We start from the raw sequence: 136617 nt of genomic DNA, 5'->3' as shown, positions 1-136617 counted from the left end.
CGTTACCGGGCGCCCGCGTCGTACAGTTACAACTTATTTTGCTTATAAATCGGAAACTAATTAACGTATCCAAGTAATTCTTTCACTATATAATATTCTTTATTTTTGACAGAGAATGTGGACTGCTAATAATCAAAATTAGGTAACATTCTCCATTGACTAAACTTTACAACAAATTCCCCCCATAGCAACCTAGATTCAACGAAAGAGCTCACTGGTTGTCTTTTTTTTTGCTAGTCGTCGTTTTGCTAAGTAATAATATATTAAGTTCTCCATCGATACGACTGTACATGCACAATGTTAAAATTAAACTGGAGACACTGCGTAAGTCGGGTCTCCGCGACGCAACGGGTCCCGCGACGGGGACCGCTGCGTGTTCACGCGCGTGCTCAAGCGACGTGCGCCCGTCGCGGGTGCCCGCTTAACGCAGTTTATGCCCTAATATGTCCTTTCCCGGGACTCAAAGTATCTCCATACCAAATTTCAGCAAAATCAGTTCAACGGTTTGGGCGTGAAGATGTAACAGAAAGACAGACGGACACACTTTCGCATTTATAATAGTAGAAGATACAGAGAAAAATGTAAAAAAAATCGGCCAAGTGCAAGTCGGACTCGCGCACGAAGGGTTCCGTACCGTTATAGAGGAAATATAGGCCAGTGTTTTTGTATAGAAGCCCCCCTTAAATTTTTATTTTAAGGCTTTTGTGAAATTTTCAAGTGCCTACCTATTATCATCATTGATACCGAGCAAAAAATGTTTGAAAAATCACGTTTGTTGTATGGGAGCTCCCCATAAATATTTAATTTATTTTGTTTATATTATTTCTTGTTATAGCGATAACAGCAATACATAATCTGTGAAAATTTCAACTCTCTAGCTATTACCGTTCTTGAGTTACAGCCTGGGCCCTGGAGACAGACGGACAGTCATCGAAGTCTTAGTAATATCTTGTTTTTATCCTTTGGGTTTGGAACCCTAAAAAGGTATAGTTCAGTCATCGTTCAGTTGTCAATTTCGCAATATGGTTTTCTAAACTAACTTTAATACCTTGTTAATATCTTCATTATTTAAATATGTATCATTAATTTAATGTTCTTTTGTATTTTAATGTTATATGACAGTTGTTTACTTAAGTGAGGACTATAATGTTTAAATAACTCGCAATAATAATAACTACCAGACCGGTTTCGGTGATGGTGGCCGGTTTCATTGAAAGCAAGCGGGAATTACACGGGAATAATTTTATAGTGCCCAAGTGTGTGCGCCTAACACAAGAGCACTTTCTCTTCTTTACTCTGTAGTAGTCGTTGAATAGCCCAGTAGGAAAAACGACCGATACGACTGGCGACTGGCGAGAGATCAGGCGCAGGACAGACTTTTTACATGCCCATCTGACGCATTGATCATCTTACTTGTCAGACAATCAGGCGATCATTATGCATTATCGTAACCAAACTTGGAAATAACAATTCAACGGGGGGAATCAACCGACGTTTTTCCGAATCATGCCCAGGCTCTTGAGGGCTGAGGCTGCCTTCACATTAAGTCGCGAGTAGTGCGCAGCCGCGCGACTGCTATACTAACGAGCCGCGCGGCTGTCGCGCGTTTGAACGCAGTCTTAGCCACTGGACCATGGAGGATCAGTATTTTGGATGGTATAATGCTAAGTACTCACATACGGTTTTGCTCGATAGTTTACTCCGAATCGAAGGAAATGACATATTTGACATAATATTTAATTCCATCGAGCCGGCTCGAAGCGAGCCTTCGAGCTGTCAGTTTTGCGGTCTACACGGTGGTTATTGCTCGATTTGGAGTAAAACTATCGAGCAAAACCGTATGTGAGTACTTAGCATAAAAGTTACATAAAAAGTTCTGATAAAATCAGTCAAATATGCATACTGCCAACTACAAAAAAAAAAGACATTTTAAAGACTTCCAAAATTAAAATGACCTTTTGTGTCCAATGATTGTGTAAACATTTGAATTTGTTTATTAATTTTTACACGAAATTATCGTAAAATGCGCGATTTTAAATCCCAAACGCTATTCCGTTATAAGAAGTGATGGCTTGCCACACCAAACTGACGAAAAACGTGCTAAAAAAGGTAATAGATACGAATTTGGATGAGAAATTAGAAGAACTAAAATCAGAAATACTCCTCAAATTGGACAAAGAACTAGAAGACTCCATGCACGTGAGAAACTATCTTCTAGAACGCTATACAGAGCTGACTAAGAAGATACATAATCTTTCTGAGTTAGACGCTACAATCTCTGGTTTTAGAAACGATGTAAGAAACATGGGAAGAAGACTGGAAGACATGTCTTCTAGAATCGACAACATTGAAAAAATACTGAAGGCGCCTCCTTTGAATCAATAAATTCTGAACCAGTTTTTGTTGTTTTACGTTACTTATGGGCTGTTGCACCACTTCCTGATAAGTGCCGGATAGGCTGTCCACCACTTAACTTAACAGATAGAGTATGGAGAATCTGTCATAAATCATAATATAAGTTGTGTAGATATAGACTGTATAGCCTATAGTATCCGGATTCCGGCACTTTATCAGGAAGTGGCTTGTACTATTATCTATTCTGTGGAAGTGGTGAAACAGGCCCTTACTTTATAAGGCGGACGGCGGACCCTAGACGATCAATTTTAGTGCCCAATATTACGAATTTGGACGGTTTAGGGTTAATAAATAACTTATTGTAGTTACAATAAATTGTTCAATATTGGCTTAGGAGCTGCCTTTGAGGGCAGAATGGACGGCTTCCGTGAGTTTTATAGTCTAGATAATAGTGTATGAATACATGCTATGAATAAATAAACTTTGTCTGGAACTTAGGTTTTGTTAGAAAGTTGCAGAATGTACGGTCGCTCTGGGATAGTTGTTTCTGAAGTTTTTTGACAGTACATTTTATTTTATAGCGCTCTGATTGGTTAGTGTGAAAATTCAAAAAGCTAAATAAATTATATTCTAGCGCAATATTCACGTAAAGTACCCCACTCACTATCCTGCATTGAAGACCGCCGTGCCGTCCGCCGACTTAATGTTTGTGAATGGTGTCGCATTCCGGCCGCCATGCAGGCCTGCGACACCTCACTATCCTGCATAAGCCGGCGAACTGCACGGCGGCCGGCCGTGAATGGGCCCTTTTAGATGCAGCACTCAGCATAGACTGTAAACAAAAAGTTTCGTTCGACGTTTGACAACGTTCCTGTTAATATTCTGGTATACATGGGCGCCGGCAGGGGGTGCCAGGTGTGCACTTGCATTGGAAATCTCGGAATCAACAGAATTATTGAAATAAAAAGCCGTCTATTGTAAATCATTTTACCATGCCATACAAAGATAGTTCGTAATGATTCGGCACTAAATGTATTCTGTTGACGTAAATATAAACACTGTTAGGTATTCGTAAAAAGTAATAAAAAGAAAAGAAAGAAAACTAAAATCTGCACACCTTGGAAATTTATTCTGCCGACGCCCATGCTGGTATACCTACTGTGTGCAACATGTCGGATTGTGTTCGGATTATGGATTCGGGTTTACTTCTGTATGTGGTACTAGCGCCCTCTGCTCCAACCTTTGGGTAATAATCCCGTTAATGAAAAATAAAATGATAAAACTAAAATTATATTACTACACGACGAAATAAAACAAAACATTCAAAATCATAAATATATTTTCTGAAAGATAAATTATTGTGATAACAAAATATTAAAATAACAGTAAAAATTGTTTTTGGTAAAATTTTGTAAAACTAAACAAAATACATTATTAGTTACAAATTACAATCTATACTTGTCATATTTTGTTACATAGAAATCGTCGAATCGTCGAATAGACTCATAAAATATATAATATTTTACAATTTAATTTACAAAAAAAAATTAAAAACAAATTATCAAAAATATCGCACATTTTTCTGACAGCATAAAAATGTACACTCGCGCTCAAAAGTTTTTCCTTTTATTTATTTTTATAAACTCGACGATTTTACATTGGCACATAAGTACATAATATTATTTTAGCATACTACTGTGTTGATAGTGTTACTGCCACACTCAGAGACGAATAATAATTATATATTTAACATTAATAAGTAAATGAAGATTTTAACTTTAGCCTCATACTTTACCTATCAAACTCTTCTTTAATTAAGTTTATTCAGTATTAAAAGTATCTGAGTGTGGCAATTAGCGTGACATAACTATAATACAATATTTTTTGTTCTTCCTTATCACATCACATACTTATCCATTAAATTATTAAAATATTTCTCAAAAGTAATAGCATTTTAATATAATATGTGACCGATTATATCATTATTAATATTAAACTATTTGTTTTATTCCTATAATATTTGGTTAAAATGTCATATTACAAGTTACAAATATAATTTAATAAATAATATTCAATGATATCAATAAGAATTCAAAACAATTAAAATTTTCGAGTACCTAGATAAAATTGAAATAGCCTACCTCTCTTAATAAAACATTTATGCAATGAATAAAGCTTCACAGGCACTTTTTGGCAGCCATTGAAAAAACATTGCATAAATAATTCATTATAAAACTTTTTTTATTAGTAAGGTGATAAAATTTTATTTAACGTCCCCGCATAATTTTTTAATAATTAAAAAAAAATAAACGTATTCAGTACTCGCACACATACTTACTAAAATATTATCTATTTGTACATTACTTATTTTCTAAACCTCTAAATTATGAACACATCGACAATGCGTGTTTACAATAAATATCACACACACATACACATTGCACAGCATTTTCGGACATCTGATATTTAAAGTTTAAACACTTTTCTTACCCAGTGTACTTTGTTCTTTTTATTTATTAAGTTGACTGCACAAGAAAAAAGTTTACGCTCATCCAAAAAAGAATTTAAAAAATTCAAATATCACAATTAATTATAGGTAATCACAGCGGAAATTTCAGTGAAGAAATCTATGGCTGTCAAAAAATAATATAAAATGTCATCAAAAATTAAAAAACAAACAGCAATCATAATTTTTGTACAGTTGGTGCCCCTGTTTAAAATATAAACTCCGCAAAAACGGGGTTAAAAAGAAAACTACGGCTTTTGAATAATAATCAGGAAAAAGCATTGCAGATTAAAAATATACACGTATAAGGGAAACACCAATTAAATAACTTATACTACAGACTTGGTCAAGATTTAAAATTTGAATCGGTTTTTAAACATTAAAAATATAATTTTCGAGCCAAGCACAACCACGCAACGCGTTCACAAGGCGTTAAACAATGAATAAATAACTAATAATAAACAATAATCACAAGAAAATTGAGTAGAATCAAATAAAGAAGACGTAGCCAAAGAATAGGAAACACATGGCAAAGTATACTCAGAAATTTTGAATCCAAAAAAAACATACAAACCTACGAACCTCCGCCAAGTATAGTTTGAATCTGTGCGACCGTCTTGCCTTTAGTTTCGGGGATGAGGAAGAAGACAAACGCCACGCAGAGGGCCATGAACGCCGCGAAGAACCAGAAGCAGCTGTAGATGCCTATAGCGGCTCTCATGATGGGAAAGCAGAGGGTCACAATGAAGACCAGTAACCAGTTGGTGATGACAGCGATACCGGAGGCGGTACCCCTAAATTCCACAGCGAAGAGCTCACCCATCATCATCCAGGGGATAGGACCAAAGCCGAGAGAGAAAGAAACGATAAAGAGGATCAAACAGACGAGAGGAAGCCAACCAAAGGAGGTCACGTTGGTGCCAGCAGCTTGCAGCTTGAAATATATACCGAGAACGACAAGACAGATGCCCATGATAACACAACTCTGAAGCAGCAGCAACCTCCTACCAGCTTTTTCCACCAGCATGGACGAGGTGACAGTAGCAGCGACTTGGACGACGCCAATGATGATGGTGGCGATTTTAGGGTCGATATCGGATCCGGCTGACTGGAAGATGTTGACGGTGTAGAAGATGACGGCGTTGATGCCGCTAAACTGCTGGAAGAACATCAGGCCGAGGGAGCAGATGAGCGCCATGAGGGACGCGCGGTTGGTCACCATGGTCCGGAAGCCGCCCGTCTGACGAGACGCGGTGTCGATCTGAAACAGACAATTTAATGTGAAATACTATTTAGGTTTGAAACTTGAAATAAATCTGAAATAGTCTGTCTCTCGATCAATAATTGGAAATATAATAGCCATGCTTCGGCACGAATGGGCCGGCTCGACCGGAGAAATACCACGTTCTCGCAGAAAACCGGCGTGAAACAGCGCTTGCGCTGTGTTTCGCCGAGTGAGTGAGTTTACCGGAGGCCCAATCCCCTGATCCCTACTCTATTCCCTTCCCTACCCTCTCCTCCCTATTCCCTCTTAAAAGGCCGGCAACACACTTGCAGCTCTTCTGATGCTGCGAGTGTCCATGGGCGACGGAAGTTGCTTTCCATCAGGTGACCCGTTTGCTCGTTTGCCCCCTTATTTCTTAAAAAAAAATGTACAGAAAGAAACGTGATGGCACTATAAGGCATTTCACAATAATCTATTGACCAATCACTATTCAATACTAGTTGCGTCTTTCACTCGAGCAATAGTCAATATCACAATATTTGTGCGTGAGTCAAAGTGACAAGTAGAAATATCCGCCATATTTCAGGAAACGAAATTGTAGATACTCCACAACTATGCATTGACATAAAGATTGCTAATGTCAATTCCTTTATGTCTTTCTGCATCTCGCCCAGTTTGCCAGGGAAACCCTATCACCCCACCCATCATCGTCACACAATGTACTCAGTTACTCACATCCTTCTGCATCTCCTCGAGTTCACCAGAGAGATCAGCGTCGGGGCCGCGCAGCCAGCGCAGAGCCGCCTCCGCGTCGCGCCGTCTGTTCTGGCCGAGCAGGTATTGAGGTGTCTCGGGCATCCACCTGTGATGGAAATGGTTGTTTGTGAGAATAAAAGGATAATGACAACAAGGATGATGAGAGAAATAGGGGCGTCTCTGGTATCCACCTGGCAATTAAGGTGAGGCCAGTTCGAAAAGACTGATTTTTAAACTTCCAATCTGAAGAAATTATGTGGAATTCTCTTACATCAAAATTCATATAGACACAAAAAGAAAGAAGCAAAGTAACCAAACGAAATAACCGAACAGAATATTAAAAAATGGCATGGTAATTCTGTAAAAAAATCTTGAATATCACCATAAAAATACACTTCAAATTCGAACATCTCGTAATTTTCAACGACAATAGGATGTTTTTTTTTTTACAAAAAAAGATAGCTTTTTTATAGTTCTAACAAAATAACCGAATAGATTTTTTATAAATGATTCGGTCATTAAAAAAATAAAATAAAATGTATAATTTTTGTCCTATTTCGCCCTATCAACAACGCGGCGAGCGTCGTAACCGCCCTATACAAGGCGCGCTGATATGAATGTTATTTTAATGTCCTTAACGTCGATATTCGTACTGCTGTCAGTACATCTAATACATCGACCTGCTAATTCAGGGACAGCCTTGCCTTAAGTGGTTGTTTCTGAGGATAAAAGAATATAACAGGGGGAAGAAGTTGAATAGATGAGAAGGATGGAAAAAAATAGGACGTTACATGTAATATTTAAAACCTCTTGTTGATAAAAACAATTCACACTGTGTAAACAGATGTTAAAGACTACAGTCATACAATATTATGTTATCCTTGTCTGTCGAGCTATTATTATATATACCATATTTGGTCGAAACTAAAATAGGTCATTGACATCACAAATGAGTTGATTTTAAAACGTCCCTTTTAAGGCTCAACAGTAGGACATTTTCTGTGTAATGATGATGATTGTTGTCAAATACCGTCCGTCTAATTTCGTATCACAACATCCACAACAATTTCGTGTCTTGGATCGGCTCCAAGAGCAGAAAATGCAAAAAATACGCGATGCAATGATGTAACTAGAACATCGCTAGATGCTGGTTACATAAGTGCAGTGGACATGAGATTCGAGAGAAGGTATTAAAAATTCATAACGTCACAATTCACAAATATGTTACCACAAAAAGAAAAAAAACAATTGTAGGACTTTTACTTCAACTCTCTTTTTCAGTTGTGAAACTGTGTATGATAAAACTACCGCTTAAAATATGAAGGCTACACCAGAGTAGACAGAATTATAGAGTATGCCGACTTAGAACTGATGTTGAAAATTTTAAATTTGACGTATTATGACAAAAATCGTCGCTAGGGTTGTTAACTTGTTACGTCTACGAATTTAAAACTATGACATATTCGCTGGACGTGTTCCTCTTTGGTCGTATTGTTGTTTGTGTTTTGGCACATGCGATTAAAATTGATAGAATCCAATTTTGAAATCTTTATTTAAAATATTTGAAAATAAATTATATCAGCCAGCGCGAGGCACATTCCGTTCATAATCCTAGTGAAACCCGACGAATTTGACAGATATTGAAACCTGTCCGTTTCTTTGCAGTCGAACTACTGGTAGTTATGTCTACTGTGGCTACACTAAATTGCAGGTTATTTAGTAACAAATGAGCCAAGATATCCTCCAAGCTCGCTAAAGCATCCCTTCTATAAGATTATAGTTAGATACTTAAAATCAACGATGTGAACTATTTTTCAACATAATAATTATGACTAGAGACCGCCCAATGGTCGAAATTCGATCTTAATTTCAACGACATTAGGACTACTACCTATATTTTGTAAAAAAATATTAACTTTATCATATTTTTTTCAACTTTCGTCTCTGGGACTCAGCTAATCTCAGACTGGCCGTGTAAGCATTGTCTAATAGTATCTAAGATTCAATAAAAAAACTTCCATATAATCCATTGTCAATTTGTCACCTTGTTGTCAACAGACTTCAACCATAAATAAAAGACAGACTTCAACCATAATTCGTATGCATAGGCTTGTCAATCAAAAATCTGTCATTTTTCCTTGTGTGTGTGTTTTGTTTTGTGTGTAATGTTTTATTTGTTAAAAAAATTATAATTAAAGCATAATTTCAAAATAATATTAGCTCGAAGCACTCCTTCACCATATAAACTATAACTGTGCAAAATTTCATTCACCTACGTTTCCCCATTTTTCGTCAAAAGGGATACAAAGTTTTTGGCTCACGTATTAATATATAGATGCTGAGTACGCATCAGTTCAGTAAAATTTGGTTCTGAAATTCTGCTAATTGCATATTATATTGAATGTTTTAACTAAATAGTTTATTTTTTCCTTCATAGGAGAGTAGTTCTTCTAATAGAGAAGAGAGAAGATCATCACTCACCAAAACACCGCGACCAAGAGGACCGGGAACACGGCCATGATGATAGACAGCGTCTGCCAGTGCGTCCAGCCGCCCACGAGGAAAGTGAACAAGATGCTAACAGTGAGGAACAGGTGGGAGTTCTTGTAATGAGGATGAAAGATCATGACTCACCAAAACACCGCAACCAGGAGTATCGGGAACACGGCTATGATGATGGACAGCGTCTGCCAGTGCGTCCAGCCGCCCACGAGGAAGGTGAACAAGATGCCAACAGTGAGGAACAGCTGGAAGAACGCGCCGAGCGCACCACGGATGGCAGTTTCCGCTATCTCGCTGATGTACATGGGAGCGGCGACGCAAATGCCACCTGGAAGTTGATGATGCAGTACTTAGTAGAAATGCTTAAGCAGGCCATACACGCAAGAGTGTACCTGACAGATTTACCTGAACAGGTCAACTGTTCAGGTAAGTCGGAGCGTGTATGTTACAGAAAGCTGCAAGTTTTGCCTCAACTTTGCCTCACAGGCGTAACTGCACAGGCAAACCTATCAGGTACACCCTTGCCTTTATGGATTTCTTTGGTCTACATAAGATACTGGTAGGTTGTAGGAATTATCCATCCATGTAGGACATCCTTTATCAATCTGAAAAACTTCCGTAAAGGTGTTTACATATATTATCAAAGTTTATCTTTGGAGTCCCATGGAACTTTGACAGGTTATATTGTATCCAAAGATGCATGTTGCTTTTTTTTCATAAGACTTAACTTCTTTCCCAATCGGCAAAAAGGGTCTTACTTAACTTTTTCCCCAGAACCCCCATTCAAAACATTCACTGTAGCAACAATTTCTTTCCCACCCTCAAAAATTTTATTTATTCAATTAAGAAATTGAATCAACGTACCTGTGCCCAAGCCCGCGAAGAACCTAGCTGCAATCAGCATGCCGGCTCCATTTGCGAATATCGTCAGCACCCAGTTGATGGTGAAGGGTATAGCCAATATGAGGATGGTGGGTCGTCTGCCGAATCGCTGCGCGAGGATGCCCACTGGCAGAGCCGCGAGAGCAGCACCGATGGCCAGGATAGATGAGACTAAGCCACCTGAAAGATGAGAAGAGTGGAGTTATAAGATAATTTGGGCATAAAGATGCAAGGATGTTGTTCTGGAAATTGGTGTAATCAACATAGTTGGCGTATAGGCTCGTAGCAGCTTTTTGAAGTGTCCTGGTTTAAAGGCAAAAAAAATTGTCATTAACGGAACTTAGGTCGAAAATACACTTGATGACATGGGATACTCAGTTTGACTTTATTCTTTTGCGAAAGTGTGGGTATATCAATCGAATTTGATCATATTTTGTACAGAACTTGTCTCATTACATATTCTAAGAACCCCTTTTTGGTAAAGTTGTTACAACTTTATCAGTATATAAGTTTAAACGCAGTTACTACTGTTATTTTTTCAGTGCTTCTTTTCTCCGCAGCGCCTGAGCCGAGGCCCGAGCAAAAAAAGCGTTAACACAGTTAACATATTACATTACTACTAGGTATGTACTGCTTCTCATAGTATGTCTCATTACTATTAGCGCGTACTAGATAATTAAAAAGTACATAATACATTGTATTTCAAATTTGTTCTACAGTGATCATAGGTGCTTGTTTTCGCGCGCAAACCGCGAGCGCGTGACGTTTTGGCGAGAAGCCAGAGAGGCGCGCCTGTGGGCGTGACTGTACGTCACTGACAACTTGTTTTCAAAATATAAAGAACGCGTGACGTCACGGGATAAAGCAGAAATAAGCGGATCGTTTTTTTTTTTGACACATCTTTTTAGAACAACAAATAAAAAGCTTGACGTCACAAGTTTATTGTTTTTGGCATTGAACGACTGGCTGGCGAGAAAAACTTCCAATTTACAATATAAAGGCGCTCCACGTTATCAGTTATCACACTCTGATTTTGGGCTATATTATTTACTCTTGCCATGGCCCATGTCCAGCCCAAAACTTAGCCATTTAGTTAGAAATGCAAAAAAATACCCTTAGAAGTTGGGGGCAAAATGACGCTTGGGTTTTTGTCACCTAATCTATTCCTCCGTTATCCACAGAAAGAACCTCTTTGTACCTTGACCATGGTCCATGTTAAGCAAGACCTAAGAGGCAGCCATAAAGTTAATATACCTAGCGGAATAGAGCAACAATCTCGAGCTGTCAAACGAAACCGAAATTGGTTTCATCTGTGTGTAAAAATATGTGTAGGTACGTATACACTTACACAAGCATGATTGAACATGATTTCTATGAGATTAAATTGTCAACGTGCGGCACGTGCTGACTGCGAACTGGACATCAAAAAAAGAGCGCTGCTGTCATGTATCACACGTCTCTTTTTACCACGCAGTGTTACTGATAGTGACATCTCTCTTGCTCAGGCCTTTGTTTCTCTATTCCGCTAGGTATATTAACGTTATAGAGGCAACGTGCAGCATCTGATGACAGACGGCCAGGCACTTATCCCATTAGCATAGGTACTCACTCTGCGCAGTATCCAACAAGAACGCTGCCGGATCGCCCTGTGAGTTGATCAGCGTGGTGGCGTTCAGCCCAGCTCGGAGGAGGTTCTCCGCGTGACTCTCCGTGGTGTTCTTCTTGGGCTCCAGCTGCGGCAGAGCTGGGGACGTCCACGCGAGGATGGTCCCCGCGATCACGGCGCCGATGGCCGCTGAAAGGATAATAGAAATTATTGGCTAGATGTTGCAGAGTCTGATCTGCGCGATCTTCAAATCGTAGAAGATCCATGGGCGACGTGCGACGGTAGTTGCTCGCTCGTTAGCCCGCTTATTTTATTCAGAAAAAGAGTGGCAATAAACTGCGCGAGACCGCGACAAGTAGCGCAAAGTGTTGGAGGCCAGATCCACTTTGCGTCGCTGAGCCATCGTAGTATTAAATAAGTAAGTAAGTAAGAAATAAATCGAAAAGTGTCAGGAATGAGGACTAAGAATAATGAAGCGATTGACAATGGAAATTGTTGCTAACAGGTTTTCGTGTAAGCAATAGATTAACCCTACATCAACTAATATTTTGACATCAACTCTAGGCGTATTCGGACAAACTCATGATTAAATTAAAGTACCATTAAAATGTCTCAATATGCCGCCGAAGACCGAAGTATACGCCCACGTTGTTCCCTGACCTTGTCAATGTCAAACTGTAAGTCGTTGCCCGTTGAGAAGGTTATTTTTTTAGCCATTGATTCCCGGCTAAGAAAATTAGCAGTAATCTAATAATACAGTTTTAGTTTTCTATTAAATCGACCTTGGACAATTTTTGAGCAATTTTTTTATTATGATTTCAGATTTCGTCTACCGGCTACCATGATGACTAACATCTCCTTGCAGGTTAGATTTTAATTTTAAAGCAACTTAAAATAAAAATCGGGCAAGTGCGAGTCGGACTCGCGCACGAAGGGTTCCGTACCGATACAGAGCAAAAATAGGCTAAAAAATGTCTGTGTAAACAAAAGAATGTGTGAAAGATTTAAGTGCCTACCTTAAGACAACGAAGTCTTAGTAATAGGGTCCCGTTTTTACCCTTTGGGTACGGAACCCTAAAAATGTTTTAACTTTTTTTCAATAAACTAGCAATAGCATTTTTCAGGCATCATTAAAATTGGCAGCCCGCCTGCCAAATATCTTTACGACTGTTTACTCGAGTTATTTTCGGCGTTTCATTCAACGACTGATAAGCAAACTTTAACTACCGGATCCGTTTTATTGTTGTTATTTGATAAAAGTGTCTAATTCGTTTACGTTTAGAAAAACTTGGCATTCCTAGCCAATGTCACTGGCTGTTTTAACAAAATATATTTTTAAAAATGAGCCAAGTGCGAGTTAAAAAAATCACGTCTATTGTATGGGAGTGTTTTGAGAAGTCTAGCTTTCGTGGTTTTTTATTTAATGAAATAAGGGGGCAAACGAGCAAACGGGTCGGCTGATGGAAAGCAACTACCGTCGCCCATGGACACTCGCAACATCAGAGGAGCTGCAGGTGCGTTGCCGGCCTTTTAAGAGGGAAAACCACAGAAATGGATCTAGTGGGAATACGCTCTTTTCTTGAAGGTTTGCTGGCCGTATAGGTCCGGAAATACTGCCGGTGATAGTCCGTTCCAGAGTTTTACAGTGCGCGGCAGAAAGTTACGCGAGAAACGCACGGTGGAAGACTGCCACTTATCAAGGTGATGAGGATGGTATATTTTTCGCGTGGGACGATGGCGAAAAGTGGTATGATTCCGAACAATTCCTCAGAGCACTCCCCGTGATACAACCGATAGAGGATACAGAGTGAAGCTACATCTCGGCGTAATTCCAAGGGGTCTAAGCTACTGTTTCAAACACTATGGCAGTTAACAATTCAAGCGGCCCTTCGTTGGATACGATCTAGAGGGAGAGATGGTTAAAGATGTGCCCTCAAAACGACGATATACGACCATAGGTGGCTTTTTAGTGGTGAACGCGCATACTTGTGTCTTGGCGGGGCTGAATTGGACCAAGTTGACGTAACTTGGAATGAAATCCACTGTTCCTTTTTCACTGGCTGAAAAAGTTTTAATAAAAAAATCGAAATTCGAATGCGCATAGACAATTTTTCAATAAACGCAACCTTGAGTTCTCGATCGCATTATTGTGAGACGATTAACCTCATCCGTTGGGGTCGGCGGATCGTTTCGTATAGTTAAACTGTCGTGTTCTTCATTTAAACGTATCGAGATGATAGGCCGAGGCGCGAGGGGCAGACTGATCGAATGTGGTGACAGGAATGCGAAAGAACCACGAACTGCTAATAGACCGCGTCGTCTTGGACAAAATCAAAACCTTTCCACTTAGTTGGTGGTTACTTTAAGACCTATCAAGTGGTAAGGTATATTATGGAGCTCAACAATTTTTAATAATTTTTTTTTTAAATAAGAGGGCAAACGAGCAAATGGTGACCTGATGGAAAGCAACTTGGATTGGAAGAGCTGCAGGTGCGTTGCCGGCCTTTTAAGAGGGAATACGCTCTCTTCTTGGAGGTTTGCAGGGTTCGGAAATACTGCTGGTGGTTTTTGATTTATTGATATAGCTATGATGCAGATGTTTGATTGCACCCTTAAAGTCTGGTTACCCCAAAAGGTTTTTGATTGATGTAGGATGTAGCTGGTTGCTTGATTGATCTTACCGGAAGTAGCGGCGATATACTGGTTGGTGCGTTTGGTCCCCCCGCGGCGCTCGTCCACGGACAGCATATGAGTCGTCGGCTTATCCATTGTTTAGTTGGTGCATTCTAGAACAATTACAGTATAATTAGCATCGTAAGTATTTGTACAACAGGCAGGAGGATTACTTATGTATGTTGCGACAGGAAAGCTGATGGTGATCAACAGGAGATCCATACATAAACTTAATATATTACTAGCGACCCGCCCCGGCGTCGCACGGGTATAAAATATATATAGCCACTGAAAAAAAAAATTAAAATCGATAGCCTATGATCCTTCACGTGGTCTACTTCTTATCTGTGCCAAATAACATAAAAATTGCTTTGAGTAGTTCGCGAGATAAGCCCTTTCAAATAATTTCCCCCGTTTTTTATTCTCCTATTAGTCTTAGCGTGAAAAAAAGCCTTCCTCGATAAATGGGCTATCTAACATTGAAAGAATTTTTCAAATCGGACCAGAGTTCCTGAGATTAGCGCGTTCAAATGAGCCCTTTCAAATAAATTTCCCCCGTTTTTTCCACATTTTCCTCTATTTCTTCGCTCCTATTAGTCTTAGCGTGATAAAATATAGCTTATCCTCGATAAATGGGCTAACTAATACTGAAAGAATCATCAATATCCGTTGCGTAGTTTTAATAAGGGAACAAAGGGACATGAGGGAAAAAGCGACTTTTTTATAATATGTTACATAGATATAGAAGAAAGAAAGATAAATAAATGTATGTGGTATTGTAACATTTTACAAACGACTCATGTTGCCTCTTTTGCTGTAACATATTGAATATTGAATACGTAAGTCGTAACACAAGTAAGTTTCTACCTTCACGAACATACCTCTTTTCAAATATTCGAATACGTCAGTACCTATTGTGCGTACACAAAAGAGAGAATTATTTGTAAACTAGCAGCTCATTAGTATTAAATAAATTACACTAGAACCAAAGATTTTAAAAGATTCTTCGTAAATTGTTTTTAGTGAACTCAAAATATGTCATGCGACCATTCAATGTAAGATTTTTTTTCTATTTTCAAAAAAGTTTTTAATGTTTAAAGCGGTTTCGAGCGGCGGTGAGCCCGTGGTATTTTTCCGGCCGAGCCGGCCCATTCGTGCTGAAGCATGGCTCTTCCACGTATAAATGTAATTTTAAAAATATTATTCCCTTTTGCCGAGTCAGCTACAGTAATTTATAAATCCAACTCGCACTTAACCAATATAGATCAATGATATACCAAGTGATTATAATTGACGGATCATTTGAAAGTCAACGAGGGTATTACACAGTCATCCACTCACGTCAATATTCATTTTGGGAATTGACCGAACTTAACTTTTGACGTGGGGATTCATTAGTTACGACACATGTTCAGTTACGGCCGTTCCCAATATTCAATCTATCTCTGGTTTGACATACAACCGATCGCAGCAAACATTGAATTGACATAAAATATATGTCTCTAATGTCTAATTTGAGCTATTCCTATCTCTGGTAGGGCAAAACCAGAGATAGATCAAATATTGGGAACGGCCGTTAGTGGAGACTGGGGGGGAACATATTAATGACAAATAATGTATTTAAATATTTATTATTGAAGAAGTCTTCCATAGTATTTCACTTTTTTAAAATATTTTTGGCACTTCAACGAATTTGTCGCATTATTCCTCATTATTCATAAGTTAAAAATGTCAATAAAACAATACTTCAAAGTCATTACATTGCTAACAAGATAAAACCGACTTCATAATTGTACGTAATTGATAATTAAAAGGCCCTATCTCGAAAACTACTGAACCGATTTTGATGAAACTTGCAGTATTCCGTAAGTTGCACCATAACTAATACAACAAAAAAAAAATTACTCAAATCGGACCTGTAGCTCCGGATATATGCGAACACAAACATAAAAACATACATACCTACATACACTTTTGGGCACATTTGTTCCGTAAAGTTAATATACCTACCTAGCGGAATAGAGCAACAATCTCGAGCTGTCAAACGAAACAGAAATTGGTTTCATCTGTGTGTAAAAATATGTGTACGTATACATTTACACAAGCATGATTGAACATGATTTCTATGAGATTAAATTGTCAACGTGCGGCACGTGCCGACTGGACGTCAAAAAAAGAGTGCTGCTGTCATGTATCGCACGTCTCTTTTTACCACGCAGTGTTACTGATAGTGGCACCTTTCTTGCTTGCTTGCTTGCTTGCAGGCCTTTGTTTCTCTATTCCGCTAGGTATATTAACTTTTAAATGATTTGTTCAGACGCTGATAATATGATTTAAACTAACATATACGAAAACTGGGCAGTTCTGCAAATATTACATACATATGCGTCGAATTCATAACCTCCTTTTTTGAAATCGGTTAAAAAGAAAGATATTTAGTTTAACCTAAGTACCCATCAGGCATCAGCACTTTTCCTCGTGATCAAGGTCTATCTCGAGCACTCGAGTCTGAAGATACGATGCGATTTGCGAAATCTTATCGTCGCTACTGTAAGATTGACAGGTTCATCATCATCATCATCTTTTTTTTATGAAATAAAGGGGCAAACGAGCAAACGGGTCACCTGATGGAAAGCAACTTCCGTCGCCCATGACACTCACAGCATCAGAAGAGCTGCAGGTGCGTTGTCGGCCTTTTAAGCAGAATAGGGTAATAGGGGAGGGTACGGAAGGAAATAGGGGAGGGTAGGGAAGGGAATAGGGTAGGGGATTGGGCCTCCGGTAAACTCACTCACTCGGCGAAACACAGCGCAATCGCTGTTTCACGCCGGTTTTCTGTGAGAACGTGGTATTTCTCCGGCCGAGACGGCCCATTCGTGCCAAAGCATGGCTCTCCCACGTGTCATCATGTCATCATGATTATCTAACGTTTCCACCACTGCAACTCCTGTATGCTGCAAAAGCTGCAGCAGTAACCAACGACAGAAACTCTCAATCTACATGTCATAACAAAACTAGTGTAGTTACTTAGGGACCATCCATAGGGTAGGTTACATCTGAAGAGGGGAGGGGTCCACGAAGTGCGCCATGGTAGTGGTGGCAATTTTTGAATGTAAAATTGCAAATTTGTGACGTCACACAAGGGAGAAATGTGCTCACAATGTGACCACCACTAGGGACCAGGGGGAGGGGGTCTTAAATCATAAAAATCGTGTGCCGTACTTCATGGATGGTCCCTTACTTCCCTCCGGCATCCAGCCAAAAAATAAGTTTCGTTAAAACCAATTTAGAATATTTGATCATCATAATATCCATTGCTTGTATTATATTACATTTTAAGATGTTTAAGCAAAAAATAACAGTTATTTTCGAAAATAAATATTTTCTTGGACGAGACTAACGCTTTAAAGTAAGATTTTACTAAACCTAAGTGCCAAGAGGTATTAGGTAACTTTTGTAGTACCAACTACCTAGTAACATCGATAGGTAATCTAGATTTTATAATACCTAAATATGATACCTAATGATAACTAAACCCGCCTACCTCAGCCACTACTGAACCATAAATCTTGGAGAACTTATCAGCTTAAGGTGAATTGATAGGTAAATACTTCATAATCATCATCATCATCATCATCACTAAATTCGTTTAAAAACATGTAACAAAGTACAAACTAGCTGTGCTCCGCGGTGTTGCCAGCAAAATGTTACGGAAAATAAATTGTGCTATTTTCCCACGTAAAAAGTAGCCTGTGTGTTAATCAAGGGCTAATATAAACCTTCCCTGAACTTCTACGAATATTCTAAGACTAAAATTAGTAAAATCGGTTCAGCTGTTCTCAAGTTTTAGCGAGATTCAACAAAATTTATAATACTTAATTAATTTTTTCATAAACTAAGTTTGGGTTGCACCAGAGGCGTAGTTAAAGTTATGGTTATAGTTAAATATGGCGTCCTTTAGCTTTAACTTTAACCTTAACTTTAACCGGAGAAATTCGCAGATGTCTGTTGCGTTTATTTTTTTAATGAATCTACAGTTAACGGGATTGAGGGTATAAAACATTGAATTATCCGTAAAAATCGACAGGAAAAATATATTGTAAAACATAGTAAATTTTCAGATATACTTACGTATGAGCGGAGGTTAAATATGGCGTCCTTGGACGCCATATTTAACTTTAACCAAAGATTTGACATTTTGCACTGTAGTTAAAGTTATAGTTAAAGTTAGTTGGTGCAACCCAACCTAAGCTGTAGGAATTTAACCAGTCATAACTCAACTCATAATAAAAAGGTGTTCAAAACTGCCAAAAATTATAACAGCTGTTTCATTAAAATTTAACAAAAACATCAAACAGTTTTTCAATAAGTAAATTAAAAAATAAATTCATAAAGTTTATGAGTAATATTATTCTGTAAATAAAAAAGGATTTTTACATGGCGTATAAACTGGAGTACGCTGTATAGATAACGCTGTATCGGTTTTGATAACGCTTTGACATGTCCACCTGCGATAACAGTGGATGTATTTTGAAACTGTCGGTATTTTTTAATATAAAAATGCGTTAGAAATTATACTGGAATAAAAATATTTTATCTTTTGGTCGCTTTTTATCGTTTGTCGTTTTCATTAAAAAAATTGCCCACTTTCATTAAAAACTTGATCGTTCTGTACAATCTATACAGAAAATAATTTAAAATTTTGTTAGTCTCGCTCAAACCAAGAACGGCTGAACCGATTTGTATAATTTTAGTTTTGAAATATTCGTGGAAGTGTAGAAAAGGTTTATGGAGGAAATCGATACAAAGTTCATAGTATGAAGCATAGACATAATATTAAGTCTATGGTATGAAGTATCAAATTGAAAATTTGACAATTTAGGGATATTGTAGCATACTGACGTAACTTATTGAAGCCCCTTAATAAAATTATAAACAGAAATATCTATAGTCTGTCAAGAGAGTCATGACAGGCGGGAAAATTTTTAAATGAAACTAGCTGACCCGGCGAACTTCGTATCGCCTAACAGTCGATTCTTTAACTTTTGTATGGGAACATAGAAAATTGTTGTTTTTAGACTTTTTCAGGAAATTTAATTTTTTTTTAGAATTGTTCTCTCCGTAAGAACCATCCTCGTACTTCAAGGAATATTTTAAAAAAAGAATTAGCGAAATCGGTCCAACCGTTCTCGAGTTTTGCGCTTAGCAACACATTCAGCGACTCATTTTTATATTATAGATAAAAAATAAGAGAACTTTATTAATTCGAGATAAAAATGTGCAAGCAAGGTGACAATATTTAAAATGTAATAAGAAAAAAATACACCTTTTATGAGTGATTACGTTTAGAAAATTTTCCCGCCTGTCATGACTTTCTTGACGCACTATAATTACTAGGAAATGTTCTTTAACATTGGCGTTAGGGAAAGGTAAGTTTTCCTCCGCAAAATTAATAAATAATAACATGAAGGCCAAACTGGTTATTCTATTAAGTTTGCAATGATGACATTTATTATACCTGTTAAGTGTTAACTACTAGATATTAATAACAGGCTGACCCGGGATGTGTTGTTTTCCTACACTATACTAGCTAAAAGCCGAGCTTTGTGAATGCTCGCGTCGTCACACCTTGACTGACTGGTGATAAAACATCTACTTACATATAAAAAACCTTGACTGACTGATGATAACACATCTAGTACATAATATAAATAAAAATTACTATGTTAAAGCACAAATCAATAGGTGTGATAGTTTTTCCGCAAAGTGTACCACAAAATGGAGAATCATATATTGAATCATAATATGATTCATTTTTAAACTCCACTTTGCGTGCAATTCATATAGTGATTCGCTTCGATTAATGATTGGTCGCCGCGCGCGAGCGCCGCGCGAGAGACCAATCATTGATGTATGAATTATGATATATCTTATGATTCTCCAAAGCGACCATTTTAGCCCCGCAGGTTGTGACTTGTGGGATATTATGCTATGGCTCGCTTCGCTCGCCCTGACTAGATAATGTCCGCGAGTCTATTGCGCCAAAATTCGTTTAACGTACGCGAACCGTACATTTTTACGGGACCTAATAAAATATCATAATAATATGTCCTTTCCCGGGACAAATTGACCGGGGAAAATTGAGGCTTAGGTATGAGGAGGTAGAGTCGACACACTTGCATTTACAATATTACTATGCAAGTATAAATTGTACAAATGTGCAGTTTGATCGAATGATTTTGATTTTGATCGAATGATTATAAATCCATACTATAATATTATAAATGCGGAATTGTCTTCGTGACCAAACCGCTGAGCCGATTTTGCTGAAATTTGGTATGGAGATACTATTAATTAGTAATTACGTTTAATGCACGATTCTCGTGCGTATTGACATCATTGATTTGAAAGAGACGACACTACAATGTTGCCACTTTTTAATAACTTCACTTTTTTGACAGACTATAGTTATGAATATTATATGTACAGTTCGACAAGGCTTTAAATGAATATGTCAATGATGTTAACGGGCGCTGCTGGTAAAGGAGAACTGTCAAAATTGACGTTTTTTGTATGATAGAAGCCGGAAGCGTTAGTTCCTTTTCTCGCCACGTTCATATACAGCCTTGTCGAACTGTAGTCACAATAATATTATGGTGATTCACTCGGCCCCATTTTGATGAAGTTCTGACAATTGATCAATTACGGATCGAATATCTAGCGCTTCCGTTTACGGAGTACGGCCGGAGAAATGCAACGCTTAGCACCTAATCCTTGTCGAAGGCAAACTTATGAATGAATATATGACACAGCTTGGCCATAAAGAGTTGACAGAAAATGAGGGCGCTAGTTTCTTCGAAGCTATCAAATGTAAAGATCCAATTTCACCAACGACTGTTACAGTTCGACAAGGCTTTAAATGAACGTGGCGAGAAAAGGAACTAAACGCTTCTATCATAGAAAAACGTCATTTTTGACATGTGTTTGACAGTTCTCCTTTACCAGCAGCGCTCTCGTCAATATCACCCAGGTTCATTTAAAGCCTTGTCGAGCTGTAAAGTTAATGCTCAAGTAACCTCTTTCGTTTTTCATGCGAATTGTGAACGAAAGAGAAGACAATATGACATTTTATCAAGCTGTTAACACTAACAGACGTTGGTGAAATTGGGCCCAAGTATGGCCCAACTAAGCTTATGTTGGCCTTATAACTAGCTTTAGAAAGCTAGGTATCTTCCTTTTAGGACAGTTTTCGCATTATATTTAAAAAAAGGGAACTATTGATGATTTTAAATTTAGGATTTTTTGCCAGAAAAAAAATTAGATACGTGTAGACTGCACTGACATAAGAAACAGGTAGACTGTAGGCAGTACGTGACATTTCTCAAAACCCGCGGTGTCTCCAAGTTTTTCTTAGTTTCAACCTCTTCAACAGTACTAATTGTAACCTTACGTAATTTATGGACGCTCTTCCATCCTTGTGATGATGATATGTCATGCTGGGCTGCTTGATATCAGTTACATGCGGTGTACTTACCGCAATATGGTTAATAGTTTGAATAACTTGAATAAAAGTTATAACTTAGAGTTTAGATTTAGATGTATGGGTGGAAGACAGCATGATTAAGCTTGGGTTATAGGAATCATGTTTGGCTAACGACTTCGGCTTTTGGCCACTTTACGGCTAAAATCGAAGGCACGCCAAAGCCAAAAAAAAAAAAACATTCTGAAAAACCATTCAGCTATCACTGATTATGAGAAGCATCAAGCAGGCAAATAAACAGATGGAATTAACTACGATAAAAAGGTATGTAATAAAACATAATCTTAATCTTTTGCAGGTATCGTTTTCAAATAATATAATGAACAATGACCTTGCTCATAGCATACTTAAAAAGTAGTTCTAAATAAATAAACTATATCTTTTTAACAATAATATTTTGTATCTGCAACTAGTTAAATAAGATACTTAGGTTGGGTTGCACCAGAGGCGTGGTTAAAGTTAAAGTTATGGTCAAAGTTATGGTTAATGGTTATCTATAGTTAAGGCTAATTTAACTTTTACCTTAACTTTGACCACAGAATTTGACAGAAGTCGTTGCTGGTCCGACAAGGCTTTATAGGAACGTGGGTAAGGGTGCTGCTGTATTAAATAATACATTATTTTAGTTGTCTGCTACCCCTAACACTGGAGAACTGTCAAAAATGGCGTTTTTGTATGATGACAGAGTTACTTCCTTTTTTCGCCACGTGCATTTAAAGCCTTGTCGAGCTCTATGGTCATGGTTGAATATGGCGTCCATTTTTAACTTTAACCCAAGATTTGACATTTTGCATTGTAGTTAAAGTTACAGTTAAAGTAAGTTGGTGCACCCCACCCTTAGGTAATTATTAACTAGGTATAGATATTCAGTAGAGATGTGCCGACTAGTCGGTAAAGCCGACTATCCGGCCACTTTCGTAGTCGGCGAATGGTCGACAAAAAGCGCCGACTAACCGGCCTTTTACTTTTTTCATTTTTGCTATTATTGGAATATAATTTAATTATGTATTTACCTTGAATGACTGGTTATATAACATCTGTATAAAAAAACCTTGGCTGACTGATAACACATAGACTACATATAAATAGAAATAAATTATTGTGTTAAAGCACAAATCAATAGGCGTGATAGTTTTTCCGTAAAGTGTACGACAAAATGTTCAGGTTGTGGAATATAATTGTTTATAATGTATTCATTTCACACTCAACTAATCTTATACATTTTTAACCCCCGACAAAAAAGAGGGGTGTTATAAGTTTGACGTGTCTGTCTGTCTGTCTGTTTGCCTGTGTGTGTATCTGTCCGTGGCATCGTAGCATCCAAACGGGTGGACCGATTTTGATCTAGTTTTTTTTTGTTTGAAAGCTGACATGATCTAGAGTGTTCTTAGCTATAATTCATCATCATCAGCCTCCTTACTGCTGAACAATCAGGGTTTATCTGGTTCATGAAAGGTCGTTAGCAACTTGTAGTCGTTTAATGGGTTTTATATTTCATTCTAGTTCGTGACATTTGTGAATATACAATAAACGTATACACATAATAATGGAAAGTTGACCTGGTGCTGCAGCATAACCTAGTAATGAAAAGGATATCCAACTCCTCGCCAATTTACAGCAGAGGTTTCGTGTTTGGGCTCATTTTAATAGCGACAACCAGTAAGAAGTAGTTAAATAGTAAATATTTTCACGCTGCTGCTGCAGCATCACCTAGATTCTATAGGAACCGAGCTTCGTATGAACCCAAAGTGGAGGTTTCATGTTTGGGCTCATATTGACGGCCTCATCGAAAAGGACATTGATAGATGGTAATCATGAGACTATGATTCTGTTGATAGGAATTATTCTGCACTTTAACCAACACAAGTTTAAAAAGTACCTATAAAATTAAATTAAATTAAAAAAAATAAAAAAACCCCCGCCAAACAACTTTAAAAAGTAATGAAATAATGTTTACTGCCTTTAAGGCTAGGTTATTCCAAATTCACGTTTCTAGAATGAGTAATTTTTAAAGAAAGCGTCATTAAAAAAAACTGAAAAATATATACATGTATAGATACATCTTTTAACTAGTGACTTTTACGGTTAGAAACACGATACAGATAATTTTACTCGATAAAAAAAAATTCCGAAACAACCTCGATTTTAAAAACATTTTCAGTTTTATAGGACTTACAGGGACTCAATCAAAAAAAAAAAAATTGGATAGTTCGATTACTATTAAAATTTTACAGGGAAATGTACGGATACATGTTTAGTTATACTATTTTTTATCTAAGTAAAAAGGTTTTTTCTCCTATTTCGCCCTATCATGGACGCGGCGATCGTCGTAACCGCCACTGTACAAGGCGCGCTGATATGAATGTTATTTTAATGTCTTTCACGTCGATATTCGCACTGACAGACATCGGCCTGCTAATTTAGGAATAACCTCCCCTTAAGTTCAAATAATTCCTAACTTGTGTAAAGTAATATTTTAGTCCATAATTGTTGTCAAGGTGTGTCGGGGGACCGCTAATGCAGATGTTTAATTTAATATAACATTATAGTTTAAGGATCAATTCACAGCGAACTGAATCGAGATAATCAGCGACTTGGCGGTTGTAGGTTGCAGTTTACTTGGCGGTCCCCCGACACACCGTGACAACAAATTATGGACTAAAATATTACTTTACACAAGTTAGGAATTATTTGAACTTAAAGGCAGTAAACATTATTTCATTACTTTTTAAAGTTGTTTGGCGGGGGGTTTTTTTTAATTTCTTAATTTAATTTTATAAAATTAAATTAAGTGTTTCTGAAATTACTTTAAATCAAGATGGCATATGTAGTTACATGGAATATTTCCTGAAAACCATCAACTGTATTATAAAAACAAAAAAAGAAACGTAGGTACACGAAGTAAACACGACACCTTCGCAGGCGGCGTGTGTGACTTACCCGGGAATCAGCAGTAAAAAAGCGTTACGGAAACTTCCGAAACCATGATCGGCTTGCCGACTTGTCGGCCGATTAATCGGCTTCTTTGCAGCCGACTAATCCGATCCGTGATCGGCACATCTCTAATATAATTCAGCTATAGAGTATTGATTGACTTATATATTAATATTACTGTTTCAAAGAGAGAGATAGAGAGAGGAATTAATGGAATTGGAAGATTTTCAATTTGACACAAAATAGGTAATGTTAATTGTTATAATTAAATGCATAAATAGCATTCAAAAAAATTTAACGCGCACGCATGTACATATTTTATTTATTTTTTGGTTTATTATTAAAATGACGTGTGTTGTTTAATTATTATTATTGTGAAATAAGTAGGTACTTACAGGTTTTTGTATCTGACTGTATTCTTCTAGAAATTAAACATTTTTTTTTATGAAATAAGGGGGCAAACGAGCAAACGGGTCACCTGATGGAAAGCAACTTCCGTCGCCCATGGACACTCGCAGCATCAGAAGAGCTGCAGGTGCGTTGCCGGCCTTTTAAGGGGTAATAGGGGAGGGTACGGAAGGGAATAGGGGAGGGTACGGAAGGAAATAGGGGAGGGTAGGGAAAGGAAAAGGGTAGGGGATTGGGCCTCCGGTAAACTCACTCACTCGGCGAAACACAGCGGAAGCGCTGTTTCACGCCGGTTTTCTGTGAGGACGTGGTATTTCTCCGGTCGAGCCGGCCCATTCGTGCCGAAGCATGGCTCTCCCACGTCGCAAATTCTATTTGCAGGTAGTTTGTAAAAATTTACAAGATGTAAATTTTCAATTTTGTTACTTAAAAATTAACAGTTCTTTTGTTAATCTGTTTTGCCACTAGGTACCTACTTAAAAATAATAAATGTCGTATTATAATTAACATTAAGTACAATTAATTTGATGAATGCACAAAAATGTAAATAGATTTTGAAAATCCCTAGTACCGACCTAGTTGGACGTACGGTGAAATACCTATACCTACTTTATACTTACAAAGTGCAAAGATTAATAATTGTATGCAAATTATTCAGTTTACACTTTGTTTATAAAATATGCAAGTTGTCCAGTATTTACTACAAATTTTATTGCTTCGCTTGTGCCAAAAATCCAAATTCAATAACACCTCGATGAAAAAATTCACTAATTAAAAGTACTTTACAATCCACATTAAAAAAACTTACCACAGTAAAAGAAAATGAAAAGAAGAAACACTAGCCACAAAAACACAGGATTAAAAAATAAATCGGCGGATTAGCGTTCGATTTTCAAATTATATAACGCGTTGACATTGCGCGCTGGCGCGTCCAGACGGAATGAACGCGGCTGTAAACTCCGCGTTTAAATTTGGAACAGTGGCCAAGACTATTGATAGTTTTTTTTTGTACACGACGAGAAAATAAATAAAGTTTGATCACAGATCACAATGTAGTTTAATTTATGAAATAACAATGAGATAGTGTTGTAAAGTGTACAAGTGTATCTGGAATCGGTACATCCTATGTGATAATTATCACATATGGTCCAAAGAGCGTATTTAACACAATCATAAGTAACAATAATGTGTAAAGTTGTACGTTCACTGCGTTACTATACAAACGTATCTATTTATTTAGTTACTACCGATATGCATCTTGTTACTTGTAGCTAGGGTTCCCAACCCTCCCGGATTGCCCGGGAGACTCCAGTAATAATGCTTAACCTCCCGTCCTCCCGGAGAACGATAATTTCTCCGGTTAAATTAAAAAACTAATAATTATTATTACATACTTAATGAAAAATTGTAAGATGAAGTTAGATTGGACAATCATATTATCTTTTTAAAGAAAATCGCTTGGATTATCTCTGGGCTTACTAATGACTTCATATGAAAGAGAGAAAAAATGGTCCTGTGGTTCTGAGACTATGTTCTTTCTCAAGCTCAGCTACTTTCTTCCAATCATCGCCAAAGATGATCATTGAGTACATTCCCAAGGGCACCAAAATTGTTAAAGCCACGAGGCCTCGAATCTAAAGAATCGAGAGACGAAGGTAAAACGTAAAAGAATTGCGTTAAAATATTAACTGTAAACACTTCATAATTGCCCTATTTATTACTGTTTGCCGAACTAATGTGTTTTTATGACGGAACGTTATCTAAAAATCGTTATTATCACAATTGTGCAAACATTATCTTGTCCTAGGGGCTAGGCGGAGTAATTTGTTTGAACACGTGCTTACAGATATCTGAAATTCGGTCGTGAATTTTAACCGCTAACTACTATTTTGATGCATTTCAGCTTCGCTCCTTGCCTTGAGGTCTACTTCCAAGTGCAATTTTCAATGTTCCGGCCCAATGATCGGGTCGTTTCCTACGAAATACCTAAGTTCGAAAGTTCGCGGGCCTCGGGCCGACCGAAATCGGCCACGTTCAATTCCCAATCAGTTGGAAAACACTGTCCTAGAGAGATCCGTGATGCGCTAGGTGTTCCTGTGCAGCGCGACCTTAATTATATAGCGTTAATGAGCGTGCAAAGAGTGGACGATCGCTGGTAGAGTTGCGAGTTGTGACTTGCGGTCGGTTCTACCTTTGGTTCTACTTAAATTACACCGCCACTATACATATACGAACTCTGCTACCATCCTTGGATGCTGCCGTCCCCCCTAGTACGCCATAGGACGCTGCCGCCCATAGGCCATGGCCTATATACAGTATACTGCCTAATATAGTATAAATCCAGGGCTGCATGGTGCATACCCGCGATGAGGTATCGAGTAAGTGGGACTCCTCTGGCTGATAAGTATTTTAATATTCCGACGCAAAAACGCCAAAGAACTAAAGAAGCGGACAAGGCCTATTCAGATTACAATTAATATAAATTATAAATCCCATGAAACCAATAATCTCTCGAGACACGAGACTCGATAAACAATAAATATTAATAAGTTATTACGTCGCCTGAAATATTTGAATAGCTAATTTCTTATTGCATACTGCATTCCCTGAGGTGTTATTACTTATTAGTACTTCTCTTAACAGGGCCCCCGCTACCATATGTGCAATGTGTGCAATGCACACGGGCGCCATTATCTAGGGGCGCCAAATCGTCATCTTTATGGGCACCAAAACCAAGGACCCAAAAAAATTTGCCTAAAGGGTCGCCATTGAAATCCTTACTTTGCACACAGGCGCCAGTAGCCCTTACGGGGGCTCTGCTTCTCTAGCAGGTACCGTACTTAGCGAGTTGCAGAATATGTTACTATCTAGTATCTACTACATCAGGCATCAGTGTAATAAGAAGTAACGTGACTAAGAAATGCGTCGCCATGCTTGTACTTACAATAACGTACAGAAAATAATAAGAAAATTCATTAATTTGTTTCATGCTTGATGCCGAAAAGCTATGATTGTAGTAAAACGGTATCCAAATTCAAAACTTGATGCTTAAATAAATATTTTCACTTTATTAACTATTTTAATAGTTCCTACCTACTGAATACCTACAGGCTAGGGCTACAGGCTACAGCCACTGCCCTGGCGGAAGACCCGCCGTGGGAGCTTGTTGCGACGGTCTTTGCCGAGTTGCACCTTCTTGTTTCAGAGAGGAGGTCGCGGGGCGAAGACCTGCAATGGGAGGAGCTTCGGCGGGTCCGAAGTTTGGGAGAGCAGTGGCTGCTGAGGAGGTGGGGTGAGGCCCTGGCGCAGGCCCAGTATAACGGGCAACGTACTGCTCAGGCTCTGCGACCAGTTCTTGCAGCGTGGATGCGTCGCAAAAAGAAACCCCTCACCTTCCACCGTACACAGGTGCTCACTGGAGTGTGAAAGGACACGGATGTTTCCGTGCGTACTTGTGTAAGGTCGCCAGGAGGGAGCCTACCATGCCAGCCTGCCATGAGTGCGGCGCTAGGGAGGCGGCGCTAGGGAGGCGGCGCTAGGGAGGCGCTGCACGGCCCAACGATCACACACCTTTGAGGTGTGTGATCGTTGGGCCGTGCAGCGCCATGATCTCATGGCGGTGCTTGGGCGGGAACCTCTCGCTCTCGAGCATGGTTCGCTGCATGCTCGAGAGCGATGAAGCCTGGCAGGCGACGGTCTCTTTCTGCGAAACCGTCCTTTCGCAGAAAGAGGTTGCGGAGCAGAACAGAGAGGATGACCCTGCATCCTCCGTTACACTCCGCCGACATTAGGACGGCCGACGGGAGTGCGGAGGCGTCGCTATGCGAACCTCCAATAATTTCCGTACCACGGGGCTCCGGGTCAGGATGGGAAACTGCCCGGCTTAGCTAGTCCCGGCGCCGAGGGGAACGCTTCAGTTTGCCTAAGCGAATAAAAAATCAAGAATCACCGTCACGAGTCACGACGTGGTCACGTCACGACGACCAATTATATCCCTTTTGAACATTTGGTCGTCGTGAGTATATACGTTTTTATTAAAAAAAAATGACTGTCAATGTCACTACCGCATGATTTTGACATAATTTTGACAGGTAAACAAATGTGAGAAAAACACGTGTTTGTTTAATAAAATATAATAAAAATTATCAAAATTAACTGTATTAAATGAGAGAATAATAAGTGAAAATGAATCTGAAGAAAATAGCGCAACATCCGTCACTAGCGTACACCAGTAATCCCAACTTCAGGCAGCCACCAAAAACTCCTAACCCGGTAAGCATTTTCGCAATATTTCTTAGTCAATCATTTATGCATAGTAAAGTTATATACGTGGGAGAGCCATGCTTCGGCACGAATGGGTCGGCTCGACCGGAGAAATACCAACTACAGAAAACCGGCGTGAAACAGCGCTAGCGCTGTGTTTCGCCGAGTGAGTGAGTTTACCGGAGGCCCAATCCCCTACCCTATTCCCTTCCCTACCCTCCCCAATTCCCTTCCCATCCCTACCCTCCCTTATTACCCTATTCCCTCTTAAAAGGCCGGCAACGCACCTGCAGCTCTTCTGATGCTGCGAGTGTCCATGGGCGACGGAAGTTGCTTTCCATCAGGTGACCCGTTTGCTCGTTTGCCCCCTTATTTCATAAAAAAAAAAGTTTTGAATAAAAATAACCTTAACAATGTACCAAAATCTTTAACTAGCAGCTGTATTCATAGAAAGGTTTATTCTAGCCGTATTACCAATCTTAGCCAACACCTGATCAAAACGTTGATTTAAAGCCGTAAAAGACATTAATTTTGATGTACATTAGGCATTTAAGGTGGCATAGACCTTAAGTCATCTTAATTTCATTTCACTCTATTCAAAAACGCAATCTGTGATGAAGTAAAATGAAAATGATTTTTATTTTTACGTTTTTCCAGTTATTACAATGCCTCGGCGCTCCACATATCGACTCATTTAACTACATGGTGACAGATGGCCTAAAAGCTGCCATAGAAAACTTAATTCCAGTAGAATTTGAGCTTCCTAATGGAGAGAGAGTCAAAATCGCCATAGATGATGCGGCATTCGCAAAACCCAGCGTCCCTATGGAGGCTGTAGGAGTTAAAAACCAGAAAGTATTGCCGACCGAATGCAGGCAGAGAGCAGCAACATATAAGGGCGATTTTAAAGTAAGATTGTCTATAACAATTGACGGAAAAACAACTACATTGGACAAATCATTAGGTGCTCTGCCTATTATGTTAAAGGTATACATGAAATATTTTATACTTTGTGAGATTTAAGTTTGTAGTGTTAAATTTGAGCTTATAGTTATCTTATAATATAAAATAAAATATTATATGTTGCTTGTTGCTATAGAAATTAGTTTATTGTTTTGGAACCATACAGAACATTTTAAGATCATTTTTTGTAATAAAAAGTAAAAACTAATCTTAAAGTCTCTATACTAAATTTCATAAAAATCAGTGTAGTGGCTTGTAGCAGAAAGAGACATGTTGCCTATATTCACTTTGCTAACTGATAAGTGCAGATGATTAGGGAAAAAGTTAAGGACTCTTCAGTTGCTGTCCACACTTTCTCCTAATAGCTAATCACCTGCACTTATCACTAATCAAAGTGAATACTGGGCTTAACCATGTTGTTTGTAATTTGTTAGCTTCATGTTGTAACCAGGGCTCGGAAACCTGATTAATCTCAGGATCCTGTTCGTTAGAAACGCCATATATTTTCAAAAGAGTGGTTTTATGTTGATTCCGCTCTGTACGGAAACTGCTCCTGCTTAAAATATCGGTTAGAACCATTCGCAATATCGTTCGCCCCGCCCACTCACACACACCACAACCCTCACCCATTGTCCACACATGAACATTGAACAAGTTATGGCCTATTGGCTATTAGATGGTGCACTAGAAAGGGATAGAAGATATCACTGCACTAATTACCTTCCGCGAGAAATTAACCAGGTTAATTTCAGAAGCAATACCACTCGCATCTCAATTTTGCTCTGAGCGAACACAAATCCAAAATCCTTAACCTGGTAAAAAAATACCTGTTCTGAGCCCTGGTTGTAACATGTTAGCTTTATTTCAGTCGAAGGTGTGTCACTTAGCAGAGATGTCGCCGGAGGAGCTTGTCAAAAACAATGAACATGCTGATGAATGGGGCGGATACTTCGTTATAAAGGTAAAACATAGTATAGTGCAGTATTGAAATATTACTAGCTAAAAGCCGAGCTTTGTGTAGGCTCACATCGTTTTTCTGCATGGTAATAATAATCTTTAAGGCAGTTTTTTATACTTATATAGTAACCAAATCTTGACTGAGCAATGATAACACATGACATATCTACATATAAATAAAAATTACTATGTTAAAGCATAAATCAATTGGCGTGATAGTTTTTCCGTAAAGTGCATCTCTCGCCCTGATAACTTACTATCCCCCACCACCACTTTTGGTGATGGTGGCCAGTTTCATTGAAATCAGGCCAGGTACGCAGGTAATTTTTTATAGTGCCCAAGTGTGTGCGCAGTACACAAGAGCACTCTCTATTTTTCATAATATAGTGCCATAACCGCGCATTAAACTAAGTTAATATTTTAACACATTGTATAAAATTCTATTATTGAGATACTGGCGGATTTTTAAAATGTTGTATATATTATATTTATCGAGTTATTGAGAAAAAACTAACTTGCGATGATTCCGCGTCGTCCTTTTTCACCTGGCATATGAAAGACGGGCGTGAGTGTGAAGAGAGAAGGACGATGTTTGATTTTATGGATTAGTCGCCCGCTTAATAATGATTAAGCTTCAATTTAATGAAGAGTTTGACAGATAATATATGGGACTTATGTCAAAATCTTTTTTTTTAAATGAAATAAGGGGGCAAACAGCAACAGAGAGCTGCAGGTGCGTTGCCGGCCTTTTAAGAGGAAAAAGGGTAGGAAAGGGGGGAGGGGAGGGTAGGAAAGGGGGGAGGGGACTGTAGGAAAGGGAGGGAAGGGAAATTTTGACATAAGTCCCATTCTGAGTGGGGCAGTTAAAGATTTCCTTTTTCAGGGTCACGAGCGTCTCGCCCGCATGTTGCTGGTCACTCGTCGCAACTATCCTGTGGCCATCAAACGGTCCGGCTGGCGAATGAGAGGCAATCTCTTCTCTGATTACGGTGTCCTAGTAAGATGTGTTACTCCGGATCAGACTAGTACGGTCAGTGAACATTTAAAAAGTGACCTCTTAGTAAATCTATTTGATTAAAATATTATAATTATAGTATGGTGTACAGGGCGCATAGGGCCGCGCTACACCGGAATGGCAGCGGCGAGGCGAGCACTTTCAGTGTCATATGATTTTAAACTTTTTTACCCACAGAACAACGTCCTCCACTTCCTCCACAACGGAACCTGCAAGCTCATGTTCTCTCACAGCAAGCTCATGTACTATGCCCCTCTGCTCCTCATCATGAAGTGTCTCGTGGACTGGCCTGATCACCACATACTCCGAGTACTGTTGCACGGGAAGAGCGCCGACCTTTACTATGTGAAGTGAGTGATGACATTAGCTGACAGGTCAATGACTGACTACATAGTACCATCGGGAAAATTGATTTACCTTTGTGTGTAAAAATATGTGTATGTATACATGACATATATACTTACACAAGCATCTTTCTAAGTTTGTAAGAGATTAAATTGTCAACGTGCCGCTTAGTGCCGACTAGACGTCAAACAGATGAAACAAATTGGTTCTGCTGTCATGTATCACACGTGTCTCTCACACGTCATGTAAAACCACGCAGTGTTTTGTTTCTCTATTCCACTAGTTATATCTTATATGTATCTTTAAACGAGCAATTCTTGTATGTATATATATATATATATATATATATATATATATACACATACAAGATATAATCTCGGAAACCGCTCCAACATTTTCATGAAATTTATTATATAGGGGGTTTAGGGGCGATAAATCGATCTAGCTAGAAAGCATTTTTAGAAAATGTCATCGGTCATACAGCTAGTTAACTTTATGGTAACATCACAATAATGACGATATTATGTACTTACAAATAAAAAAAAATGAAATTGTGCTAAATGATTAATTCTTCCAGCTGCATCCAGAATATGCTGCGCGAGCTCCACGAACAGAACTTACACACCACGTCCGAATGTCGCGCCTACATCGGCCGTGTCTTCCGGCCCAAACTCCCTCTACCATCGTGGGCGACCGATGATGATGCTGCCGACTTCCTCCTCACTCGCTGTTTGCTCATTCACATAGCCGGGTACATGGACAAGTTCCATGCACTGGTGTTCATGACTCAGAAGCTGTATGATGTGGTGCAGAATAAGTGCAGCGTGAGTATTGTTGCTAATAAAAATATAAACAGACGAACATAATATAACCCTCTTTGGAAGTCGGTTAAAAATAAAAATACGTGTGGCACTCAGGGGCTGCCGCGGTATAGCTATATAATTTTTTTATCAATTCATGCAATTATGGTACGCATACGTCTCGCACGTACACAAACGTGCCGAAGTCTGGCAACGTCGCACCGACCGGCACAGCGAAGCGGCAACGCCGCACCGAGCCGAAGTCTGCCGAATTGAAACGACGTTAGGCGAATTTTAGGTGTTTTACGTATACGGTATTTCTTGATTCGGTCGCCGCACTCAAACCTATGTTTTGGCTTAAAAACATTGTGCTCTCTAAAGCGCTGGGCTTAACCGCACAGTAACAGCTGTTACATGTGTTGTGACGATGCTGCCGACATCCGGCTCACTCGCTGTCTGCTCAACCCATAAAGTTAATATACCTAGCGGCATATAGAAACAAAGGCCTGAGCAAGCGAGATGTCACTATCAGTAACGCTGCGTGGTAGAAAGAGACGTGATACATGACAGCAGCACTTTTTTTTTGACGTCCAGTCGGCACGTGCCGCACGTTGACAATTTAATCTCATATCATGTTCAATCATGCTTGTGTAAGTGTATACGTACACATATTTTTACACACAGATGAAACCAATTTCGGTTTCGTTTGACAGCTCGAGGTTGTTGCTCTATTCCGCTAGGTATATTAACTTTATGGCTCATCCACATAGCCGGGTACATGGACAAGTTCCACGCGCTGGTGTTCATGACTCAGAAGCTGTATGATGTGGTGCAGAATAAGTGCAGCGTGAGTATTTAGGAAACAATAAATTTGCGATTTCTTAAGCGCTAAGATCCTAAACCTCTTAGAAACAGCTGTATAATTTCGAACAAAATAAAAAATCGATTTTTTTAATCAATCGAAACCCTTACAATCGATAAAATTTTTAACACATTTTTTATGAAAGTCGATTTTTAAAAAATCGATTTTTTAATTAATCGAAACCCTTACAATCGATCTGTTCAAATTTGATCGTAATAATTAGTATCTTGTATTTTTTTCTATGCTTTCAAAGTCTGGAAAATCAATTGTGAGTAAAAAACATAATATTTTGCAATAATTTCAAACTTTTTCTGTCGACCATAAAAAAATTCTTTTTTACGGTCGCCTTTTTTTTTCTCCATAAAATCGACCTAACAGCTGCTTTTTATTAAAAAATATTTAAAATCTGCAGGTGGAGGGAGCTGACGCGGTGATGGTGCAGGAGCTCCAAGTCGGTGGTCACCTGTACCTCCAGGTGCTGAAGGATCGACTCCAGACGTTGCTGTACATAGTGCGCAGCAATATACTGAAGCGAGCGAAGTCCAGCAGAGGCCTGGTGCTGGATAATGTGAGTTCACCTGGAAATCCAGGACTTAGATTGTATTTTAATCCTGTGCTGTCGTCAACTACAGCTGCAGGCAAGTGTGCCGGTGTGTAATATTATAGTGTACAGTATATTGTACAATGGCTGGGCGAGTAAATTAAACGCAGATCACAATATAACTGAACGCTTCTACTCTGGCGACAGCTGGTGAAGAAGTGATCGTCACTGTAGTCGGGCGACCACTCCAACTATCCCCCCTACCTCCCTAGTAGGCGCGTCCATCTTTATTATACTCGGCGCGGCGAACCTTGATCCCTATGACACTGACAGTTAATAACATTGTAGTGGCGTCAGCATTAATTTAGGGTCATATTGCAGGCGTCTAAAAATGCCATTTATAAATTGTACGTAGCTTTATGCCATTACAATGATATTCCGTTGGAACTTTTAACAATTCTTAACATTTACAAGAAATTATCTCAATCTGAATTTACGTGTACGTCCTGCAAAACTTACATAATCGTTAAATGTCACACGACGTAAGTTTTGCAAGACGTAAACGTAAATTCAGATTGTGATAATTTCTTGTAAATGTTAAGAATTGTTAAAAATTCTAACGGAATATCATTGTTATAGCATACACTTACGTAAAATTTATAAATGTTATTTTTAGACGCCTCCAATATGATCCTAATTTAATGGTGACGCCACTACAATGTTATTAACTGTCAGTGTCATAGAGATCAAGGTTCGCCGCGCCGAGTATAATTATCAATACATTACAAATCCGACACTAAAACATTTTCGTTATGGTTTCAATATAAAATCGACGTTAAACTCCTTCCGATTTGTCAATACTGTATACTACTACTTTAACTTTGTCATTTCATAGCGTCTAGATCAGTACGCCTAGCACGAACAATTGTAAGTTTCGTATCGCATGCGTATCGAGTTGTCGATACGAAATCGTTAGACAACTTAAGTTGGAAGCACGAAGCACTTTCGAAATAGTATCGAGACCTCGACACGATAACGTTAGTGACGTCACACCAACGTAAATATGAGTGAGCGAAATAGAACGAATGGTCGTAAAATTGAATGAACATTTCATTCATAAAACTAGATACGTATTTAATCAATTAAAAACTTTGTGATTTTAGGGCACTTAAAACATAAACGCTGTTCAAATTATGACGCAATATGACGAAACTGCAGTACAAGTTAATATTATATTCATAAAGATAAATGGTATTTATAAATACAATTTTTCTTTTAATGAAATAAGGGGTCAAACGAGCAAACGGGTGACATGATGGAAAGCAACTACCGTCACCGATGGACACTCGCAGCATCAGAAGAGCTGCAGGTGCGTTGCCGGCCTTTTAAGAGGGAATAGGGTAATAGGGGAGGATAGGGAAGGGAATAGGGGAGGGTAGGGAAGGAAATAGGGGAAGGTAGGGAAGGGAAAAGGGCCTCCGGTAAACTCACTCACTCGGCGAAACACAGCGCAAGCGCTGTTTCACGTCGGTTTTCTGTGAGCCCGTGGTATTTCTCCGGTCGAGCCAGCCCATTCGTGCCGAAGCATGGCTCTCCCACGTCACAAATTTATTACTAACACGGTGTTTGGTGAGACTGTATTCCTAAACGAAAGACGCACTTGACATTTTTGGTAACTCGAAGCTCATTCAAGGTTAAATTTGTTTTGAAGTGAACTTGTGTTGTGAATGTGGTGTGAAAGTTTTGGAATTATATAATTAACTTCTAAAACATTCTGCTGAAATGTGTACCAGCCACCCGCAATACCCTTTATGATTTACATTTAATTTCATATTTTATTGTTTTAAGAATATTATAATATTAATTTTTCAATAGGATATTTCGAACATATTTCTGTAAAGTTTTAAATTTTGGAGAGATAGTGTACCAAAATGCATCACTCACCTTGTTTCTCTTTGTACATTTCCACTTTCAACAATCAATCGCGCCGCAAGATAATAGTACAATGTACTACGTCGTGGGGTGCTCCGTCTTAATCTAAGCATTTTCTCACCAAATAAATCAACACAATCACTTAAATTACTATTTTATTCTCTAAACTTACTCTGACGAAAGTTTTCTCACTGAAATTTTTAAAGTGAATAAACATTCGTGAAACTCGCAAGCCAGCCTTCGACAATTACGATACTATACGTCATTTTATGCCTTCGTGCTAGCTATCTTCATACAAAAGTCTCAAGTTACGTTGCGTATTCGATACGACGACGAAACGAAACTTACGTCTAAATGTTCGTGCTCTGGAAATCAGTTTCATTTACGCACACCAGAGGCGCTGTTCAAGTTTTCATACAAAATGCTTACGTTAACGATACGAATGTTTTTTCGATAGTAGTTCGTGCTTACCCTACAGGGGCTCCCAAACTTATTTTGTCCACTGCCCACTTTGAGAACAAAATATGTTTTAGCGCCCCCATTGTTTCACCTACTTTCATTCCTAATTAAAATTAAGGGGATTTTGTCGGTAATATTAGCCGCCCCCCCCCCCCCCCCCCCCCGGCCTCTACAAAACGCCATTTTTTTTTTCTGAGTCCCACACCCTTTAGACCTTCAGCGCCCACAAGGGGGCGTTTGTTGTTGAGTAGTAAACAGCGGGTATACATACCTATAATATTTATAAATTAGCTAATAAAAGCTAAAAGGACCTATTACACAGCTGATTGTTGTCTCGTATTGTACCTTTACTAAAAGTTCAGCGATTGGTGAATTCTTGAAATTGTATACTAGGTACTCGTTCTCTTCTTCGCAGAAAGAGTTCCAGAACATACTCCGGATGTCCGGCAGCCTCGAACAGAAGATGGAGACGTTTCTCGCCACCGGCAACGCGCCCTCCAACAACGTGAACCTCGCGCAATACAAGGGTCTCACCATCGTCGCCGAGAACATCAACAGAATGCGATACATGTCGCACTTCAAGTGAGTAGCTCCACGGTCAGTGACCGAATGCAGTCTCAGGGGTAGTTGCAGCCTAGGAAACATCATAAAGTATGTCACACCAAAAGAGGGACGAAGTGTGACAAAGAGGGGGAGTGGACCAAATTTTAAATGTTGAGGTAGCTTTAATTTTATGACGTCAAACTAGGGAGGGGGAGGCCCGTAGGTGACAAGAGGGGAAGGTCTAAAAGTAAAAATCACGTAAATCGTGTGACGTACTTTATGGATGATCCGTAGGGCGCGTTCAGACGTGCACGGTTTCTGCTTACGACGATTCACCTCGTCGCGTGTATCCCAAAAGCTCAGTGACGGATTAACCCTTAATCCAAATTAAGCAATTGCCTAGGGCATCACGTCTGAGGGGGCACCAGAAGAAGGACAAAGAACATCCGTCACCACTCTCACTTCACCAAAAAAAGTTTCTAAAAAATAATTACTTATGTTTTTAGGTGGTAAAAGCTTAAAGACAGATTCTAGTTGACATACGGATGAGGGGGGGGGGGGGGGTACACAGGCATGGATGACTTAAGGCATCAAGTAGTCTTAATCCGTCACTGCAAAAGCTATAGCAATTTATACCATGAACGTGCAGAAACCTCGCACGTTTTACCGTCCGGCGTTCATAACTTTCACATTTGCCACTATCAAAACGTAAGAAATTGGGATGATGCGCCGCGCGGTATGGTAGAACTCCGTGTAGTGCACAAACGCCCTAACGTTGCAACTTGAAAGGCGTTTAAATGTTTTTTTTTTTTTTAAATAAGAATAACCTTTTTAACTTCTTGTCTTAAAATTGTTTTTTTTTATCATTATCCCAGGTCCATTCACCGCGGGTCATTCTTCATGGAGATGCGGACGACGGAGGCCCGACAGCTGCTGCCCGACGCGTGGGGCTTCGTGTGCCCCGTGCACACGCCCGACGGCGCGCCCTGCGGCCTACTCAACCACCTCACCTCCGCCGCGCAGGTACAGTCCCACAGCAGGACGAGGTCCGTCAGCTGCTGCCCCACGTGTCAGGCAGTCCTTTGTCTCAAAAAAAATTAGTAGGTTCTTTTACCTAACTGATTGTATTGTATGTTTCAGGTGACACAACCTCCGGATCCAAAACAATTAGAAGGAATTCCAGCAGTTTTGACTAAATGTGGTAAGTATACCCAAATAAGTATTTTTGACGATTTAATAAAAATTTCCCGACATCTTCTGACAGGACACCAGAGTTATGGCAGGGCTGACTTTTATAATTTGTAAAATGTTTAATTTAAAAAAAAACGAACTTTAATATTTCCCGTATTTAAATAATCTTTTACGAAAAAAAACTAAATTATTGTACTTTTTAATTATGACACTGTTAAAGTCAATACGTTTTATGCAGGCATGGAACCAATAAGCTCAATGGACTGGACGAATCCCACGTACAAGTATCCGGTGCTGGTGGACGGGCGGCTAGCGGGTGTCCTGTCACAGGACATCGCCGACAAGGCCGTGTCCTACCTCAGGACTCTAAAGGTCAAGGGGGACGGAATACCTATAACTACGGAGATCGTGATGATACCTAAGAAACAGGTTGGTATTTTAAGAAGTTTTTGCAGTTCTACAAGAGTTTAAAATTAGTACTTAATCCGCCATTTTGTAAACGTGACTTTTTTTTTCACGTGATCTATATTGTTTTCCAAGTATCATTATATTGTGGTCAAATATTTTATTTTATAGGTTAAGTTCCGAAATATACATAAAATATGTGTGTCTGACCCATAAAGTTAACCTAGCGGAATAGAGAAGCAAAGGCCTGAGCAAGCGAGATGTCACTATCAGTAACACTGCGTTGTAAAAAGAGACGTGTGATACATGACAGCAGAACTCTTTTTGACGTTCAGTCGGCACGTATTGGCACGTTGACAATTTAATCTCAGAAATCATGTTCAATCATGCTTGTGTAAGTGTATACGTAGTGCGTACACATATTTTTACACACAGACGTAAACCAATTTCGGTTTCGTTTGACAGCTCGAGATTGTTGCTCTATTCCGCTAGGTATATTAACTTTATGGTCTGACCGTAACGTCGTATCATCCAAACTCGTTTTTGTTTGAAAAGCTGACATTATCTAAAGCAATATTTCATAATCATCAGCGCGCTCATTGCTAGAAAATAGTTGCTACTCCATGTAAGCAACTTCCAGTGACCAGTCATATTATTAAATATTTTGCATTCCGATTCCTAACACAGTTAGTTTTGAATCGGGGATTGTTTTAAATTTCTTAATTTTACATTAGTTTAACTTGTATTCATAAGCTAACCATTTACGGCCGTTCCCAATATTTGATCTATCTCTGGTTTTGCCCTACTAGAGATAGGAATAGCTCACAATTGACATAAAATAAATGTCTCTAATGTCTAATCTGAGCTATTCCTATCTCTAGTAGGGCAAAACCAGAGATAGATCAAATATTGGGAACGGCCGTTAAGAATCAGCTTACCACAAACCCAAAAAAAGTCATCAAAAATTAGGATCACTTTTGTCTACAAACTTTTTACGTTACAGATAAGCGGCCAATACCCCGGCATATTCCTGTTCACATCGGAGGCCCGCATGATGCGGCCGGTGATACACCTGGCCAGCGGCAGCCTGGAGCTCATCGGCACCATGGAGCAGGTCTACCTCGATGTGGCGGTAACCAACGAGGAGATCATTAAGGGTGAGTGACTGAGTAGGTAGAAAGGAGGACCAATTATTACACAGACACATGGGCGTACCGAGGGGGGGGGCAGGGGGAGCAGCTGCGCCCCCCCCTGCATCATGTTGACGTCCCTACTAAGTATATTATCTTGTACTTTTATCTATAAAAAATAAAAATTAAGAAACCGAATTCTTGCCATTTGTTTGCAATACAATATTTTTACAAATAAAATTATTATTTTTTTTAATTCTTTATAAACACCTAGCTTATAAAAAATCTGATTTGCCCCCCACCTGGCCCAGAACCTGGGTAGTTTGCCCCCCCCCCCCTGGCCCAGAATCTGGGTAATTTGCCCCCCCCCCCCTGGCCCAGAACCTGGGTACGCCCATGCACAGGCAATCATTACATTACAGAGATATTATATTATATGCCAACGATAGGTATCTACTTTGCACATGTATTTTTATTCCATAACTTTTAAGACTATTTTATATCGAATCCATCGAATACTTGAAGTGTAATTTCCGGTTCACCAACCTCATTTTATATCTTAATTCTTAATGTAAGCATGTTTTTTATTGACTAATGTTATTTTTATATTTTATTTGTTTACGTCCACAATTATGTTTGCAATAATTTATCCTTCTTTTCAGGTAAAACAACCCATCTGGAGTTATCAAAATCAGCGTTTATGTCGAACCTCGCTCAGCTAGTACCGATGCCGGACTGCAACCAGTCGCCTAGGTGAGTCGTTACATTATAAAGTTGGGTTTTGGAACACGTAGAATTCGCTCTACTGTCCCTTTCACTCTTGAACGGAAATATTATTATTCTTCTTTTCCGGCGTAAATGCAGAGAGATTGAGAATGTAAGTATTTTAAATGCTAAAGTGTGTCTGTCTGTTCTTTATTCTTAAACCGCGGAACCGATTTTGATGGAATTTGGTATAGAATACTTTGAGTTCCGGCAAAGGAAATGGGATACTTTTTATCGCGGGAAAATGTACGGTGTCCACTCGATAAACGAATTTTGGCGTAACAGAGTTGCGGGCACCAACTAGTAAACAAAATATAATATAATTGATGTGCAAGTAGAAATGGGGTAATAGAACTATTTCTTATCCGTATCTATTATGTGTGCTGTCATTTCCACAGCATCGTAATGTTTCCATCAATCTTCTTTTCCTTTCCCCAGAAACATGTACCAATGTCAGATGGGTAAGCAGACGATGGGTACTCCCATCCACACGTGGCTCACCAACGCCGAGACCAAGTTATACCGGCTCCAGACACCAGCAGCGCCGCTGTTCAGGCCTACTCATCACGACAGACTGGGACTAGATGATTATCCGTCAGGGACTAACGCGATACTGGCGGTTATATCGTACACGGTGAGTTTGACAAGTGACAGTTCTACTTGGTCTTCTTTTTTGTGAGATTAAGCGGGTTATGTCTTTGTCTTCTTTTAAAAAAAATAAAGCTAGGTTTTTGCCATCTACAACTGGCTGAAAAACTCCGATACCAAGCTGTACCGGCTCCAGACACCAGTAGCACCACTGTTCAGGCCAACTCGTCATGACAGACTTGGACTAGATGATTAATTGATTATAAATGATAGATAATAATAAAATATAGAATATGATAAAAAAAATATATGCAAACGTGTCTGTCTGTCTGTTACATCCAAACTCCAAACCGCTGAAACGATTTTGCTGAAATTTGGTATTTCAGCAAAGTCGGTTCAGCTTGGAATTTGGTCCCGGGAAAGGACATAGGATATTAATATTTTTTTATATTTTCAGGGTTACGACATGGAAGACGCCATGATAATCAACAAATCGGCTTACGAGCGTGGCTTCGCGGCCGGCGAAGTGTACAAAGCCCACTTCATTGAGCTTCCCAATTCCACGTCATACTTCACCAGAGATCCCGGTAGACCGGAGCTGGCTGCTCATATTGATACCGACGGTCTACCGCCGGTTGGAGCGAGGATTAACCACGGAGATCCGATGTATTGGTGAGTAGAACAAGATAGTAGATGGTCTACTGAGTAGACTGGAGTTAGCAGCTCATATAGGACAGAGAGCCGTTATACTTGTGAGTATAAACAAGATAATTGATGGTATACTGAGTAGACCAGCGTAGACTGGAGCTAGCAGCTCATGTTCGTATAAGGAGTTCTTATGGAACCCTGGAGGAGGTGAGAAGCTGGGTCAACTTCAATTATTGTTGTTATAATTTATGACTTTTCTTGTTCTTTTGGCGTATGTTAATTATTCATAAAAATTTTAGAGCAAGAAGCTTATGGCAAAGTATATTTTATTAAAATCTATCAGAGCGCGGCTATAATTATTTAAAAGAGAGAAATACAAATACAAATCTCTCTTTCTTTCCTTAGCTACTACGACAGTGACAAGAGCCAGTTCATAGTCCACAAGTTCTCCGGCAAGGAGGAGAGTTTTGTAGACAGCGTGCGACTCTGCGGAGAGTTTTCTCCGCGCGCACCGCGACGAGCGTGCGTCATGCTTAGGATACAGGTATGTCCTTCAGAGAAGATTGATCAAAACATGGCAATAATGTATATGCAATAATGTAAAAAGCAAAATCTAGAGTTGTTTTTAACAAACATTAAAGGCATTTATGAGTGAAAGAGAAAGATATATGTTTGCTTATTCGTTTTTATTTCTAAGGTTTATGAAGTTTTGAAGTCCATAATTGTTTTCAATCGCCATTTTGAAAGATACAATATATAGTCTGTCAAGAAAGTGAAGAAATTAAAAAGTGGCAACATCGTAGTGTCATCCCTTTTTTCTTAGATTGATTTGAAAAGGATGACACTACGATGTTGCCACTTTTTAATTTCTTCACTTTCTTGACGCACTACATTGTATTTTTGTTAAATATGCAGTACGTTGTATTTTTGTAACTAAGATATAAAACAGGGTCATTTAGAGTGTGTCGGTGAATGTTGGCACGAGTGTAATAATAAATGGAGCACCGTTTTAAGGTTTGGCCAAATGGCGAAAAACGTAACCTTTATAGATTCGTCATTTCTATCTGTCCGTTCGTATGCCACAACCTTTTTAACTTTACTGCTGCTCATTATTTCTGTACCCAAGAAATAAATTAAACCACCAGCAACAAAACCTAAATTCCAAATGTCAAAATGACTTTTGACACATGACACTGACGTTTATACTTTTTCAGCGCAACCCGACGGTAGGCGATAAGTTCGCGTCGCGCGCCGGCCAGAAGGGTATATGCTCGCAGCGCTGGCCGGCGGAAGACTTACCATTTACGGAGTCTGGGCTTATACCGGATATCCTGTTCAACCCTCACGGTTTTCCAAGTCGAATGACAATCGCCATGATGATAGAGTGTATGGCTGGGAAGGCGGCGTGCTTGCATGGACATGTGAGTATTCTTATTAAGGTTCTAGGTGACGCCCGCAACTCCGTTGCGCCAAAAATCGTTTGTCGCGCAAGAACCGCGGGGCTAAAATGGTCACATTTAGCAATTCCTCCCAATCAATTCAGCAAATGAATTGACAAAACTGTCAAACTGACAAATGTCAAATTAGTACAAATTACTAGACATGAATTGCAAGCAGACTTGCATTTTGCGATTAAAAAAAAATGAATCATATTATTATGATTCATAATATGATTCTCCAAAGCGACCATTTTAGCCCCGCCGTACATTTTTCCGGGACAAAGAGTATCCTATGTCCTTTCCCGGAACTCAAAGTATCTCCATAAGTAAAAAAAATTAGAAAAATCGGTTCAGTGGTTTGGGCGTGAAGACAGATAGACATATTTTCTCATTAATAATATTTGTATAGATTTGTTGGAAAAGATATCATTGGAAAGGTCTATCTAGATCATCTAGATCTAGATAGACCTTTCCAATGATATCTTTTATATATATTTTGAGTGCCGGGAAAAGTTATAAACTGGAAAGAAGTACGGTCCATTATGAATTAACTTAGCAAGTGAACAAAGCCGCCTTCAACATCGGGTAGAGAGAAAAGCATACATAAAAAACATTTACAGACCTCCAAGGATGTTTTGACACGAAATGACATTGTCATGTGACCCCTTTTAGCCACGTGCTTAAATATTCTCGTTGGATATAATAATATTATGCTCTTCATGACACTTCATCAAATAAAAAATAAAAGAAATACAGTACATTTTCATAAAAACCATTGCCGTCTTCAGGTCCACGACGCGACGCCGTTCCGTTTCAACGAGAAGGACACAGCGATCAACTACTTCGGGCGGCTGCTAGAAGCTGGCGGGTACAATTACTACGGCACTGAGAGAGTGTACAGCGGCGCGGATGGCCGGGAGATGACAGCTGACATATTCTGTGGCCTCGTGCACTATCAGAGGCTGCGGCATATGGTGTCTGACAAGTGGCAGGTGGGTAGTTTGAAAAGCGCCATCTAGTGTAAATAAATAACAACGTGATAAGGCCATCTAGTGAGCGTTAAAGTAACTAAAACAATACGTTGGTGGCCACAAAGGAAGATCTTCCGTCCGTGCGTGGTGATATACCTGTCAGGCCGAAACCCACGTGATTGATTTCAGCTGTCGATAGCGCGATGCAGGAATGTGGCGCTATTTGTGGGTACCGCCACACGTGAAAGCGCCATCTAGTGACGGCGAAAGTAACTAAAACTATGCGTAAAAGCGCCGTCTATTATCAAATTCGATTACTGAGTGGGTACAATTACGACAAGAAGAAGTCTGACTTGACCCCAATCTAGCAATAAAAATACGTCTGATAACTGTTCTACCAATCCGCGCACCCAAAACATACCTCTTCTATTTTTTGTGTAAGATAGATATATTTTACACGGCCTTTAAAATGTATCTTCCAACATAACTCCTGCCGTTTTTATCAACTTTAAGTTACTGCGCTTTTATAACTTTCCCTTCGCCCCCAGGTCCGTACAACAGGCGCGGTGGACGCCCTAACCCGTCAGCCCGTCAAGGGCCGTCGTCGCGGCGGCGGTGTCCGGCTCGGTGAGATGGAGCGCGACGCGTTACTCAGCCACGGAGCTGCATTCCTGCTGCAGGACAGACTGTTCCATTGCTCGGATAGGACCGAGGTTAGTCCATCCATCCATAATCTATACTAATATTATAAATGCGAAAGTTTCTCTGTCTGTCTGTCTGTCTGTCTGTCTGTCTGTCTGTCTGTCTCGCTTTCACGCCAAAACTACTGAACCGATTGCAATGAAATTTTGTACACAGTTATTCTAGAGTCTGAGAAAGGACATAGGCTACATTTTGATGTGGGAAAATATCTTATTTCCATGAAAATATCGATGAAAATGAATTCGCATTGCGCGTGGCCAGCGCTCATCCCGGGGGTCCTGGGTTCGAGTCCCGCAGGCGGAACAAAAAGTTTTCAATGTTCCTGGGTCTTGGATGTGTATTAAAATAATATTTCAAAAATCTTAAATATATTTTATGTATAATACTTATTATAAAAAATCCAGAAATATATCGACGCGATGCAATGAACATTTTAGTTCTAATACGATTCAACAGATGGCGCTTTTTGTTTACTTCGTTGTAACATAGAACTAATCATACTTATTAGTTGTTATGTTTTTGTTTATAGTTTTTAATACGTTAGAATAATAAGTTTAATAATGTTATCACTTGCTATAATAATAATCAATCTATCTTATCTTATAGAACTCCTACTGCATTTCTAAGGAGTTCGAGTGTGTTGTGTTGGCCTATATTCCATCCAGAAAATATATCAATGTAATCAACATTTTAATTCTAATATATGAAAACAGATGGCGCTTTATTTTTTACTTCATTATAACAGAACTAATCATACCTACTTTATTATATATTATTGTTTTTATTCATAATTATTGTTTTTATTCATAACTAGCTGTTGCCCGCGACTTATAAATACTGCGAAATATACTGCGAAATTATCTCTGTCTGTCTGTCTGTCTGTCTGTCTGCCTTTCTGTCTCGCTTTCACGCCAAAACTACTGAATAGATTGCAATGAAATTTTGTACACAGTTATTCTAGAGTCTGAGAAAGGACATAGGCTACATTTTGATGTGGGAAAATATCTTATTTCCATGAAAATATCGATGAAAATTACTTCGCATTGCGCGTGGCCAGCGCTCATCCCGGGGGTCCTGGGTTCGAGTCCCGCAGGCGGAACAAAAAGTTTTCAATATTCCTGGGTCTTGGATGTGTATTGAAATAATATTTCAAAAATCTTAAATATATTTTATGTATAATATTATAAAAAATCCAGAAATATATCGACGCGATGCAATGAACATTTTAGTTCTAATACGATTCAACAGATGGCGCTTTTTTTTTACTTCGTTGTAACATAGAACTAATCATACTTATTAGTTGTTATGTTTTTGTTTATAGTTTTTAATACGTTAGAATATTATGTTTAATAATGTTATCACTTGCTATAATAATAATCAATCTATCTTATCTTATAGAATTCCTACTGCATTTCTAAGGAGTTCGAGTGTGTTGTGTTGGCCTATATTCCATCCAGAAAATATATCAATGCAATCAACATTTTAATTCTAATATATGAAAACAGATGGCGCTTTATTTTTTACTTCATTATTATAACAGAACTAATCATACCTACTTTATTATATATTATTGTTTTTATTCATAACTAGCTGTTGCCCGCGACTTCGTCCGCGTGGACTTTAGTTTATAGCGCGCGGTGTCAACAAAATTTGTGTCAAATTTAAAAACTTTTTAAAACCCTGGTAAATGGTACCCCTCTTAGGGCCGCGCAGCGCGCTACACCGGAATGGCAGCGCTGAAAGTGCTCGCCTCGCCGCTGCCATTCCGGTGTAGCGCGGCCCTTAATTAATCAAAATACCCAAAAACAGCTGTGCAGTGTGCACATAATCTGTACTAATATTATGAATGCGAAAGTATCTCTGTCTGTCTGTCTGTCTGTCAGTCTCGCTTTCACGCCAAACGCCAAAACTACCGAACCGATTGTAATGAAATTTTGTATACTGATAGTCTAAAGCCTGAGAAAGGACATAGGCTACTTTTTTACTGGAAAAAAGGGTTGTAAGGGTCGTAAATTTGTTCAAAAATTCATAATAGATGGCGCCGTGCGTCTTCTACATCGCGCTGACGCTTGCTCAAAAGTCTTTCTATAAGAGGTGGTATCATCTTACATTTAAGTCTCGATTTTTTTCGATTGTTATATCTATTCTACGGTATTAAATAACTCAGTACTTTATCTGTGCAGGCAGTGACGTAACCTTAAGACCAAATTTCACCAACGACTGTTAAAGCTAATGCTCGAATTAGTATCACGTTAGCTTTTTCGTTTTTCATATGAATGAAAGAGAAGACAGGATATTTTAACAAGCTGTTAACACTAACAGACGTTGGTGAAATTGGGGCTAAACCTATCAATGATAAATAGTTTATGGGTAAAGTTGTGTAATTGGGGGGCTAAATAAGCTTTAAAATTTGGCATAATATATAAAGTTTAACATACAAAAATGAAGTAGGTACTTATTGTTTGCACACTGCACAGCTGTATTGATTTAAGGGGTACCAGGGTTTTTTTATAAAAGCTTTTGACACCAATTTTGTTGACATCGCGCGCTATAAACTGAAGTCCACGCGGACGAAGTCGCGGGCAACAGCTAGTAATATCATAAATGCGAAATTTTGTCTGTCTGTCTGTCGCCTCTTCACGCCCAACCGCTGAACCGATTTTGCTGAAAGTTGGTATGGTGATACTTGGAATCCCGGGAAAGGACAAAGGATACTTTTTATTCCAGAAAAATGTACGGTCCCCACGCGATTAATAAATTTTGGGGCAAGAGAGTTTCGGGCGTCATCTTGTACTTTATTAAAAAAAAATCATAAAGTTAATATACCTAGCGGCATAGAGAAACAAAGGCCTGAGCAAGAGAGATGTTACTATCAGTAACACTGCGTGGTAAAAAGAGACGTGTGATACATGACAGCAGCACTCTTCTTTTGACGTCCAGTCCGCAGTCGGCACGTGCCGCACGTTGACAATTTAATCTCATAGAATTCATGTTCAATCATGCTTGTGTAAGTGTATACGTACACATATTTTTACACACAGGTGAAACCAATTTCGGTTTCGTTTGACAGCTCGAGATTGTTGCTCTATTCCGCTAGGTATATTAACTTTATGGAAAAAATACTACAACGGTTCTTATAACCTTCTCTTTCTTATAAAAAAAATGTTGTTGACTACATAATATTTTACGTGGGAGAGCCATGCATCGGCACGAATGGGCCGGCTCGACCGGAGAAATACCACGGGCTCACAGAAAACTGGCGTGAAACAGCGCTTGCGCTGTGTTTCGCCGAGTGAGTTAGTTTACCGGAGGCCCAATTCCCTACCCTTTTCTCTTAACTACCCTCTCCTATTTCCTTCCCTACCCTCCCCTATTCCCTTCCCTCCTCTCCCCTATTCCCTCTTAAAAGGCCGGCAACGCACCTGCAGCTCTCTGATGCTGCGAGTGTCCATGGGCGGCGGAAGTTGCTTTCCATCAAATGACCCGTTTGCCCTTTATTTCATAAAAAAAAACATCAAAAATTTGTTTCAGGTGATCATATGCACGAAATGTGGTACACTCCTCGGGCCAATAGTGGGCAAAGTGTCCACGAAGGAGACATGTCGGCTATGCGGCGATGGCGCACTGGCGCCGATGTCTCTCCCCTATATATTCAAGTTCTTCGTCACACAGCTAGCTTCAGTCAATATTAATGTGAAGATCAACTGTAATCAGCTGGCTATTGCTAGCTGTTGATCAAAGAGATAGAGAGGTCTTGAAAGAGTAATAAGAGAAATTTTGAAGAAAGTAAGGGTCAATTTATACTAGCGCAGAGTTGAAGCGCATCGAATCTAATTATCAAAACTGAACATAACAAATTCAACCTTAACTCCAAAGCGTTAACGCACTTATTATTTCTGAGAGAAAGGCACGCGCATCCGCGCGCACTTTCGCGAATTCGCTTGAACACCGCTTTTTGGTGCGCGCGCATACTCGCGCATCCTAGCGCACACAAGCTAATCTACGCGTCATCACTGTAAGCGCTCTGGCGAATTCGCGCGCATTCCTTCGACTTGTTGCGAATTTGACGCTACGACCATAGATAGAATTAGAACGTAGTATTTTGATATCGTTGGCTACGACGCGCTTTGCTGCGCTTCGATTCTGCGCTATATAAATTGACCCTAAGAGATAGAGAGAAAATTCTCTGCAACTCGTACGCACTGGACTGAGATAACAATCATTGCTATCTCGGTCTTTGTGACAACAAAATAGGTAATCGTGAGTGAAAGAGATCCTGATAGGGCTATCCACCGCTTAACTTGACAGATGAAGTATGGAGGATCTGTCAAAAAAGCTGTGAATAGCCTATTCGGCACTTTATCTGAAAGTGGTGAAACAGGCCCTTAGTCTTCAAAAATTATCTCTATTCGGCGACCGGACTAATAGAAATATTAAGACAGTGCATAATATAAAATCAAAAAAATCAAAATCAAAAATCTTTATTAATAACATAATATATAAATTTAATACAGGTGAGTAAAGTTCAATAAGATAGATCTTGCTTAATACAATATGTAACATAATATTGTGTTGTGTTAATATTTTATTTGTTATTTGTTTATTATAAGTTGTAATTTTATAAGAACGAATAAAATTGTACAAAACATTTGATTTGTTGATTTTGAACCTGTATACTTAACAAGAGTTGGCATTGCCAATGATAATAATAATAGCCTTTATTCAGAGCTTTTTTTATAATTTTCAAATATTCTAGATCAATGTAGAATTTCAGGATTATTCAAGAAAATTCTAATAATTGTCATTAATTCAAATAATTTTCATTTGCTATTGTTATTTAGTATTGAAGTACCAGGAGCGCATAACGTATGAAGAGGTGTTCGTGCGTTCAATGTTTTCGACCTACCCACTAATTTTAAGATTTTTCTTGTGACTACCCCCAATATTTTGTTTTAATTCTTATGAATTGACAATTTAAAAAGGGTATTCCATGTTTTACAGTTTAAACTATGAAGTACCAGGAGCGCATAACTTATGAAGTGGTGTTTGCGTTCAATTTTTTCGACCTTCCCACTAATTCTAACATTTTTCTTGTGACTACCCCCAATAATTTGTTTAAATTATTTTTAATTGACAAATTTTATGAATTTATTCCATTTCTTTTAAACTATGAAGTACCAGGAGCGCTTCACGTATTTGCGTCCAATTTTTTCGACCTACCCACTAATTCTACAATATTTCTTGTTACTACCCCCAATATTTTGTATTAATTCCACTTAATATAATGTCTGTGGGGTAGACCAGTTAATTTATCTCAGTACCAGAAGCAAAGCGTATAAAAAGGCGTTTTCTTGACTTCTTTTTTAAAATTGTAAGAGCTACTTATATTTTTTCAAAATATAATATTATATAATTATGTATAGGTATTTCGCACCATTAAAAATCCCAATTATTTCAAATTCCTTTTGAAATAATTGGGATTTTTTGGATATAGTGCTTAATATTTGCGGACGTTACACACTCCTTCCTTTTAACTGACCACAGACGAAAAAATCGGCATTGCTGGGAATGAAAGAAAACATTTTTTTTATTTAAAACTATATTTAAATTCAAATATCTATACTTAACAGTATCTTACCTCTCTAGTACAGATATAAATCATTTTATCTTAACCTAAATACCGATCGAAATCGACAAGTAATATTTGCGGTCAAAATTGTAACAACTGGCATGTAGAAATTGTAAAACTGTGAAAACAGCAGTTTGTACCATCATAGAAATCATAGGCAGTTGACGAACCTATATCAGTTAGTCGAATTATGTTAATTAAATGTTAGCTGTGATTATGATGACTTTGACATAAGCAACCAACAGAATCTCACGGAATTCCGAATACGGAAAACGTGTATATGCGGCCAGCCTGAATCGACCTTTTGACAGAATGTCTTGCTAATAACATCACAACTACAAGTCTTTCCAGTAAGTGCGCAATAGTTTGTGGCTATTTAAGTCACCTCTTCGATTAAACGACTTACTACAAACATCACAACTGTAAGGCTTTTCATTGGAATGTATTAGTATGTGACTGTTTAAGCTATCTTTTTGATGAAACGACTTACTACAAACATCACAACTGTAAGGCTTTTCATTGGAATGTATTAGTATGTGACTGTTTAAGTGACATTTCCGCCTGAATGTCTTACTACAAACATCACAACTATAACTCCTTTTAATCGTTCGCCTGGTATGTATTAGTATGTGGCTGTTTAAGGTAGATTTATGCCCAAATGTCTTACTACAAACATCACAACTATAAGGCTTTTCAGTGGCATGTATTCGTATATGACTGTTTAAGTGACCTTTCTGCTTAAATGTCTCACTACAAACATCACAACTATAAGGCTTTTCAGTGACATGTGTTAGTATGTGACTGTTTAAAATATCTTTTTGACGAAATGACTTACTACAAACACATCGGCGTATGTCAATGTTAGCTGTGATCGGTCGGATGGGTTTGACTTAACGCGACCAAATTACTTAGGTCCGTCATCTACCTAGGAATCAACTTCTCTGATAGTATATTTCTTATCTTATAAATTATAATTATAGTGGATTCTGCAGTTAATTCTGTATGAAATTTATCAAATTTAGACTTGCAACAAGTAGTTTGGAATTCGGAGCATGACATTAAACAAGGACAGTTCTAGGAAATGCGAATATCAACGCAGAAACATCAAGTTTTCACTGCAACACAAGGTGTAACGAAACTAAGTGAAAAGACTTCAGGGAGTCAATTAGTTTCCTATACATAGTTCGCTGTGAAAGTTGCAGTGCTGAGAGAGCAACATTTTTTTTGTGATTTGTATGAGCCATAAATTTTTTCCACACAAGGTTAAAAAAAAACTCCTTCAGTGCTGCTACTTTCACAATGAACTCTATATCTATCTAAAGTATTATCACATAATTTTGTTACAACCAGTATTTTTAACGAATGAGCTTTTAGTCTTCATCCATCGGTACCTCCTTTTCTTTTTTATCCTTCTTCTTTTTCTTCTTCTTCTTGCCGTTCTCTTCTGGCTGCGGCTGCTGCAGGGCCGCCTCCTCCATCGCCTGCTTCATCACCTCAATGTTCTTCATCGGTATATCACCCGTCTCGTAGAACTTGAGTCGGTCCTCAACCTGCTGCCTGAGCTTCTCACCGAAGACCGTTGTTTGGTTTTCTGGGAAAAGGTAAAGAAACTACAATAAAAAACCTACAGCTGCACAAAATTATGTATTCATAACTACCAAAGTTAGAGTGATGGACGAACATAACAGCGAAATTATAATTTCTTGTAGTTATTACAGAACCCCAAAAATTAGTATTACGCGAATGTCATCCAAGTTTTAAGAGGAGTCCACACCGTCGTTTTTCTATACAAACGTTGTCCCCTGTTTCCTCCCTGGATAATGCCGGTAGAGTTATGATTTTTTTCCTGAATATCTATGGCCACTATTAGCATGTCCCTATGTTTTCTTTTTTTTCATAATTTTATTATTAAAAAAGATAAGAACGTCCAAAAACCCAAAAAAAAAAAAATGGCCAGATTTTCCTCTGTGTTCAAACACCCAGAAAACAAAACTGGCTAGAATATACAAAAGAAATAAAACAAAGGAACACAGCTCAAGCCTTGCTTTAATTCTTATTGAAAAAAGTATTTAAATCGGTTAAGTTTTGGAGAAGGAATCAGCGGACAATGAATCGATTTTCTGTTCTTTTATTAGAACTTTTGTCGTATTGTCTCAATCGCGCTCTGCGGTGGGAGACTTGAGATTGGTGAGACAGCAATACATTTTCAAATACCTATTTTCAATTTCTCTCGCCCCTGGTGTATCCTCTTAAGCACGATATATTCGTAAGCATTTTGTCGCAGAGCACTTTTCTTGTGAATCGAAACGTCGGAAAAGGAAAAGTGCTCTGTGACAATAATAATTAATGAATAATGATATCAGAAGTAAAGATATAAGAATTTAATTAAAAGTAAAAAGAAAGAATTTATGCGTAACCAAGTTTTGGGCAACATTTAGTATATGATAAAACAAACAGTAGAATGTTTTCAATGGACTGTGACCAGTACAAATGTCTGTGTACTGATGATATACTATGACAAAACTTACCCGAGAAACAGTCAATACGCGAAGCTATCGAGCACTTGTTGGCCAAGTACCGGCTGATCCGGCCCTTGTTCTTGAGTCCAGCTCGGCCGATGAACGTGGAGTGATAGAGCAGACCGTACTTGGGTGTCTTGGAGCGAGTCTTGAGAGCGCGGAACAGAGCTTTCTCAGCACCTGGAGATGAATGAATCAATTATTATTGTGTACACAAGACAAATATAGTTAGGAAATCTATACTAATATTATAAATGCGAAAGTAACTCTGTCTGTCTTTCTGTCTGTCTCGCTTTCACGCCAAAACTACCGAACCGATTGTAATGAAATTTTGTACACAGATAGTCTAAGGTCTGAGAAAGGACATAGGTTACTTTTTAACTGCAAAAAAGGATTGTGAGAGGTGAAAATGCGTAAATTTGTTCAAATTAAGTTAGTTCAAAAAAATTATTATAGATGGCGCCGTGCCGTCTCCTACATCGCGCTATCGCTTGCTCAAACGTGTTACTATAAGAGGTGGTAAGGATGAAGCTTCCTTTTGCGTTTTTTTTTTTAATTATTGAGGAAAGTTGATCATTGATGTTCGACTTCGACCCTACGGCCCACTCACGTTTTTAATAATCCTACGCATTTAACTCCTTTTTGGAAGTCGGTCAAAAATAGGGGCGTTTTATGTGTGATGTGTCTGTCTGTCTGTAAATCTATCCATACTAATATTATAAATGCGAAAGTATCTCTGTCTGTCTGTCCGTCCGTCTGTCTGTCTCCCTTCACGCCAAAAATAAAATAAATTCGCATTGTAGTTCTTATGTGTGACAGCAGATGTCGCTTTTATCGCTTTTTTCAGTTGGTCAAGCGTGGGTTAGCGCGTGGTCAGCGCTCATCCCGGGGGTCCTGGGTTCGAGTCCCGCCGACGGAACAAAAAGTTTTCAATGTTCCTGGGTCTTGTATGTGCATTACATATTAAATAATATGTATCATAATAATATTTCAAAAATCTTAAATATATTTTATGATTTTGATGAGGGAAAATGTTTTATTTCCATGAAAATATCGATGAAAATTAATTCGCATTATAGTTCTTATATATGACAGCAGATGTCGTTTTTAATGCCGATGGCTCCGTAGCTCAGTTGGCACAGCAGATGTCGTTTTTATTGCCGATGGCTCCGTAGCTCAGTTGGCACAGCAGATGTCGTTTTTATTGCCGATGGCTCCGTAGCTGTTGGTCAAGCGTGGGTTAGCGCGTGGTCAGCGCTCAACCCGGGGGTCCTGGGTTCGAGTCCCGCCGACGGAACAAAAAGTTTTCAATGTTCCTGGGTCTTGGATGTGTATTACATATTATATAATATGTATCTACCTATAAAAAGTTTAATTAAAAAAAAAAAATATTATGTGCGCACTATATTTTGGGTATTTTGATTTAAGGGGTATCAGGGTTTTAAAAAGCTTTTGACACCAATTTTGTTGACACCGCGCGCTATAAACTGAAGTCCACGCGGACGAAGTCGCGGGCAACAGCTAGTATACAATAATTATACAAAAATACGTAATACAACAATAATTATCGACAAAACACACATTGGTGGCAGCAGAGATGGGAATAATACTTAAGACTTTTTTAGTTGTCACTAATGTTGTTGTTCACTAATTCGTCGACTCTCGAGGTGAACGGACGTGTTTCGAGTTGTGTATTCAAGTGGTGTATTTTTTGTGCTGTGTGCTCTCCGAGCGTTGGAGCCCCTGCAGGGTGCTGTCTCTTTGGAGCCTTCGCCCCTTCAGGATTGAGGACTTCGGATTGTGATTCGTGAGTGTGGCGGCCTCGGTGCGGGTTTGCTGTTTTTGGAATTGTCGAAAGGTTGAGGAGTCGGCGGGGCTCGAACCCGGGTCCCTCGTGCGGTGAACTGTGTTCCTAGCCGTTCGACCACTGGAACGTGAGCCGCCGCTACGAAATTTTCATTCGCTTTCGTACTGCAATCTTCTAATATTATTATGTCTGCAGCCATGAATTGCCACGGTTGTGAAAACATTCTAAGTAAGAGCAACTTCTTGAAATGTACTGGATGTCACTCAAAATATTGCTACGAATGCCTCAATGTTACGGTAGAGGCAAATAAACAATTAAATGCCGCTCAACTGGCTTCTCTGCGTTGTCCATTCTGCGAAAATGTTACAAGACGAAAACATAATGACGACGATACCCCTGTGCGTCGCAATCGAAAATACGATTTGTGCGATGAATCCTTGAATGTGTCTTTTAGTCAAATAACTACTGAGTCAAATGTTGCTCTTAATATTCCGTCAGGCGCCGAAAAAGGTAGCGAACCTGTCACTTTGGAAAATATAGGGAAGCTCATGGATCAAAAACTTTCTCTTGATTCGTCTTTTATGACCAACTTAAGATCTGTACTACTGAAGGATATGAAGGACATGGTAGCCGCGGAGGTGGGGCAAGCTATTCAAGCGGTAAAAGCGGACTTTACGGCTACTACCGACTTTATCACAATGGAACAGAACGACATCAAGAAGGATATCGCTGAGAAAAATTCTCGCATAAAACACCTTGAGACCGAGCTGTCCAAATCCCAAACTACACTTACAAAATTACAAAAACGTCTGTCCACTGTGGAAAAAATCTCGCGGGACGTAAATCTCGAAATACATGAGGTCCCTGAAAGTAAATCCGAGAACTTGATAGCATTATTTAAGGGACTTTGTCAGTGTTTGGATGTTGTTATCTCCGAAAACGATCTTAAGGCGTGTCGTCGCGTGGCGAAGATGGACCCCAGCTCGAAAAGACCTCGTAATATCTTGGTCACTCTCTCGACGCAACGCCTGCGTGACACACTTATATCTGCAGCTACCCGTTTCAACAAGTCTCACCCTAACGACAGGCTGTCTTCTGCTCATATCGGTTTGTCTGGCACCAATTGCAGAATTTATTTGTCTGAACACCTGTCTCCCGAAGTTAAAGAAATACATAACATGGCCCGTAAATTCTGTAAGGACAATAGTTATAAATTTATATGGATCCGTTTTGGCAATATCTATATTCGAAAAAATGAAACGAGTCCGGCCATATTAGTTAAAAATGCTGAGATGTTAAATAAACTAGTTTAAGCTTTTTCACTTTTTGTTGTGTCTATATATAGTTTCTTTTAAGTTTTGCAATGATTAAAATATATTACCAAAATGTAAACCGAATAAGAAGTAAGCTCACACAATTTTATCTAAATGTATTAAATTGTAATTATGATGTCATCTGTTTGACGGAAACTAACCTTAACAAAAGTGTATTCGATAGTGAAGTTATTGATTCTCGCTACAATGTTTTTAGACGCGATCGTGTAGATACTCTATCGAAAAAAATTGAAGGTGGAGGAGTCTTACTGGCTATCCACAAAAAGTACCATGTAATCCGTCAGGCAGCTTGGGATAGTGATATGGAGGATATCTGGATAACTCTTTTACCTAACTCGCACACTGAATCACGCTTTCATCTATGCGTTTGTTATCTGCCACCTGACCTTAGCCATAATCTTCTAGAAAGCTTCTATAACCACTGTCAAAATTTACTTATTAATAGCTGTCCCGCTGATAACTTCATGCTTGTGGGTGATTTCAACACCCCCGACTATTACACTGCATGGTGTAATAATACTCTTAATACAGCTATACCTCATACACACAATAAAAAGCTCTACCTTCTAAGCGAATTTTTGTCTTTCTGCAACTTAAAACAGTATAATAATGTGAAAAACTGCAATGATCGTGTTCTTGATTTAGTATTGTCAAACATGGAGACAGTAAGTGTTAACGAAGAGATCGCATTAAGCCAAGTGGATAAGCACCATCCCTCAATTCTAATTAGCTTATCTTTACCTAGAATGTCTAAAGAGCTTCGTCAATGCTTCGCTGAACGGCTAAATTTTAAGAAATGCGACGTTATAAACTTAAAATCTGATTTAAATCGTGTTAACTGGCAGGATACTTTACGAACTAATGATATTAACTCGTGCACAGATGCCTTTTATGACACACTATTTAAATTAATAAAAAAACACACTCCTACCGTATCTAATAAGACTTCATCATACCCCATTTGGTATAGTAGGGCGTTAATTAAATGCAACCAAGAAAAAAATAAATTTCATAAACTTTACAAAAAATTTGGAAACCCTCGCGACTATGATGTGTTCTCCATGCTTAGACATAGGTGTAAAACTCTAATTAAAACATGTTATGACAAATATATTTCTGCGACCGAACGTTCTCTAAAAACAAACATAAAATCATTTTGGCGTTATGTGAACAATAGAAAAGGTCACGTTTCTATACCGAACACTGTCAAATTTGATGGTATATCGTCATCGAACGGTCAGGAGGTTTGTAATCTTTTTTCCCGTTACTTTGTTTCAGTTTTTGATAGCAGTCATGACCTCCAAAGTGATCGCAACTTTTCCACTAGCTCTGATAGCAATTGTTCACCTAACACGTTGTCGAATGTGTTAATCAAAGAAAGTGATATCATATTAAAAATTAAAAAACTAGATCCTAATAAAGGTGCCGGGCCAGATTTGTTACCCCCTTATTTTATTAAGCTGCTTGTTATGGAGTTATCTATGCCTCTAACTATCATTTACAACAAATCTCTAGTCAATGGCGCTTTCCCTGATCGTTGGAAGACAGCACATATTATCCCAATATTTAAAAGTGGTGATAAGACAGATTGCAGAAATTATCGACCTATAAGCATTCTTTCCTGTTTCGCTAAAATATTTGAATCTTTAGTCTATAGCCATCTTTATAGTCACATGAAACCACTTCTTTCACACAAGCAACACGGTTTTATGCAAGGTCGATCAACAGTCACAAATTTATTGGAATATAAAAATTACCTCTGCCAAGCTTTTTCTATTGGTAGCCAAGTAGATGCTGTATACACTGATTTTACGAAGGCCTTTGATAAAGTAAATCATCACCTACTTTGTCGTAAATTAGCATCTTATGGTATTCATGGGAACCTGTATAGATGGATATGCTCTTATCTAAAGAATAGGAATCAACTGGTAGCGTTGAAGGGTTTCATTTCCTCACCAGCCAATGTTACATCGGGAGTACCCCAAGGTTCCCACCTGGGGCCACTATTATTCGTGATTTTTATAAACGATTTAATACTAGAACTGTCTTGTAATTGTCTATTGTACGCAGATGACCTTAAGATTTTCAACTTGATAGCTAAAAATGAAGATTGCTTGGCCCTTCAGCGAGACATTGACAAAATATCAGATTGGTGTAAAGCAAATCGTATGTACTTGAACGTTGGTAAGTGCTCTGTTATCTCATTCACTCAAAAACGTAATAAAATTAACTGGATATATAGAATTGATGGTCTAGCGCTTACCCGCGTTCAAGTTGTTAAAGATTTGGGTGTTTATTTTGACGAGAAACTTTCCTTTCGTATTCATTATGAACACATTATACGCAAAGCAAATCAAATTCAAGGATTTGTCTTAAGGACAACTAAAAATTTCAAAAAACCCAACAGTACTCTATATCTATTCTCCACTCTCGTTAGGACTATCTTAGAGTACGGGAGCCCCGTATGGTCTCCAAATTATAAAGTTCACGTAGAGGACATTGAGCGTGTACAAAGGAAATTTGTCAAGGTTCTTTTCTACCGTTATAACCCCGGACGTTCCAATTTAAATTATCATGATAGGCTAGTTAATCTCAAAATACAGACTCTTGAGAATAGGCGCATCTTTGCTGATCTTCTTTACTTCTATAAAATTATACATAATTTATTAGATTCACCTAACTTACTCTCGCATATTAACTTCAATATAAAATTTAGTGCTCGTAGAGCAAATAACATAAACCTGTTTGCCTTGCAAGTCTACAAAAATAATATATCCTATTTCAACCCTTTAACACGCATGGCTCGCCAATACAATAATTATTCAAAACAAAATAAAAATTTAGACATTTTTGATAAACTAAAATCGTATATAAAAATTGTTAAAGACATCCTCCATATCACATTAGAAGGTTCCAAATAATCTATTTTTAGTGTTCACCTTTTTTTTTTTTTTTTATATATAGATCGGTAAATTATTATGTATTAGTTACTGAGCAAATGTTATTGTTTGCAATGTATTTTTAATAGTGTGCACATGTGTTACCTTACAATCCAGGTCATAAACTGTATTTATCATTTTACTTCATTTTGATTGTAATGTGTTTTGTGCAATAAAATAAATAAATAAAAAAATAAATAAGTTGTACAAAATATAATAAGTATCCTATGTGAAATTTCCGTGTTTCGAAAATTTGAAATGTTTACAAATCTCAGTAATGCTACCGATTAAAATATGGCGTATTAATTAAATTTTCATTCACCTTTGGATCACTCTTCACTCCGACTCATTCCCAAACTACACGGCAGTTCAAACAAACGCTTTACAAACGGCACCAGCATTTACAATTTAAAATTGACAAAAAATTGATTGTAGCAGTATTAATATCACATTAACTATTAAGAAGTTAATGTATGTTAAAATATAGCAGTTGCTATAGCATAATTTTATTACCACAAAGTATAAAACTTTGCAATAGATCAATTTATGCATTTCCATATGTAGCTTGTGCTACATAATATGAAAGTCTATTTTAATCCATCTATAAGTACTTATATAATAAAGCGGAAGAGTTTGTTTGTTTGAACGCGCTAATCTCAGGAACTACTGGTCCGATGGCTATCTAACACTGAAAATTCTTTCAGTGTTTATCAGTATTTATCGAGGAAGGCTATATCCTATATTTTATCACGCTAAGACTAATAGGCGCGAAGAAATAGGGGAAAATGTGGAATAAACGGGGGAAATTATTTGAAAGGGCTTATCTCATGAACTACTGCAGCAATTTTTCTGTTATTTGGCACATATTAGAACCACGTGAATGATCATAGGCTAATTTTGGTGAACTAATTTTTCTGTAAAATCTAATTTATGCGGGCGAAGCCGCGCGGAACGTCTAGTAGTATATAATAACGCTGACTGGTGGTTTTAACTGAACAATTATTTTTATCTCGGATATCCATTCATCAAGGAATACTTTAGAATTTAGGCTAAGTATATTTTTTAATTATTATTCTATTATATTATTGTATGGGTTTATTGCCTGAATTAAACGATTATTATTATGTAACATCATGCTGCAACGAATTGTAGCTAAGAATTAGTCGAAAATGTTGAAAAAACTAAAAAAAAATATTCATTGACGCGAATGAAGTCGCGGGCACCACCTAGAGAAGAAATAAAACAATAAAACTCAGTAAATTACCTAAAATCTGCAACGTAGATGCCGGATACTTGGCGAGGTTGGTGAGTGAACCCGCTTTGGAGATGAGACGGGCTCCCACCTGGTCACCGATGAGCGTGGTGAGGTTCGGGGCCACCGAGTTCATCTTCGTGTGCAGGTACTCGGATATCTGTTTCCTGGTAGGAGGAACGGGATCTATTTAGTTGTTTATAAGTAGGTTATCAGGGCGAACGAAGCGAGCCCTAGCATATCCCACAACCTGAACATTTTATAGTACACTTTACGGAAAAACTATCACGCCTATTGATTTGTGATTTAACATAGTAATTTTTATTTGTATGTAGATGTGTTATCATGAATCAGTCAAGATGTGATGACGCAAGTTCGGTTTAGCTAGTTTATTTCTTATTTAGTTGAATACACTGTCATTATTACTGTGGTATACTGTTAATACCATTAGATTAAAACATAAGTAGGAGAAAGTCCTAACTTCTAGTTAAAAGGATTGTAAAATAAAACACAGCTTGCGCAAATAGTTTGAATGGGACGCAAATAATTGTAGATTACACATACAGCATTTACAATAACTTTAAAACCTTTAAATTACGACAAATACGACAATGTAGCATTATTAATTACACGTTAACTAAGGAGTTAAAGTATTTCACAATGTGCAAATGTTATAGCATAATTTTATTACCACAAAGTATAAAACTTTGCAATAGATCAAGTTATGCAAGAAATTTTCTAATAAATATGTCCATTATACTAAAAACATTTGTACTTTGACCTAGCAGACCACTATCTCACTCACAAAACTATTCCTATCGCACTTCTAACTGTTCAACTGTGTCTGTCTGTGCGTTACATCATGCCTAAACTGCTGAACCGATGGGGACGAAATTTAAAATGTTTAAAACTTCGAGTCCTGGAAGAGGTAGTGTTTTATCCGAAAAAATTTGTGCCTCCGCGGTTAATCCGATTCCAGCGCAACAAAGTTGCAAGCAACATCTAGTAAAAAAACATTCTTACCTATAATCGCTCAACGCCACAACTCTGCCCGCAAACATCTGTATATTAATCAGGTCGACCGGTGATATATCCATGCCCATGGACATCTTAGAAGCATCCAAAATAGCCTGAGCCTTCTCAGAGTCCCCGAGTATCTCTGTTAGTGGCTCCAGAGACTCCTCCGACAGGCTCTTCCTGTCTTTAATGTATTCCGCACATTTTGTGTACAAGTAATTTTCAGGAACAACTTTGACAAGCTCTGGGAAGTGGTAGGAATACCATTCTCTGAAAACAAAAACTGACATTACCAATAGTTTTGCAAATGTAGTAGAATTGAGTATAAAAATTGTTACAAGATTATTAGATTATTATATCCACTCTGACGCTGGTAAAAGGCCATATGCTAAAAGGAGAAGAAAAAAAATAGACTGTAAAATGGCACTTACCTGATTCTCATGGAGAAAGTATTTATATCTTTATCCAGCTGATCCAACAGCGCTATGCTCTGAATGATCATGTTGTCCACTCTGTGCACGTTGAACTTTACTCGGGCTCGGGAGTACGAGTGACCAAGACCAAGTTGGGCCACATTGCATGCCTTGAGAGTTAGACCTTTGATGAGGGCGTGGAAGTGGTGTCTTATACCTAGAAATATTCAATAGGGTTAATCACTGAATGTTGGCAACTCAAACAGGAAGGAAATACAATAAATAAAAAATTGGCCAAGTGTGAGTCGGACTCGCGCACGAAGGGTTCCGTACCATTATAGAGCCAAAAATTGTGTTTTTTTTGTATTTGATTTTATTTTAATATTATTATTAAATATTAAAGTACACATAACTAAGGACTGTGAGAAAAATTCAAGTACCTACCTGTCGCCATTATTAATATAGACCAAAAAAGGTTTAAAAAAACACATTTATTGTATGGGAGCCCCCTTAAATATTAATTTTATTTAGCTTTTAGTATATGCAGGAAGTTAGTTTTACTTTTACCTTAATCCTTAACTTATATTAGCCCATTTTTTTTAGATTTAAGTAGTAAACAACATAAAATATTATAATATTTGAATAAATTTCCTATAACATACCTCGTAATATCTCTGGAACTGCTCCTGTATGAGAGCAGGGTATCTCCAATGCCTCGCTGATCGCTGCACCCAACTTGGGGTCTGACACACCCAGAGTGCATTTTGACCTCTTCTTCCTTTTAGGGAGAGCACCATCAAGGAACAAGTTCAAGTCATCTGGTATAATACCTGCAAAGCAAGAGTCAATATAAAAGTTCACTTGTGCTTACTGAACTGTTACTTTTAAAAGTTACAATGTTTACCAATGGAGAATGTTATTACTTATTTTGGAATATTTTTCAATCAAATAATATTTTGAAACAAGAATTCTCTCTTATATTCTATCTATCTATTTTATTTCGAATCCACAATCTAGGCATTAAAATATTTTTTTCCATTTTCCTGTTTCTAAAAACAGCCATGTAAGAAATATATCAACTTGCCAAAACTAACAGAAACAGAATTTATGAACGAATATTATGTATTTCATATTATTATTTTGGCTTCCTAACTAAGGCATGCTGACAAGTTTCAAGGTATACCTTCTGATGCATAACAGGCTATACCAACTGATACATCATATTATGTTATCTGTCCCCGAACCTGTTAGGTTAACCAATCAAGCCCCAAGTGGCCACCGACATCCGCATAACAATTGAATATCTAATGTGTCTGTGAATCTCACCATCAAAGCATTAAACTATCTGCAGGCTTAGCATGGTCACCATAGAAACAAAACCATTTTATGAAAGAATAGACAGTGACAGATGTACAAAAGAAATCAGCTACTTTGTCACAAAAATCTGTCAGTATGTTGATTATTTCCCGTGTCTAATGTTATTATGCTAAGCCTGCTGATGTTTATCAGGCTATACCTTCAGAAACAGCGTTGATGTTTTCCAAAGCAACCACCGCAGACTTGAACGGCTGGAACCCTATGAGAGTAACCACAGAGTTGAACTTCTGTAAATCGGTCACCGACTCCTCCACCTGGGGCAAGAAGGCCGCTAGCTCCTCAAACTCCGTCACCCGGAACAGTGAGAAGCCTGCGCTGTGCTCGAAGAGCACGAATAGTTTACTCTGTAATGTAATGATAAATTGTCATGGAGTGTTTTGAAAGTATTTTGATATATTTCCAGGTTAAATGACTTAAATGTTGATTGAAAAAGCATAAAGTGCTACCATGATTAAGCTTAAACGATGTTTATGAGCATTAATTAACAGTGATCATAGCGATAGAAACTCTTAACGTGTTTGGCTACTAAACTTTGTTTATATCCAATAACTTGCGTACCCGTATAAGAATTATTTCTAAGGTATATTAGTACTCATAATCAGCCCTTTTTATTTATCAAATAATGATTAAAACCCAAAATGTGCGTCATAGTAAATAATTTTATAACCTAAAAATACCACACGCACATGGGATTAACGCGTTTGTTAAAAATGCAAAATTATTACTCACCATGTTTATACTTTATCTAATACACTTTATTAACTCATATTACACTGAAATTTTTATTACAAACTAAATATTTTGCGAAAATTTACAAAATTTTAAAACCACGATCCACCTGCAACAAGCATCACAATATTCTTCTTCTTCTTTTTTGACCACAGACTACTTTTTTGACCATAGAGCATAGATATTAGAATCTGTCAAGTGTCAATATAATAAAATAATAATAATACTTTAAAGTTATACAAAATTTAAATATTGTATTTAGCAATGAGACAAATCACAAAAGAGATAATTAAATTGTAAAATTAATTTAATTATATAGGTAACAAATTTTAATTTAATGACCACGGAATCACGCGGAATATATAACATCCGTGATAATGACTAATTTATGACTATGACTTAACGGACTTTTTGAAAAGATTTATTCTCTATGGTCTAATTTGTTTTCAAATTTGACGCTGAGTAGTCGTCGTGCTAAAAATAAAGTTTTTTTGTGAAATTAAGTGATTTAAAATATTATTAACTTGATGAGTGACTGCTAAACTAAATGTGCACCATGGCTACAGTGGCCCAGAAGAAAGATCTCACTGAGACATATAAAAAGTGGACTGTTTCGAACGTTTACTTGTTGAACAAGGTACAAACTTTACCACCAGCGCTAAACTGCATTTTATCCAAAGAAAATGCTTTGGAGAAGCCAACACAGAACCTATTTAATCATTTAACTTACTACTTGGTGTCAATAATAGATCCGCAAGTGCATAATGGGCTTACATGGCCTCTGTACGATACCAAAGCTGAAAGAGCGTATAGAATGGAAGTTTCTAACTTTATTAACAATTACAGCAGTAAGGGACTAATATCACCTGTATTATCGTCATATTTAGTGAACCCCGGCTCCTATAAAGTCACAGTTTTGTTGTTTCAACTCTCAAAACTAGCCATGCAAGAAATACTAAAAGCTAAAATGAATGAGTCACAGAAGAAAAAGTACAATGAAATGACAGAAATATATCAACAAAAAGACACAAACTTCATAGAGACGATTGATAAAGAAACGCTGATCATACAAAACAAGTCCTCCAATTATTTGTACAAACGTAAAATTGTGGAACACGCAGCTGAAAAATTAAGAACTAAAATCACTGACATGGAAAATAAGTTATCTGATCTAAAATGTCAAGATTACATCAAGAATTTAGTTGATAATTATTTACAGAATCATAAAATAGACGAGGAATTGAAAACTGAAATATTAAAAATAAAAAACCTGAATGAGCATTCAAAATATTTTGATTACTGGTTACAGTATGTAGATAGCCGAATAGAAGCTATGGAAGATACTTGGAACGTAAAAGTTAACCCATTTTTGGATCTAACCACACAGGTTTACGAACAGACTGACTCATTGATAAAACGACACACAGGACAAATGGAGAAAAGTCTATATACCATAGAGTATGACGCACAGACCGACAAGATATGCACTGACCAGCTCGAAGAGCAAGTAAACAGCCAGCAGAAGTTCATACTTAAAAATCTGGAGAGAGATGGTAGACTGAGCTTTCCGAATTTATTACGAGCTTACGTTGTATCTATTTCTTTTATTCTAAACAATAATGTTGTTGGAGAGGAGATATTCCAGTTCAATGAATATTTTGATGCTTCTAGAAGGAACTATAAAGAGGTTCTATTAGCACTGGCATCATTGACTGAAAGAATAAAAAAGGCTGAGAGTAAACTTGAGGTAAAGCTATATTTTCTTATAATTACTTTAGTACCACATTATTTGTTTAATATTAAAATCCCAAGCTTTCCAAGAATCCACAATCGAAAGATTTAACTAGATGATGCCCACAAGTCCGTTGCGCCAAAATTTGTTTATTGCGCAAGAACCATATATATTTAAGGGATAAAAAGTATTCTGTGTCCTTTCCCAGTATTGAAAGTGTCTTCATACCAAATTGCAGCAAAATCGGTTCAGCCATTTGGGTGTAAAGAAGTAGCAGACAGACGGATATGCAATTTACAATAAGATGCTGTATGTTATTTCATAGTCACATTTTATTTTTCAGATACCTTCCACAAGCTATGATCTCACTGCTCCCCGGGATAACCTACAAATACCCGTCATGCCAGATTTGTCAGATCTAAAAATGAATAGAGGTTTCAATATAACAGCTGAGTCCTACACACCTTTCAACATTAACAAGAACCAATTCAAGTTGCTCCGAAAAACAAATGAACAGTTTAATAAGCCTATCCACCGAAATCTTGCACCGATCTATCAGGCACCAAAAGATGACTTCCTCAAAAGCTTAATATCATGCCGAGTTAGCGCATACGACATTAATGGTACTCACTATAATGACAAAACAGCAGTGTCATCTCACAAAGGCAACGAAACAATAGCAGAATGCACAGGATTCACAAAAGAACAGATCACTCGCTTACTATCCACAAGAAAGTCGAGCAGTTCAAAGAAATTTAGAAACAAACAAGAAAGACCGATCTTGAAGAAGAAAGGAGCATTATTTGATGAGTCAATACTATCTAATGACAGTAATGGAATGTACCGCAGTTATTCATCGCCAAATCTATTCGAAAACAAAGAGAGAAGACCGATAAACAAAATCCAAGGACGTAAACTGTCTATAATGAAAGAGGATAGTCGTTCACAGTTTGAGATGACAGGAATAACAAGCCTAGACTTTGACATTGACAATACACCGCAAGGCATCGCAGAGAGCTCTAGAAAAGAAGAAAATGCCAGCACACCAGTGATAATGATTACAAATACAGCAGAGGAAAGAATTAATAATATTCTCAGTAATATGGGTAACAATATCTCACCGATAATAGAAGTGTCACCGATTTTGTCTGGCAAAGACAATATGTCACCTCTGTTAGAAGCACCAAAGAGCGAGACCTTGAAGGTAGAAACGCCACAGTCAAACTCCCAGCTCATTAAGAAAACTAGCTCTTTAGAGAAAATAATTAACCGTTTCAAGAGGGTACGAGCAAGTGTGCTCCCAGAAAGAGAAGATATTAGAACAATTGTCGAAGAAAAGAACATTCTTACGAATAGACTTTTGTTACCGGACTTGTTAAGTCCAAGTTGCAGTAATAAACCGAGTGTAAATATTAATTATGATCAAATTGATATCGATAAGCCGGTCAGACGGCCTCGTGAGAGTCTGGGTACAGTTTTGGGTGTGGATGAAACGTTTTTAGATCAATTTGATTTGATAGACTGAAAATTATTGTGTTAATTTTAAGTGTAAATTATTGATTTTAATAGTATGTTGAGATGAAAGCATGGCTACTGTAAACCTTTCTTATTTTAACGTTAACAATGAGCTATTCATTAATACTATCTTTGTCTGATATGTGAGAAGTCATTGAACAAAATTTTTTGTTAGTATTTTTATTTATAAGAGTAAGGCTGCATTTCCACCAGAGATTGGGAGGAATGTGCTTACCAATAGAATTGCTTCATTGACATAACTTGGTCAGTGCAGCGATTCTATTGGATCTTAAAAACACATTCAAACACAGCCTAAGAGGCAGGCATGCTACTGTTGGCTAAAAACCAACTACAGCTTTAAATTTTGCAGGTCAAAACAATAAAAATCAGAATCATTGTTGTATTAACAAACTTGAGAGGTGTCAAGGGACACTCGAATGGAACGAAGTTATTTCTTATGTTCAAAAAACCTGTATACATATACACTCAAAAAATATTTAAAAAACGCCATCTACTGACGCTCAGGAATACTAACAACGCATTACTGCTTATTCTCAAAAAACGCCATCTAGTTGATGCACAGGAATATTATCAACGCCCTCTGCCCCTACCATGCAGGCACTAATAAAAAGTGTCGTTACAACTTTTTCAGTCTATCTCAAGGTGCAACGCGCTATAAGGAACTACGTTCCAATAGTTTGAAAAGTGTTTCATATTTTGGGACAAAACTTATGTCCGTAACAAAATTAAGGTCGGGTTGCACCAGAGGCGTGGTTAAAGTTAAAGTTATGGTTATAGTTAAGGCTAAATTTAACTTTAACCTTAACTTTGACCGGAGAAATTGACAGATGACAGATGGTCCAACAAGGTTATAAATGAACGTGGGCGAGGGCGCTGCTAGTAAATTTAGCCTATAACCATAACTTTAACCTTAACTTTAACCACGCCTCTGGTGCAACCCACCCTTAAACTTGTATGCCTATACTGCTAGATACATATATTTTTTAGATTTAATTATTATTTATAACAAAATGCCCAATTTAAGTAATCCCAGCGATTAATAATTATGTACTTTCCCTTCTTTACTATCGATAAGACAATGTAAATAATATATATTTTTAGATAATAATAAATATAATGTTACATGCATACTTTGCTTTCTTTTTTCCACTCTATGAATAGAATAGAATATTTTTATTGCAAGAATGTAGTGTTACAAAGGTTTTAACATACAACATACAACACTTGTAATTTTTTATAAATTTTTGTACCTACTTATATCATTTTCCAGGATTCGTTATATCTTTATAGTTTATACCATTATACTTACATCGGTTCATGTCGAAATTGAACCTTGACGACGAACTTTGACAACATCTGTGGCTCAATTGGTTGAGTTTGTGGCAGCTCAAGACGGGGGTCTCGGGTTCGAATCCCGCCGACGCGCGACGACGACGTAACAAAAAGTTTTCAATGTTCCTGGGTCTGGATGTTTAAAATATGTGTATGATATAATAAAAATCTTAAATAAGTATAATTTATATGTATAGTATAAAAGTATTATATATATATTTCCGTTGTCTGGTACCTGTAACACAAGTCCTTCAGGTACTTAGCACGGGGCCAGACTTACGTGGTGTGAAGCGTCCATAATTATTATTATTATCGAACCGGTTGCCCTTTTGAGCTCCGACATTTTAACCAATCAGCCATTTATGGTCGTTACTCGTTAGTCGTTACGCAATAAAACCACACGTGTGACGTGTCTGTTATTTGCTGATTGTGGATTTTGCGTTTACAGTTTATTTTTGACATGACCTTTATAGCAACGAAGTAAGGTTCAATTTCGGACCTGGCCGAGGTAAATTATTTACGAATGGGTCATACTCGGAAAATTATGTAATTTGTATGCTGGAGTCGTTTGTCCATATAACATGTTTGAGTGGGCTTTGTCAACAATATAATATCTTAAATCCATAGAGCAGTGTAAATGCGTTCCTCTTTAAATAACAGTTGAAGCAAGATGAAATAGTTTGGACTTTTTTTGTTCTGAATTCGTTGGACATAGTGCATAGTGGAGAAATAGTATAATATTTTGGGGCGCCAAATTTTTTCAGCACTATCAGCACCCTGGGCCTGGCGCCCAGGGCGCCGGTCGCGGTAGTGCTAAAACCGGCCCTGAATATAAACTAATGGTGGGCAGGTGGTGGGCAGTGGTCAGGGGCATAGGATAAACGAAATTCTATTGAAACTAAGTTACAGGAAAAATCTTATTTGAACAATGCTTGTAGGTACTTACCATTTGTACATAAAAAAAGTGTTTTTTAATAATTTATTAAAAAAATATACAGGGTGTAACAAAAATAAGTGATAATACTTTAGGGTGTACAGCACGTGTTCCTTGTAGAGAGTTCACTGTGAAAGTAGCAGCGCTGAAAGACCAAAAATTTTTTTCACTTTTATATGGGGAAACTCGTGACGCTCGGGCCTTTGCCCATACAAAATTGAAAAAAAAATCTTTCAGAGCTGCACTTTCACAGTGAACTCTCTACAAGGAACACGTACACACCCTAAAGTATTATCCATGAAGCTAAGTATTATCACTTATTTTTGTTAGGTACACACTGTAGAGACAAAACTAAAAAGATGACATAAAACAATGTAACAAAATATAAAATAGTTTAATCCGTAAAAAATACACAAACATACAATTTATAATAAATAACATTTAACTTACTTACATCAATATTAAATATCAGACAAAAATTTTGGAAAGTGAAAATGACCTACAAAGAAACCTGATTTTGGGCGTGATATTCTTATCCTAAAGGTCTCAGATTAAAAAAATGTATTCTCCGTTTCACATAATTTGCATCTAATTGTAAAAAAAAAAGTGTCACGTACCTATTCATAAGTCATTCGAAATCTAGACAAGTTCAAGTGTAACAGAACTGACGAGCTGCGTGTGTAATATTATAATTATGGAAATACAATAAATAGCACACTAATTTGGTTTAGTCTTAAAATTGTATTTAGATCAAAATATACTAAAATAGAATGTTAGATTTTAGACTTTTACTTTTATTTTGATATGATGTACCTTAGCAGTCTAACGACTTTATCAATACTTTACTTACTCCACTAATAATTTTAATCCCTAATTTTTGAACAAAGTTAGCTAATTTGAAAGACCGCTTAAATTTTTTCTAAGCCTGTATACCTAGTAAGTTCCGTCATGGCGTCAAACTAATTTCAGCATTGCCAAATAATAATCTTGGATTATTTTCCTTCATTATTATGAGGAGCTAAAGGTCTAATAACGCTATGCTCGGGCCCGCACTAGCGGCCAGCGAAAGTATGGTGTGGCCGCAGGTCGCGTTGCGGCCAGGTGCACGCGGTCTATGGCGGTTTCATACTAAGGTATCTATCTCGATGACCTGACCGCTAGTGCGCGCCCGAGCTAACTGTCTCAATTAAACGCTGATCCTAGGATCATTCTCCTCCAATTTGACCATCTTCTCTGATATCTCCCACCACTTCCTCGCTTTGCCCATATCACTGACGGCAGCTGACAGCGTGCTCTCTCGGCAGTCAGAAAAATACTTACCACTGACACCTGTCAACGTCTCGTCAACTGCCAACATGACAGATGTCTGACAGCCCTCAGCAGGTGTTTTGAAGAAGCATTTATTGATGATGGCAAGGCCCCAACTTAAAGGTGCTGGCACGGACTTCCAGATACCACTGTCTATTAACCCTGGGTGGAGACAGTTAGCTGTCACACCAGTACCTTCTAGGCGTCTAGCTAGTTCCCTGGTAAAGAGAATGTTGGCTTCTTTCGATACGTAGTATAGATAGCCTGGTAGGGAAGAGATAGGGTTGGGGTTATCCAAGTTGACTGATCCTAGACGGTATAAGGAGGAGGCGACGACTACGATGCGAGACGGTTGGCTCTTCTTGAGCAGATCTATTAGGAGATGGGTGAGCAGAAACGGTCCGTAGTGGTTGGTAGCCATGGTCAGTTCTATGCCATCTTCTGACTGGAGTTTCTTGAAGGTGTTAGCATAGCCAGCGTTGTGGATTAACACGTCCAACTTTGGTTCCGTCTTGTTAATATCGTCCGCAAAACTCCGGATGGAGGCAAAGGAGCTAAGATCCAATTTCTTCACGAAGACCTTCGTGTTTTTGGTTTCATCGACGATTTTCTCTGGAAAAAAGAATTTATGGCTGTTATACGACTCAAAATATTTTAACTTTGATTAGGACATAATATTCTGTCCTAATCAAAGGTAAAGCAGTGCTATTAAGCAATAGATGACAATAGGTTCAAATTTCTTCATCACTCGTTGGATTTCCAAATGTTAAATGGTTGTTGCACAATCATTTAACTCGCACATTCATTTTGTCCTATTAAAAAAATCGGACACATGTTAAAAAAATCGGACAAGTGCGAGTCGAACTCGTGGACAAAGGGTTTAATTATTTCCGTAACATTATAAAGGAAAAAATATTTTATTTTGGTAAGTAGGTACTTATATGAAAGGTAAATTGCGGTTTGAACTTTGATGACAACAAAAGACAGTGAATAAAGCGTCTATATCAGAATGTCTTTCTTTACAGCTCGACAAGGCTTTAAATGAACGGGGCGAAAAAAGGAACTAAAGCTGCCATCACACAAAAACATAATTTTTGACAGTTCTCCGTTACCAGCGGCGCTCCCGCCCACGTTCATAATATAAAGCCTTGTCGCACTTAAGCCCGCCCGCACATTGTCTGAAATTTCTGATCAGAAACAGGTGAACGCCCGCGCTGTCTCTTACATTTTGTACTGAGCCGAGTGAGCTCGAACTCGCCGGAAGGAGAGTGTGCGGGGTGGCGGTCCGGTGAAATTCAACTGTTTCTGATCAGAATTCGGACAATGTGCGGCTGGGCTTAACCATGAACTTGTATCCATTTACTGCCTTTTTCACTCACCTCTAACCTTCTCAGCCTTCTCCAAATCCCTACACGCCATCAGCACTTTGGCGCCTCTCTTCACCAGCTCCTTGGCCGTCTCCAAGCCTATACCGCTGGTGCATCCAGTCACTATAACCGTCTTGCCGTCCATCCTACTGGTGCTGCTGAAGATCCCACACGTATACTTCGCGTAGACCCTCACCAGGTAGACCACGGTGAGTAGACCGAGTGCCGCTATGGCTGCCAATATGGTGACGATGGGCACCACCCAGTAGAGTATGTCGGCTCTCCACGCTTCGGCGACGATCATGTCTGGGAATGAAATAAGGAATTTGAAAACAAAATATATACTTACCCTATTCAAAATTCTTATGAGTGTCAGGGTTATGCTGATCGCAGATTGTCAGCACCGTACGCGCCGTACAGGTACGAAGGCACCGCATAGACGTGCGGACGAATGTGCGAGGAGGTGCGAGGTTTCACATCACATCATTTCATGTACCATCGGGGAAATTGCAGATTCCTAGGCAGTTAGGCAGTTGAAGGGCCTACGTCATTTGGTCTACTTATTATGTGCGATCACCTTAGGGTGCCAAATATTGCACCCGAATAGTGTCTACTATTAAGGCTCAGTAGTCCCTAAAATAAGCAGGTCGATGTCTGTCAGTACGAATATTGACGTTAAGGACATTAAAATAACATTCATATCAGCGCGCCCTGTACAGTGGCTGTTACGCGCTCGCCGCGTGCCTTGATAATAGAAAATAGGAGTAAAAACCTTTTGTTTTTAACCGACTTCCAAAAAACGAGGAGGTTATATGTTCGGCTGTGGATATATTTTTTTATTTTTTTTTTATTTTTAGTATTACACAAATCAAATATATCAAATCGTTTACGTTAGGTTACGACACATATACTTACTACATTTTTTGTTTTTTTCTAGAAAGTGTGTAATTTAGCCAGTCATCTTTGAGATTTTTTTCTATCGAGCAGAATTTTTCGAATTGTGTACCTACTGATATACCTTTGCGTATAGGAAATTTTCTCAATTTTAAAACGGTACTTATTTTATACTTAAATAATGACATTTCCTTTACTAAAAACGTGTTTTAAAAAATCCATTTTACGTAGTTGCAAAATCCACAGCGCCTTAAGACTTTGCTGGCCGGTAGATGGATGAAGAATGATACAAATATATTTAAAAGCAAGTTATTTGTATTCACAACACGCATCGCACGTTGCACGATAATAATAATTATTTAGGATGTACCTAATCAATTCAAACAATCGCATTTTCCTTGAACCTTCACCCGTTCAGAATTATTTTACCTTACTGAGAAGTAAGATACTTGAATACTTCAATAAAATCAGACAACAAAATCAATAGTTGCAGAAGATACTTTAAGTCCTGGGAAAAGACATATTTTTACCCGACTACGGCGAAGCAAAAAGGAGGGTTATGATTTTGGCCTGTATGTATGTATGTAGGTATGGATGTTCATCTGTTCCCTCGTAACTTTAAAACTACTAAACGCATTTGGACAAATGAGGTGTCGTTAGAAGCCTCTTGACTGTCCGCTGGTTATAGGCTACATAACATCACGTTAAATTGACTGTAGCACCATCTACGGGACTGAAAGTAAAGAACAAAAAAAAAATATTTTTCCTGACAATGCCGTGTGGGGTATCAAAAGAAAGAGCTTTATTAGCAGATTTCAAATATGTAAACATTATTATCAATTTCTCACGGGTTTACGAGCAATCACCTGATAATTGCAAGAAATCATAAATCACTTCAATACAATATCTATACAAATACATATTATAATAAAATCAGGATCGGAGGGGGGGATGGGAATAGGAAGGGTGGATCGAGGGGGGGGGGAGTAGGAGAGGGGGAGGTTGGAGGTAAATGTTGCTGCACCCCCCCCCCCCCCCCCCCTCACTCCTGGAAGTGTTATCGCGTCGTTATTGTTGAGTTTTGATTCTCCTTTTTTAGGAACAAAGTTATGAAATAAGTAAGTATTAAAAGTGAAATAACTGTACCCTCAACTAAACATACTTACACTTTTTGACTATCATTTAATTACCTATAATATGGAGGACTTGGCCTCAGCTGGAACTCCCTTCTTGTTTCGTACTTTTTATAGCGTGTTTTAGTAGTCGGGTTTTAGTTTTTTAAACTTTAGTTTTAGGGTTCCGTACCTCAAAAGGAAAAAACGGAACCCTTATAGGATCACTTTGTTGTCCGTCTGTCCGTCCGTCCGTCTGTCAAGACCCTTTTTCTCAGGAACGCGTGGAGGTATGAAGCTGAAATTTATATCAATTACTCAGGTCTACTGTCCCTTGAAGCTGTGAAAAAATCAAACTTCTAAGCCAACGCAATCAAAAGATACAGCCGTTTATGCCGCAAATTTTCGACACTTGCAAGGGAATCAAAACCTACAGGGTGCTTCCCGTGAACTCAGAATCTTGAAATTTGGTACGAAGCAACGTCTTATAGCATAGATAAAGGAAAAATTACGAAAACCATAAATTTTTAGTTACATCACATAATATATATTTTTTTAATAATTTTAAACTTACTACCCATTTCCTCATAAACGCGTAGAGGTATTAAATTGAAATTCATACCAAATACTCAGGTCTATAATACCTTTAAGCTGTCGGAACCCTCGGTGCGCGAGTCCGACTCGCACTTGGCCGGTTTTTATATACTTAATAGACCGTATTTTATGGCGGACAATGCACGGTTCACGATTAAACGAATTTTGGTTGCAGCAGGCTTCGTCTAGTACAACTTATGGAGAATAGACCTACGGATAGACCAAAGAAAGGTCTCATATTATACTAGGAAGTAGGAACAGTGGGAAAGAGCCCTCGCAGACTACAGACTTAGGGCCAGACGGCCCAAACCACAACACTGCGTTGCGGCGTCGCATCGCAAAAAAATACATTGCTTTTCAAGGTTGTTTTTGCGAAACGACACGACGTTGCAACTTGCAACGCAGCTCAGTGTTGTGGCCTGGCCCTAAGTCGGCCGATAGTTTGACCAAATTGGGGTTTCAGTACATTCTTATCGACCGATACAAATTGATTAGTGTGCGCACCTCACAGAATACAAACACAGTGCACCTTCATACATCTTCGTACTGATTAAAAAAACTCTTTATTCAAACCATTAAAGAAACAAATCAGTTGACAAAGGTTACAAAGAAAGAGAAAAAAAAACAGTTTGAAATGGTGGCCTTACTGCTGGAAGCAGTCTTTTCCAGGCAACCATAAACTTGATTATTGATTAAGCTTCGATCAAATCGGCCGACTAAAAGTCTGCAGTCTGCGGGGGCTCTTACTGTATGCAAAACGTACGTCTTCGGCCGTGACAGAATGATCTGTGTCACAAACAATCAGTTTCATCATTACAATACGAATTAGTACAGACTGAATGAGCTCTTACGACATAATGTTTTGTATGAATGAATAAATTAATATCATTAGGCTGGCCGCAAACGCACGTAGCTCGTTTCCGAATTCGTTTTCCGTATTCGGAAATCCGTGGGAATAGCACAAACGTTCGTTTTTAGGGTTCCGTACCCAAAGGTTAAAAACCTATTACTAAGACTTCGTGTCCGTCTGTCTCCAGGCTATAATAGGGATGATGACAAGGTCAAAGATTAGCGAATTTTGTTAATAAAATAAAGAAATCACGGTGAAAAATAAGTGTTCCCAAAATTACAGCTCGATAGCATTTTCATTTTTTTTGTTATGCGCCTTCAAAGTTAGATAATCAATTCGATTTTTTTTTCAATTAAATTTCTTAATATTTGTATACCAATCGATAACTTATGCAATTAAAAGCAATTTTTGTTATGAAACCACTTTCATAAACGCAATATTTAATATACCTACCATACAAAGTTCTCTCCCGATGCGTACAAACTAAGAAAGAGTGACGTCAGTCTTTCGTAGCACTTTGTATGGAGCGTGTCGGGCAGGTCTAATTTATGAGATGTTTGAATTGTCATATCTTGGTGAATTTTTAAGCTATCAGAGTCATTCTTTCAGCGATGTTTCTATTTTTTAAGGGTCTTTCAATTACCAATAAGAAAAAAAAATAGTCATCAAGCCTATTTCAAGAACCGCTATAGACTTCTGAAATTTTCAAAGATTTTAGAAATCTACTTAAATTATAATAAAGCGGTTCTATACTGTACGAGGTGAAACATGGACCGCTAGTCGCTACCGCCATGTTTTGCCGAGTACCTACAGTGTAGCTTTGGTTAGGGTTGCCATCCGTCCGGATTTCCCCGGATTTGTCCTAGTTTGAAGGGTGTCCGGGGTGCGTCCAGCCGGGTTTTTGAAAAGTGTCCGGTTGAAATGCGGACACTTTTGCTGAGAGAAATCCAACTTTTTAACCAGGCAGTTAACAAAAGATAAAAACTCGCTAAGCATACACACGGTTTCTAGCACGGACTTGAGTTAGTCAGATTTTTTACAAATTCTTGTTGGAAAAGCAAAAATTAGCAAGACGTTATCGTAAATACTGTTTAAGTGGTGTCCGGGGAAATAACCACATTTCGGCCAAATGTCTGGGAATTTTGTCGTGCCTGACCGCCGTGACCGGCGAAGGGAATTTGGGTGATATGATGGCAATCCTAGCTTTGTTAGGCATAGACTTTTGTCGCAATTTGTCGGGTAGACATAACCCGACCAAATGACATAGGTCAGCCATTTGACTATGAATCAATTTGATAGTACATTATTAAGAATGAATAGCTATAGTAACATCAGGTGATCCGCCTGCTTTCTCTTTAAGTGTTTACCTTTGTCGCTAAACCTATTGTATCTTGTTCTTGGAAGAGAAATCCACAAACACTTGTCAACAGTCAATAGACTCGAAAGTTACTTTACACTTGAGGAAGTAAGCCGTTTGACATACATCTAAATAATCGGCCAAGTGCGAGTCTGAATCGAGCACAAAGGGTTCCGTACAATTCCCCTTAAAAATAGGCCAATAAAATATTATGTTAAATTGTATGGGAGCTCCCGTCAATTATATTTTATTTTATTTTAATTATAGATATCTCATATAAGTATCACTATTCATTTAAAACTAAAGACGTATAAAATATACGACTGAGTATTTTGTAAATATTTGAAGTGCCTATTAGCAAGGACGTTCAATAATCAATTAACTATTTAAGCGTCCTTGTGCATACATAAACCTTTTGTCATTATTGATATCGAGCAATATATCGAGCCAAAAATGTTCCAAAATCATGTTTGTTGTATGGGACATTTAACTTAGTTTTGTTTTATGGAAGGGTTTGTATTTTGTTGTTATAGCGGCAAAAGAAATTACACAATCTGTGAAAATTCAGACGTCTAGCTGTAGCAGTTTTTGAGATACTTACAGCCTGGAGACAGCCAGATGGAAAGACATCGAAATCTTAGTAGTTAGTAATAGGGTCCCGTTTTTGCCCTTTCGGTACGGAACCCTAAAAATTAAATGGCCTGTACTTACATTAATATTTAATAAAAAACACAAAAACGACTTCACACGACTACGTTTTAAACAAGACTATTTAAATATTCCACTGCTTACAAGTTTATGAATAATTTTGGTATAATAGCCATTTTAATAGCCAAGATAATTATCTATCAATTTATTAATTGGTTTAATAGTAATCTTCACCTAATAAACTCAATAAAAATACAGAAACTTTTTTAGGTTTTGTTACTTAGAAATAAAAAAACACATTTTTTTAAATGCAAAAAATAATATATTGCGCACAATATGTATTTTTTTAGTTTTTTTTTTTTAATTACTTACTAACTGTTTTTACTAATTATTATAAATAAAAAGTAAAAACATATGAGCAATTAATGTTAAATACGATTAATATTAATGTATGTTTAAGAAACACTTATTTAGTGTGTTAATTTTATAGAGCAAAACAGCTATTATTCTAGCTTAATTTTAGTCTTGTTACCTACTTAGATACTTAATAAATGCCGTTGTTTTTTTTCAAAAAACACCGTAATGAAATTTCTTTCATATAATAAATCCATTATCCATACTTTTACTTTAATATTATAAATGCGAAAGTGTGTCTGTCTGTCCATCTGTCTGTCTGTCTATTACCTCTTCACGCCCAAACCACTGAACCGATTTTGCTGAAATTTGGCATGGAGATACTTTGAGTCCCGGGAAAAGACATAGGATACTTTTTACGACACAGGAGTTGGTGCCATGGGCCATAGGATACTTTTAATTTTTAACCCGAAAAATGTACGGTAATTCATAATTCTTTATTCACAAGAATACAGTAAATACAAGATGGTATTGAGTCATAATAATAACAAAATGATTCTGTACACAGTAATAAATAAAAGAAATAAAAAACTCTTTATTCAAACCATTAATGAAACAAATCAGATACAAAGAGGGAAAAAAACAGTTTGAAATGGCGGCCTTACTGCTGGAACAGTTTCTTCCAGGCAACCGTAAACTAGTAGTCTTGTACAGTACATTCTTCCATAACAATGGTCTGTGAATTTAAATACTTACATGCATTTTTAGGGTTCCGTACCCAAAGGGTAAAAACGGGACTCTATTACTGAGACTTCGATGTCCGTCCGTCTGTCTGTCTGTCTGTCTTCAGGCTGTAACTCAATAACAGCTGTAGCTAGACTTCTGAAATTTTCACAGATTGTGTATTTCTGTTAACAACAAATACTAAAAACAAAATAAAATTAATATTTAGGGGGGGCTCCCATACAACATACATTATTTTTTTGGCTTTTGCTCGTAATCAATAATGGCAACAGCTAGAGGCCTTAGTTATATGTCTACTTTAATAATAATTAATAATAATATTTAAATAATATAAAAATTGAAGGGGGGCTCCCAACAAAACAAAATCACAATTTTTGGCCTATTTTACGTCTATAACGGTACGGAACCCTTCGTGCGCGAGTCCGACTCGCACTTGGCCGATTTTTTAAACAAAAAATTATACAACTTATAGATAAGCGAATTTTGGCGCAACGTTGTTGCGGACGTCATCTAGTGTAGGTACATATAAATGTTAATTTTTTTGCAAATGAAATAAAACAATTAACAATGATTATTTTACTTACTTATATCTATAAAACAATGGACACTCAACATTTTATTACTGAAGATAACATTATACTTAATATATTTGTGTTACCTATGACCTAGACCGACGTAATATTAATTACGCCTAGGTCATAGGTAGCACAACATAAAATCATGTTATTTTTAGCGTTTCGTTACAAAAAAAGTTTCAGGTGTTTAAGCTTTCTATAGGTCTACAAGGATCTCGTGGCGTATGGGAGATTTTCAAAAAATATCCTTGAATCTTGATCATTGGATATTTTTTGTATACTAACGGCCGTTTCCAATATTTGATCTATCTCTGGTTTTGCCCTACTAGAGATAGGAATAGCTCATATTTGACATAAAATATATGTCTCTAATGTCTAATCTGAGCTATTCCTATCTCTAGTAGGACAAAACCAGAGATAGATCAAATATTGGGAACGGCCGTTAAATGTCAATTGTCATCATGTCACGTTCGTGCCGATACTTAGAGATGCAACAGTTATAAATAAATATGGTTATTACTGAGTGTACTACGGTCTACCGTATTGAAAGTCACGAAAGCCTTAGCTCTCTCCAATTATGATGCATAATAACAGTCTTAACTCTTACGATACTAATCTGCAAAGTCTCACGAATATCGTCTCAGGAAATCTAGAAAACTGTGTAGGTAATGGTTATTATAATTATTTTAATTATAATGCTTTCTTTACGTTTTAGCTGACTATACTTACAAAATATAAAATAATCGGCCAAGTGCGAGTTGCACTCGCGCACGAAGGGTTCGGTACCGTTATAGAGCAAAAATAGAAAATATGTGTTTTTGTATAGGTAGGTTCTCCACTTTAATTTTATTTTAATTTCATTATTAATTATTAAATTACGTTTACACAATATAATATAATTTAGGATTTTGTGACAATTTCAAGTGCCTACGTCCTGTTGTCGATATTGAGCAAAAAAGGCCAAAAAAATTACATTAGTTGTATGGGCCGGGCCCCCCTTAAATATAAATAATTTTATTTTGTTTTTAGTGTTTGTTGTAGCGGCAACAGATATGTATGTACCTAGACGTAGATAGATATGTACACAATAAGTGAAAAATTCAAAAGTCTAGCTATAGCGGTTTTTTAGATACAGCCTGGAGACAGACAGACAGACGGACAGACATCGAAGTCTTTAGTAGTGTAGTTTAGTATTAAAGACCCGTTTTTAGCCTTTGGGTACGGAACCCTAAAGATGAATACTAAACTACCAGGACATGTTTTTCGAAAAACCATCTACATACTTATAGAGCATAGACTATAGACGATATTTTTATGTCGATGCCGCTAGACCAGCCTTTCCCAAAGTGGGCGATAACGCCTCCCTTGTGAACGCTGAAGGTCTGAAGGGGGGCGGTGTGGGACCGAGAAAAAAAATGGGGCATTGTGTTGAGGCTTGGGGGGTGACTTATTTCATTTATTTCATCAGAATGTACATATTTTAAATTTAAATAAAGGGGGCGCTAGAACGTAATTCATTCTCAAAGTGGGCAGTAGACAAAATAGGTTTTGGAACCCCTGCCCTAGACATTAATTATTTAATAGACAAAAAAATAAAAACCAACAATTTAAAACATGAGTTGAAGAACACGATATCTAACATTTTGTTACATACGGACATTTACTCATTTTTTAGGGTTCCGTACCCAAAGGGTAAAAGCGGGGCCCTATCTCCAGGCTGTATATTCTCAAGAACCGCTATAGCTAGACTTCTGAAATTTTCACAGAATGTGTATATCAGTCTGTTGCCACTTGCCGCTATAACAACAAATACCGTACTGAAAACAAAATAAAATTAATATTTAAGGGGGGCTCCCATACAACAAACGTGATTTTTTCGGCCTTTTTCACTCTAAGTATATCAATAATGGCAAGAGTTAGGCACTTGAATTTTTCACACATTCTTTTTTTTATGTGTACCTACTTTAATATTTAATAATAATATTAAAATAAAATAAAAATCCCATACAAAAAACACCATTTTTAGCCTATTTTTGCTCTGTATCGGTACGGAACCCTTCGTGCGCGACTCCGACTCCGATTTTTTATTTATAATTTGGACAAACTTTGTAACATATTATCTACTTCATCACCTGGCTAATTTATCTGGCTACACATTAAAAATGCACAGTTTTTTTAGCCTCCATTTATGCAAAAAGTTACGGCAATTTTTTACTGTTGCTTATCGTGTTCTTCCATTCACGTCTTCAATTATTATTACATTAAATAAATAGCACTACCATTTAAGTACTCATAATAAAGTCCGTAATTCTTACCTCAATTTATTTCACACAATTTCACAACACTTGCGAACGGTATGACAGGTTTTTTGCGACTGACGTCTTCACAGAATACAAATTGGACGTCTTCTGCCTTCGTGACGATGAATGAACGATGCCTCTTCACTCCTCAGTCCTCACGTAACCCTCTGAAGCGCTTGCGAAAACTCACAAAAGCTGACACGTAGCTTTGTATGGCTTTGCTTACGGTAAAATCTGCGGTCTAAGTAGATTTAGACTTTGGCTCGACAGCTGTAGAAATGTATTTTTGATTGCTAATTAATTAGTACTTAGGTTGGGTTGCACCAGATCGGTGGTTAAAGTTAAAGTTATGGTTATTGGTTAACCGGAGAAATTCACAGGTGTCTGTTGCGTTTATTTTTTTTATTGAAGCTACAGGTAACGGGATTGAGGGTAAAAAAAATATAACACTGTAACAGATATACGTATGAGAATATGGCGTCCTTGATATGGACGCCATATTTAACTTTAACCAAAGATTTGACATTTTGCACTGTAGTTATAGTTAAAGTTACAGTTATAGTTAAAGTTAGCTGGTGCAACCCAACCTTAGTAGGTAGCTAACTAACTTCTAACTCATTAAAGTAATAAGAATAGTAATACTATTACTCTTGATTTGTAAAAAATATGACGGATTTTGGCAATGATATTCTATGTTACCAACGTAACTAGATTGGAACTTTACGGTAGCAACGCGTTGCCACTTCGAAGATGCCTGCAGGCATATCTCACATACATAATGACATAACGAATATATGACTTGACATTGTCTTTTGAACAAAAAAGTGGTTACGCATTTCTGAGAATCTTTTGTAAGACATTGCTACTCTAGTATTTTAGAAACTCATTGGATTTTGGAAGCTGTAGGTAGGTACAGAATGTCCTTATTGGACTATGGATTGTAGAATTTTAGTGAAGGTTATTAGTATCGAAGTTAAATCTCGAAAACCAAACGCTGACGCCCGCAACTCTGTTTCGCCAAAATTCTTTTATCACGCGGTAACCGTACATTTTTCCGGGATAAGAAGACTAGTCCTGTCCCTGAGGACTCAAAGTATCTTCACACCAAATTGCAGCAAAATCGGTTCCGCCGTTTGGGCGTGAATAGATAACAGACCACGGAGCTAATATAAAGGACGGAAGGCTTAGTATAATTAGCTTCATGTAACAGACAGACAGACAAACTTTCGCATTTTAATATTGGTATTATACGGATACTCATGTATAGTGCTCCCAAAGTATTTATTTAAGTATATATTTTTTAATGTTTCACTATATTTTTTAGTGTTTAAATATTGAGTACTAGCTGTTGCCCGCGACTTCGTCCGCGTGGAATTCAGTTTATAGCGCGCGATGTCAACAAAATTGGTATCAAAAGCTTTTATAAAAAAAACCCTGGTACCCCTTAAATCAAAACAGCTGTGCAGTGTGCAGATATTTCATTTTTTTAAATTAAACTTTATATTTTATGCCAAATTTTAAAGCTTATTTAGCCCCCCAATTACACAAATTTACCCATAAACTATTTATCATTGATAGGTTTAAGGTTACGTCACTGTATATAATATAAAGTACTGATTTATTAAATAACGTAAAAAAGAAATAACAATCTAAAAAAATCGAAACCAAAATGTATGATGATACCACTTCTTATAGAAAGATATTGGGCAAGCGTTAGCGCAATGTAAGAGACGCACGGCGCCATCTAGTATGAATTTTTGGAACTAACTTAATTTGAACAAATTTTCGTATTTTCACCCCTTACAACCCTTTTTTCCAGTAAAAAAGTAACTTATGTCCTTTCTCAGGCTTTAGACTATCTGTATCAAAATTTCATTACAATCGGTTCGGTAGTTTTGGCGTGAAAGCGAGACAGACAGACAGACAGACAGACAGAGATACTTTCGCATTTATAATATTAGTATAGATTGTAGTAAATTTACAACAAAATACTTATTTAAACACTAAAAAATATTTTTAGTTTTTAAATATTTTGTAGTAAATTTTTACGCAGGAACCTAGGTAATTACTATTTTAAGCTGAAAAATAACTCAAACATGTTAAATATTTTCGTATGAGAAAATGATTTTGGTATTACGTATGTATGAGAATTTCGATGCGGCCCCTTAACGAACGCACTTCATAAAAACCTCCTTTATGTACATTTTTTTTACTGACCAACACTCCGTCAAACCGCCGTCAAAAATGTCAATACAACAATTTTGATATTTTTACAATCGGTATGGCAAACCTGGAATCCCCTATTCCCCTGTCCGATATAGAGAGTGTGCTGGCCTGGGTGGATACATACAAGCTGTCCAGGCCGAGTAAGAAGATAAACAGGGATTTCTCTGATGCTGGTGAGCTAAGGGAATTCGAAGTCTTCGTATGCGATCTTTCATACAAAAAAAAACACTTTAGGGTTAAAGTTTTTTTCTAACTACGATAGAAACCAATACTTAGAAGATCTACACTTAGAAGATCCACCCGGCGAGAAGAACCGGCGTAAGAAACTGGCACCCACATCTTTTACCAAGGAGACCGGAAACACGGACGGAAAAAAAATACGGACGTAGCGTGACCGGAAAATTGTTCCTCTCATGTTCCTCTAACGTAAAAATATAAGTATAAGTGGTATTTAATACTTACTAACAATTTAGGGCGTGAGAGGAACTCATCTTTACATAGTAATATTATAGACTAGATGATGCCCGCAGCTCCGTACGCCAAAATTCGGTTATCGCGTGGGAACCGTACATTTTCCGCAACAAAATCTATCATTTACGTCTTTTCTCGTCTCTCAAAGTATCTCCATACCATTTCATTTTTTAATCAGCCATTTAAGTGTGAAGATGTTACAACTTACAAGACACACCATTAGGCTGCGTTTCCACTGAAGCGGAGCGGGGCTTAGCGGTGCCGAATTGACCAATCACCATGCTCGAAATCTTCGCTGTCATTCCGCTGGAATAGCACGATTGGTCAATTCGGGCACCGCTAAGCTCCGCTCCGCTTCAGTCGAAACGCAAGCTAAATATCCATTAATGATATAAAATATTAGCAAGTAACTAGTAAGTAGTAAGTAGTTAGCAAGTAACATAAATAAATAAATAAATCTACCAGCCAAAAAAAATTGTAACAATGTCATAATTAATTTTAAGTTTTAATTTTAAGTCAAGATTGTAGTTAATTATTGTAATTGGGGTAACTCGTAATTAACTTTAATAAATAAATAAGTACTAACTGTATTATGTAATTATGAATATTAGTGGGATTGTGAGACAGACAGACAAACAGACTAACACATTTTCGCATTTATAATATTTAATACCACGTCAAAGTGCGATTATTATGCGACAAACGTTCCTTTTGCTCCCATGAAACCTGTCTTTTCATTCTTTCCCGGGCCCAAACTATATATCTCTCACCTTAACCGGTCAAGCTGTTTTTATCCCATAGATTTTTGCATTAATAACATAATGGATTACCAGTCCTCCTGGCGGAAATCCTCAACGCCCACTACCCGAAGCTGGTGGATATGCACAACTACCCTCCACGGAACAGCCAAGCACTCAAGCTGAACAACTGGCTGACCCTCAACAGAAAGGTGTTGCGGAAACTCAAGCTGAATCTCTGTAGCAGCACCATGGAACAGCTCAGTAATAGCTGCAGCGGGGTTATAGAACGAGTGCTGCTTATGGGTAAGTAAAATGATGAGTTCAAATTTGACGAAATTTAGGACTTCCAGTCCTAGGAAACCACATAGAAGAGTTTATGTCTTAAAAATATACGTTTTCCACGCCATTAACAAAATTCACAAATTTGCAAGTGTCCATACTAAAATTATAAATGCGTGTGTGTCTTTCTGTCTGTCTTTTACCTCTTCACGCCAAAACCACTGAACCAATATTGCTGACACTTTGAGCCGCGGGAAATGACAAAGGATACTTTTTATCCTAGAGAAATGTACGGAGTTGTCATCTAGTTGAAGATCAATAAAGATTTTATTTCCAGTCCGTGACAAGATCCATCGCGATGAGGAGATGAACAGGAGTAACAGGGAGATGGAGCAGAACGTCTCCAGCGGCGGAAGCTACTATGAGGCCTGTGGGGATGACGGTCAGTGGCTATCTTTGTGTGTCTGTCTGTAACACGAAGCTAAATAGCTTCATGGTCTAGGTTCAGAGGCCGTACCACGAAACCGTTTTGAGACTCAAACAATCGGACGAGAATGCTGCGTCCAACTCTAACAACGTCATTTCACGTTTGTTACAGTGCAGTGGGACGCGAGACCGCGACATTCTCGTACGATTGTTTGAGTCTCAAGATAATTTCGTAGTAGGCTATCTGTCGGTTTTATATTTTTTATAAGTACTTATAATATAGGCCTCTTTAATTTTTCGCCATCCTAGAGGACGCTGCCGCCCCCCCTAGGACGCCATAGGACGCTGCCACTCATATGCCATGGCTTATATTATATCTACTGCCTATACAAAAATCCAGAGCTGATTAGGTTATGACTTATGCCTAGCCGACCGCTCGCTGGTGGCACGATATAAGCAATTTTAGGAGGCGGTGCGGTCAGCACTCAGCGCTGATGTTCCATTTATTTCGGTGGCATTTTGTCGGCGCTGACGTTTAGCGAGCGGTAAGCGCGACAATAAAAACACCTTCACCTCTTCACGTTTAAACTGATGGCATACTTCGAGACCTTGGAAAAGGGCATAGGATCTCTTTTATCCCTAAAAAAATTGTCGTCGGAGTTACGGTCATAAAGTTAATATTCCTAGCGGAATAGAGCAACAATCTCGAGCTGTCAAACGAAACCGAAATTGGTTTTATCTGTGTGTAAAAATATGTGTACGTATACACTTACACAAGCATGATTGAACATGATTTCTATGAGATGAAATTGTCAACGTGCGGCACGTGCCGACTTAACGTCAAAAAAGAGTTCTGCTGTCATGTATCACACGTCTCTTTTTACCACGCAGTGTTACTGATAGTGACATCTTTTATGCTCAGGCCTTTGTTTCTCTATTCCGCTAGGTACCTATATTAACTTTATGGTTACGGTCTAGTGAATGGTGACAGATAAGACTTTCAGCAAGTTTTAGTAACATTATTCCCTTTATGTAGTTTCTATAGAACATAAAAAACTTTTTTTTTTTAATGGAATAAGGGGGCAAACGAGCAGACGGGTCACCCGATGGAAAGCAACCTCCGTCGCCCATAGACACTCGCAGCATCAGAAGAGCTGCAGGTTAATATAATGCCGGCCTTTTAAGAGGGAATAGGGTAATAGTGGAAGGTAGGGATGGAAAGGGAACGGAATAAGGGAGGGTAGGGAAAGGAATAGGGTAGGGGATTGGGCCTCCGGTAAACTCACTCACTCGGCGAAACACAGCGCAAGCGCTATTTCACGCCGGTTTTCTGTGAGGACGTGGTATTTCTCCGGTCGAGCCGGCCCAATCGCGCCGAAGCATGGCTCTCCCACGTCAGTTATTATTTACTATTAGTATATTATTTACTTACTAAGTATTATTTTATGTTTTAGAAAATGTACTCATCGTTCCTCTGAAGACCAGAGTCAACGGAGTTCTAGAAGTAATACAGAAGAAGGTTGTCAGTCACGAGTCGTATTTGGCGATGAAAGAAGAATTGAAAGATATAAAAGAAACGGCAGAAACGCTGAAACAGAAGGTAAACATTTGTAACCAACGCGGGAACCGTACCGCGATAGAAAATAACTTTAAATGTCCTTTCCCGGGACATGAACAAAATATTCCAAATTTATCAATATCCAAAATATATATTTAGTGGTTAATGTCTGAAAAATAACAAACAAACTGACAGACAGATACATTCGCAATAATAATATTACTATTAATAGTATGGTTATGTAACATATTAGATCAATTCTTATCGCTTGACGCTTGGTAAAACATAATGAAGTCTTCATTGCCATTCATTCAGGTCGAACATCTAGACAATCTTCTTAAACTCAAAGAAGAGAGGATAGAAGAACTACAGCAGCAGTTGGAGAGGAAGCAGGCTAAACGCAAAGAGATAGAAGCGCTGCAGAACAGCTTAGGAGTGCCGTACGAGGAACCACCTTCACCACAGATAGAGAGAAAGAAAGAAGAGTCTAAAATACCGGTGCCTATCGATTCGAGGTTCAGACACGTTGAGAAGGAGGTGGACAAGGTATTTTTTATTTTAATCCAATTAAGATGACGCCGCGTTAAAGTAAATGGTAAAAACCGTGTTGGATGTGTTTTAGATTGCTTGTTTTCTATGAGAGGCCGGGCCGGCCTCTTGATTATTATGTGTTATAAAAGTTGACCAATCGTGTTATGCTATGGGTAATTCAAAGACAAAGACATGATGAATACTGACAAAGTTTAATTTCTTAGAGTCACGCTGAGAAAGATCGGCATCGCTACAGCCAAATTATCAAGGCGTCGCCTTAAAAAATAACTTCTGCTGTCAACTTGACAGCGACATAAGCTTCTATTCTCTATGGTTTTATGAGCGGGATTTTAAATCTTTTTCAGGTAGAAAAAGTTAAATTCGATCCACCAAAAACGGACACAGTAGATACACCTGAATATAGCGAAGTATACAATATGAACATAGAAGACGCCATCAATAAAGAAGCAAATGAAATATACACAACGAATTTTGTACTCGATTTACACAATAATGTTAGAAATTAAAGTTTTTAAGGTTATGTTATTTTAATGCTTGTTTTATTTTCAAGATGCAGTATAATTTAGATGGATTTAAACAAAATTCAGTCTTACAAGGGTGACTGATGGTCGGCATTATCAAAGCTATAGCGTGAAAACTGAAAACATTGCAGTCATATTATACTTATCCTATTTTATTTTTAACAACTTTTATTGACTTATCAACAATAAAAATGGAGGAAATTTTGTTATTTTATTATGCCGTTCCTTCGAATAATCCGCACATACTCGGGTACTGCTTCAATAGTTCATTGACCTGCGTCAATTTGGGTTTCTCTTGCTTGGTCCTGCAAAATATATTAAAAATTAATAAAAATAAGGTCTCTACTGCGTACTGCCACTAGACTCTTGACGCTTGAGCTATCGCCGCACGCGCTCAAGTACTGAGCCACAGAGGTCGTCATTCATATAAGATATAAGTATAAGATCCACTTGCCCCCCTACCATGAGCTCTTATAGCAGTATTACTTTAATATTACTTTCAGATTTGGCACAAACAAAAACCATACTTATGTTTATATAAATTAAGATCATGTTTGCTTATACGAAATCCAAAAATAATATTAAAGTAATACTGCTATAAGAGCTCATGGTAGGGGGGCTGTAGTGTTTCTCACCTCCCCAATCCCCATTATAAATATAAGGTAGCATAAGCATGGGCGTACCCAGGATTTTAGCTAGGGGGGTCGGTCTGGTTATTACAAGAAAAAATCATGAAAATTGACTTTTATTAATCTGACTGAAAATATATTTTGTTTCCAACACTTCATTTTGCGCAGAGTAGGTAACACGTTTTTAAGTGTCCGTGTAATTTCCGCCGCAAATGTCAAACGCGTACAAAACGCGACGTAATAGCGTGTATTTTGAACTATTTTGTATGCAATTTAAACGCGGCGTAGACGCGGCGGAATTTACGCCGGCGTAATTTAGCCTAGTGTGTTTAGAGCCTAATTCCCACTTGCCAGGAAAGTTGACGTTTAGCTGCCTCCGCCCTGCCCCTACCTGGGTACGCCCCATGAGCATAAGTTAGTAATTTTTTTTTAAATTTAATTAATCTCCCTAAGCCTGACGTAGCACACCCTTCATCAGCATTCAGTACAATGCCTGAAATACAGGGCCGGTTTTAGGACTACCGGCGCCCTGGGCGAGATTTTCTCGGCACCCAGGCTGCTGGCAATGCTAAATAATCGGCCAAGTGCGAGTCGGACTCTCGCGCGAAGGGTTCCGTACCGTTATAGAGAAAAAATAGGCCAAAAATTGTGTTTTTTGTATGGGAGCCCCCCTTAATTATTTATTTTATTGAAATATTATTATTAATTATTAAATACACATATATTTAAGGCCTTTGTGAAAACTTCAAGTGCCTACCTCTTATCATTATTGATTACGAGCAAAAAAGGCCAAAAAAATCACGTTTGTTGTATGGGAGCCCCCCTTTAATATTAATATTATTTTGTTTTTAGTATTTTTTGTTATAGCGGCAACATATATACACAACCTGTGAAAATTTCAGAAGTCTAGCTATATCGGTTCTTGAGATAAAACCTGGCGACAGACAGACAGACGGAGAGACAACGAAGTCTTAGTAATAGGGTCCCGTTTTTAGGGTTCCGTAGCCAAATGGCAAAAAACGGAACCCTTATAGATTCGTCATGTCTGTCTGTCTGTCTGTCTGTCTGTCTGTCTGTCTGTCTGTCTGTCTGTCTGTCCGTCCGTATGTCACAGCCACTTTTCTCCGAAACTATAAGAGCTATACTATTGAAACTTGGTAAGTAGATGTAGTCTGTGAACCGCTTTAAGATTTTCATACTAAAATGGAAAAAATATTAAAAATTTTAGGGGTCCCCATAGATACAACTGAAACAAAAAAAAAATTTTTTCATCCAACCTATGCGTGTGGGGTATCTATGGATAGGTCTTCAAAAATCATATTGAGGTTTCTAGTATAATTTTTTTCCAACCTGAATAGTTTGCGAGCGACACTCTTCCAAAGTGGTAAAATGTGTCCCGTCCCCCCCCCCCCCCCCCCTAACTTCTAAAGTATGTGTTAATTCTCAAAAAAATATATGATGTACATTACTACAAAAACTACCAACGAAAATTGATTTGAACGAGATCTAGCCAGTGGTTTTTTTTATACGTCATAAATAGTAAACCTTAATTTAACTTTCATTAAATCAACTGAAATATGAAAATAAATCAAAACCCTCTTAATTTCATAAAAATAAACCTTATTGCTGCTGCGGAACCCTTCATGGGCGAGTCCAACTCGCACTTGGCCGGTTTTATTACCCTTTGGGTACGGACTCCTAAAAAGGCGGCACTCCCTTTGTTTGCATTCGGCGTCCCTTTTTATACGGCGCGGGCGCCCTGCCCTACTAGACAAGTGGCAAGCGATTATCGTAAACACTAAACGCCAACAAAATGTATGCGATTTGACATAAGTCGTCGTTTCGCTAGCGAATACTAATGTCAAATCCCATACATTTCGTTGGCGTTTACGATAATCGCTTGACACTTGTCTCTAGGCCCTGGGCTGTCGTCTGTCGCCCAGCGTTGCCTCCCCTGAAATGCGTGCTGAAATGCTATATTACATCGGTTGTATATGAGGCCGTGTTACCTTTCTCCTTGTTCCACAACTTTGAACCTGTTGAACTCGATTCTGTCTTCGAAGAAGAACTCTTTCGTGATTCTATCCATCTTCTCTTTGGTTGGATACAGCATTTTAACTGAAACGTCAGAAAGAGATTAAGGTGTACCTATTTTATGACGAGTCGCAGCGGAGCGGGCAGCATTTTCTATTAAACGTGAAACAGAAAATTAATGTGACGTGGCGCAGCGGAGTGCACTTGATTGTCTACTCGTATATATTTTTATTTTTTAATGTTCATCAATACTATTAAGTCGTATAATATCGTTCAGTAATAATTTGTTATTATGTAAGTACATATCTATTAGTAATTACTAATTACTAATTAGTATCATTTTTAATACTCTTTCAATGTAGCAGATTAAAAAATACAAGTTTAGATGAAAATTGGCACAGAGGAAAAGATGAAAATAGACCACGTGGCTACTTGTTTTTTAGGAAAATGATTAGCGTGAAGAGGCATCAAATAGACAGTCTCACATTCGCATTTATATTTTTGTTAAGTACATACATAAATTTATTATGATTTATGATCCATCTTAGGCACTGTCCCTTTGTATGCAAATCGATTACTTTGCAGCTTACATAACTTTACGTACACAGAAAACTTGTTATAAGTATGACTTTCTCTTTGAGTATTATACTGACACATTTACTGAGATGTCAGTTGCAGGTAATTTTATCACAATAAAATATATATTTTGTTACAAAGTTAACTTAAATGACAAGTTTTGTTTAATGACTAGTTGCACAGCGAATGCGCTCGCTAAACGGTAATTCTGCATTACATGCATTACGTGCTGTAATGCACGAATTATCGTGTATTGCAGTGAATGATGCGAATTACATGCAAACTACGTGCTGTACAACGTGCTGTACATTGAATGACAACTTCTTTAATTTTTCAGCACGACATGAGTTACGTGCTGTAATTCACGCATGATCGTTTATTGTAGTGAATGACGCGAATGACATGCAAACTACGTGCTGTACATTGATTTACAAGTGGTTTAATTTTTCGTCATGCAATAATGCAGCGGATCGCGCGATCGGCATGTCATCGGCATGCCCATGGGACAACTCAGTTCCAGGGTGGTGCTCCCGAACACTTAAAAAAATTATGCGTTTCTTTGAACAGGGCATACAAACTGTTAATGTGCGCAAAATTAATAAATCAAATAATATATTTTGCCATAATATAATATTTTATTGCTAATAAATAACTTTTGGACGAATAATGGATATGATGATGATGATGATGAAATAACTTTTTCAATTTAATTTATACAAAAAACGTCGGTAAGTATTTACAAGAACGTATCGTGATCTCCGTGGTCCAGTGGTTTAGCGTGGTCGTGGGTTTGATTCTCGCGTTGGAAACAATATTTTATTTCCAAGATTGGTTAGGACAATGCAGGCTGATCACCTAATCGTCTGACAAGTAATGATCCATGCGTCGGATGGGCATGTAAAAAGTCGGCCCTGCGCCTGATCTTTCGCCAGTCGTGTCGTTCTTTCGGCCCACTGGGCTAGGAGAGTAAAAGGAATAGAGAGTATACCTACTCTTGTGTACTGTGCACACATTTGAGCACTATAAAATTACTCCTGTGGGATGGTCTCAATTAAACCGGCCACCGTCACCGAAACCGGTGTGGGAAACCGGAAATATTTGTACAATAATTTATTCAAGGTGCAATGAATAAGATTATCATCATAAAAAACTTGAGAGGTGTCAAGGGACACCCGGATGGAACGAAGGTCCAGTTTACATATTATACTAGTTACTTTAACAACTATAGCAAAAATGCTAAATAGTTGTAAGCCGTGCGGTAGTGCTTGTTTCTCTCCCCCTCTCTGGCATTGAACAGTGCGGTGAAGCGACGTCTATTTTTGAGTGTAGGGGAACTGCATGCAAAACGGACCATGCAGGCAAAACGGAACGGTCAAATTACTTGAAACCTACTAGGGCCATCTATTTGCTAGGTAACGCTACTAATTACTCGGGCCCTTCCCGTTCTCGGTCATTGCCGGCGAAACTGTCATACGGAACAGCGGATTTTTATTGCGGTTAAATATTTTTTTCACATTTTGATGTAAAAAACACAATTTTTGACCAGTCCGCACTTTTGTTGTAATTAATATTTTCTATTTAATGATATGACACAGTGTTCTGCATGATTTTAACTTTAATATAGTATGTAAAGAATGAAAGGGGTAAAACGGTTAACTTCAAAATGTGACATTTATTCATGAGAACCTAAAAACAAAAAAGACAGGTGCAGTGCATGATTTGTCTCCTCTAGGCACATTGTAGTTTAGTTGTACACAACATTTATTTGTAAAAGGTATTCCCCAAATGACATATGCATTGGGACCATTTTGCCCTTTACCGTGGTCCATTTTACCTTCACACGCAGGCAAAATGGCCTGTGTGATTAATAGGAATTGTAGAGTGATTAATAATAAAGATATTCTATAAAAAATTTAATAGTAAAGCTATATTTGTTGATGTAAGACGAGTTTTGCCTTAAATATACAATTTTGCCTTCAGTTCCCCTATACAGGTTTTTATTACTTACTTAAGAAATAATACCTATGTAAGCCCGGGTGTCCTTTGACACCTCTCAAGTTTTTTTTGTTTATTTTCCGTTATTATGGTGTGTGAAATATTTTATGAGTGAAATTATACATTTATTCGAGCTAATTTTTTTTTTTAATTTTTGGCAGTTTAGAGTTTAGACTGAAATGTTTCTTAAAATGTTTAACCTAAACTTGGTACTACTAATATATATTCTGTGCCTAAACATAAATTAAAAAAATATATACTTATCGGATATAATAGGTATGTGTTTTTTTCTTCTGTTCTGAATTTCGAAATTTAATAATAGAATAGAGGAGATAATTTTCCGAGCTCCACGCGGTAACTTGTTTTCGCATTTCTTTTATTTCATTTTATTAGTTTATTAATTTACGTTTTAGTTTTATTGTTCAATATAGTGTTTTAATATGTAACTTCTTTCAATATACATATCTGTATATCACAGCTAATATATAAAAATAAGTCGGGGTTTCCTTCCTGACGCTATAACTCCAAAACGCACGAACCGATTTCCACGATTTTGCATTCGTTGGAAAGGTCTCGGGCTCCGTGAGGTTTATAAAACAAAAAAAAAATCAGAAAAACCTCAAGAGAAAAGCAGGAAAACTGGGTAAATAGGCAAAACAACATTTGCCGGGACAGCTAGTACAATATTATAAAACAAAGTCGCTTTTTTTCCCTCATGTCCCTTAGTCTATAGGCTATATTTTATCACGCTAAGACTAATAGAAGAATGCGGAAAAAACGGAGGAAATAATTTGAAAGGGCTTTTCTCGCGAACTACTGCGGCAATTTTTATGTTATTTGGCACAGATAAGAAGTAGCCCACGTGAAGGATCATAGGCTATCGATTTTAATCAGTTTTTTAGTGGCTATATATTTTATACCTACCCGTGCGACGCCGGGGCGGGTCGCTAGTTTTAATTAACTTGTTATTAACACGAGTGTGTTTTTTATGACAAAAGCCCCGCCACCCGTGTACAGACACCAGCACTACGAGTAAATTTTAATTATTATTTTTAATAGTTTATAACATAAATTATAATAATTAGTTTTTAATAGTTGATACTTAATATAAATTATAAACTATTGAGAACAATTAAAATTTTGTATATTTTTTTAATGAAATAAGGGGGCAAACGAGCAAACGGGTCACCTGATGGAAAGAAACTTCCGTCGCCCATGGACACTCGCAGCATCAGAAGAACTGCAGGTGCGTTGCTGGCCTTTTAAGAGCGAATAGGGTACTAGGGAAGCCGCAGGGCCGTCTGTAGCCCATGTGACGCCCGTGTGCAAACATTACCCTAGCGCCCCCTAAGATGCGCGCGCGCGGTCAAAATGAAATGGGTACAAAGTAAAAGTATAGTTTGTCCGGCCGTTTGAGGGTGAGGACTCTAGGCGGTGGCTTCCTTCGTTCCACCAGACGAACTATAACAGCACATCAAGTTAGTATAGGTACTGTCAAATTTCTCCAATATAAATAGATAACAAACTATTGTTATTTGTTTGTAGATTAAAGTTTTTTTCGGTTTTGACCATGATGTCTTGACTGACCCTAACAAGCTTAACCCCAAAACATAAATTTTATATCGCTTAAGTACCTCAATTTTACTTTAAATTTCATGTTATATACTTATTAAACATCACATCATCACAACATCGGTATTAATTCGATTTCATTATTCGATTTCATTGAAGAGCTCTAACTTCTCTACATCCGAAGAGCCAGCATGGCACAGTTTGTTTTCTAAATTAGAACACTGTGCTTTTCACATTTAAGGTTCATTTCACGTTGAAAAATAAAGATCATAATATTTATATTGCAAAAGCCGAGCCGCTAATGGCGCGCCTTGCTTTGCTGTAATTCTACAAATATAAGAAGAGCTTCGGATATTACACAAAAATTATGCTACAAATACCCATTCTGTTTAGGACTTGCAGATTCTGTGAAGAGGAGGATGAAACACCTATTCACCTTCTCCTCGACTGCCCTGCTCTACTACAGAGCAGGAACAGGCACCTTGGTCGCCACAAATACTCGTCCACAGAGGAAATTCGTGGCACCAACCCCAACCATATCGTTCAATTTATGAGCAGTATTGGGTTGGGGATGATACTCTAGTCATCAGTCTAGTCACGAAGGAGTCACAATAGATCCTTGTGGGTAGCAGTGACGTCAGGGCTAGAGACCTGCCTTCTTTAAAAAAAAAATTACCCAAAAATGTTTGCAAACTGGAGTTCTTTTTACGTTGGTCAATAAAGCGTGGGCCGTGGCGGCCGGCCAGCGCGGGCGCGCGCCAAGTGCGAGCGGCGCTCGGTGCCCCTAGGACCGTGGCGCCCGTGTGCACCGCACACGTTGCACCTATGGGAAAGACGCCCCTGAGGGGAGGGTAGGGATGGGAAGGGAAGGGAATAGGGTAAGGGATTGGGCCTCCGGTAAACTCACTCACTCGGCGAAACACAGCGCAAGCGCTGTTTCATGCCGGTTTTCTGTGAGAACGTGGTATTTCTCCGGTCGAGCCGGCCCATTCGTGCTGAAGCATGGCTCTCCCACTTATTTTTTTAGTTTATTAAATAACATTATTATTATACTCTTGAATTATCCTCCTGAATTATCATGCTGCATGATGAAAAATGAGCGTTCATCATGCAGCATGTAATTCACGTAAATGAATGGTCATGCTGAATTACCGTGTACGGGGTACTGAATATAACATTTTAATACGATGATTTTTTTTTTTAATTCAAGCGCACATTATGTAGGGTAGCAGCGGGGAGGGACGCATTAGGCATTATGGAGTGTGTTGTTGTTGTTTTATCCAAATCATAAATTGTAATCTACTATTTACACCTTTCAATTTGTAATAAAGGTAAATCGAATTACGTATTACATACAGATAAAAATAATTTTGTTTACTTACCTGACAAATCTTTCTTTTCATCATCTTCCCTTCCACAGGTGCATTGTACTTCATCGCCATTTCTATCACTTTTCTTATCACCATTCTCATCATCAATATTATCACCATCACCAACCACATCATCAGCCCACTCGTCTAAAGGATTCTCCAGCGTGAGAGCTTCGGCTTTCTCTCTCTTCTTGCGCTCTTCTATTCTCTTTTCGAGAATTTGCAGTTGTTCTAAAAACATAAGAAGTAACTGCCGCACATGATTAAACTTCAATAATTGAATGAAGAATTTGACCTACATGGGGCTTATGTCAAAATCTTCATTACGAAATTAATATTCGTCCTGAGTGCGGCAGGTAGTGACTTGGCACGGTCTTTGCTAAATAGTAAATGGTAATTTTTTGAGCACCAGATGAAGGTACTATCCATTGTGGTATAGAGCAACAACCTGAGCTGTCAAACGAAACCGAAATTGGTTTACATCTGTGTGAAAAAATATGTGTAGGTACGTAATACGTATACACTTACACAAGCATGATTGAACATGATTTCTATGAGATTAAATTGTCAACGTGCGGCACGTGCCGACTGGACATCAAAAAAAGAGTGCTGCTATCATGTATCACACGTCTCTTTTTACCACGCAGTGTTACTGATAGTGACATCTCTCTTGCTCAGGCCTTTGTTTCTCTATTCCGCTAGGTACGGTATATTAACTTTATCAGTTATGGTACTATCAGAGAAGTTGATTCCTATGCAGATGGGGGACAGTTACGTATAGTTTGGTCGCGTTATGTCAAACGCAGCCGACAGATCACAATAATTAAGATTGAATTGACATGATAATATGATACATTTTGACAAATAAAATTAATTAAAATCAGGTTTTGCTTCTTCGTTACTATACGTTTCCCAAATTTTCCAATAATAAAACTATGCTATTCTGATTTTATTCGTTAAAATTGGTTCAACGTGAAGATTGATGATGACAAACAGTCAGACAGCCAGATACACTTGTATGTATTGTACTGTAGATAGATGTCAGAATATGACGCCTGCAACCCCGTTGCGCTAAAATTCGTTTAACGCGCGGGAACCGTACATTTTTAAGGCATACAAAGTATCCCAGGACTCAAAGTAGTACCCAGCAAAATTAGTTCAGCGGTTTGGGCGTGAAGAGGTAACAGACAAACAAACTTTCACATTTATTTTAGTATCTAGATATTGTGTATAATATTATATTGTATACCTGGCGTACAAGTCTCATACTGTTCATACGTCATCTCATAGTATGTTGCAGGGCTAGCTTTCATGTACGGAGGGAGAGAGTCCCAGAATTCATCTCTTGCTCTCTGACAGTCTATCTCTGGACATATCTAAAAAAAAATCAAAGATTATTAGGGCCGGTATAAATAGTCAGTACTCAAGATGCATCTCGGTCTCAAGACGCGGTTCAGGCTCTGTGATTGGTTGGTTGGCTGTCAAAATTTGGACCAATCATAGAGCCGAACCGCATCTTGAGACCGGGTCGCATCTAAGTAGGTACTGACTATTTATACCGGCCTAAGATACATTTTTATGTGATTCATGCAATTTGAAAGACTAGATGACCCACGCAACTCGGTTGCGATAAAATTCGTTTATAGGGTGAATGCCATGCTTATTGCATTTTGCGCTACAAAGACTATCCTATGTCCTTTCCCGTCCCTCAAAGTATGTCCATACCAAATTTCATTTAAATCAGTTAAGTCGTTTGAGAGTAAAGTGGTAGCGAACGGACAGACTCATGTTTTGGCATGTATAATGATGAAACTAAGGATGTTGCAGTTTTAACCGAACGAAATATTAAAGACGGTACGAGCACCTTATGTCGTGCCGCACAGCGGGACGGGCCGCATTGTATTTCACTCATTATAGGATAGTTTTCAGTATTTACCTTCTCAGTGCTAATCTTTCGGTCCACGTCTGGTACATGATTTGGTATAACTAACATACTATCAGCTGCCATACTTCTGTAAATAAATGTTTTTTTTCATCAGTATTTAAAAAACACAAAAAATTAGGAAAGTAAAAATATATTTTACTTACCCCAATGTAGGAAAATCAACGTCATCATCTTCGTCTAAATTCTCAACTTTTTCTTCTTCCCTGTGACAAAATGAATGAAGAGTCAGTAGAAATAATATGATGAAGCGACACAAATTTACTATCATTTTGCCGGAGCTCTTTTCGCTAAAACTAGAATCCCATGGTAACAGGTACATTATACCTATTTAGTCAGTTACAATTTTCTGTACTTATCTAAATTAAGAAATAATTCATAAAATTACTCTCTCAATAACTCCTCTTGATCTGAAAGTCCTTCCAAATTGTAAGTATCTTCCAATTTTTCTTCAAACAGGTCCTCCTAGAAATGTAAAACACGTCAGATAAAAATAGCTTATTTTCGTAGCTCTGAGGAGAGCTACGAAAATAAGCTATTGCCCGATTAGAATGTCACACGTGTGTCTTTAGGAGAGGGGGCCAGGCCCCCTCATTGCTTATCTCCAAACCAACTAGCAACAGACTAGTTATAGCCACGATTAAACTACCATGGTCTTAACCAGACCAGTAGCTTAGACCCTTTCGAAAAAAAATAGAAAAGAAAAGTCATTAAATTTAGTTTGCTGAGTATTTTTATAAAAGAAACTATGTAACTTACTATTTTATTTCGAAGACGAAGTTTGACTTCGTTTTCATAGTTGGAATGTCTTCCATTTCGGCTCCGCTGAAAAAATAAGCATTTGATAAATAAGTAATAACTGTAAGGAAATAATTTAATATTTAAGCATTTTATAACTATAATAACAGTTAAAATGTATACATAATATAAAATTTGGCCCACTGCCTCGCTACGGCCTGACATAATAATATTATGTACGTTGAGTTTTAAAATATATATTGTGCAGATCGCCACAGACTGGGACCTGATGATGGACGACGCCACCGCGGTCGACCTCGCAAAAAAAACGATGAACTTGACACATACAAGCCAGGTTGGCCGACGGTGGCGATGGATCGGGATGAATGAAAGGACTTGGGGGAAGCCTTTGCCCAGCAGTGGGACTGCATAGGCTTTAAAAAAAATGCAGGTATGCGCATAAAACATACCAGTTTTGTCACGGACAAAATTTCCAAGGAATCCTTGGCTGCTAGCAACGACGTCTTCGGGACTTGCGAGTTTGTTCCAGTGGAGGTGCTGAAAATAAAAATTTAATCATCTTGCGACGGGCAAGGAACAAGCGTCTGACAGCAGATTGCAGTGAGTCCCAGTGAGTCGGAACTGTAAGCTGATGCACGGGATCCGGTGAGTCGGATAAGCTGCCGTGCGGGGCCGATGCTACGCGTGCTGACCAGGAGAGATGTGCTCTGCTTGCTGACCGGTCGGTGTAGTGAGAAAGCCCGATGATGCCGATGCGGAGTCGCCCAGGCCGCGGTACATTGCGGCTAGTGGACGAGGTACCCGATGAGACGATGCTGGCTGGCGCGGTGCGGAGGAGCGGGGAGTGATGATGATGAAGGAGGCGTGTTCTGTCGAGGGTCACCAATGTGGGAATATGCGTGTGGTGGCCAAAGGAAGATCTTCAGACCGAGCGAGGTGGTATGTTCGGTCAGGCTTTTCAGCTGTCGTATATATACCGACGCGTTTAGAAAACTTCGATAGCGCGATGCAGGAATATTAGGGGAATTGTGGGTTACCGCCACACATAATATGCTTGAACCACTGACCTCTATAATACACTGGACAGGCGATCGCTATCAATAAAATGTTCCTATTTGAAAGTCGCCATATTGGCGCTGATTGCTATGTGAAAGCAGTAGTGAGTGTACTTGGAGCTACTATTTTGCAAATGGCGGTTGTAATTTTCTATGTAAATTAGTTCACAGTACGCTCACCGCGGCGCTTCAAATCGGCACAAAAATAGCTGTCATTTTGTACGGCATAGCCTGTCCAGTGTATTATAGAGGTCAGTGGCTTGTACCCACTATTATTGTTACAAACGTTGTCATGAAGATATGCATTAAGCATGTCACGCCAATCTCAGAAACTTCGATAGCGCGATTCAGGACTGTGCACGGTTTGGTATTCTGCAATGTTATTTCGGGAATCGGGAATGAAAATAAGATGTTGGCCAGTGGCGGCGCAAGACCAAATTTGTATGGAGCAAAATATATTTTGCGAGGCCCCCTGATGGATGATGCAAGAAGACGGATTTTGTTGAAAGATTTTTTTGACACTCGTAAATCCTAAAAAAATGCCCCTAGGACCGCGAAGCCATGGGTGGTCGCCCACACCACCCTTACACCGCCGTACGCCGCCTCTGATGTTAGCCTATTCCTAGACCGACAAGATAAGCACACAAAATTTCATCACAATCGGTCCAGCCATTTCGGAGGAGTTTGGCAACTAGCATCGCGACTCGAGAATCATAATATGCAGGACATGAGATTTTAAGTCTGTCACTTAAAATCTACAATCATGTCACTCAAAAGACAATGTCATCCATATAATAACATTCTTGTAAGCCTGGTATACTTACATCATCTTAAGAATAGAGCCCATCCGACTTCGGTAATCCACGTTCATCGAGGTCAGCCGACGACTCGTGTCCGACTGAAAATGTAAAAAAAAAATTGTAAGTGTTACCTATAATCTATATCTAAGACAATTTGATTCTATTTCTAGAAAACCAGACCATTTTTACATATTTTATCAAATTAAAATAAATAAATGTCGTAATCCATGAAACCTAAAGTATTATCACTTTGTTTTGTTACACCCTGTATAGTCAACTTACACTCTGTTTGATATCAGCCTGTTGTGTTTGTCTCTTCACATGCGGCGAGCTCAGCGCCTTGTACCTCTGTTTGATCGCCTCCCAGTTGCTGCAAGTATCTTTCAGAGATATGTTGTTGAAGGCTGGAAAATAAAACAAGAATGTAGAAAACTATCATTAAATTAACTATTAAGTAATACTTAAAAGACTATAAGACATAATCAACTTTACAACCTTTCTAAAAGAGAGCTTTTAATCATACATACTAATTACTATAATTTATTATTACCTACCAGTTACCACATACTCCGCAACTCCGATGCACCAAAATTCTTTTTTCGCACGTTAACCGTACATTTTTCAACCACCACCAAATTCACCAAAATTGGTTGAGCAGTTTAATCGACAAAATTAAAGATAACAGACAGACATAAACTTCCTAATTTATAAAAATATAAAGGTCCAATTAATAATAAACAACAAAAATATTATTGTGGCTGATAAATGATTTCAATTCTCACCATACTCCCGCCACTTCTCCGGCGCTGGTGTCTTCGCCATATTTCTCACTTCCCTCACTACGCCCAGTCTCTCCCCCGGAGAGAGTTCCGACATGTCACCAAACACCAGAAACGGATGATCAGCGAGGCGCTGCCACCACTGTTTAGATTCTGGATCTTCTGGTATTGATTCTGAAAGAGTGAAGTGGAATAATTATTAGCAAATACATTTGGCGCATAATTTAAAAGTACAAAATATATGGGATCCGGCCTCTATAACCCGACATAATAAAATTAGTATTATGAGCGTACCTACGTTGGCTTAAACAGCTTTCGTAATTTTATCGAAAAAGAGTTCCGAAAATTGACAACGTGAGTGGATGAACAATGAACACGATAACTACTTAATATTTTGTAACATATGGACATTTATTCATTTTTTGTTATATGTTGCAAATAATAAGCAGCCTTGGTGAAATTCCATTTTATTATATTTTATTAAAAAAACATTTGCGTCCCGCTCCGCTGCGGCTCGACACAACGAGCGCGCACTTTAAAGGCTGTTTTTTCTTTACAATTCCCACAGGATTTAAACCTTCTTCTGATGCTGCTAGAATGCTATATAATTTTAGCTATAATTCGGCATAATATTTATAAATTGTTATATTTAGTATAAGGTACGATGGGATTGACATCGTCTTTCTGTACAAAAATCCCTTTAAAAAAATAAAGATTAAAAAAAAAAAAAAAGGATTTAAACATTTTAATAAAGGTATTTTTGTTTTATAAAAAGTTGTTACTTATATTGTTATTGAATAGGTATAGAGTTAGTTAGTTCTAGACTACATTCTAGATTAACTTACTAAATCCATTTTAAATAAACAACCTGTCTCCATCTCGGTGTCCTCACATGGCTCCATTTTAGTCTCGGGGAAGACCGGGGCTTTGGTCTCCAGCAGCTGCATGTCGAAGAGATGGCTCGCTGACACACCGGTGAAGTGCTCGACGAAGGCTGTGAACTGTGAAACACTCTTTTTTACAGTCGGTTTAGGCCAGGGGTCACCAAATGGCGGAGCGCGGTCCGCATCCGGACCGCCGAACCATTGTGTGCGGACTGCGGAGCGAGCATTTTCGAAGATGAACTTCGTTAAAAATAAATTTCGATTCTCGATTTACTGTAAACATCTTCAGGATTTAATATCAATACCTTGCACCAGTTTCACTTCAAACATCAGATCTTTGTAATTTCCGTAATTACTTACTTTTGTTTAATTTTTTTTTTAAATGTGCGGACCGCGAAGGTCAGGTTCATTCCTGAAAATAGACCCCGAGCGAAACTAATTGGTGACTCCTGGTTTAGGTAGTTAGGTATGTACTATCAGAGAAGTCGATTCCTAGGCAGACGGGGGACCTACCACGGAGCTAATACTAATTTTAAACTAAAACTAAATTGTATTAGCTCCGTGGGGCCTACGTAGTTTGGTCGCGTTATGTCAAACCCTGTAGCAGTGCCGTAAATAGCCTTTTTTGCGCCCTGTGCGAGCTTCTATATAACTGCACCTTTGTTTTTTAACCGACTTCCAAAAAGGAGGAGGTTATATTATGTTCGGCTGTGGATATTTTTTTACTACATTGGGAAACTTCTTTAGGGCGCAGCGGGAACTTATCGGGAGCAATTCCAAAAATAAGGATCTGTCTGGTCTGGCCATTCTTGCGCCCCCCAGAGTCTACGCCCTGTGCCTGGGCACCGGTGGCACCGCCCTATTTACGGCACTGCCCTGCAGCCGACAGATCACAATATTATGTTTAATTGAAGTTGAACGCTAAAAGCAAAATTCATACACGTGAATCGTAATCGAAATCGCACGGTTTCCGGAGTCAGGCCTTCACTCAGTCATCATCAGAATCACATTAGGATCACATGACGGGATTTGTCTGATTGGCGATCATCATCTTATAGCAAATATTGCCCAGATACTAGATACCTACTTATATAGACATTTTCTATAAAGGTTATGTCTCACTGTGAGTTGCGACGCAGCGCAACACGGCGTTTTAACCGACTTTGAAAGGAGGAGGTTCTCTTAGGTAAAATCTGAATTTGATACTATTTCTACCATAGTGACGGCATTCGGCAATGTCGTAGGCAGCATTGTTGTAACAGCATTGTTGCACCAGCTATGGCCTAGTAGATGTTGCGCGTTGCTGTTGTGGCAACAATCTTACGGCTACGATGTTGCACGCCAATATTGTGCATTAATATGTGGCTACGATGTTGCACGTCAATGTTGTACGATAATCTTGCTGTAACAACATTGACCGTTATTGATGCAGCAACGATGTTGCACGTTCATTACACGTAGTTAAATCATGTTGCACGTTCATGTTGCTCGTTAGTGTTGCACGTTCATGTTGCGTGTTAATGACTAATGTTGCTGCAAGTCCTGCAACAACTCACCTCACCCACAACTGCTTTCATCTTTCCTCGCCATTCCTCGTCCACTCTCCCCGCTGTCCTGTACCCTCGCACCAGCTTGGAGATGATGATCTGACTATCTGCTAACAGCTGTTCCAGTGCCTCCACGTATGCAGCGTATTCTAGAAGACAAATTCTATTGCAAATATTCTTTTTCATCTTCAGTAACGATTCTTTATTTTAAAGAGCAATTTTGTTTTTTCTTAAAAATTGATTACTTACTGCTAAAGACCGAGAGAAAAACAAAGAATTCTATTTAAACTGAGGTTCAGCCTACCTACCAAACCTCAGTTTAAATAGAAGTCTTTGGAGAAAAAGACAAGTGATAGCTCAATAATCGAAGTGTGCTCCTAAACTAAGACTTAAGGGGATTACCTACTCACCGTCTCTCAGCGCCGCAACTTCAATGTCCTTGCGTCGTCGCTCGCAGCACACGACGTACATGAGCGCCGATATGTTGGCGCACTCCAGCTGCCTCTGCAACGCGCTGATCTTCTCCTGCTTGTCGCGGTTGGCTTCGCGCAGCATCGCGGACGTGCGGATCTGCTCATTTCTGGAGGAAAGTAATTGTAAAATCTTTATTTATTTATGCTCATATTATAAATGCGAAAGTGTGTCTGTCTGTCTGTTGGTCTGTAACTTCTTCACGCCCAAACCGCTGACCCGATATAGCTGTTTGGAATGGCAATTTGACATAGAGTAAACCACGGACATAGATTACTTGTGGGAACCATACAATATACAAATTATTATACATAAGTACATTCTTATATATGGTTCCTGCAGAATTCCTTTTACGCAGACAAGTGATTTTTAAATACACAAACCTCAAGATATTATTGAATCTGTTTTTTAAATACTGCAAATGATTTTGCAGTCTTTCCTCTGTAACTTCTCTCAGTTCATCTTCTTTTATTTTCACTCTCTTCTCTAGTTCATCCTTGAAATCCTTAATTTCTTGATATCTAGCTGTAGAAGTAAAAAGTTATGTAAGTATATAATATCGTCGTGCTCTGTTAAAACAAACATTTAAGTACACCACAGTTCGTGCTAGAGCTTAGAGCCGAATCTATCACTCGAATTGACGACGCGACGCGACGCAGCTACCGCGCAGCAAAGTCTCTAGTGGAAAGGGGCTTTTACAAAATGTATCTAAGGAGGTTCCCTTCTCAGTCGTTAAAATTATTTTTAATTTAAAATTTTAAGCCGAAAACCTCAACGGCTATTAAAGTACCTAATTATTATTTTCTGTGTTTTAAACAATAAGTACAATAATAATTTACTTTTGCATGGACAGTACACGATTCTTTTCTCTTCTTTTCCGATTTCTCGTTCGCCTGTTGCACTCTTCAAAATTTTTCGACGCATTCTTTTGGCTGCTTCACGGGACTTCTGTTTAGAAAAGAATATTAGAATAACCATGAGAATAACAATAAAATATGGACTAGTTCCTGATCCTATAGTTTTTGTCGGGTACCTAGTTTTAATAACGTGTTACCACAAGCGTGTTACTTGATAATATTATTAAAATGAAAACGACATCTTTTAGAAATACCATGTACAGGCCACTAATTTATGTTAAGCCATTAAACGCCATCTTTTACCCTCGGCTTACCTTACGACTTCACAAGTGATTCATATAAGTTGAATTATGTATATTTTTGATTGTTACTCAACATTATAATTTATAATGATTATTATTTTCAGTAAAATTTTAAGTGCCTTACATAAAATAAAAGCAACATTTTTTGCCCAAAAAGCGCGTCATTGCCTTTCTTTGGTGTGTAGTGTTTTGTGAAAGGTATAGTTAAACTTTAAAGATCTTTAGCGTAATAATGTTGATTTAGAAGATTATAAACGTAGCTACCTACCGACTGAAATTATTTATATGAGGAATAGAAATTATCAAGGTTATATTTTAATTTTGGCAACTTTGTGACGTAGGTCAAATCATGGCAATAATTGGCAACATTGGTCAGTTGTCGAATTTGATGTGGTGCGTGAAGTCTATGGCATGTGATGTTTCATCAAAAGTGTTAATTTTATGATAAATTAACATCAGATAAAAACAATTCTGTGCTTAAAAATCGTTTATTGGTTCATATATTGTGTGTTTGTGTATAATTCGCAGTGACAAGTGGTATATTTAACAAGAAATCTTGATGGATATAGACCCGTCACCTGAGGGAGTTAAGGTTAGTAATTTTTCGTCTGTTGTTTGTCTCAAAATAGATTTCGGACGTGTTGCAATGATATTTAAGATTTGTTTGTGTAACGCCATCATGTGACTTTTCAGTATTTTCACGGGACCTTGAACTAGAAACTTATATCAGCTTTTTTCGTTATCAAGGTTAGGAAACATTGCGCGCGCTTCGTCACACTGCTTATGTTTATTTTGCATAATGTCTTTGTTTTCCCTCTTAATTATTGTTAAAAACAATTAAAATACAACCTAAACATCCGATTAAACGTAACAATCCCTGGAAAAAACTGCAGAATCGCGAAAAAATGTGTAAAAATTCTCGCATGTCGGCATTAACCTTAAAACGCGGTTTCGAATTTTTTCGCGTTAATTTTCATTAAAAGTGCCGTTATCGGCGTAATGGCATGATATTTACGTGCTCATGATCCATCGATCTCAGATTTTGAGATAGCTCACGTTGAAATCACATGATCGTAAGGTTATGATCACAGTCATTTTGAATTTTTGACAGATCGAAAGTTGATTGACGTCGGGAACTATCACTGATTGATAACATTATGCACTCAGGTTTATTCAAATCAATACATCGCATTGTTTATGTTGTGATGATAAATTACATTGTAAAATACTAAAAAAGGTTAGAGTAATAACAAAATTAATAGTGTTCCATTTTTTAAATAATTATTATATTTTTCTTTATAATTTTTTTGTATTGTTTTTAAAATGTATACGAAGGGCACAAATTATTAGAACTCAGGCTTGAAGCTGCTACTGTTACCCGAGTTTTATGTATTTCTAGAGTGTGGTGTAGCATGATTGAATTCAGTCCTTTGTAAAGTTTATTTCTTGAATGAATAAGAACTTTAACAAGAGTGAAAAAGTTTACCTATAATCGTATATCCTACAAACAAATAATTTTGTTACTATCTACAAACAATAAAAACTAAGGAAAAGTAACTCCGTCAAAAAACATGCTCCAAAATACTTGTCAAAAAATGTACCTTAGGTACACATTTCAATACATTTGCAATATTTAGGTGACCTTGAGCGGTACTAGGCTGATGTTACATGACAGATTAAAAGGAACCAAATTTAAAACGGTAATAGTATGGGAGTTACGATTCTTTAGTTTTTATTATTTGTAGGTTACTATGGATAGTTCTGTTATACTAATATTACAATTAATGTGAAAATGTGTCTGTCTGTCTGTCAGTGTTACATTCACATAATAATACAGCTAAACCTGTCCTGACAAATAAAAGATAGGTGAGACTTAATTTGAGGAGCTGGCGAACAAAACCGGATTAGTCTGCGAGAAAAAATTTACACAGTGGTTAAAAAACTAGTATATTAACTACTACTACTAAACTAATACGTTTTTGTTTGTAAATTGACTTTTTAAAGCCTTATTAACTGGTTTTGATTGAAATAATTAATAGGAATAATTTGCTTTGTGAAATTGATAAAAATGCTTGTAGTTTTAATGCATGTTTAAATATTATGCTTACATGGCTTAAGACACCATAGGCATGAGGTGTTTAATTTTTTAGTAATAATCAGTTGAGCGTGTCATTATAATATATTATATATTAGATTATATTAAACCTAACTTTATTTGTTTATAATATTATATTTATTTTAATATGTCTGACACTTCTTTTGGCGACTTTTTTTCTGCGTCACGTTCTTCGACAAATAGTGATGAGAGTTTTATGAGAGCTTCATATACTCCACTAAGGGATACCATTACAAGTAATTTTTCTAATGTCAAAAATTGTTTTAAGGCTGTTCATATAAATGCACAGAGTATTCCGGCTCATTACTCTGATATGTTGACCGCTTTTGATCAGGTTAATGTAGATGCCATCTTCGTGTCGGAGACATGGCTTAAGCCTTGCCTACCTTCTACTTTTTATAGCCTACTTGGTTTTAAGCTGATTCGCAACGACCGAGGAGAGGCGGTGGTGGCGTTGCGATCTACCTATGTTCCGACATTTCTTTTTCAATAATAAGTTCGTCAGCGCAGGCTCTACCAGTGGATTCACTAGAGTATTTGCTCATTGAGGTTCAGGTATCTTTTTGTAGCAAAATACTTCTTGGTGTGTTCTATGCCCCTCGATGCATTTTAATTATTTTTCATCTTTTGAGAGTATACTAGAATCTCATAAGCCCAGCTACACTCATTTAATTATAATGGGTGACTTTAACACATGTATGCTCAAGAACGATAGTAGATCCAAGAACCTTATGTCAGTTATAGATTCATGTAATTTGAGTTTACTGCCCCTAAACCGAACACACTGCTCCCTAGGTTGTCGTCCATCATGGCTTGACCTAATCATAGTGTCCTCGCCAAATTCAATTTGTAAACATGGTCAGAGTTCAGCGGAAATGTTCTCGTACCACGATCTGATATACGTTGCTTTTAACATTCGCACTCCCAAATCTAAACGTAGAACACTACTGCAGCGAAATTTCTCTTCCATGGACGTGGATGCCTTAAGAGAAGATGCAACTGTTATAGATTGGATGGCTCTATATACAGCAACTTCAGTTGATACCAAGGTGGAGGTTTTTAATACCTTACTTACATTGCTTTATGATAAGCATGCTCCTATTAAAGCCGTAAGGATTAAGCATTTACCTGCACCTTGGTTGTCAGATGAATTGAAAACCCTAATTAATGCCAAACACGCAGCTAAAGCAAAGTTTAAGAGAAATAACTCTGATGAGCATCGAGACAGGTATATTAAATTAAGAAACCGTTGCAACACCATGTGTCGAGATGCTCAACGGCGATATATCCATGCCTCAATTGAGAATGGTGATCCAAGTAAAACTTGGAAATTTCTTAAAACTCTTGGTATCGGCAAAAATTCTAATTTAATTGATTCCGGTAATGTCGATATTAATGCGCTCAATAACCATTTTGCTAATTCTCCTACCATGGATCCTGTTATAAAATTGCAAACGTTAAATAAGATTGCTCTAATACCCAAAATAAACACCGAGCCCTTTACCCTGTTACCATTTACTGAGGACGAACTTAGAAGGCACATAATGTCTATATCCTCGAATGCTGTTGGTGATGATGGTATTAGCCGCAAAATGATTCTTCCAATCCTAGATTTAATTTCTCCCGTCGTTTTACACATTTTTAATTTTTGTATATTGACCTGTTCTTTCCCTAATACCTGGAAAGCCGCTCACATAATCCCTCTCCCTAAATCCTCTCGTCCTAAAGTCATTTCCGATTTCCGCCCCATATCCATTCTTCCCTTTTTATCAAAAGTATTAGAGAAACTTATACATCATCAGCTCAATAGATACGTTATCCACCATAATCTCCTTAGTACGCATCAATCTGGCTTCCGGACGGGACATAGTACTACGACGGCCCTAGTCAAGGTTACTCATAGCATATTCGGACCGGCATGGACGATAAGAAACTGACCATCTTAACTTTGCTTGACTTCAGTAAAGCGTTCGACTCAATTGATCATGACATCCTTCTCTGCTTGCTGACTGTCTTTAACTTTTCACCTTCTGTGATTCAGTTACTTCGTAGTTACCTTGTGGGTCGACGTCAAAAAGTTAAAATTTCAGAATCTTTCTCTGACTGGGCCGCTTCGTACACATCTGCTGGTATCCCCCAAGGTGGTGTATTGTCTCCTTTACTTTTTGCCCTTTTTATAAACTTTGTCACCTTATTAATAATCTCCTCATTTCATTTATACGCAGATGATCTACAGATTTATACACAGTCGACTTTGGATACATTACCTGAAGCAGTTGGGGTTATGAATCGAGATTTATCGGCCATTTGTGACTGGAGTAAAGAGTATGGTTTACTTCTAAACCCTGTGAAGTCACAGTCAATAGTTATTGGCAGTCCGGGGCTTGTCTCCAAAATTAACTGGAATGCGTTACCACCGGTTGTCATCAATGGTACAGTAATACCTTATAGTAAGGTAGTTAAGAATCTTGGTATATACATTGATGAGCACCTGTCCTGGTCTCAGCACCTGAAGGAGGTAAGTAGGTATATTCCACGTGGCACTCTCTTAAAATACTGAGATACGTTTTGCCAATTCCAACTAAAGTAGCCCTAGCTGAGTCACTGTTCTTGTCACTGCTTGGTTACGCTGATGTCAGCTTCATAAACTTAACCGAGGACAAGCTCGACAAACTTGAGCGCCTTCAAAACTTGTCTCTAAGGTTCATCTTTGGATTACGCAAATTTGATCACGTTACAGATTTTGCAATAGGTTGAAGTGGCTGCCGATACGTTACCGTTGCAATGCTCGCGTACTTTCACTCCTTTACACCATTCTTTTTGATCCCAACAGTCCTCAGTACCTTAAAAAATCTACAAATTTCGCTGTCCTGAGCGGCAAGAGTTGAGATTGTCGACCAATCTCTTACTGGATATCCCTACTCACCGGACAAAGTTTCTCCACTCATCCTACTCCGTCCGGTCCATTCTTCTCTGGAACTCCCTACCTACGCGAATTAGACAAGTTGAATATTTTTAAGTCCTCTTTAAAAGACTATTATCTTAGTTTGATGTGTCAAATTTAAATTTATGTAGTTTATACTTAATTGTATTTATATAATTATAGTATCGTATCTATATATTATATTATGTAAGTATGTAATGTATTATGTATCTATTTATATGTATTTATAAGTATATTTATGATATTGTTTATGTATGTTTATTTTTATACATTAACTTTTTATATTTCAATATTACAATAATTATATACTTTTTAGCACTATCCCCAAATCCAGCAATCTAATCCTCTCGCTTCAAAGGTTGCCTGGAAGAGATTGCTGCTTAGTAATAATTTCATTTCATTTCAGGAATTGACGCAGATGGGTCATGGGATGATTGGAAAAAAAATGTCCGGTTTTGTTTGCCAGCTCCTCATTTGTTTTCTACTCATTATACCCTAGTTCTTCTTTTAAAAATCTAAATATGATGAACACTAGATGGCCTGGTGACATTTATATCACTTTCCAGCTAATATAAACCTTGTCTGAACTTTCTTGACTAATATTTCAGTTAAATTCTCAAGTTTTACCGAGACTAACAAAATGTAATATTCATTTTCATCTATATTATAGATTTTGGTATATATAAATATACAGTGTAGTAATAGCATACTTGTTGAAAGATACTAAACTCTAAATACATCGACAATAACACTAATTCTTACTTTATCTATTGAGCCAAATCTTTGAACTATTGGCAAGTGTCACGGGCAGTTTAAACGGGGAAGAAGGGAATTATAAATAAGTTTTGTTTCATAATAATTGTATGGTGGATATATTGACAGTATTACTATACTCCATTTGAATCATGTATATTTAATATTTATATTATAAACTAGACAACACCTGCAACTCAGTCAAAATTTGTATATCGTGCAGGAACCATACATTTTTCCAGGATAAAAAGTATCCAACGTCATTCGGGACTCAAAGTATCACCATACCATATTTCACTAAAATCGTTTATAGCAATTTGGTTGTGAAGATGTAACAGACAAACAGACTGACAGACTGACACACTTTGCAGATGCATTTATTAGTATGGATTAGTGTTGAAAATTTCGTAAAGTTTCCGAAACTTTGGAAAGTTTCAGGAAGTTTACCGGAAAATTTCCGTGAAAACTTCCAAAGTTTCCAAAATTTTGAAAACTTTCAGGAACATTTGCGAATTTTTTAAAAATGGTTTTTCTTCTTTAAAATAGTAATTTTTACCGACGAAAACAGATGAGGTACTCAATTCAATACGTATTTTTTTTTATGTAAGTACGAGTAAGATCAAATCAGCTGATTGATTTTAGAAAGAAGTTTAGCCGTTAATTCGACCCTTAATAGAGACACGTATATTTCAAAAAATGTTATTTTCTGTATTACTATTAGAAAACTATTCTAGTTTTTATTTAAAAAATACAATTTTATATGTTTCAAAGAAAAATATACTTAATATAAAAAATCGAAAAGCGTAAAGCAAAGTCAATCCTGAGCAATATATGTTTGAAAATAATGTTATCTTAGATAAATATTTATAAAAACGATCTAAATCATGCGACTGAATAATAAAGTAGACAAACCTGCTTTCATATCACATATTTTATACCTATAGTATGTTCAATTTAATCAAAACTATAAAAAGTACCTAATTTTAGTGTTATTTGCATTTAAAAATAAACGTCAAAACTGTCTTTATAAGATATATGACAGTTTGCAAAACTTCCAAATTTGGAAGTTTTCAGGAAATATTCCTTAGAAATGGAAACTTTCCGGGAAATTTTCATCTCTAGTATGGATGCAAACGCCTCCGTGGTCTAGTGTGTAGAGCGTGGCTCTTGACTCGGAGGTCGTGGTTCGATTACCGCGTTGGAAACATGTTATTTCCAAGTTTGGTTAGGACAATGCAAGCTGATCACCTGATTGTCTGACAAGTAAAATGATCCATGCGTCGGATGGGCATGTAAAAGTCAGTCCTGCGCCTGATCATTCACCAATTGTATCGGTCTTACGTCCCACTGGTTTATGAGAGTAAAGGAATAGAGAATGCTCTTGTGTACTGCGCACACACTTGGGCACTATAAAATTACTCAATGAATGTGTTGTGTTGTCATATTTCAATGAAACCAGCCACCGTCACCGAAACCGGTGTGGGAGCTATTATGGATACAAAAATGTGTTAGTCTTTACCTCTTCATGCTCTAGCATAAGTGAAACTGATTTTTAAGAATTTTCCATAGAAATACTTTAAATAGTCCTTGGAAATGACGTAGTATAGTTTTTATAATCGAAATATGTGTGGTTTCTGCACTTCAAACAAATTTTGGTACAAGGAAGTTGTTTAGTTTTAACATAAAATATGTGAACAATACTCAGTTTATAATTCTAATAAGTTAAATGTTACATATTATTATTATTTTTGATGTATATTGTATATCAATTATTTTATTGAGTTTCAAAAAATTTACTAAAATGGGCCTAAATTATTTTCATTTATTGTATAGTCACTATTAGGTATTTGTGTTTGTATGAAAAATGGTACTTGGGCTTGTATACCTACCCAAACTCAAATTTTTTTATTCAGAATAAATTTTTGCAAATGTTCTCTGAAAGTCTACATGATGCCTACCACCGGTTCGGAAACTAAACCGGCGAGAAGAACAGGCGTAAGAAACTCGCACAACCTTTTGTAATATAAGTTTCAAACACAAACAGTAAACACACATCACACAACCTTTGTAATAATTTAAAATAAACCAGAATATTAAAACATTTTTAACTTAGTTATTATTCAGTGAATTACCTTGGTTTCTTTATCCATTGTTTTAGTAAGATATTTTTGGCTTTTTTAGTGAAATTATTGATACACTTAAAATTTTGTAAAAATAAAATTGTGTAAAATGAAAATTACTGACACTGTCATATTTTTTATTTTTCTTATTAGCTAAAGTAAAGTGCCAAAGTTTTTTATTTAGTTGCAAACAGCTGAACCAATTTTGCTGAAATTTGGTATGGTGATACATTCTGTCCCAGAAAAATGTATGATTCCCGCGTGATAAACTATATTTAAAATAAGAATCTTACCTAGGTCTAACTAAATAAAACAAGTAGGCTGTAAATAAATCTAGGTTAAAGTTACATGTGGGTAAAAAGTCTTTCTTAAAATAAAAAACAATTTTTTCCTACTTGCGCTCTATAGCGTTACGGAATCCTTAATGCGCGAGTCCGACTCGCAGTTGGTCGATTTTTTCTTCAACAGTTTAACTTCAGTTTCCGTACTGTAACATCGGACTTTGACCGACAAAAATTAAAATAAAATATTGCTGCTTTGCAGTGGCGTAGGGTAAAATGATACCTAAAGATTATGTCATAAAGTTGATTTTTTGTCGGTTGAGGTCGCTTGCCGCGTTGATTAGAAAATGGAAATTTACCCTAAAATGTTGATATCTGAGATGGTATTAGAAATCCTTAAAAAGATTCAAGTAATTTATTGATACCTCTTTTATAATCTACAGATTTATATATTAAGTACACATTTATTCTTTTACAGATATGGGGTCAAATATTTTAAATATGTACCACCAAGCACCATACCGTAACATCGGACACAAGGTGTTGCGGGCCACGAGCGAGTCGGGCACTTCCGAGAGCAGCTGCACACAGAACTCTCCGGAGTACACAAATCAGAAAGCCAATGATGATAGTGAGGATGGGGAGTATTGGGATGATAAGCAGCAAGTGTGGAGCCAAAGCGAACAAGTGAGTGTTAAGGTAAAGAAAATGGCTGTTCAATAATGCCTCTAACGAATGTTTGTTTGAGGTATTGTTTGTTATTATATTGTTTTTCGAGCCTACATTACCCTACAAGACTTCAAGTTAAATTTACAAGAGCGTCAATATGTGCGGTTCTTAAAAAGTCTGAGATTATAACCAGCATAAAATGTGTTCTTTCCACACAAGAAAAATACTGCTACACTGTAAAAACAACTACATATTTCTTTTTTAATCTGTTATTTTGCCTATGCTTTCATAAAATGAAATCAATTTTATAATTGTACACCCCTAATAGCTAAAGAAATAATCTAGCTAAAATTAATTTCAGGTAAATATCACAAAAACAAACCACGATGTCAGTTTCGATGAGAATGAACATATAGACGTCCAGAATGTATCAGTAGATGATTCCAGTCCTAGTTCTCTTGAAGAGGGGAACAGCTCAGACGAAGGCGACTGCAACTCTCTGGTAGAAGGTGACGACTACGATATAATACAGGTCATAGCAGTAGACCCAGATTTAGATCTTGCGTCCTCTGATGAGGAGCAAGAAGAATGTGCAGACGCCACAGATGACGAGTACATAAATCCAGAAGAAGATTATCGGATAGACAATGATAAAGTCGATACGTTAGGGCCAAACGATCTGGGTATAAACTTAGATGCACCAGTTGTTTCAAATGTCGATGAATATTTCATAAAGAATGACGATAAAATACTCGAAGCCAAAGACGAGCCTGTCGTCAAAGATGTCGACGAGTATTTCATCAAAGAACCAGCGGTAGCTCCCAATGTTGCCGCTGAAGATAGATCTCAATACGACCAAGGCATCGATTTTCGGATAACAGAAAGTAAACCTATCGTTGATAGTCCAGTAAAAGCCGAGCCAATGAAAAAAGAAGTTGAGTGCACCAACGATAATGATCTAGAAGGTCTCTCAAATATTGATTACTTGAAGAATTTCATACTTGACGACTTACAGAATGATAGGTTTAGAATCGCACCGAGATCGCAAAACTCAGTCTCTCTGCCACAAACACCGATGCACAATCTTTGCATGGATATAGATGCGAAGACGTGCTTCAGTTTCGAAGACCTCGACTTAAACGATCTTAGTTTTGAAAACTTTAAAGACAAATCTTCTGGCAGCAATAAAAATGATGACATTCCAAGAACTTTAACTGATGAGGAGATAAATAGCTTTCTTATCACCGACAAAAAAGGCGAAATTAAACCGGACATTAACGAAAATGTAGATGATTTAACACATCAAGATATGGAAATAGAAAAGCCTTTAGATTCATTTATAAAATGCATTGAACCACCTGAAATTATTAATACAATACCTGAACGATCATCCACTCCACTGCCAAAGGCCGTTCTGGATTTTTGCATTGAGAAATCAATGCAATCGCCTGTCAAAACTAAAGTATCTCCCGTAAAGCTGGAGGTACCAGATTTCGTTGATATAAAAACGTGCAACAAGGTTAATTTACCAGTACTGAAAGCTAATAACTTAAATTCACTACTAGAACAATTTGAGGCTTCTGAAAAACTAACGGAAACTGTAGTCACTGAGAATAGAAATTTAAAAACGAAAAATTCTAGTCGCATGCGCCTTCAGGATGCGGGTATTCAGTTGAACAAAAATAAAATGCGTCACATTTTGGTAAGTAGTTGATCAAAAGTATGAAATTTCATATTTTCTGATGAAGTTTCTACTAATTCTCGTTAATTCCAGATGCCCACGACAGTAAACGCCACAATAACGCGATCTCCAAGTCCTGTTCACGCGGACCATGATTATTGCTCCACGAAAAAGAGACACAGCGCCAGCCATTTGAAAAGTGGCCGCAGTCTTCTTAAGCCAGACGTACTATCTAGCAACAATGAGATACTAAACTCTAGGCACCGATCTTGTAAAAGCAAAAAAATTATCTATAGCTTAAGTAGTGACGACGAAAGTGACAACAAAGATAAAAAGAAACTCAATAATCGCGTTATAGCTGAAACGGACCTTAAATCAAAGAAATCCAATATAAAAATATCCAAACCACCTCCCAAATCAAAGACTATACGCAAAAAAGAGGATGTTTTTAGTGAGCTCGTAGGTAGTTTGGAGAAAAGTAACGGTTCTGTGATTGTGGATAATGCTACTAAAGCAAGTGATATTTGTAGTCAAAACAGTAGTGGTAGTATTAAGTTAACTATTAAAAACAAATCTGAAGTCATTTTAAATAATGTAGACGTCAAAGACAATAAAAACGATAACTTTATCGATAAACAAGTCGATAGTAGTGTAAGTATAGACAAAGTGCATAAAAAGTCTAGTAGCTTAGTAGAAAAAAATAAAATAATGGATAGTTTTGAAAATAAAGACATTATACATCAAGTGGATACTAAAAGCGTGAAAATAAAAGATGAAGATACGAACCCTGAAAACTTTTACACGACACTTTTTGATGAAAAGGATGTGCACATACCACAGAATATTCTTGTTGAAGTCAAAGAAGAAATCAAGGAAAAAGTTGAAGATATTGTCGAACAACAACCTGCAAAGAAGAAAAAGTTGAATCTACAAGAGTATAAATTACGCAGAGGATTTAATTCTAACGCAAGTTCGGCACAAGTGAGTCCAGAATCAATATTCCCAGAAACACCAAACTTGCTGTTGGAAAGTTGTCCCACCTCTTCACAAAGTAATACCGAAAGCAGCACTCCTAAAAAGGAACAAAGCGAGGAAGCTAAAACAATTTTCGACCCGATACGGGAGGCTTCACGAAAAATCATCATGATCTCTAGGAAACAGAAGGTCGAAGCTATGAGAAAGAAGGAGGAAGAATTACTAATGCGCAATATTGGTAAAGTCGAAACTCTCGAAATACAACCGTTGATAAGCGACTCAGAAATGATGAAGATAATTGGAATGGCACCCGAGGTTGTGCCCGTACTAATAGTGGAAAAAGTACCAGCACCGGCAGACTATGATGAAGTAGTTTTAGTCAGTGTCGGCACGAATACAGATGAAAACATGTTCAAAACGGTCCCCAAATCGCCAGAGCGTAATAAAAGGAAATGTGACTCTCCGCCGACCGAAAAGAAATCGAATATCAATTTCAAAATTAGGAAAAATGATCAATTGCTTAAACACAATGTTTTCGATTCGCATAGAAAAGATAATGGTGTAGAGAACCGTGAACATCATCATAATGAAGGAAAGATTGATAAAGAAAGGTATAAAGACATCAAAGCTACTCTGAAGAGTGTAGAAAAGCAAGTCGATACGAAAATATCAAATAACTCTTTATTTGCTAGTATCCAAGATGTGGTCATGAAAAAAGCACCGTCTTCGACATCTCCCAGTAGAGAGTCCCATAGACAAAAACGGAGCTCCTCTGCAGACAGGAGTCCTAAAATAAAAACAACAATCGTACGCGAATACGACGTAAACGCGGAACACGGGGAAGACAAAGTCATATTACATTTGAAAAAGAACACGGAAAAACCTAAAAATAAATCAGAATGCTGTCAAACCGACTCCACTGATTCTAAAACACCTGGGACACCTTCAGTGCAGGCTACTGAAGTAGCACAGAGTAGAAGTAGACATGACAGTGACATGTCATTGTCTAGCGAGGAGGAAACACCCGTTGAACCAAAAGATCCAACACCGTCACCACAAAAGGAAGTAAAAGCTGCGGTGGCAAAGCCAAGAGTAGAGTCCAACGAGAGAGTTCAACAAAAAGAAAAATTACGTGCCAGCGAGAATCGTTACGATAGTAAATGCAGGCGGTCCAGGTCTCATTCAAGAGGAAGAAGAAGAAATGGATCACCCGTTCGAAGAAGATCTGGGTCGCCTCGAAGAAGATCCTTTTCACCCCGCAGAAGATCGGGATCTCCCAGAAGAAGATCCAGGTCCAGAGATCGTTATAGATCATACAGAAGACGGGAATCCCCGTACAGAAGGAATAGGAGATCTAGATCTCCCTATCGTCCTAGAAGATCACCGTCTAGACGGGATTACAAGACTAGTAGGACGCGATCAAGATCAAGGCACAATACTCGCAAGAAGTCCCGAACTCCAGTGCCAAAACGGCAAAGCAGTCCGAAATATAATAACTATAGAGCGAGCAACGATAAAAAGCCTGTAGCGCAGCCGCAGCCAGCAAGGAAACCTACAGTGTCTGAAAGTTCGTACAGTTCGTCTGTGTCAAGGTTAGTAATATTGTATTATCAAAAGCTTTCGATAAATCAATAATTTTAACAAAAATAGTATCTTTACAGATCTAATTTATTCTTATTTTAAACATTTATTATTTCACTACGATAAACTATGATCTGAATTCTGAAGTACACTTTTTTATTATTTTATATTAAGCATATCGCAAACATCTTTTACTTTGGTGTATCGCAAGGATCTGCTACAAGACCAAAACTATGCCTAATTTTCATAAATGACTTAAAAAAAGCACAGCAAAAACTATCAGGGTTAAACTAATACAAATTCAATGAGTGTTCTGTAGCAAGGTTAATTTAACTATTTTCAAGGTTCTTTACACTAATTGTTATAAGCAAACAATGCCTTTCTTAGTAGTTAGTTTGTAACATGTTACAGTAAATAAATACACTGGCCCTTTATTATGCCAAATACACTAACTGTTTGAAGTCTTGAAAAAATTTGGTAAAAAATGATAACAGGGCACTGAACTTTCTTTGTAGATCTATTAATCTCAGTATTATCTATACTAATATTATAATCTATACTTAATATTATAAAGCGGCAGAGTTTGTTTGAACGCGCTAATCTCAAAAACTACTGGTCCGATTCGAAAAATTCTTTCAATATTAGATATCCCATTTATCGAGGAAGGCATCTACATTTATCACACTAAGACTAATAGGAGCGAAGAAATAGAAGACAATGTGGAAAAAACGGGAGAAATTATTTGAAAGCGATCTCACGATTTACTGGAGCAATTTTTATGTTATTTGGCACAGATAAGAAGTAGACCACGTGAAAGATAATAGGCTATTTTTGTGGACTAATTTGTATGTGAAATATCTATTATATCTCATTTCAGATCATCATCGGTATCCAAGACTTCGACATCATCTAGTAGCTCGTCGAGCACATCGGCCTCCTTCCGTAAGGATGAGGGGTACAGCAATAAAGGATACACCAACAGCTTCAGTTCTGAAGACAGGTTAGATGAGATCCTAACTAATATTATAGTTGCGAAAGCCTGTCTGTCTGGTACCTCTTCATGACCGAACCGCTGAACCGATTTTGCTGAAATTTGGTATGAAAATACTTTGAGTCCCGAGTAGGGTATGTTATTCGAATATTCGAATATTCATTTTATTCGAATATTCGACGATTTTATTATTCGAATATTCGCCAAATTATTTTTCGAATAATTCGAATACTAAAAATATTTTTTATTTTTGTTTAAAATGCTATTAAACATAAAATTTATATGGAATAAGAACATAGTTAAGTTTATTTTAGAAAAATAATATTATTTATGAATATTCTACATCTTTAATGATATATACAAATCTGTTTTTAGTCTAACAAATGAGTATACGACCATTCATCATCGCCGTTGACCATGTTTTAGACGTTATTTTACCTAAAGACATGCAAATGAAGATTGATATAAACTCCCTTCAGTCATAATATCATTAAGTATTACGCCATAAGGGTGTATATAAAACAAACTCGTTTTATAAGAAGGTAATAGATGTAAGTGCATTGCAATGTTGAGAGTTTTAAAATATGTAGTTAAATAAAAACTTCTGGCTTAAAGCTCACGATATGTGATCTATGATTCGACAAGTTGATAAAAATTTGCTTTCAATAGCTTTACCGCAGCAGTCCTCGACTGATAATTGAAACAGTTAGTACAGTATCAAAAAATGTCGATGGCTCCTTAATGAGCAATTCTCCGAGGCCCCTCAAAATGTGGTCACACGCTCTTTACTACTACCCTAATAAACAAGCCTTAGGACCAAACACACGTTATTCCTCATTTATTTAAGTATCTGATTTCAATAAAAAACATCTATAATTATTTATAGTTTTTGTTTAATGGTTAATTCAATATCGAAATTGGGGGCAAAATCGGTGTACTCCGCGTGTCAGACTCTGTTCGCGCTTACGGAAAGCTTTAATAACTTTTGTATTCTATTCATTAGCATTAACATCAAAATAATGTAGATTAACTGGGCTACCTAATTCCTAAAATAAAATAATGTTATACCTTAAGTTAAAAAAGTTAATAGGCATAACGTCTGTGTCACACGATTTTGCTAGTTTCACGAGCGCGACGCCGTTCCGACGTTCCAAACGCGACGATTTGTGGTTACACGTTTTAGCTGCACCAACGTTCAGTGTCTTTCCAGCATCAGTACAGGGGACTCAAACCCTCGTTGCTTCAAAACAAAGAAAATATAAGATAAGATATTCCTTACAAATTATATGGTCGCTGTAGTCACGTAACTTTTGCGAGCATGTTTTGAATAATAATAATTTATAATTATGACACTCATATCAAATTAAGGAATAAAGTATATGATCGAGATTATTTCCTAGTACTTTGTTTGTTTATTTACCTATTACTTTAATCATGGCACAATTTTCGTGGATTTTCACCAATGAAAGTTACCTAGTGACCTACGAAAGCTACGTAGGCTGTTTTGTACACCATTTACCTATGTGAATTGGCTATAGTATAGTATTTCCAGCTATGGTTTTGGTACCCAGAACGAATTTTTCACTCTACAAGCTTTTTTTGATAAACAAAACATATGTGGCTTTATACATCAATCTACCGTCTGATCTTTTCCCCAAATATCGAATCTGCTTCTAATCTAGTGGATTTACCTGAATATCAGTATTTTACATGACCAACTGATATTACATCCTCAATCCGAATGCAATGCGATACGATACTCAGACGAGGGCGAGCGAAGCGAGCCCTCGTATTTATCCCACAAACTGAATCGAAGAAAATATTATGATCTTGAGTCCTAAATCTCCATATTTAGTTGAAAACCCCCTTATATGACCTCCTGAATCACTTAAACTTCACGAACTTCAAATAAAATCACCTGAACCTCGAAAAAATCACAGCATTTCAGGACCGGTTACTTGACAGATTAAGCAACAAATTGAAGCTCCATGCTCTTTCGTCGCCATCGATCGTCGATCTTAATAAAAACTGATTAAATAAATAATAATTTATTTTATTTTTTAAGGAAAAAAAGATTTCAATCCATATTTTGTTCCTAGAAAATTCAATCGTAACTTTCGTGGAGTTTGTCGCAACTTTCGTGGGGACCGAAATTTCAAATTTGATTATCTCAGTAATTTATGGACCGATTTACATGCCTTTAAGATCGTATTTATTACCTTTAGAGCACCTTAAAGGTATTTGCATTTATTTAAAGATAACTCGAAAATAAAAAATTCCCACGAAAGTGACGCGGAGAATCATTTTTGAAGAATCACTCTAATATTATCAAGTTATTGGTGTTACCAAACTTCAAGTTACTAAAGCTTTAGGATTGTTTCACCCTCCCCCAGGGCTTCTTTGCAATTTTTTTCTTGGTTGTGGTGTTTGTTTTCTAGCGGCCCTTTTTTATAATTTCGAACCACGTTGACACTAATGAAGCCAACTAGGTGAACGTAGATCGAAAATATAAAAAGAGACGGGTGAGCTGGCTTAGTATTAAGGAATAGATATCATAACGTCAAATATAATATTATTATTAAATCTCAACTGCTTAAGAGTTAAGAGTTAAGGCTAAGCATAATCACATGAGAAAAGTAAAAAGTGCTACGATCGAAATCGGTTTACACTTTACAGCCTTTCTTTTATTGCCCAGCTGTAACCTTAAAATATACATTTTTAAAGTGTTTAACAATAAAAACTAACTATGTAAGTTTTTTACACAGATTTATGTTGATAAAAGTAAAAATAAGAATTGCTCACTTCATATTATTAACAAAATAGGTTGTACATGGTTGTAGGAAGCTTCTTGTTACTTTTCGAAGGAGTTTTCAGCATTTTTCAAAATTTTTGAATTATTCGAATAATATTCGAATTATTCAAAAACTTTTGTAAAATATTCGAATTATTCGAATAGTAAATTTGTCGAATAATAACATTCCCTAGTCCCGAGAAAGTGTATTGGATACCTATCGTTTGAAGCGTTCTCAAAACGTCTTCTGTCAAATTCTGTGGTCAAAGTTAAGGTTAAAGTTAAATTAGCCTTAACTATACCATAACTTTAAATTTAACCACGCCTCTGGTGCAACCCAACCTTATTAATTAACGGCCTTACTACAAAATATTTAAACACCTGTTGAACAGTTGATTAGAAAACATTCAGTACATAATGGTCTCAAAACAACTGTTCAATAGATGTTTAGATATTTTGTGGTAAGACCGTAAATGTTTAGTAAATGCTTAGGCAGGCACCATACAATTTTTTATGTTGTGAAATATTTAAAATTTGTGTGAAATTTTTATGTTCATGAAACTTTTAGTAACAAGCATGCAGTCTATGATCAAATTGTGGGACAGAAAAAAAAGAAAAACAATATAATTTTAATGTTTTTTTGTTATAGAGAGAACAACACACCTGTCGAAGAGAGACGCATAGTGTTTGTTGGTAAACTGGAGAAAGACATAACGAAGGGCTCGCTGAGAACTCAGTTCTCCAAGTTCGGTCCCGTCACAGAAGTGAGGCTGCATTCTAAGGAGGACGGGTGAGTTATAATTTAGCCCACTGACCTCTATTATCCTCTCATCTGTCAAGCGCCCAAAATGGGCGCCAAAAATATAAGCCAGCTTATATTGTTTCTCTCCTTCTTACATTTCTTACAACGTAAACAATAAAACAGATGCAAATAAAAAGCCGCTAACAGATTAGTGTGGGCCGATATTTCAAGTGTAAACTTAAACCATTTTTTGTGATGATTTTCAATGAGAGTGATTAGAAATTCAAAATTTTTCGAAAATGGCGTGACAGTTAAACTGTACTTATAATACAAGTACGCTGGACTTATGATACCCTTTGAAATGACAGCTATTTTTTGTGCCCATTTGATTCGGAATCAGCGCCCCCAATGCGGGGGAAGAGAAATAAATCTGACGTAAAAATGACGTTTGAAAGTCGCCATATTGATGCTGATAGCAGTAGTCAGAGTACTTGGAACTAATAGTAGTGATGACAACCAATAACGATTAAGCGGCCATTTGCAATTTACGTCCGATTTAGTTCTCTTCCACTGATTTTCCGCTCCTGTTGTTGCAGCATTTTGCTGTAATGTAGCCTAAATCCTTCCTCCATAGATGGACTATCTAACACAAAATAATTTTTCAATTCTTTTTTTGTCATCCATATTTTTTAGTCCAATAATAATCATACCATTTTACATTAAGCGATTTTTTAAGTGCATATATTCCTTGACAAGGGCGAATGTGAAGCACCTCTCTTTTAAATCAAATTTTACATGACTGTTTCGAATCATCCTTGTAGGTAATTACGCCTATTGCAGCCTTGTAATCCTGATATTCACTTCCAGATCTCGCTACGGCTTCGTGACTTACCAGCGGCCGCGCGACGCGTGGACTGCGGTGGAAAACGCGTCGCTCTTCCCACAGTATGACGTGGGTTTTGGTGGCAGAAGAGCGTTCTGCAGACAGAGTTATGCTGATCTCGGTAAGTGGAAAAGTGGAGGATTCGTGGAGAAGGGTGTTGGCTGTTCTGCAGGCTAAGGTGTAGCCTTCTATAAGGTGCGGTTTGATCAACTGTGGATATTTTGAGGAAATGATCTTCCATTTAGGCAAAAACTAACTGTCATAAGAAAAAAATTAGAAGTCTTAATCTATAGCGCTAATTTTAAGCACGACAGTAGAGCATATTTTCATTACAATTTCATAACATAAAAGTGTATTTTGATAGATACGCTAACATATTATAGTCTGTCATGAAAGTGAAGAAATTAAAAAGTGGCAACATCGTATTGTCATTATAGGTCTATGCTTATGGCCTAATTAAAGTTTTTCATAGACAAAAACTTATTCGACAGATGGTCTCGAAGCGAAATACACCGAGAGCGCTTTCCACGGCCAAGCAGCGCTGCCTATACGACGCAACGATGACATGTCGTTCGAACAGATGCTGCTTGACATGAAAAACAAGCTGAACAAGCGCAAAGACAAGCGCGACGACACAGCTTGACATTTGCTCAACGTCCGCCATCTTGTCGCCTCACTTCTGACGCGCCTGTCAAACTTCGCACTGTAGCTATCGCTGTCAGAGTGACAGCTGACAACTCGACACCTGTCGCTGTCAGACTGACTGCTGTCAACCCGACAGCTGTCTACCCAACACTTGTCGCTGTCAGGCTGACAGCTGTCAATCCGAAACCTGTCACTGTCGCAGTGACAGTGACGTTCGGTTCGTGCAATAAAAGACACGCTTGATTTTTGCTCATAAGACTTCGCTTCCTCTGTAAATAGTAGTTTTTAGTGTTAGTTTCATTTTTAATTCTACCTCTCATTTAGTAAGTGTATAGTTTAGTTTTTTTTTTGCGATTTATATTAAGATGGCAAAAGTTTCGATCGTACAGCCTAGTTCGTGTTACATCGTTTAATTTTAATATTAAGCAACGATCAGTAGACTGGTTTTTCTTTAAGTTTAATTAATTAATAATTAAGGAGTCATTTTATGTAGAGGCTAATTAAAAAATCATGATAAAATGCGAGAGATTTGTCAATTATTACGCCTCTGTTACCTTACATGTAAAATATCGTATGTAAATAAAAAGTTTTCTGGATGTCTTTACATGATATTTTTTAAGTTGTGTTGCCAACAGGAAAAATATTAGCCCTCCTACTAATATTTTTCCTGTTGGCAACACAACTTATGATAATCACGCAATGTATACTATACAATCTCTACTTGTCTATGTATATCATATTTTACGCTGCGTTAATATATCTATTAGTAGGAGAGCCGCACTCAAATACATTTATTGATGATTAAACTTTATTTCAATGAAGAGTTTGCCAGATAACGTATGGGTCTTATGTCAAAACGAGCTTTTGCCCGTGGCTTCGCTCGCGTTAAGAAGTATTATTATATACAAACTTTCATCCCCTATTTTGAACCCCTTGGGGTTGGAATTTATCAATATTCTTTCTTAGCGGATGCCTACGTCATAACATCTACCTGCATGCATCAGCCCGATCCGTCAAGTGGTTTGGGCTGTGCGTTGATAGATCACTATGTCAATCAGTCAGTCACCTTTGGGTTTTATATATATAGATATTCAGTTACAGTTAAGTCATTAATATATCTGGGTGCGGCGGTTAGTGTATGCACAATATTTTGGTCGCTTTTTATAAAACTGTTATAGGGTAAATGACTAGTGATTAGACAGTACCAATCATTGGATAAAGCACAGAAACACAATATTTTACCTTGCTTTAAAAACTGCTTTAAAAAAGTAATAGAACCCCTGATTTTAAAGAAAAACTGGTAGTTTTTAAAGCAACCTTAATAAATATAGTGTTTTTGTGCTCTGTCCAATGACTAGTACTGTCCAATCACTAGTCATGTTCACCCTAGTATATTAATGTTATCTGATTGTCTGACTGTATTAATAGCTAACGCTTCCTAATAATAGTGCCAAACCATGTTCCTATCTACTCAAAGCTACTAGATTTTTTATTTGCCTCATAGCAAATACAGGGTGTCTTAATGTATTCTGAATTCAAAAATCTGTTCTACATGCTTTTTTTTTGTTTCCGTGATAAAATTACTGTTACTTTTTTTCACTGCTCTTTATTTCTATGAGTTGAAGTTCTTTACGCTTTTTTTATTCTTTCTTTTTTTCATAAACGCCGTATTGAAAACTTAAAAAAAATTAAAACTATAAAATGCTTAAGTAATGATATAATAACATAGAGATAAAATTAGTTTTGTTATTTTTGGTTGAAACCAAATTAATACTCAATACAAAGTAGAAAGTAGATGAATAAAGCACTTAGTCTTATGCTTGTTATAACTATCTAAAAAAGTTGGGAAGGAATTAAGTTCTTTTTTCAAAAATTGGGTTTTTGTCCGCCATAATTTTGGAGGCAATGTTTTGATTTATTATTTTAGCAAAAATTGGCTTTTGATAATGATTATTAAAATAATATTCTTGATAAAATATTTATCAGGGTACCAATAAGAATAACAAAACCATTTAAGAATAACAAAACCATTTAATGACAGTATAAAATAAAAAATATGGCAACATTTTTTCGACAATGACACATTCGATTAATTCAAAAATACCGCGTAAAATTTAAGTATACTCTAGTATACATGTACGTTTGTATAGTATAATGTATATATTTTTATAGGAAAACAAATATTCCTAGTCTGCTATTTATACCCATTTCCAAACAGGAAAAAGCTACTGGTTAACATGTTTCATAAAATTATACTCCACTATAATATACCATCCATTGTTTTTGCACATCTCTAACCTTCTTACTAATCAACTCGTTTATATGCAGTGTACAACTATTCAAGATATAGTCTGTCAAGAAAGTGAAGAAATTAAAAGTACACACATCGTAGTGTCATCCCTTTTTTCTTGGACTGATTTGAAAGGCTGACACTACGATGCTGCCACTTTTTAATTTCTTCACTTTCTTGACAGACTATACGTTGTCATTCTCTGTCAAGTGATTTTGTTAATGTGCCAGAAAAAGACAGATATTATACCTTGAATAAGTTAGTCATTGTGTTAAAATATTTTTATTAGTAAAGAGGTTCGAGTTAAAATTCGAATTTGTTACTTGAAACGTAATAAACTGAGACTGCTGTTTTGTAACTGAATGGCTTTTTAAAGACAATATGTTGTCAATTTTTTTTTATTACCTTCTATTTGGTAATTTTTCTTATTTAAAATTATTCTGGTAAAAAACTGCATGAAAATTTAGAAGTCTGCCATTTTGAATAAAAAAAATGTCGGAATAAATACATTACAGCCTACATTGATCTGTCTCAATTTTCTGGCAGAGTATTACAGAGATGATGTACCAAAATGTTACTTAGAAGATTTCAAAATAAAGTGCGACAAGGCTTTGAATGAACGTGGGCGGGGGCGCAGCTGGTAAAGGAGAACTGTCAAAAATGGCGGTTTTTGTACGATGGCAGCGTTAGTTCCTTTTTTTCGCCACGTTCATTTAAAGCCTTGTCGAGCTGTAGAAGATTTCAAAATAAATTTTAAGGACGGCCTAACCTCAAGCACAGATTCAGTGTAAGAGCGTTTTCACATTACGCAGTACGATATCGGACACGATATCGCAACGATACTTTACATAAATATGACAGGAAAGAATATGTTTAAATGTGTAACATGACAAAGAAACGTGTTTTCTTGTTCACAAAGGTCACGTTTATATAGTACATTTAAAAGAACATCGCATCGTTGCAATGTTAACTGACCCGAATGTGAAAACACTGTAAAGGTGATCGCACATTTATCAGCACGCACGCGAACGTTCCGCATTTTAGAATTCGTTGTATGAAATGACGTGAAACCTCGCACATTCGTCCGCACCGTACGCGCATTTACGTGTACAATGCGGTGCGTTCGACGCGTGCGGTGCTGACAAATAAGCGACTTAAGGCAGCCTTCTTAGAAATAAAAATAAAAAAAAAACCTAGTCAAAGAAACTAGCGGATATGTTTTTCAGTTGTGATTAATATTTATTTTACGTTATTTTAAGTGCTTCAACGTGATTTAAAAAAAACTCTTTATTTAATTTTTATCTACGTTACCCGACTTCTGTTGATTAATTTTTATCTGTAAGTAAAACTGTACCTTTATCACCAGGGGCCGTACCACGAAACCGTTTCGAGACTCAAACAATCGAACGAGAATGCCGCTGCCTACTCTAACAAACGTGAAATGACATTGTTAGAGCGGGACGCGGCATTCTCGTCTGATTGTTTGAACATAGTAAAAGGAGGGGGAGTAAGTTATCTTCATGTAAAGGCACCGCGCGCGGCTTGTATGTGTGCGCCATAGTATCAATGCGTCGCCACGTACGGCACACAACAAAATCTCGGCGGTACCAGCCTTATAAAACTGACCGAGATTTTGTTGTGTGCCATACGCATTGATACTATGGCGCACACATACAAGCCGCGCGCAGTAGCTTTGTATGAAGATAACTTACTTCCCCTCCTTTTACTATGGTTTGAGTCTCAAAACGGTTTCGTAGTGGGCCTACTGACTAGGATTATAGAAAACGTCGCCAATAGGGAACACGTGGAGGGCTTTACTAGCACACACAGTAAACAATACGACCAAAATCCGACATGTTGCACACGTCATATCAGAATATTGACAGAAACGTTGTCAAACGTCGAACAAGACTTTTTGTTTGCTGTCTGTGATGGTACTGCGTCTATCGTGAAAACATTGCAGTAGTTTTTTTTTTGCGGCTGTTCACTTTATTGAAATGTCAAATTTTAACCAATCACGTCCTACCTTTTTTTAATGTTGCCGCAATAAAATATGCGTTTTTATTTTCCTAGCCAGGATTAATTGTAAAATTATTAATATAGTGTTGCTAACTGCTTGAACTGTCTATGCCTTTTGTCAATTTTCAAAAAAAGAATCTTTCAAAATTAAAATCAAATTATGTTCCATAAAAATGTACCAACATTGACTTAATTATTATGTGATTTGAACATCGCCTCTCAAAAAAAATTATATAAAAACAGTTTTTTGGTTTAAATATTAAATACTTTATAATATTATGTGTTATGCCTACTACTACTTATTTCATTTATATTTTAAAAATCTACCTTGATTTGATATGTATACGATTTTTTCGTAGACTTTTTTAGACTTGTTTAAAGTATGAGAGGTGATAATTTCTTTGTTTGTTTCAGTCAAAAAGTTGTAAACTCAAAAAGAGGGTACTTTCAAATTTTTTATTAAAAAGTTTTAGAACTACCCTCTTTTGGTTTTGTTTACATTATTAAGGAAATTGAGGACTATCTGAAGCTGACTTTACACTAACCGTCTATTAATCCAAATGGCTTGTTTGCAGTCCAAAAAAGAATGGTCAAAATATTGTCCATTTCATATGAAAACCAATTTTATTGCTTGTAGCCTTTGCAATAGATGGTTCGTGTATGAACAGCTTTACGGCTGAATAAACGATACTTAACATAATGGGCTCACTTAAGTGCCTCTTAATTTGAGTAACGTTTCTGGTCGTAATAGGAATTGATTTAATACGAATTTATTGTAAATATACCATTTGTGTATGATATGCATTGGTAATACTGAAAGTAAATGCTTGTGACTATAATTGGCTGTGTGTTGAGATCGGCGGAGCGATAGGCGGAGCGTTTAGCGTTTTTTTGTTAAAAGTAAATTGTTTTATCACAAATTTTGCTGCCTTATTATTTTTTATTTAGCATAGGTTTGATTTCGTATCGTCAATATAAAAAAGTACAATCTTTACACCGGAATTGTTAATAATTGATTTTCTGTAAAGGCTGTTGTGATTATGTTACACATATATACCATGTTCTTGGTCAACTATCTTCCTAGAGGGAAAATAGACAATTATCTCATTTTTGATACACTTAGGGCCTGTTTCACCACTTTTGAAATATTGAATTTTGAAATATTTTAACTAAAAAATTCGGAATGGTTTCGAGTTCATTATATTATAATAATAGGCAAAAAATAGTATGTTAGAATTTTTAAGATATTCGATGCTGTTGAATAGAGAGAAATGTGGAAGTACATAAATGTTTCTGAATGTCTGTCTAATTAATAATAATAATATAATATACTCTATGGCCTGTTTCACCACTTTCTGATAAAGTGCCTAATAGGCTATTCACAACTTTTTTGACAGATTCTCCATACTTGATCTGTTAAGTTAATTGGTGGATAGCCTTATCAGGAAGTGGTGACACAGGCCCCTAGGGGCCACAATTTATCTTACAGATACTCCGTTACTTCATCTGTCAGATAAGTTGTGGATAGCCTATCCGGCACCAGGAAGTGGTGAAACAGGCCCTTAGTAACATAAATAAATTGTAATCGTCCTTATCGATAAAAAAACGCTAATCATAATCCATATCGTCTTATAAGTCGGAATCAAAATAAGGAACGTAACGAAATTTGTACTCTATTATTTATTTGAATTGTGCTGTCACCTGCGGGGCTAAAATGGTCACATTTAAGCAATTCCTCTCAATCAATTCGGCAAATGAATTGTCAAAACTGTCAAACTGACGAATGTCAAATTACTACGAATTACTAGACCTGAATTGCAAGCAGAGTAACCGATTATCGATTTAAAAAAAATGAATCATATTATGATTCATAATATTATGATTCTCCAAAGCGATCATTTTAGCCCCGTTGTGCTGTATAGTTCCTGCAGTTTTCCAGATTTGAGTAGGCGCTATACTTTTTGGACCAAATTCATATTTTTATTTTTGAAATCGCTAAACGCTCCGCTTGTCGCTCCGCGCGTCTCGATAGCGGGCTGCATCTCGATGAGATTTATAAAATTGTATATTTATAGTTCACGGGACGTTATGTAGTGAGAATGTTTTATACGTAATGTTGGTAAATAAAAATATTTTGAAGAATTTGGTTTTTTATTTCTATAAAACAATTTTCATACTAATTGTCAGAAGTCCTCCAATGGTAACGGAGAGACAGACTTTCAAAATAATACTATTTTGAAAGTCTGTCTCTCCGTTACCATTTTACGCTAATTCGTAAATTAATTAAGCTTTTAACCATGGGCGTACCGAGGGGAGGGGGGGGGGGGGGTTCAGCTGCCCCCCCCCCCCCCCCCCCCCCTGGATCATGTTGACGTCCCTACTAAGTATATTATCTAGTACTTTTATCTATAAAAATTAAGAAAACGAATTTTTGCCATTTGTTTGCAATACAATATTTTTACAACTTAAAATTATTAATTTTTTATTCTTTATAAACACCTAGCTTATGAAAAATCTGATTTGCCCCCCCCCCCCCCCCCCTGGCACCAGAACCTGGGTAATTTGCCCACCCCCGGCCTAGAACCTGGGTACGCCCATGCTTTTAACAAGGAACTATAAGTTACAATGAAACAAATCTTCAGACGGTAAGCTAAGCGGGCACAATTGGAAACATTTTTTACAATGTGGTAAGTGTAGCGCCATCTTCCTAATTTTTATGGAAACAATATAAATGGTTTGGCGCCATCTATGTTTAGCATATGAACTACACAAATGTAATCTTCATGGATCTATTCGCCGCTAGATGTCATTTTACCTATATTTTGCTATTCGATACAAGAGGTCACTGTTTATCATTTTTAAGCCTAAGGCCCATTCTCACCGGATCGGCAGCGACGAGAAGAGCACTTTTAGTGTGAAATAATTTTAAACTTTATTTACATACTTATAACTACTAGTATCGCTTGAAAACTTCAAAAGTGCTCGAGGCGCCGCGGGCGGCCGCGCGCGGTCGCGCGGCGCCGCGCGGCGCCGCGCGACCGTCGGCGCAAAGTGCTCGCGGCTTCCCGCGACCGCGCGCGTCGTCGCGAGGCGCCTCGAGGCGCCTCGAGGCGTCGCGAGGTTCCGCGAGCACTTTCCGCCGACGGACGCGCGGTGCACATTGGATTGAAAATCGAGTATCATAGACATAAGAACTTGAATTTCCAGATGTCATTTTTTTGGGCTGAAATATGTTCTCCTAGTTGTTATTACATAATTAAATGTAAAAAGACGCAGCTTCGTGTAATAATAAGGGAGTTACAAACATTTAACAAAAAAACAATAGAATATGTCAAGTAGTTCCAGACAATTTTATTTAATTCAGTTGAAGGTTTTAAATTGTTACTGGGGACACTGGAAAAAGAGAGGGTTGATACATTATATCACCATAATAATTTCTTTCTTCTTTCTTTTTGAATTAAGTTTTTAATTAACCAAAATAAAGTACCAATGGACAGATTTTAATTAACCAAAATGAAGTACAAATGGTGCCGTAATACAAAATATGCCAAAATGTGAGTAATAATTAGTAGTACTATAATAGTGTGTGAGGATATAACGGCCAACCATGCGATTCCAGAGATATTATGCTCATTTTTCATGTCGGCTCCATACTAAAATTTCTTAAAAAAATATTACTCCCTTATACACGTAGATGAGTCTTTTTACATTTTATTATGTAATAACAACTTTGAAAACATATTTCAGCCCAAAAAAGACATCTGGAAATTAAAGTTCCTATGTCTATGAAACTCGATTTTCGATCCACTGTGCGGCGCTCTGAAGGTAGCTCGCGGCCGCCAACGGCCGCGAGCGTCCACAAGCGGCCGCCCGCGGCGACGCGAGCCGCCTCTGCCGGCCTCGCCGCGCCTCTTCGCGCCGCTGCCGGCCGCTGCCGATCCGGTGTGAATTGGCCCTAAACTACAAAATTTTTCTTATTAAAAAATTTATAACATGAAAATTCCTGAATTTTATATATTTATCAGTTACATAGATGAATGTTTTACACGTAACAATATAGACTTACCTAGTACCTACTAGTAAAAATAACATATTTTATAGTTAAAGTAAATAAAAGAATAAATAAGAAGATTAGCAACTTGTAGGGTGCATGATAGCAAGTGCCTTTCTTTTCGACTGACACGTCATATTATTACCACTTTTTTAGTTTTTTTTGTAATTTTCCATCTTTTTAGTAAAGTTTTAGTAAAAGATGGCCCTGTGCGAGTTTCTTACGCCGGTTCTTCTCGCCGGGTTAATTCCCGAACCGGTGGTAGGCACCAGTGTAGTCCCGACGTTCAGAGAATACGGTATTTGAATTTATTCTGAATAAATTTTGAGTTTGAGTTTGTTAGCACTTGTCTAAGTTCATTTTAAAGTGTACAATAAAAAAAAACTTCAGTTGCGCTAACTCTATTTTCTCTTCAGAATAAAATCCAGCCTCTTGTCATAACGCTAATTAAAACCATCATACTTTTAAACATTTGAACCCCTTCAAACTATAATCCGGCAAAAACATCCGTCGTCGTCGAATCGAACAAAACGCGTAAAAAAATCATCAAAAAGAGACGTATTCGGAGGGTTTAAGACAAAACAGCCCGAAGATTTGTACAAGGGCAATTATTGGGGAAGATTAGTTAGTGCAACACTCCGACTGGCCCGGGGGTAACACGCTAATAGGCCAATTATGAATGGCGATTGTTGCGTGCAGTACGCGGTACATTGCGTTTTGAAATTTTGAGCTGCTCGCAATTCGACGGGGCGCAGCGAGGCGGCTGCATAAAAGAGATTCTCGCGGAAAACTTGATTCAATTTTTTAATTATCGAATTATTTATTAAAAAAAAACTAATTCGGTTGTTTTCGAACTACAAAAAAAGTTATCCTTTTTGTAAAAAAATTTAATATCATTGGCATTTAAAATTATTACGAGATGTTCGTATTTGAAATATATTTTTATGGCGATATTCAAGTTTTTTTACATAATAGTAACTAATTACCATGGCATTTTTCAATTTTGTTAAGTACTTTGTTTATTTTTGAGTCTACATCCATTTTTGTGCAGGAGAATTCCACATAATTTCTTCAGACTGGAAGCTTTAAAATCAGTCTTTTCCCAAGATTTCGTTGCCTTAAAGCAGAGGTTCCCAGACTTATTTTGTATACCGCCCACTTTAAGAACAAATTATATTATTAGCGCCCCTGTTGTTTCAATTTAAAATGCATAATTTTTTTTAAGTTTCCCAGAACAGCAATGTACATCGTCCGCTTAATATTACCGCTCATAATTGTTACGAAAAATGGAGTTTCGGCCCCGGGCTCGACTCGTCGGATGTCGGCTACATCTTTGTGCGGAACCCTACAGTTAATTAGTAAGATTGCGGCCCTGGCGATAAGTGAGTTAAAAGATGGTAAGGAAATGGAGATCGGATTAAAGTTTTTAGGTGTAGTATGTATCATTTAATTATAGGAAAACTAGCTTTTTCCATAGCTTTGCTTGAATATGATTTCTGATTTTCCTATTTATTTGAAAAAAAAAAAACATTGACACTTCATTTGTTAAAGTTGAATTATAGTTCAGCCGCTTTGGTATACAGCAGGGTTTCTTAAACTTTCGGCTCCACGAACCACTATTAAATTCCCAGGTGACAGCGATGAGCGAACCCCTTACTTATATTGAAATTCCCCCTCCCCCTCCCCTTTAGGAAGGGGAGTTCACCGCTTTGCGTGAGAGTTCGAAATACTCTTCAAATTCTTCAAATTCTTTATTAAGCATACAATAATATACAATAGTATAAAAGCTAGGTAGCGTACATCACGTCGTCTAATTCCATGAAAGACTCTGCCTGTCTAGCTGCCCAAAAATCTATCAAAGACATCCTTTTGAAATCAGCTTAAAGAGTTCCATTAACGGACATATCTAATAATGACTCCTCTTGCCATCATTACGTAAATCTTGTCGCGAACCTGCCCTGCCGTCGAATGGCGAACCCCTAGGGGTTCGCGTACCCCACTTTGAGAAACCCTGGTACTTATACAGTATACTAGATAACGCCCGCAACTCCGTTGCGCCAAATTTAGTTTATCGCGCGGGAACCGTACATTTTTCCGGTATAAAAGTATCATAATATACTCCTATTAAATTTAAGTTTTATTAAAATATTTGAATTAATTAACTTTTCTACCATGTTTTCG

At 37.5% G+C, this 136617-nt stretch overlaps 8 protein-coding genes across 13 annotated transcripts; 4 read left to right on the top strand and 4 right to left on the bottom strand.

The window, feature by feature from the left end:
• Positions 1 to 4940: 4940 nt before the first annotated feature.
• Positions 4941 to 26369, bottom strand: LOC121737803 (facilitated trehalose transporter Tret1-like). 2 transcript variants are annotated; one of them, XM_042129507.1, is made up of 7 exons: positions 26196 to 26369; positions 14514 to 14618; positions 11836 to 12021; positions 10209 to 10406; positions 9477 to 9672; positions 6822 to 6948; positions 4941 to 6122 (listed from the first exon to the last, which is right to left on the bottom strand). In XM_042129507.1, the coding sequence occupies exons 2-7, from the start codon at positions 14599 to 14601 to the stop codon at positions 5436 to 5438; spliced, it is 1482 nt and encodes a 493-aa protein (XP_041985441.1). In that variant the 5' UTR covers positions 14602 to 14618; positions 26196 to 26369; the 3' UTR covers positions 4941 to 5435. The 2 variants fall into 2 exon arrangements, with proteins under 2 accessions (XP_041985441.1, XP_041985442.1); XM_042129508.1 differs by lacking the exon at positions 26196 to 26369 and adding an exon at positions 15387 to 15504.
• A 3139-nt stretch (positions 26370 to 29508) lies between these two features.
• On the top strand, positions 29509 to 50180 carry LOC121737802 (DNA-directed RNA polymerase I subunit RPA2). 3 transcript variants are annotated; one of them, XM_042129505.1, is made up of 21 exons: positions 29509 to 29659; positions 30308 to 30637; positions 31482 to 31574; positions 32454 to 32600; positions 32763 to 32935; positions 33508 to 33754; positions 35005 to 35160; positions 37940 to 38106; positions 38943 to 39090; positions 39208 to 39268; positions 39497 to 39687; positions 40667 to 40820; positions 41456 to 41546; positions 41997 to 42192; positions 42604 to 42818; positions 43200 to 43338; positions 44009 to 44215; positions 45022 to 45225; positions 45753 to 45917; positions 49438 to 49652; positions 49706 to 50180. In XM_042129505.1, exons 1-20 carry the CDS (start codon positions 29573 to 29575, stop codon positions 49639 to 49641), a joined length of 3375 nt encoding a protein of 1124 aa, XP_041985439.1. In that variant the 5' UTR covers positions 29509 to 29572; the 3' UTR covers positions 49642 to 49652; positions 49706 to 50180. The 3 variants fall into 3 exon arrangements, with proteins under 3 accessions (XP_041985439.1, XP_041985438.1, XP_041985440.1); XM_042129504.1 differs by having other exon boundaries at positions 49438 to 50180; XM_042129506.1 differs by lacking the exons at positions 29509 to 29659; positions 30308 to 30637; positions 31482 to 31574; ... (1 more) ...; positions 32763 to 32935; positions 33508 to 33754 and adding an exon at positions 34493 to 34577 and having other exon boundaries at positions 49438 to 50180.
• Positions 50181 to 52190: 2010 nt separating this feature from the next.
• LOC121737576 (nucleolar protein 56) lies at positions 52191 to 64940 on the bottom strand. Its single transcript, XM_042129233.1, has 8 exons — positions 64923 to 64940; positions 64333 to 64537; positions 63479 to 63646; positions 62835 to 63033; positions 62410 to 62673; positions 61399 to 61553; positions 54064 to 54234; positions 52191 to 53126 (listed from the first exon to the last, which is right to left on the bottom strand). Exons 1-8 carry the CDS (start codon positions 64923 to 64925, stop codon positions 52906 to 52908), a joined length of 1386 nt encoding a protein of 461 aa, XP_041985167.1. The 5' UTR covers positions 64926 to 64940; the 3' UTR covers positions 52191 to 52905.
• A 426-nt stretch (positions 64941 to 65366) lies between these two features.
• Positions 65367 to 68606, top strand: LOC121737575. Its single transcript, XM_042129232.1, has 2 exons — positions 65367 to 66669; positions 66998 to 68606. Exons 1-2 carry the CDS (start codon positions 65470 to 65472, stop codon positions 68177 to 68179), a joined length of 2382 nt encoding a protein of 793 aa, XP_041985166.1. The 5' UTR covers positions 65367 to 65469; the 3' UTR covers positions 68180 to 68606.
• Positions 68607 to 71336: 2730 nt separating this feature from the next.
• On the bottom strand, positions 71337 to 82819 carry LOC121737577 (retinol dehydrogenase 14). Its single transcript, XM_042129234.1, has 4 exons — positions 82575 to 82819; positions 73144 to 73437; positions 71635 to 72376; positions 71337 to 71496 (listed from the first exon to the last, which is right to left on the bottom strand). The coding sequence occupies exons 2-3, from the start codon at positions 73433 to 73435 to the stop codon at positions 71643 to 71645; spliced, it is 1026 nt and encodes a 341-aa protein (XP_041985168.1). The 5' UTR covers positions 73436 to 73437; positions 82575 to 82819; the 3' UTR covers positions 71337 to 71496; positions 71635 to 71642.
• Positions 82820 to 84823: 2004 nt separating this feature from the next.
• LOC121737917 (sperm flagellar protein 1-like) lies at positions 84824 to 89332 on the top strand. Its single transcript, XM_042129653.1, has 6 exons — positions 84824 to 84958; positions 86090 to 86299; positions 86613 to 86717; positions 88156 to 88301; positions 88575 to 88805; positions 89156 to 89332. The coding sequence occupies exons 1-6, from the start codon at positions 84841 to 84843 to the stop codon at positions 89315 to 89317; spliced, it is 972 nt and encodes a 323-aa protein (XP_041985587.1). The 5' UTR covers positions 84824 to 84840; the 3' UTR covers positions 89318 to 89332.
• A 197-nt stretch (positions 89333 to 89529) lies between these two features.
• LOC121737915 lies at positions 89530 to 114942 on the bottom strand. Of its 2 annotated transcripts, XM_042129650.1 has the most exons (18): positions 114850 to 114942; positions 106585 to 106693; positions 106129 to 106270; positions 105685 to 105854; positions 105284 to 105423; positions 103712 to 103844; positions 102847 to 103017; positions 102347 to 102468; positions 102089 to 102162; positions 100659 to 100746; positions 100210 to 100275; positions 99839 to 99915; positions 99597 to 99656; positions 99445 to 99520; positions 98758 to 98884; positions 97521 to 97739; positions 91971 to 92079; positions 89530 to 89637 (listed from the first exon to the last, which is right to left on the bottom strand). In XM_042129650.1, the coding sequence occupies exons 1-18, from the start codon at positions 114865 to 114867 to the stop codon at positions 89547 to 89549; spliced, it is 1992 nt and encodes a 663-aa protein (XP_041985584.1). In that variant the 5' UTR covers positions 114868 to 114942; the 3' UTR covers positions 89530 to 89546. The 2 variants fall into 2 exon arrangements, with proteins under 2 accessions (XP_041985584.1, XP_041985585.1); XM_042129651.1 differs by lacking the exon at positions 97521 to 97739.
• Positions 107294 to 126980, top strand: LOC121737914. Of its 2 annotated transcripts, none has more exons than XM_042129649.1 (8): positions 107294 to 107496; positions 115597 to 115805; positions 116149 to 117489; positions 117562 to 120035; positions 120902 to 121024; positions 124456 to 124596; positions 125416 to 125552; positions 125923 to 126980. In XM_042129649.1, exons 2-8 carry the CDS (start codon positions 115599 to 115601, stop codon positions 126072 to 126074), a joined length of 4575 nt encoding a protein of 1524 aa, XP_041985583.1. In that variant the 5' UTR covers positions 107294 to 107496; positions 115597 to 115598; the 3' UTR covers positions 126075 to 126980. The 2 variants fall into 2 exon arrangements, with proteins under 2 accessions (XP_041985583.1, XP_041985582.1); XM_042129648.1 differs by having other exon boundaries at positions 115597 to 115817.
• Positions 126981 to 136617: the final 9637 nt, after the last annotated feature.

Source organism: Aricia agestis, chromosome 21 (genome assembly GCF_905147365.1).
Source record: "Aricia agestis chromosome 21, ilAriAges1.1, whole genome shotgun sequence".
NCBI lineage: Eukaryota > Metazoa > Arthropoda > Insecta > Lepidoptera > Lycaenidae > Aricia > Aricia agestis.
Note: the sequence above shows the minus strand (reverse complement) of the source record. Positions and strands in the feature narration are given on the sequence as shown.

What these genes read in the sequence shown, in the direction of transcription:
- LOC121737917 (XM_042129653.1), top strand. Translation starts at nt 84,841, where the DNA reads ATGGCAAACCTGGAATCCCCTATTCCCCTGTCCGATATAGAGAGTGTG. An exon ending in AGAACGAGTGCTGCTTATGG is followed by an intron (nt 86,300 to 86,612) that starts GTAAGTAAAATG and finishes TTTTATTTCCAG; the next exon opens with TCCGTGACAAGATCCATCGC. An exon ending in TGAGGCCTGTGGGGATGACG is followed by an intron (nt 86,718 to 88,155) that starts GTCAGTGGCTAT and finishes TTTATGTTTTAG; the next exon opens with AAAATGTACTCATCGTTCCT.
- LOC121737914 (XM_042129648.1), top strand. Translation starts at nt 115,599, where the DNA reads ATGGGGTCAAATATTTTAAATATGTACCACCAAGCACCATACCGTAAC. An exon ending in TACAGTTCGTCTGTGTCAAG is followed by an intron (nt 120,036 to 120,901) that starts GTTAGTAATATT and finishes ATCTCATTTCAG; the next exon opens with ATCATCATCGGTATCCAAGA. An exon ending in CTGCATTCTAAGGAGGACGG is followed by an intron (nt 124,597 to 125,415) that starts GTGAGTTATAAT and finishes ATTCACTTCCAG; the next exon opens with ATCTCGCTACGGCTTCGTGA.
- LOC121737576 (XM_042129233.1), bottom strand. An exon ending in ACTTTCTCCATGAGAATCAG is followed by an intron (nt 62,674 to 62,834) that starts GTAAGTGCCATT and finishes TTTTGTTTTCAG; the next exon opens with AGAATGGTATTCCTACCACT. An exon ending in ATCTACGTTGCAGATTTTAG is followed by an intron (nt 54,235 to 61,398) that starts GTAATTTACTGA and finishes ATTCATCTCCAG; the next exon opens with GTGCTGAGAAAGCTCTGTTC.
- LOC121737803 (XM_042129507.1), bottom strand. Translation starts at nt 14,601, where the DNA reads ATGGATAAGCCGACGACTCATATGCTGTCCGTGGACGAGCGCCGCGGG. An exon ending in CTTGTTGGATACTGCGCAGA is followed by an intron (nt 10,407 to 11,835) that starts GTGAGTACCTAT and finishes CTCATCTTTCAG; the next exon opens with GTGGCTTAGTCTCATCTATC. An exon ending in CTTCGCGGGCTTGGGCACAG is followed by an intron (nt 9,673 to 10,208) that starts GTACGTTGATTC and finishes ATCAACTTCCAG; the next exon opens with GTGGCATTTGCGTCGCCGCT.
- LOC121737802 (XM_042129505.1), top strand. Translation starts at nt 29,573, where the DNA reads ATGAATCTGAAGAAAATAGCGCAACATCCGTCACTAGCGTACACCAGT. An exon ending in GAGGCCTGGTGCTGGATAAT is followed by an intron (nt 35,161 to 37,939) that starts GTGAGTTCACCT and finishes TCTTCTTCGCAG; the next exon opens with AAAGAGTTCCAGAACATACT. An exon ending in TGATGATACCTAAGAAACAG is followed by an intron (nt 39,688 to 40,666) that starts GTTGGTATTTTA and finishes TTTACGTTACAG; the next exon opens with ATAAGCGGCCAATACCCCGG.
- LOC121737577 (XM_042129234.1), bottom strand. Translation starts at nt 73,435, where the DNA reads ATGATCGTCGCCGAAGCGTGGAGAGCCGACATACTCTACTGGGTGGTG. An exon ending in GAAGGCTGAGAAGGTTAGAG is followed by an intron (nt 72,377 to 73,143) that starts GTGAGTGAAAAA and finishes TCTTTTTTCCAG; the next exon opens with AGAAAATCGTCGATGAAACC.
- LOC121737915 (XM_042129650.1), bottom strand. An exon ending in GGAGAAGTGGCGGGAGTATG is followed by an intron (nt 102,469 to 102,846) that starts GTGAGAATTGAA and finishes TTTATTTTCCAG; the next exon opens with CCTTCAACAACATATCTCTG. An exon ending in TTCGTCTTCGAAATAAAATA is followed by an intron (nt 99,916 to 100,209) that starts GTAAGTTACATA and finishes TTACATTTCTAG; the next exon opens with GAGGACCTGTTTGAAGAAAA.
- LOC121737575 (XM_042129232.1), top strand. Translation starts at nt 65,470, where the DNA reads ATGTGCACCATGGCTACAGTGGCCCAGAAGAAAGATCTCACTGAGACA. An exon ending in AGGCTGAGAGTAAACTTGAG is followed by an intron (nt 66,670 to 66,997) that starts GTAAAGCTATAT and finishes TTTATTTTTCAG; the next exon opens with ATACCTTCCACAAGCTATGA.